The sequence below is a fragment of the Triturus cristatus genome, chromosome 6, assembly GCF_964204655.1.
Source record: "Triturus cristatus chromosome 6, aTriCri1.1, whole genome shotgun sequence".
Classification (NCBI taxonomy): domain Eukaryota; kingdom Metazoa; phylum Chordata; class Amphibia; order Caudata; family Salamandridae; genus Triturus; species Triturus cristatus.
Window position 1 is genome coordinate 1025105692 of NC_140589.1, and position 144179 is coordinate 1025249870.

The 144179-nt window shown below is 43.8% G+C and overlaps 1 protein-coding gene across 1 annotated transcript; it reads left to right on the forward strand.

Annotated features, from left to right (window-relative positions):
- The first annotated feature begins 15686 nt into the window (after positions 1–15686).
- On the forward strand, positions 15687–77845 carry CENPW (centromere protein W). The gene is made up of 3 exons (XM_085609318.1): positions 15687–15838; positions 55944–56057; positions 77347–77845. Exons 1-3 carry the CDS (start codon positions 15749–15751, stop codon positions 77371–77373), a joined length of 231 nt encoding a protein of 76 aa, XP_085465444.1. The 5' UTR covers positions 15687–15748; the 3' UTR covers positions 77374–77845.
- Positions 77846–144179: the final 66334 nt, after the last annotated feature.

A 144179-nucleotide genomic window follows, 5' to 3' on the forward strand; every position in this document is an offset into this window, starting at 1 on the left:
CACCAGCAAGTTGCCCCAAAGGACTGTGGTAAATGTAGTGGCGACGGCGGGTACGCCTATGCCACGATGTGTAAAGAGAACAGTATGTGTTGCATTTAGCCATCCCTGGACACGTGTTTCGAGGTAGTTGCCTCTCGTCAGCAGGGAGCAGGACAGTGTAAAGGGGTGCCGTGTGGACTGCCAAAATGTAATTAAAAACAGGTCAAGTACCTCTCATGGCGCGCAGGTGCAGATCCAAGGCTCGTCAGCCCGTTAGCTCAAGGGAGCCGTAATAATTTGTACACAAGTTGGTCGCACACTGCTCGTCACACCAGCAAGTTGCCCCAAAGGACTGTGGTAAATGTAGTGGCGACGGCGGGTACGCCTATGCCACGATGTGTAAAGAGAACAGTATGTGTTGCATTTAGCCATCCCTGGACACGTGTTTCGAGGTAGTTGCCTCTCGTCAGCAGGGAGCAGGACAGTGTAAAGGGGTGCCGTGTGGACTGCCAAAATGTAATTAAAAACAGGTCAAGTACCTCTCATGGCGCGCAGGTGCAGATCCAAGGCTCGTCAGCCCGTTAGCTCAAGGGAGCCGTAATAATTTGTACACAAGTTGGTCGCACACTGCTCGTCACACCAGCAAGTTGCCCCAAAGGACTGTGGTAAATGTAGTGGCGAGGTACTTGACCTGTTTTTAATTACATTTTGGCAGTCCACGCGGCACCCCTTTACACTGTCCTACTCCCTGCTGACGAGAGGCAACTACCTCGAAACACGTGTCCAGGGATGGCTAAATGCAACACATACTGTTCTCTTTACACATCATGGCATAGGCGTACCCGCCGTCGCCACTTCATTTACCACAGTCCTTTGGGGCAACTTGCTGGTGTGACGAGCAGTGTGCGACCAATCTGTGTACAAATTATTACAGCTCCCTTGAGCTAACGGGCTGACGAGCCTTGGATCTGCACCTGCGCGCCATGAGAGGTACTTGACCTGTTTTTAATTACATTTTGGCAGTCCACGCGGCACCCCTTTACACTGTCCTACTCCCTGCTGACGAGAGGCAACTACCTCGAAACACGTGTCCAGGGATGGCTAAATGCAACACATACTGTTCTCTTTACACATCGTGGCATAGGCGTACCCGCCGTCGCCACTTCATTTACCACAGTCCTTTGGGGCAACTTGCTGGTGTGACGAGCAGTGTGCGACCAATCTGTGTACAAATTATTACAGCTCCCTTGAGCTAACGGGCTGACGAGCCTTGGATCTGCACCTGCGCGCCATGAGAGGTACTTGACCTGTTTTTAATTACATTTTGGCAGTCCACGCGGCACCCCTTTACACTGTCCTACTCCCTGCTGACGAGAGGCAACTACCTCGAAACACGTGTCCAGGGATGGCTAAATGCAACACATACTGTTCTCTTTACACATCGTGGCATAGGCGTACCCGCCGTCGCCACTTCATTTACCACAGTCCTTTGGGGCAACTTGCTGGTGTGACGAGCAGTGTGCGACCAATCTGTGTACAAATTATTACAGCTCCCTTGAGCTAACGGGCTGACGAGCCTTGGATCTGCACCTGCGCGCCATGAGAGGTACTTGACCTGTTTTTAATTACATTTTGGCAGTCCACGCGGCACCCCTTTACACTGTCCTACTCCCTGCTGACGAGAGGCAACTACCTCGAAACACGTGTCCAGGGATGGCTAAATGCAACACATACTGTTCTCTTTACACATCGTGGCATAGGCGTACCCGCCGTCGCCACTTCATTTACCACAGTCCTTTGGGGCAACTTGCTGGTGTGACGAGCAGTGTGCGACCAATCTGTGTACAAATTATTACAGCTCCCTTGAGCTAACGGGCTGACGAGCCTTGGATCTGCACCTGCGCGCCATGAGAGGTACTTGACCTGTTTTTAATTACATTTTGGCAGTCCACGCGGCACCCCTTTACACTGTCCTACTCCCTGCTGACGAGAGGCAACTACCTCGAAACACGTGTCCAGGGATGGCTAAATGCAACACATACTGTTCTCTTTACACATCGTGGCATAGGCGTACCCGCCGTCGCCACTTCATTTACCACAGTCCTTTGGGGCAACTTGCTGGTGTGACGAGCAGTGTGCGACCAATCTGTGTACAAATTATTACAGCTCCCTTGAGCTAACGGGCTGACGAGCCTTGGATCTGCACCTGCGCGCCATGAGAGGTACTTGACCTGTTTTTAATTACATTTTGGCAGTCCACGCGGCACCCCTTTACACTGTCCTACTCCCTGCTGACGAGAGGCAACTACCTCGAAACACGTGTCCAGGGATGGCTAAATGCAACACATACTGTTCTCTTTACACATCGTGGCATAGGCGTACCCGCCGTCGCCACTTCATTTACCACAGTCCTTTGGGGCAACTTGCTGGTGTGACGAGCAGTGTGCGACCAATCTGTGTACAAATTATTACAGCTCCCTTGAGCTAACGGGCTGACGAGCCTTGGATCTGCACCTGCGCGCCATGAGAGGTACTTGACCTGTTTTTAATTACATTTTGGCAGTCCACGCGGCACCCCTTTACACTGTCCTACTCCCTGCTGACGAGAGGCAACTACCTCGAAACACGTGTCCAGGGATGGCTAAATGCAACACATACTGTTCTCTTTACACATCGTGGCATAGGCGTACCCGCCGTCGCCACTTCATTTACCACAGTCCTTTGGGGCAACTTGCTGGTGTGACGAGCAGTGTGCGACCAATCTGTGTACAAATTATTACAGCTCCCTTGAGCTAACGGGCTGACGAGCCTTGGATCTGCACCTGCGCGCCATGAGAGGTACTTGACCTGTTTTTAATTACATTTTGGCAGTCCACGCGGCACCCCTTTACACTGTCCTACTCCCTGCTGACGAGAGGCAACTACCTCGAAACACGTGTCCAGGGATGGCTAAATGCAACACATACTGTTCTCTTTACACATCGTGGCATAGGCGTACCCGCCGTCGCCACTTCATTTACCACAGTCCTTTGGGGCAACTTGCTGGTGTGACGAGCAGTGTGCGACCAATCTGTGTACAAATTATTACAGCTCCCTTGAGCTAACGGGCTGACGAGCCTTGGATCTGCACCTGCGCGCCATGAGAGGTACTTGACCTGTTTTTAATTACATTTTGGCAGTCCACGCGGCACCCCTTTACACTGTCCTACTCCCTGCTGACGAGAGGCAACTACCTCGAAACACGTGTCCAGGGATGGCTAAATGCAACACATACTGTTCTCTTTACACATCGTGGCATAGGCGTACCCGCCGTCGCCACTTCATTTACCACAGTCCTTTGGGGCAACTTGCTGGTGTGACGAGCAGTGTGCGACCAATCTGTGTACAAATTATTACAGCTCCCTTGAGCTAACGGGCTGACGAGCCTTGGATCTGCACCTGCGCGCCATGAGAGGTACTTGACCTGTTTTTAATTACATTTTGGCAGTCCACGCGGCACCCCTTTACACTGTCCTACTCCCTGCTGACGAGAGGCAACTACCTCGAAACACGTGTCCAGGGATGGCTAAATGCAACACATACTGTTCTCTTTACACATCGTGGCATAGGCGTACCCGCCGTCGCCACTTCATTTACCACAGTCCTTTGGGGCAACTTGCTGGTGTGACGAGCAGTGTGCGACCAATCTGTGTACAAACACACACATATGGGTATTAGAAAGGGGATAACATTTTATTATTCATTTCTATCTTTTAATTACGTTTTTATGTTTCTTGTGCTTAAGTTGACCATTTCGGCCTAAACAAGATGGCTGAACGAGACGTTAAACGTGACTGTCCTGACAACACGAGGTTCTGGGTGAAGTGCGCATGCGTCACCGCCAGCAACAGTGGCCTGGACCTGACCCCGGGAGAACATGTACCCTCCAAGGTCGTTCCGGGAACCCATCCAAAAGAAAGCACAATGCTTGATTTAAAAGCCGGAACAAGCAAGTTTGATGACTTCATCATTCGACACCCTGAGAACTGTACCCCGCAAGTCAAAGTTGACCAATAAGAACTCTCCAAACCCCGATCTTGATACTTTTTGACATTATTTTCATTATAAAAGTAGGTAGGGAATTGAACTGAGAGAGCCCGCTCTTCTTTGACGAACTCGATTTCCTGACGTTATGCTGACGGAGAGGACGGTGACACTGCTGGACAGCTGTGATCCTGAATCTATGAGAGACTGAATTGCGGCCTAAACTTTGCTGAATAAATTCTCTTTGACTGACTGACTTAGAGGACGACTTTAGCCAGAATAGGTAAATATGATGCTCTAAAATGCTAATGATGATTTCTAACATTTCTTTCAATATTTCTTAGATTGATTAATTGACAAATGTGTTGTGTCAATTATTTGAAGAAGAGGATTAAGAGAAAAGTAATAGAGCAAAGGTAGACGAGTTAATCACCTATTACCAATCCAACTAAATGATCTATCTCCGTATGGGAGGGATATCTTAGGTTTAATGTCAATGTGTTTAGGGTAAAGTAAAGGTATTCCTCTCATGTCAGCGTTGCGAAACGTATTTTCCCTCAGAAAACAGCTCAACCGAGTGTAAGTATATTGGTGTTATGGGCCCCACCAATGAATGTATGTTAGTGAATTGGATGACGAGGTAGTTGGTCTGTGCCGAAGGGGGAATTTGACGTTCCGCGCTGCATCACTACCAATTAGTTTTCCTCTGCAATAAGCCTAAAATCAAAATGTTGTGTCTGGACACAGTGAGAGAATTGGCACGGTTCTCAAGACAGCGGCGCCACACCATGAGCTCTTACCGTGACTTCAATCTAAAGCAGACGCAACGCAGTACTGTACAGTCTGCAGAGGGAGCATCATCTGTGGCTATGCCAGCCTGCCCTCCCTAAAACAGCAACTGACTACGGTCTCCACATCACAGCAACACTGTCTGCAGGCAAGTGAGTGTGACTCCTCAGACAGTTCAGCTACAGCGAAAGTATGAAGCTTCAGGCTATATTTTCTCAGCACTGTGAGACTTGATAAGTCAATAAGAAGGCTGGTGATTAATGTTCCTGCTGGAGAGAGGTTGGAATTTTGTATACTGTCACCCTAAAGTAGCGCAGAGGGTCAATATGCCTACTGCAAAGAAAGTCTACCAACATATTACAGAACAGTATTTTATGTTGCTAGCTCAGTGGGTTGCTGCTTTTGTCACAGAGTTCCCTTTGTTACTTGTAGTTCAGCCGCAGCTGGCGCTGGGGTTAGAGTGGAGGGTAATTTAGAAATAAAAGGTTGAAAAGCACCTACTGCACAGTTCAAATTTCTAGTTGCTCAACTGGGCGTAATTTCTTATATCTGTCTGTTTCCATGGATTTCACTGCATGATTTTAGTCCTGAGTAAGCGTCACTCAAAGTGTCACCCATTTAGACGTTGAATGTCTGTTTTATCTTTATGAACAGTGATGACATGTGTGCATTCTATGTGTAGAAGGTTATGTTTGAAGGTTGTTTATGTTTAACTGGTGTTCCATGATCGTGTGTGTGCTGCTGTGGCTGTTCGAGGCATTCTGATGGAACGGCTGAAGCAGAGGACTTCTGGTTGTGAGCCCCTTTTCATGCTGTAATCTTAATACTAATAAACTACTCTTTCAAGCATCTCCTCTAGTGGTTTCAACAACATAACATGTGGCGATGAGGATGGGGCATGTTGTGAAGCCTTCAAGAGTTAAAAAGTTCAATAGAAGTTGGGAGGTATTCAAGGTTTAAGGGATCAAGAAATGTGGGGATGCCTTCAAAATTGAAGTCTTTTTAAACGAGTTAAGATTGTGTTTTCAAGTTTATTTTGTTTGCTGGAAGCATTTGTTCCTTCAATTGCATAACTTGCATACTGTAAGGAGCCTGGGGCACTTGAGGTGCCTTTCACACGATGCAGGTGAGCGGCCGATTCGCGCAGAGAACAACACACCACATGCATGTAGGGCTGAGGTGCCGACTGACCAGGTGCGGTCACGCCCCCTTGAAATTAGAACGCTCCGCCCTCTCGGCGTGAGCGTGTGTGTGCAACATTTCTGGCGTTAGCCGGGACAGTCAGCTAAACCGCTGACTCATTACACCCATCCCAACTCAGTCCTTTTATCTTTTACAGGGGATCGGCAGTCCACCTTCTTGGCACGCAAAGTCCCTCAGGCGAATGTTCGGTCGGGGGTTCCCCCTCAGCTCATACCTGGGGTGACAGCCTCGGGTGTTGGATGGGGGCACCGGCGTTCTGGATGTCGACGGTGCCTCTCGGGTCTCTCCTGCCATCACCTCACTGGGTACGGCAGGCGGCAGTCGTGCCAGTTGACTCCCGCGGTGTTCCTCCTGTTCTACTTTGCCGTTCTCCCACACGTCCGGGGCCCCGTTGGTTTCTCCACCAGCAGGAGGCTCTGGTATCTTCTTAAACCGCAAGATGTTTCATGTCACTGTTTCTCCGACTTTCTCGGCTGTTATCGTGGTTCCCTTGATGCTGACAACTAACCAGTGACCTGGTTCGTATCGGGTCCGAAATTTTCCTCCGGGTCTCCTGTCCATTATTGACTGTGTCCCCTCTTTGCACCTTTCGGGACGTTGCTCTACTTATCCGGCTGGCAACCAGGTTCTGTCTTTCTCTTCGCCCGATGGCATCATCTTTGTTGTAGGGTGTTGGCGCCCACCCAGGGCAGGTGGGGAGAGTGTCACGGCGAGCTCTGTTGAACATGTGCGCCCATGGTGTTTGGCGCGTGGTGCTGTGGGGAGTGCTCCAAAGTTCTCGGAGGGACAGCTGCAGGTGCCGTTCAGGGTCTGCATTCTCGGCCACAGCGATACGGAGAGCCTTGTTGAGAGTTCTCATAAACCTTTTGATCTCTCTGTTATCCTGGGGCCACTGGGGGGTAATGCGACTGTGTTGTATCCCATGATGCAGCATGAATTAACGGAACTCATTGTCCTGGAATGGGAGTCCATTATCGCTTTTGATTTCCTCCGGACACCCGAACATTGAGAAGATCTTCTCGAGCACTGGGGCAAGTCGGGAGAAAGCGGTAGAGCTGATGACTTCTATGAGGGGATATTTAGAGTAGCTGTCGATCAGGCCTATGGTTGTTTGGCCCTCTGGGAAGCTCCCAAATTCGAGGCTCACTTTCTCCAATGGGTCCTTACCGTGTTCTTCTGTCTGGACGGGTGCCCGTCTCTCTGAAGCACTCGTCAAATGGCAAGCTGGGCACCTTCTTACTGCTTCCTCGACCTATTCCAGTCCTGGAAACCAGACTTTTCCCCTCATGCTGGCTTAATTTTTTCGATCCCTTGGTGCCCTCCAGGAGCCAACTTGGTTGTCTGGTGCTGTAGGGCCGACCGGAATAACGATTTGAGATCGTCTCAGCAGGATTCCCCCTTTGGTCATGCTTAGCTCGTTCTGAATACTCCACATTTGCATTAGGTCTTCTTTCTCGGGACTGTCCAGGTGTTGGCAGTCTGCAAAAAGTGGTGCCAATGTCCTCCTTGGACAGCGGCGCGGACTTTGGTGATTGCGGGATCTCCCTCCGCTGCAGCTGCCACATCTTCTAGTGTTAGAGCTTTTGGGCACGTGATGGTGGAAATCATGTTTAGGTGTGCCTCTAGTGCTTCTGCGTCTGATACTTCTCCTTCCTCATTTGGCGGAGCCGGGTGCTTTGAGAGGAAATCAACGCGGTTCTTGGCTCTTGGCCAATAGGCCACTTCCATCTTGTACTGTTTTAGCCCAATTTGCCCACTGCTCGATCCGTGGAGGTGGATGTGGGGCCAACCCATTGAACAGCGGTACCAGCGGCTGGTGGTCCATGATGACCCTGAATGGTTGCCCGCAGATGTACAAGTGAAAATGGAGGCACGCCCACCGGATGGCTAGGGCATCTCTCTCGATTTGCGCATAGCACCTTTTGGTGGGTGATAGTACTTTGCTGACGTAGGCTAAGGCTGCCCATCTTCCTGTTCCCGAGTGAAAATGGCCCGAGGCCTGCGGGGCTGGCTCCGACCAGTATCTCCGTCTGTTTGCCTGGGTTAAAGTGCACCAGTGTGGTGTGGTGGAGGAGGGTGTTCTTCATTGTTTGGAATGCTGTTTCTTCCGAGGTCGCCCATTTCCACATGGCGTCTGTGCGTGTGAGGTTCCGGAGAGGCTCTGCGATGTTGGCCAGATCGGGGATGAACCGGCCACAGTATGTGGCCATCCCCAGGAAGCTTCATACCTCTGACACGGTCAGTGGGGCCGGTGCGTCCTTGATTGCCTGGGACTGCTGCGGGTCTACTTGGATTCTTTCTTGGTTAAAGGTGTATCTGAAGAACTCTATTTGCTTCTGGAAGAATAGGCATTTCTTTGTGTGGAGGGTGACGCCGTGTTCCTGGAGCCACTTCAGCGCAGCTCTTACGTGTTTGTAATGCTCATCCGAGGTTCTTGAGTGGATGAGAATTTCATCACTCACATTCAGTATTTCCGGCAAACCACTTAAGATCTCCTTTACTGCGTCCTGGAACACCTCAGCCACCGTCAATATCCCAAAATTAAGGTGTTTGTACCTTTGCAGCCCCAGGTGGGTACTGAACGTAGTAATGTAGTGGCTCTCCCTCACCAGTACCAGCTGGTGGTAGCCGGCATTCAGGTCCAGCTTGGAACACCAGCGGGATCCGTTGAGGTCAGCCACGATGTTGTCCATCGTCGGCGTGATGTGGCGTTCGTGCTGGATGGCCTTGTTAGGGAGGCGCATGTCTATGCACAGCCTGATCTTCCCTGGCTGTCGGGGTTTTTCCGCGACCACCATGGGGGACACGCATGGTGTAGGTTCAGAGACCTTCTCAATGACCCCGTGGTCTTCCAGCTTTTGTAGTTCTTGTTCCACTAGCGTTTTGAGGAGGAAAGGGATCCGCCTGTGCCGTAGCGCCATCGGGGTGACAGACTGGTCAATGTGCAGCTTGATTGGGGCCTCTTTGATCCGTCCTAGGCCTTCGAACAAACCCGCGAATTGGCAAAGTAGTTCTTTAGTCTGGTCTGCCTGCACGCTCCTCGCGAATGTCGCCAACCCAAGGTCATCCACGGCGTGGCTGCTTAGTAGGGTGTCAGCCTCTTTGTTTATGACGTGGATGTCAGTGGTGATTTTGATGTCTTCGGACCATATGGGCACGGTCATCTTGTCTCGGAGTGGCACGGGTGAGTCACTCCCGTATGAAAAGATCTTCGTCTTGGACGGTCTGAGCTCTGGTTTGGGTCTCAACCGATTATACTGCTGAATCCCAATGACGTTAACTGATGCGCCGGTGGCGATCACAGCGCTCACTTCGGATCCGGTGATTCGCACTGTACACTTGGGCTGAGGCCTTCTCCGTTTCTTGAGTGCTTGAGTGAAGGGGACTTAGTACGTCTCGCCTTCATCATCCTCCGTGGATGTGTCTTCTGCTTGGTAGGCAGCCCGCTCATTCTTTCTTCCCCCATGGGAGGATGCGAGGGAAACGCTTGATAGCTGCCACACCAGTTTTCGCATGGGCTTTGCTCCTCTGCCGTCCTTCCACTGTGCCTTTCTTCTCAACACGGACACAAAGTTATTTGGGATGCCACAGTTGGTGCATATCTTCCCCTGGGTAGGGCCTGATTGGGGCGGGTGTTCCTCATGCCCACAGTATCCGCACTGGCCCCTCGAGGTGTGGGGTGGGTGGTCTTGTGGCCTGCTGCCTCTTTCCTGTGTCTTGACAGCATCGGCTAGCTCCACTTTGACTGTAGCGCTCTTCTCGGTCTTGCGTGTCAGTGCCAGATCCATTTCGTCTGCTCGGGCTGCTGACAGGTCGTGAGATCTGGCCATGACTAATATGTCGTTCAAAGGTATGTTTGGTTGCCGTAGTATAAGCCCGCACAGCACCTCGCTGTGTATCCCTTGGATGAGCTGAACTCTGATTTCTTATGCTGTTCTTTCGTCCACCAGGTGCATGCTTGCTAATTCCCTCAGTCTCGCATGGAAGGCATTGATGGATTCTCCTTCTCTTTGACTGGCTTGCCGCAACTTGAACCGCTCCAAGCCTGGATTCAGTTGGGGGTCAAAATGCACATTGAGAGCTGCCACTGCTGCTTCGTAGTCATTCGTGGCTCCGACACCTGGGAGATGTTTGAAGAGTATGTACACCTCTTCCCCGGCGTAATGGAGCAGGAGCGACCTCTTCACTGCCCCGTCTGTTTCCCTGGTGGCTATGAAGTAATTATCGAGGCGTCCGAGCCATGTCTTTCACCTGGGGGATGCTGTGGTGGGGTCAGCTGCCTCACTAAACCGGGGTAGGATTCCCGCGTGCTGCGTAATTATTCAGACCGGGGCCTGATTCTCCTCTTCATTGTGCCCATCTCGTCTTAGGGTTGTGTCGTCGCACCACGTGGTGTGGGGTCTGCAGGGCCTGGTCTGTGCCCCCCTCACGGCTGTTCTGCAGGGGCGGCTGCTGGTGTTTTGCAGGGCTACGCAGGCATACTCCTATTGGACGTGTGTGCCTGTGCGTGTGGCTCCTCCTCGCCCACACGGGCATTGCCCAATATGGCTGTGTGGGCGGTCCAACGCGAGCCTTGCGCTGCAAAGCAGGGAGTGGTCGGCTGACCCCAAGCGAATTCGTTTCACCGGTGGTTGCTGCAGTTCATGCAGGGGCCTGTTGGTGCACTGGTGTCAGTTGCTGCCTGTTGCCGGGTTGTGGCGGCCTGGAAGGCACTGCTACACTTCCGTGGGTGGCGCACGCCATCTGGGTTGCTCGTGGCACTGTAGCTACAGGCCTCACGCTGTCGGGGCTGATTGTGGCACTGCTGCCACAGGGGGGTATCAGAGCGTGGATCCAGCTCCGCTCCTCGTCGCCAGTGTAAGGAGCCTGGGGCACTAGAGGTGCCTTGCCCGCGCGGCAGGGGAGTAGCCGATTTGAGCAGAGAACACACCACACGCATGTAGAGCTGGGGTGCTAAATGACCACGTGCGGTCACGCCCCCTTTTATTTAGCACGCTCCGCCCTCAGCCTGAGTGTGTGTGTGCAACATTTCCGGCGTGAGCCGGGACAGTCAGCTAGACCGCTGACTCATTACACATACATTGTAACTTTATTCACGTATTTATTTTTCAAAGTGAGGAAGGTGTTGCATCATTAGGAACAGTGATTACGTATGTGCATTCTATGAGTAGACTATGTTAGAAGATTATGTGTTTATGTTTAACTGGTGTTCCATGATTGCATGTGCGCTGCTGTTCCTGTTCAATGCATTCGAATGGAACAGCTGAAGCAGAGGACAGGCTGGTTTCGGGCTCCTTTTCGTGTTGTATTCTTAATGCCAATAAACTACTCTTTCAGATATTTCCTGGAGTGGTTTCAACAACATAATGTCACTCATAATTACCCTTAAACCAGACATGCCAACCCTCCCGATTCAGGCTGAAGACTACAGATTTTAAGGCTAGTCTCCCACCTCCGAATTCCTGCAAGCAAAAACCTGATTCCTCGGGGGCTTGGTATTGTGTAACGTGCTAATTCTTCCAGCAATAGTCAGAGTGGCGAAGCAGGGGCTCTAGAAGGGGGGGAAAACCAACAAAGCCTCATTAACAAGCGTATGGTCTTTTACAGACCTGTGAAGTACTCGGGGGAGGCTGTGTGTGTGCCCGGGAAGCTGTTTAGCCGGGTTTGCACACACAAGGGGGGGCGGGGGTGGTGTATGCACTGCCAGCAACCTGCCCCAGTGCACAACACTTGCATCACCCTCTCTCTATTGCGCTCCATGCTTCTGAAAGGTAAGAGAAAAAATGTGCATTTGCGTTTCAAATGTCCGATCCCGCAGCAGCACAGTAACCCGATTCATGGCCCCATTCTCCAGAATTTTTTTAAATTTTTTTTTTAAATCTCCCACTTCGCTCTTCTGAAATGTTGGCATGTATGCCTTAAACTGTAAAAATATCACACAATCAATCTGGAAACTTTGTAGCTATGATTAAGCAAAAAAAAGAAGCACCGCTGAATGACATAGAGTCATAGACCCTGCTTAGGCTACAGTTCTGTTTTAAAGACCACGGAGCAGGAGCAAACAAGCATTTGCAATGCAATAGGTCTCGCATTTACGTGAGTTTGAGCTATTGGCATTGTTAATGACAATGCCTTATATTTATGTTGGTTTTTAAAGCATAAAATGAAAGGCATTGCCATTTACAATGCCAATAGCTTAAACTCATGTAAATGCGAGACCTATTGCATTGCAAATGCTTGTTGTTTGTGTAGCCGCATAAGAGTGCACGGCTATGGATTGGTATTTTTATTGATTTATTTGTAGTTTGGACATCTTTGTTTTTTGATGTGCAGTTTCTACTAGGGTCTGTGCCCCTCCTGAATCTTTCTTGCCCCAAGCTCACCCGGTGCTGGCTAGTGGTCGTGGAAACGATAAGGGGGTGTTCCCTCTGATTGTCCGTTTTGTTACCTGTTCTGGGCCCTACAAGTAAGGTGACCTGATGACTCCGTGTCATCAGGGACACAAGCTCGCAGTCGTCTGCTTTCTTCAGCAGCCCGTGAATTTTAGGAATTCCATTCCTGGTTCACAATTGAACCAGTTGGTCTCATACACCTGCAAACACTGATAAAGGAACACGTGTCTCCGCGTTGGACCATTGTGTCCCTGCGGAATAGCGTAATATGATGGCATCTCTTTGGAGGAGGCAGGATTGAGGGGGGGCCAGGGCGGTGCGATGGGGGGTCGGTGCGACGGGAGGGTTCTTTCTCCCGATTATCGTCACCAGAGGCAGCAAGGCAGGCAGCGGCTAGAAGACCTTGCTTCGTGCCCTTGCTGCCTCCTTCGGGCCTGGGCTTCCACCACAAGGACGAGGGCCATGAAATGCTCCTCTTTGTCCAAACTCCTTCGCTGTGAATTGTGGGGTTGTCTTTTTAGTCAATGTTTCGAAAGTGTTTATTTCATTTATAAACCCGATTCATGAGCTTTTACTTGTAGCTCTGTGGTAACGTGTTCTAAGAAGTACAAATAATCCATGCTTGTCGTGCTTGGTTATGTGATAGCAGTGGGCTGAGTATTAGTGGCCACATCTGGTGTGAGCGGGCTCTATCCGTTGGGGAGGGGGGGGAGGGTCTCTTCCTGGTTTGTGAGTGCTCTGCTCCGAGTATAAATGCTAATTGCGTTGGAAGTGAGATCATGCGCCTAGAAGTACATCGGCTAGTGAAATACCACGTCCTTGTCCCCATTCCCGACCTTACCCGAAAGGTTGCTCCGTTTCCGATGGCCCTTGCTTACGATTAGGCAATGATTCTATGTAGTAATGGGGTTAGAAAATTAAATAGGTGGTTGTGATTCCGCTCTCTACTTATTAGAAAAAAGGTGCAAGTAAATTAACATTTTTAAAACTGTTGCCCTTCCGTGGTCCATTTTTAATTAATATCTCTTCCATAGTTCCAACCCTGTCCTTATTTGTTTATAAAACAAACTCTGGAAATTCGTAATTCCTAATATATGGATACATTTGTCTATTTGAATGAATATCACATTAAAATAAAAAGGCGAATCTTAATAGAAACAGCTTTCAGCATGTCGCTTCTGGCTGTGCTACTGAATGACCGCTATATCTGCAAGAGATCCCGGTGCAGCTGTCGAGTGTGTGCATTAAAGGTTTGTTAGCTGCATGTGCACAAGAATCATGTTTTATGTCAGTGTATTATATTCTCTTTTATGTTCTGTTAGTCCCCTGTAGCAGAACGTTATCGTGCCACTGTGGCCTGCTAGCAGTCACAAAGATGCCCTGCTAAAACTGCTGGTGCAGGGGTCTGTGCGATTAGGACTCTTGTGTGTATGAACACAAGTAAAAGTAAATCGACGTTTTTGCAGTCTATACAGGATGTCTGACACACTGGGACAAAGTGTTAGTTCTACAAAGATTGAGATCTGATCAACAATTTGGGCCCTCAGCGAGACGTGTTCAGACTGAAGCGCTTGTACCAACTAGGTTTTCTTGTACAGACTAGTTGTCATTGTGCCTTTGATGATACGAATGCGATGGCTTATACATTTGGGCCTGCTTTTGAATCAAGGACTAGAAAGGCTTTTTGTAGCTTGTATTAAAAAAAAGAGATATTGTTCCATGCTCTGTGTGCGCCTCCTGCTTTTGTACATTCATGTTATAATATATCAACGGTTAAGCCAGGGTGGTGGGCACCCAGAATTTTGAGATAGGTTTGAGTACGGTAATGCATACCACAACCACTCATGCATGTTTTCTCGAATTAAAGCCGCATCCCATGAAGCCCAGGAACTGGATGCTGGTGTGGACACCTGTGGGATACGCTGGAGGAGGCTTCAGGATGATTGGATTCACCAGTGACTGCTGCCTTCCCAAGCTCTGCTGTGCCGTCCCATACAGGCTCCCATGCACCTCCACATCTCCATTGACCCCCCCATAACAGCACAGCATCAGGCGGTGTTGGCAAAGGGATCTCTGGTTTAGAATGTTGCGCTGCTCGTGCACATCATGTGTGCTGTGTTGTGTGTGCTAGCAACAGTGCGTGAAAGGGTTAGTATCCTGCATTTACGCTGTCACTTGGACGAATATGAACTCTGCTGAACAGCAGGGTGCTTACTATTTGCATCACTTTTGCTACATTGCAATGTACCGCTTGAGCAAGCTCTTATCCATAGATGTAGCAGCTGAGTGCTAAGGTTGAACGTGCAAGTTGGTTCCATTAAGGGTGATGCTAGATTCTGGCTGACGTCTCAGTACCTCTCTGCATTACAAATGGCTCTCAATACCTCTCTGTACTAGAAATGGCTAGCCTGTTTATTAATCTCGACGTTTCAAAATGGATGTATGCGCCTACGTTTTATGTGAGTTGTGATTTAAGTGCACAGTATTAAAAGCAGCTCTTGGTAGATGCGTAAACGTTTCCTTTTGTTGTATTTACTGAGCGCAGTGTCCCACAGAGCACAGAAACCACAGCAATCATTGTAAACAGCCGCATCAGTTTAAAAATTAAAAGTTACGATCTCGGAACGGTGGTGGGGCGGGCAAACGGGGCAGAAAGTGGGCATGGCGTGCTGAATGTAACACAGTACGTCGTGCCTGCAAATAAGAAACAAGGTGTCGCCATCATGCTTTCACTTTAATGATACAAGCATTGGCCGCGCGCGAAAGTGAAAGCTGCGCGATGTGACGGGAGGGGCGGAGGAGCGTGAAAGCAAGGTTGGTACTGCATATAAGAAACGAAAGGACATAGGAAAGACAAGCATTGGACACGCGAGACGCGATGGTGGGGGGTGGGGGAGAGAAGCAGGAGATCTGATGAAAACTGGTGTGAAATAGCAGCAGGGAAGGGGGCGGAGAGGGGCTATGAGGGAGAGCGACGTAAAGCCATATGGCTGCTTTGCGCGCGTGCACGCCTCGTGCACTGTAGCTCTATGCCAGGGGAAGCACTTAAAAAACTCACTTATAAAATGTCTCAAAGAGACAGCTTTCGCTGTCTCAGCGAGACCTAAAAACCTAACAATGGCGTCTGCAATTGCAAAAGAAGGGAACGCGCCTAAATCGGCGATCTATCAGCAACCACAGTTTCCGACTGATGCGCTGCGTCCCCGCATTTACGCATGCGCACTAAAGAGAGACGCTCGACGTCAAATGTGACGTTGACGCAAGGTCCTCTCTGCTCATTGGTTATGAGGATGTTTGGGTTATTAATATGCTCGAACTTCCTGTTTTCAATTTAGAGGTTAGCATCCCGGACTGAGCTCACAATGAACCGCAGGGTGGTTCGAGGTACCCTCAGCAAGATTATCAAGAAGAACAGATCGAAATTGCGAGTGGCACGTAAAGTCGACTTATTGGTGAGTGTGTTTACGGAAAGCGCCTTAAAGTTTCTAAATAGTACCGCAATAGAATTAGGATCTCTCCAACCCCTTGAGACCCCCCCCCCCCCGTGCATGGGAATGGAGATTGTCTATCCAGAGGGCATCGCAAGACTGTAATAGAATAGGCAGGATGACTATTTATAAATATAGGGTTCTGAATACAGAGACAGCGAACAACTCAACACCTTTCAGCTTCAAATATCCCCGTTGAAAGTTCTCGTGTTGTTATTGAATGAATGACGGTTAGATTTTGTTTTTATAGGACTGTTGAAGAGTTACCACTGCGGAGTATGAATTTCATGGCTTTCAGTAGCAGCACTGTGAAACTGTTATTCTGATACGTGGAACTCGCTGACTGCTTTAGACCAGATCAATCAGGGCCGGTCAAGGATTTTTTGGGTCCCCTGGCGAATGGGAGATGTGAGGCCCCTCTAATTAGCATGTGCCATCACAAGACTATTAATCTTCTTTGGTATCGCTGAAGTGACCTATTGTGGATATCAGTGACGTGGATAAAAAGATAAATACCCACATGTAGTAAGTCCATCTACTTTAAATCTGTATAAAGTGGATGACATTAGTCGCATTTAACGGAAAAGGCACGCACAGGTCTCACAAAGATGGATTTCGTTGCACAATGTGACTCAATGTTAAACGATTCTTTCAAGATTAGTGTAGGATAAAAGCAGGGCCGGCGCTAGGCGTGGGCAGCTGCCCAGGGCCCCGCGCCTGCTTGCAGCCATGGGGCCGTGCACGTTTAAATATTCCACGCTATTGAGGCACAGGGGGCCCTCTAAGAGTTTATGTTTTCTTTGTTTGAACATTTTCCCCTGCAGGCCTGTCTCAGTGGGTCTAATGGCTGCATCTCCATGTTGATGACACCAATTAGACAGTTTATTTAAGTGTCCTTGCTGTGAAGTGGCCCTGTATCACTGAAAAGCAGAATATCTTGTTGGGCGCAGAGCAAAAGATTAAATGGCGATGATGGCGCATCACAATGGAAACTGCTCACCTAGCACAAGTGGAAAGGGAGCAGAGAGGTTGATTAAAGAGGTAAGACACACTGAATAGAGTGGGGGGGAGCAGATAGGTGTGTGTATTGCAGTGAGACGGGTGCAGGCAGAGGAGCAGAATCAGTGTGTAAAAGTGGATGGAGCAGGTTTAAAGTGTGCTGGGTCACTCAAGTCTCAGACCCGGTAATGAATTAAAATCGACATTCAAAAGGGGCCCTATATTCATGTCCTTAAGTTTGCCTGCAAATACATTGAACCAGTTTCTGCATGATGAATGAAAGTTCTGAAAAGCAGGTGATGAGACGGGCCCGCTCTCCATTTTTGCCCTCACCCTCAGAGTGAAAAAACTAATCTTAACTCTGCAGCAGTGCCCCCTGCGCTACCTTCAATGAAACTTAAAACAGACTTGTTATAATTCTTTCACAGTCTCACGTCAGAACTGCAGCATTCAATATTATATACAAGGAAGTCGTAGACGTTGCTTATTCATCTTATGCAACTAATTACCACTGACAAAGCCAATAGCCCTGGCTTGTTGTAGGTGTAATTTCACTTGTTGCAATATTTTTCTGGAGGCAATGACGGAGGCATCAAAATACCAGTCAGGTGGCAGACTATGCTAAGCACAGATTTATATAGCTTACATGGTTTTTCAACCACACCCTTAATTACATCAGCAACTCTCCTTTGCAAGACGCCCCCATTTTTTTTTCATCCCTGCTGTCAGGTCAGTATGAAGGACGTTTTTAGGTCTCGCCTGATCATGCGCTGATCTGGCCGATAATTTAGTGTACGGGTTTTGAAAGTGCTGCCACACGGCCTAGCGCTTGCGTTCACGCGAGCGTGTGCAGCCGGCAGCTTTCAGCGCCACCTGGAGCTTTCACTTCTTCCGCCCGCATTGCGCGGCCAATGCTTGTTTTCCAAGCTTTGGCTGCGAGCGCATTCAACACTCCCGCTTCTCCCTCTCCCCCACCACATATGGCGTCTCGCACGCGTGGCCAATGCTTGTTTTTTTGCATTGTTGGCTACTCTATTGGATGCCTGACACACATACCACTATTTGAGCAGGTCCCTTAATGCGGCTTATGGCTTTTTCCATTCTGTCACTAGGTTCTTTGTTGATGCCTTAGCTGGGGATTCCACTCTCTTTTTAAATACAGCCCCCACATTGGTATGTGGGGATCCCCCCCCCCCCCCCCCCTGAGTATCCGTCGCTAGGAAATCGCCATCTGGAGTTGCAGCCCTTATTGTTTTGAGCTTTCATTCATCTTATTCTGCTTGTATCACGGCTTATGACCACAGGAGTATCTTATGTTCCCACCAGATTTGCATCTACGGTAAGCCCCGGTATTCGTTACTTTTCCCACCTGATACTTTCTCCTTTTTTCATTATTTTTTCTATTGTTGGTTCATTGGCTACTGCCCCCCCATTCAAGGCTCTTTGCATTAATGCATATTCAATTTTTATTCCTTTTTCTTGTGCCTGCAGAGGTTGCTCAGAACTGTTCTTTTCTCTGCTCCACGCGATTAGCGTGTGCCTGCAGTTGAGGTAAACTATTAGTATTGCCGTTTCCTTTGTTTCTCTTATCTCCTGAGCGCACTAGTGCTCTAGTGCATGTACATATTTTCCTTTCCTATTCTTATTTTTATTGGTTCTCTTGTTCTTTCATCAGTCCCTACCTCACTTACTCCTCACCGTAACAGCACAGTAGCGCCTTGGACTGCTGATCCTGTGTGGTAGTGTGGCTGAAGTCCTGTGGCATTAAATAGCGCTGCTGCATCTTGAATGTCAATTGCGTTGGTGGATTATTGCATTAATATAGTTTCGAGCAGCACCTTGCATCATGGCCTCCCTGGCGTTTCTTCAGAAAAATAATACTCACCAAGTCTCTGGTGTATTTTCTCGCCACTAGGAAGTGAAGGGGAAAGTGGGAGCTGGCGATAAGATGGCCTGCTTCGAAGGTACATCACTGCAGCAACAGAAGGCCTCTGTCCTTGCTTAGAATACAGCCCACATTATTGGGAGAGGATGTGGTCCGTCGGCTACGCTGCTGACTTTGGTGCTGGAAACCAGAGTTCGAGCCTCGAGGTAGCGTCCACATCCTGTGATTCTGGACAAATCACTTAATCTCCCTGTGCCTGAATGTGTAATGTGAATACGGTGCTCATGTAAAGCGCTCCAATACCTTCGGATTGAGTTCGCACTATATAAATATGCAAAAAAAATACATGCATGTTTCGTCTCAGTGGATATTGCTGGCTCAGCGCTCCTTTGCTTCACCCTGTCTCTGTGGCATCCATCAACCTGAGGAAACTGTTTTCACACAGGCTGGTTCCTTTGACTTGTGAATGACTAATGACATTTAAGCACGTCCCATAGCATCTACTGAGGAGCAACAGAAGAGCTGCCCACTGAAAACACTAGATACAGTTTGGGCAAATGCTCAATTTTAACCCACGCCTCCACCTGGAAAATGAGCTCACACTCCTGTAAATGCAATACAATAGGTTCCGCATTTACAAAACGTTTAGCTATTGGCATTTTAAATTACAATGCCTTTTATGTTTTACAAAAGAAAAACAAAAAAAGACATTTACAATAACAGTAGCTCAAAATAATGTTAGTGCAAGACCTATTGCAGTGGCAATGCTTTTTTCCTGTGTGCTTCTACCCGTTCCACATTGCTCTCTTTCTCCCATGTGCTTCTGTTCTCACGTGCTCCATGTTGCTCTCTCTCGCCCTTCTTTTCCAGCCGCCATCCATGTTGCTTCTGAACCCATCCTCTGATCTTTCCCGCACCAGTACTCTGCGTGTTGCTTCTGAGCCCTGCTTTCGTTATTTCCCTCCACCTGCCTCAAAAAAAAAAAAAAAGCTTTGGCACTGCTTTATTTTTCTTTATGTACCAGTACAACTTGGATCAGTAAATAAAAAATAAAAAACTTCACACGCTCGCTGTAGATGCGTTCATGTGTTGTGCTTTTACCTACAAAATGACACAGCTGCTGCAACTGCATAATAGCATTTGTTTTTAAATGGGGGGGTTCCTCTTTATCCATGCTGCACAACATCGCTAAACAAGCATTGGCATAGCCAATAGGTCTCGCCTTTGGGACCTTGTAAGTGTTTAGTTATCCAGCGCAATATCCTTGATGCAACATCAACTGTTGCATGGCTAAACATTTATAAGGTACAAGGTTTAGCCATGCAACAGCTGATGTTGTTGCACCAAGGATATTGTGCTGCAAAACTAAATACTTGTAAGATCCCAAAAGCGAGACCTATTGGTTATGCCAATGCTTGTTTTGGCTAGTTGTTGACCTGCTTTATGGTCAGGTGAGCCGGATTTTACTATTGATTTTTATGATATTAAAGCAAACATTGCCTGCACCAAACGCACATCGGTGAAGTCTCACTACAAAAAATGTACACAGCATATCTTCAAGGTTTAAAACTGCACTAGTTTGCAAACATGGCACACTTTTCTAGCTAATTAACTCACTAATAGGGGCCCCTTTTATTTTGGTACTGGGCCTATTTTCTGTCCCAGTCTGATGCTGCATGTTAGGCAGGGCCACTGGAATTATGCGATTGTGCGGTGGTGGCGATTTCTGCAAAATAATGCATTTGCCGCATTTGCCACATAATCGATCATCTGCTGCATAATCTACAGATTTTAACTACAAAATTGCTTTCTATCTCAAACGGTTCAAAAGTTACTAAAAATGCATGACACGTCTTGCTGCATGTGGGAAGGCCCTTTGAAAAGCTGAAATAGTCAACTTTCTGTTTCCTACTGCTAAATTTGGGTGTTAAATTGGTACTAATGGGGTGCAACCAGTGCCCAGACAGTGTTACCAAGTTTTAAAATGGCAAAAAAGTGAAGTAATACTATTTCAAAATGTGCAGGATTATGCTGCATAATTTGGCTGTTTCTGTATTTCATCTCACAGCATATTACTCTTGGATGATGCTCCCTTTGTACTGAGTCGCCTCCAGGTGTTTATAACAGGCTACAGTTGAGCACCTTGGAGTTGAGGCTGCAGGCAGTAGAACTTTCACACTGTGCCTGTCTGTGGGTCAAGAAGATGTTCAGATTACATGATCATTCAAAATATGGTCTCTCTGCAGAGCACAAAGAGCAATGGTCCTGCATTCCAGTTGTGATTCTATGCAAATGTGTATGAAGGAGCTACTTATTGGTCAAAACAACAAGGGGAATGGAAAATAATTTATTGTTGTTACTCATTTAGCTTAAACAGCTAACAACCATTGACAAAACCCAGTCGCCGCCGGCATGAGTCGTGGGTGTGGGGGTTGCGGGGTGTTGGTTTAATTTTAATTATTAAAAAAACCAAAAAACTTCCCTTAGCAGTCCCGATCCGATTCCACGTCGTCTCTGCTTAGGGGCCTCACATGTTCCTATTCTGCCCGGGGCCCCACATATCCTAGGACCGGCCCTGGATAAACGCTCCAGACCATTGCAGAAAATTAATGGAAAGGCTTCACTATTGTAAACAATTATGCAACAGGGTATAGCGAAATAAAGTTGAGTTCAAATACATGTACCTTTTTCACTTTTGATCTGAAAGCCTTACAAATCACAGGCCAGACCTAAAAAAAAAAAGGCAGCAGAGTTCTGTAGAAACAAAGCAAAGATTGTATTATTGACCAGCGCATCACCTCTATGCAAGGCTGCATCAAAGAAGGGTTCAATTCACCCCTGTACCGAAAAGGCTTTTTAAATGTCAGTATTTGGAATTCTCAAACTAATACATCGTTTTTTTTTTTTTTATTTATTTGTTTTTTTTTTCATTTGGATAAGTACTTCTGCATTTATGATGGAAAAATGAAAAAAGGCAAGTTCCAGATTACAAGGAAATAACAGCAGGATGAACTACTTACGTGTGCTATAAAGAAGCAACTTAAGACTACATTTAGTGGAAGTCTGTGCTAGTGGAAGTTACAGTTTTGATATAAATTCCTTTTAATGTGAAATTGTAAACAAAGTTTGATGATGCTTTTTTTTTTTTTTTTGGAACCGTTAGTGAAGCCAGTTGTGAAGACAAGGCAGTGGACAGCTTTGTCGTGTGTTTGCACAATTATGTGTGTTTGTTGCATCAGTATACCAGTGCTGTTTATTTCTGCCGCTGCTATGAGATAAGAGTTTAGACCTTTGTATCACATGGACAAAGAAACAATATCAGCAATTGGGTTTTGCTTTCAGAACCCAGAAGTTGTTTTTTGTCTCATCCATCCACCCGCTGATATCCAACATTTCACCTTTATATTCTGTTGTCCGTTCTTTCATCCATCATTCAGTCTTTCACCAGTCTGTCCGTTCATTGCCCATTCATATCCAAAGCTATTCATCCTTCTCCAAATGCATTCCATCCATCTCGCCATCCACCATTTCATTGATCCATCAGGGGTGTAGAATTCCTATAGCCCGACGCCCGGGGCATATTGTTTGGGGTCAAGGGCAACACGTTTTCATGTGTATTTTGTCATTGGGACAAAAAGCCCAAGCCCCCTACAGCACAAACACCTTGGCTGCCAGTCTACAGAACCACATTATGGATCTGGATAAGACATTGCCTGCATTTAAGGTAATATTTGTATCCATGTTATAATGCTGTTCACACTTATATTTATGGTTAATTAATGCAAAGCCTTTATTGTTGGGGTGAGCGCTCTAAGTAAATGTTGTAAGCTCAGACTGCACTACTGACAGTGGTTCCAGTATAAAAATGTGCGCACACATTTTCATTGTTTAGCAATATGAGGCTATGTATTCTGCTCCCCAAATGCTCTCTGGTTAGATGCAAATATGTGCATAAGCTTGAAAGCAAGATTGTTGATTCTTTGCTTTCAAAATAAAATGTTCACAGAAAAATGAGAAAATATTTTGCTAAACTACTGTAAATGTTACTGTACCATTTCTTTGCGGCATCATTTAGTAAAATGTGTAGATATGTGCAAGTTTTTTCAATAATATTCATAATGGAAAGTCAGTATGACCAGTTTTAATAAGAGTATGGGAAACATAAAAATAAACAAGCATTGGTAAAGCCAGTAGGTCTAAAATTGTTGGTCAGCCTTTTGGTTTTGTCAATCTGTGACTTGTTTTGGCATGGTTTTTGCAAAACCTTACTGGTGCTGGAGCTGCTGGGCCCTCTCCATTATAACAAACATTGGCAAAAGTTGTTTTGGTCTCAAATAGCATACATTGCCACAGTAGTTTCTGGCAGTGAACAAAAGGACTATGTGTCGGTATGCTCCTTGTGAAAGTACAGAATGCAGTCACTCACAGTGAAGCTAGCCGATAGAGCGAGATAAAGCACTTTAATAAACACAAAAGGTCATGGTTAACCAGACCTAATTAGGGGCCCAATTATTAAATAAAGTCTTAAAAGTCCACCCATGTCCTTGAATTAAGTGCATATAAACGACTTCAATGAATTCACAAGACTTTACAGAAGTAAGCCAAGAAATAGTACTTCTAGAAAATATTTGTGAACTGCATTTTAGCATGAGCAAATATACAGGTGTGTAGATTTGAAAGTCCACTTTTCCTCCAATCAATTTGTTTCCCAACCCTGAAAGAAGTTTTATGTCTGCCATTGTCCGGAGTAAATTTCTAACCGTTCTCAGTATGGGAAAAGATTAGAGAAGAGTTGGTGAAAACCCTTAAAGCATGCAAGTTAGTAGGTTTGCATAGATTAAAGGGCATCCAACCGTGGAACTGTTGCTTACCATTACCTTCATCCCCAGTATGCAGATCTGCGGAAACGTGGCAACATACGGGAATTGCTAGTATTCAAACCCTAGTATTGAAAGAACCCTGGCAGAATCAGGGAGGCTCTTTCAGAGCTCTTATATAATGAGATTGCTGCCATAATTTGTCGCCATATTACATGGCACAAAAGGGACAAGTGGATTTTGTTACAGGACAAGTAGCTTTATGAAGCAACCTGCCCCATGGACAGGTAGATGTTTTATTAAATTCCACACCCCTGATCCACCCTTTCACTCATCCATCCATCCTATCACCCATCCATCCACCCACACTTTCACTTCATCCTTTCCCACATCCATTCATTTACGTTTTCACCAATCCGCCCATCCATTCACTCATCAGTCCATCCATTCACCCTTTCACTTATCCATCCATCTTTTCTTCTTCTCTCCACCCTCCCTTTCATTCATCAATCAATTCTTTGACTCACCCACAATTACATCCATCCTTTCCCTCGTATGTTCCACCCTTTCACTCTGTCCCTCCACCCTTTCACTCTGTCCCTCCACCCTTTCACTCTGTCCCTCCACCCTTTCACTCTGTCCCTCCACCCTTTCAGTAATCCATCCACCTTTCAGCAGTCTACCCTTTCCCATATCCAATCTTTCACCCATCCATCCTTACATCCCCCCCCTTTTACTCATCTGTCTACTGTTTCGCTCCTCCATCATTTCTCTCATCCATCCATCCACCCTTTCACTCCATCCATCCATCCGTCTTGCCTTTAACTTATTCATCCATATTTTTAATCAGCCATCCATCCTTTTCACCCATCCAGCCACCTTTTCACCCATCCATTCAGCAGGAGATTCACTAGTCATGTATGATGCACAGTGCCAGCATATGAGATGACTGTGACACGGCGTTGTAGTTCTTCTTCTTTTTTTTTTTCATTTCTACATAGCACAAATTCTGCCCAAGATCTTTGATGCCATTTACACTCGTACCAATAACATTGCAAATGCTCAAATATATATTTTTTTTAGGCATAAAGAAATGTTATGATTTGCCCAGAATCTCTGGATTTGGAGCAGACACCAGGACTTCTTCTACCTGGGTCCCTACTCCGATGTGCCTCAAGGCAAGGGAGTTTCATCCCCTGGGCTTCACAGCAATAGAGTAGTGCAGAGACCAAGGTGAGAGTGCCCCCTGTCCTTGGCCTCACAACACTGGATAATTGCTGCAAGGCCCAGGAAAGGGAGCCCCATATCTGTACCTTGCAGCCTGGGACAGTGCTTCAAGGACCAGGCTTTGCTAAACACTGCACTGCTGTGCCAGCCTTTTCTACCTGCTCGCTCTCCTCCCCTGATAATGGTGAGGAGACCCCCAGCTGGTCCTTGGAACAAAGGCACCCTTCTGATGTCTGACAACGCAAAACTGAGAGGGTAGGCCATACTTCAGGGAAGATTTTTAAGAGGCGCTGCCCTGCCCCGATGTTCTTCGACAATGCGATTATTGGCTTGCTGCTGCCGCCAATTTCCCCACCCACTGTTTCCGTCCCCCCATCACTTCACCACCGGAATACCACCACACCCTTGGACGAAGGAGGTCAAGACGACTCCTTTAAAAAACACATTTGTAATGTGATCTGATTGGGGCGGGCACTGGAGGAGCAGGATGGCTGACTGATTCTTGGAAACTACAATTGGAAGTCCTTAATCAGAAGCTTGACAACTATGAAAGAGAATTGCAAGAAGGCAAATTACGAAAATATAGGCGAGATACCATTGACTACAAACTGAATGAAGTTTATACTTGGGCTGAAATATACACGCGTAAACGGTTTGACACCAAGAAAACACCCACATCTTCCGATGAAAGTCTGGTGTCAGACAAAGACACTACCATTGGCAGCACACCTGTTTCAGCAGTTATTCTTACTCAACAAGCTGGCCCTTCCACCTCATCAGCTACCACGTCAACTGGTACAACGTCTGCCTCTTCTACTCCTTCCACGTCTTTTTTTTATCACAGGCCATGGATCACGGGCCTCCCCCATCCCAACCAGATTCATCCAAACCAACAACGCACGAAAAACCCGGAGAGGGAAAGGAAGGAAGTGGAACGTCCTTACGAAGCAGGAAAACAGTGAACTAGTCATCAACATATCATCCTACATGCTCAATGACCAAGAAAAATCCCTACTTGGACGTGGATTATCGTTTGTACCCACATCCCACACCACTCATCTCCAGACACAGGGTGAATTTTTCAAATTTATGCGTACCATCCGATTGAAGCACTTCTTCAACAATGTTGTGATGACTACTCAGCAAGATAGAGAACCAATCCAACAACAATTTAAGCCCAGAAGTACATTTATGCCACCTTCCTCTCACAAGACCCTGGACAGTTTTGAAACGCTGGTCAACAAGGATTTGGAAAAGCTTAATTATCGACCAAAGCATCACAGTAACATCTCTAAGTACGAACGCAACATCATCCAGAACCTGGCAAACAATCCATTGATCGCAATACAACCGGCTGACAAAGGAGGCGCCATAGTGGTCATGGACTCTGAGTATTATCATTTGAAAGTATCATCACATGTCTCTGACACTAACACCTATATGCTACTTCCATGTGATCCCACTGTGCAACTTCAAGACTTGCTTAACTCAATACTCAAGACGGCATACGATAATGAATAGATTGACAACGCCAAACGTCTTTACCTAATGACCACCAACCCACAACGGCCTCATCTGTACATGATTCCGAAAATACATAAGAACCCAAATGACCCACCATTTCGCCCAATAGTGTCTGGTTGTGGGTCCATTTTTGACCCCATCTGGAAATTTTTGGATCGCTACTTACAAAAGTTTGTACAAACATGGAGGACCTATCTTAAAGACACAACACATTTCCTTCAAGTCCTACAACAGGTCACGATTGACCCCCAAAGTTCCATTTATCTCTGCACCATCGATGTGACAGCACTTTATACCTCGATCCCACATGCTGCAGGGCTCGATGCAGTGGAATGGGCGCTTCTTAAAATGGAGGATATTGACACTGACAACATTTTCATTCTTCAACTTCTCAAGTTTTGCCTCCACAACAGTTATTTTGAATATCAACACCAATTCTATGCCCAACTGAATGGAACATCAATGGGATTTTCGGGAGCTCCAGCCTATGCGAATATCTACATGGCACAATACGAGCAAGATAACATCTCTAACCTTGATTGGTGGACAAAAATCATCCTGTATTATCGTTACATTGACGATATCTTTCTGATTTGGAATGACACCATATCGTCCTTCACCACAATGATTGAGTCACTCAACAGTACCAACCCTCATATTCAACTCACATATTCCATCAATGAGGACACTATCCACTACCTGGATGTACAAGTGAGCAAAACGGCCTCGAACCATTTCAAAACGACAGTTTTTCACAAACCAACAGATCGAAACAGTCTTAACTTTTTCAAGCTTCCATCCACGCAACCTCATTATGAATTTGCCATTATCCCAGTTCATAAGGATACGCAGAATTTGCTCTGACACAGCTAACAGCTCGTTTGAACTACTTGAAACTTCCAAACGTTTCTCAGCAAGAGGTTACCCTCAGGAAGTATTAACTAATTGCCTAACGAAAGCCATGGCTAAACGGCACGACCTCCTGAAACCACAACCACGTACTTCCCAACAAAGATTGGTATTTGTCAGCAGTTTCTCCACTACATCTTCTAAAATCAAGAACATCATCCACTCTCGGTGGGAACTCCTCCAACAAGAACAAGACTTCCAAAATCTCTTCCAAGAGAAACCCATGTTCGCGTACACTAGAGGTAGGAATCTACGCTCTCTTTTGAAACCTACTACAGCTACTGAAAAACTGAGTATGTACCATGGGACACGTAAATGTCAAGCATGCGTGCATTGTAATAATGTAATTACAGGCAATATCCTCACTCATCCTTCATCTGGTTCCAAGATACCACTGAAACATACTAGTGACTGCAATACCTCACACGCCATCTACTGCATTAAATGCCCTTGTGGAAAGGCATATGTAGGGAAAACTGAACGTAAAATTAAAACTCGTATCACGGAACATAAATCCAGGATTAGAAACAAAAACACTACCTCAAGCCTTGCTATTCATTGGACAGAAGCTCATCATACAATCTCACAACTTCGCTTCCAAATCATTGAAACCATTAAAGTCAGGCCAGGGGTTGACATTACTAATCTACTACTACGCAAAGAAATCTTTTGGATTCAGAAATTGCACACCATGGCTCCATTTGGTCTTAACGATCGTCTAGATTTGTCATGTTTTTTGTAGACATTCTCCTCAACAACTCTCAGCTCACGAATTCTTAGTGTATCCTTCAACACTCTGGGGTTCGCTATCCTTCTCACCACATTATTCCCACACAGCACCCATATCATTCCCCACAGACTCTCACTCGTCATCCGCCTTCTCACTACACTCACCCTCTCTTCTTATCTTAAGCGTATCTTTTTACATTATTCAATGGCTGCATTTGTATAGGATTGTCTTTCTTTGCATGTACATTGCCCGCTAGCATTCGACCTTCTCGTCCATTGCCCACACTTGAGTCCTTTATTCATTCTTGTCACTCTTCATATTTAGACACCTCTTCATAACATCTCACCACGTCCTTTACTATTTTATGGACTCACTAAGCATTCATATCCCCCTTCCTCATTTGTTCATTGTATCCGTTGAGGCTTCTTATACGATGCACGGCCCCACCTCATAGGGCTCTCGTTTTCTAATTTTCATCTCAGGCTTCTTATTATTGTTTTTATATATTTTGTTATTTTATCTTTTCCTTTTTTCATTTATTCATTTATTTCACTCCATTTGTATTCGCATTCCCTGTTATATCTTTGGTATCCGATCTCTGGCTCCTCTCTCGTGTCTTAGTCACGCTGTACCTTTCCATCATGGCGATCCCTGTCAGTCCTGTTTCTAGCTTAACTATACCCCGGAAGTCCGCATTCGCACTAGTCCTTCCGTTCTGGTTGCATTTAATGGCGTGTGGTTTGAACTCGAGGATCTCTCTCCGGTATCGGACGCTTCCCGTCACTACGGTCCACGCTACGCTTCTTGCACCACATTAGTAAGTACTTAGCCCATCCATGTGTCCTTCCTACTTATACTTAATTACTTTGTCGTACCCCTCCCAGCACTCTTGTTTACTTCATGCTTCTTTGCTTGCAGTTCTCACCCTCGCGGCTCCATGTTCAGAATTGTTGGTAAGTGGGGTTTATTCCGTTCCGACCATGATTCACACTGGATAGCATTATTTCCGTTCCTCATGTTTTTTCCTTTCTTTCAATACAACAGCGTTGTTGTCCGGTAGTCATGATTATTTCCTCATTGAGGTCCTAGCGGCATAGTACATGAGGTGAGGCTCACTCGCCATGCTTACTCCATTCCTTCACCAACCTCTCTTCGGCACTATTTTTTCCTCTAGCAGTTCAAACTTTGTCCACCAACACTACTATGGTGCCCTTACACCTTTGGGTGACGTTACCTTTCTACTTTATATAGAATCTTACACTCCTTGCATAGCCTGATTAACAGTGGCACGTTGTTTTGAGGACCCACTTAGGGTAATTCACTGTTGGTAGCTACATAATCAGTGATGTTTACCATTGAGTATCATGTAATGTAAACCTTAGGTTTTACTAATATCCATGATCATTATGTTCCTTTTTGTTTGCAGATTGCCCCTGACGAAGGGACACCAAAGTCCCGAAATGCATTGGGCTCACCATCATGTGATCAAACAAATGTACTATGTATCATATTTATGCTTTGTCAGAAATGCATTAGGTTGATGACTATAAATAATTGTTATATTATATTAATGGATTGTCAATCTTTGTATTTATCTACTACATATATGAATCAATATATGTTCGTTTGATTCGGACTGTTGTGTTTGACCATTTTTTATGTCAATGTGGTTACCAGTCTAGGGTCTTAGTCACCCCCAGCACTGTGCGCAGTGTCAACCATCAGTTGGGTGTTCTCTTTCTTCCTTGCTTAAATACCCGATAGCGAGCATAACACTGCAGCACCTATATCATCAACTACAACTGAATTGTAAAGTAAGCCAATTCGAGTGCGCTGCTCCCCAACTACTTGACTGATAGGGCGGCATTTCACAGAGAAGTGGGACCCATTTTGTTCGCCCTGGGCAGCTAACCACACTGCCCATGCCTAGTGCCTAATCAAAACAAAAGTAAATGACTCGTAGGTGCTCCATAAAAGACAGCACTGTGAAGGTGAATTGAGGTAATAGTGATACATGGTGGAATTGTGGTAGCAACATACAAAATAAAAGAACTATCAACTGATTGGAAATACAGCTTTTCATACAGGACCACCAATGAATGACTGGATGAATGAATGTTTATTGGTTGTGATTATTTAAAATCATTACAATTGTTACAGTTTCGTATAAAACCAGTTAAAAACACCAGATAAAAATACATGGTTACTATCAAAGAACATTAAAAAAAAAAAAATAAGCTGACTACAATTTCACTGGGCGTGGGCTTCTGTGTCAATTTGTGTACTTGTTATTGCCTCCTGGCAGTTTTGGGCTTTTAAACACTTTTTGTAACTTTAAGTCTGATCATAATTGACTCTAGAGTGTTTTGCATTACCCTTGGTACTGTTTCATTTGTCACGGCCATTAGTACCAATGTTGCATTGATTACCAGGAGGTCAATTGCTGTATCAGAACAGTCTGTTTTAAAAATTCGATATCTTGCAGCTTCAAGTGGAAACCTCAGCCTTTAGGCCAGGTCTTGAGACTGTTCAACATAAATCTAAAGTAATTTCCAAAACGAACCAAAACTGTTTTTTCTGGTGCGTTAAAAAAGAGTGCTAGTGCCTCCTTTTCGGGTAAATATACCTTTTGGTAGAAACATAGGTTTCAATAGTGTGGATGGGGCAGTACTGAATTGCAGGCAACAACAAAGTAGATGGATAAATTATTCTTTTATGTAATTGCAAAACCTAAATTTTGGATTAATGTTACCCCTGTTTCTCCAATACATTTGAAAATCATTAATAGGTATGATCAGTAATCTTGCAAGCATAATATTTCTCCTGCATGCTATACTTAGTGCTTCTTTCAGATAGTATTTCAAGTGCTGTAGTTTGTGAGAAGTTATCCTTGATCTAAACTGTTCAAGTGATTGCAACATTTCAGTGTCTAATTTTCTCACTACTGCCATTATTTGCTTTTTGAGTATTTGTTTCAGAGCTTGATGAGTATACTATTCGAACTTAGTGACCAGGTTCAGATCTGGTTCAATACTCACCGTAGCCATTGCCTGGTCTTTTTGTTTTTGTTCATTTAAAGATCTCCTGTAGTACTCTATTGAGCATCCCCTCCTTCATGTAGACCATATAATAGTAGTATCTGAGAGATTGTGCTTTACAGACTAAGTCTTCTTTTGCTAGGCTGAATTCCATTCTGATCCGAGTCTGTTTAGTAAGATCTGGTAGCTGGAATACCCGTCTGTATGTAATACCCTGCATCTTGTCTAAGATGGCTTCATTTGGGCTGTAAAGGCCTCTTCGCCAATCAAGATTGTCTGGATCAGTTTGGGCTTTATTACTTTTATTATGGCATCTGCTGGTGGAATGTGCATCTGCGCATGTAGTCTGCAGAGCACAAATTAAAATTTGTGTCCTTTTTTTCCTCTTAATGTTAAGTGAACTAGTGGGTTTGTCGTATCTGATAACTAGACACCCAACTAGTTGTATGTTGAGTATTCGATCAGATTTTAATTAATTTTACTTTTACTTTCCCAAATACCATTACCGTGGTTTTGCTTGCTTATGCCTCTAATTTATTGATCTGATTATGTTTATGAAGCTCATTCAACATCTGCTGTAATCCTATATTTGTATGGTTAAGGATGACTATGTCATGCTCGTATTGAAGTATCAGTATTTTCTGCGTTCCAATCTGTGGAGGAAATGATTTATGCTTTAGCGATTTCCCTACCAAGGTCTAAGCTGTACACATTGAACAATAGCGGGGCTAGAACACAGCCTTGTTGAATGCCCCTGTCTGTCCTGCTCCCTTCAGACACCTTGTCTCCATGGCCCAATTTAACTCATATCATGGTATCTGAGTACCGAGTGATTTTTCACTTTCAGAAGTACTTGAGATGTGTTCCAGTCTGCTAGCTTTTTCCATAACATTTGTCAGTTGATTCCATCAAAAGTAGCAGATTACTCTGAAGCAAGCGTACATTACTGGATGGTAGAGGCACTTCGAACGATGGGGCAGGTGCAAGAGCGCGACAATGTTATTGATGGTTGAGGCTTTTTGCTTTAACCATGTCTGGTTATAGGGTATTACGTTTTATTTTTCGGGCCCATCCTGCCAGCTCCTACAAAACAATTTTTGCATATCCATTATTTAGCCTCCACATCTAATAAGGTTATTGGCCTCAAATTCACCGGATCCTTGGTGTTGCCTTTCTTATGAATTAGATGCAGTATTAGTCCATGCTACAAGTCCGGAACTTGTGCATTCGCAGCGGCGGTTTGGTACAGTGGTGTTAGTTACCGTGATCATAAGTTGATATATGGTCTAAAAAGTGTGAATTTTAAACTGGGGTTGGCTCCCCTGTTTTCCTGCATTGTCTTTAATACTTTTTAAACTAAAGTCGAGTTGATTTGCTCTTTTTATCGCGTTACTCTTGTTGTCCTCTTGTAAAGAGTCTTCAAGGGCCATCGGTTCAGTTTTATATTTGTTGTTAATATATGCAACCCATTTTTCTTGCAGTATGCAATTTCCATTTGTATAGTTTGTTTCCTATATGTTGTTTACGTAGTGCAACCATTTCTCCTCGTTGTTGCGTAGTGCGTGTAGTTTTCCCCAATGTTCTTCGTAATATTTTTCTTCTGCCTCCCAGATAGGTTTCTGATAAAGCCTCCTTGACTCCATTAATCTGTGTTTCGCTTTTTCATTTGTTTTCTCATTCTTATTCAATTTGCTTGCTTTCCATAAGGTTGCATTGCACTTTCGTAGAGTGTTATTTTTCCAGGGGTTAGGACTCTTGTCCAGCTCTTACTTTCTTATTTGTTATTATATCTTGTTTTTATCCGAGTGAATTATGTATGCAGTTAATTGCAACAAAGTGGCATGGTACAATTATTTTTAATTTTCTGTTTTTAAAAAGGTTTATTCTACTATAAACTCAATTTGCCACTGTTAAAACAATCTATTACTATCTTGCACTGTCTATGTCTCTTAATTGAGCTGCAAGTCTTGGTACTGTCTGTTGTACCCGCTCTCTGTAGGTTGATTTCTTCTTCGCATTTGATTTGAAAGCTGTCTATCACGGGACTGTGGTCACTTTCTCAGCACATGGGGATGAGTAGTTGTGTGTGTTATAGGAAATGTAAAATATGAACACACAGCAGAAAACTTAAGACATACGAACATAGCGCAACAAAAAACACAAGCAGAAAATACACAGCTTTAGATGGTCAAAACCAGTGTAGGCGTAAATCCTGTGCTGACAAGAGGAAGGTTTAGAGTTCACTTGATGGCATAATGAAATAGGTAACTTGAAAGAACTGCAGTTAAAGGCCAACTCATGTTTAGCAAGCTTGAAAACATTCATGGTTTTAACATATGGGTTTACCGGCACACACTCCGTGTCTCTAAATAGATTGTAACCTGTTTAGACAATGGGTCAGGAAATGTATTTAGCTTAGGGCACATGGAGGTCTTAGGTGCACAAGGATAAAAACACACATTTGATCAAAATTGTATTTACCACAAATACAACTGCACTCACATAGTTCAAAATATATAGTCAATTGTTTATCCACTTCTGTGTGTACTGTAAAGAGCAGCTCCTTTGTGGTTCCCAGGATCTGTCCCTCAAAAAGATAAGGTAAAAGATTCTATGCTTGCAGGATATACTGCAGTTCTTACCCCTTTTTTACCAGCACCATCCAGATTCTGTGCTATTTAAACCAATTTTTTTTTACATTAAAGTCACTATAGGATGGGGCGTGGGTTGGTCGGCTGAGCTAATGGCTGCCTCATCTCGACGCTCCGTCGGAACGGAGTAAAGAACACAGATCCCCGACGAGTACAAGTGACCCAGAGACGCAAGAACCGATGATTTGGACATCAGAAGACCCACTGCTGATGTGATCACCACCACGACGCCCTTCGGTGCCCAGGCAGAAGAATAAAACGAACTTGTGTCCGGAGGAGGGAGGAGAGAGAAGCGGAGGTAAAATGGCGGCTACATGGCGTCCCACAAACCGAAACCAAATGGGAAGCACAGCCAAGGACCCGCCGCAGCTCCAATATAGCCAGCAACAGCAGCGCCCAAAGAGAGCTTTAAGGTACGCTAGGCTTCAATCGATCATTTCGGCGGGGAGCTGGTGAGATCGTCCAATCGAGTGTGAGGTGAGGGAGGGATCGATATCAACAGCCGCAGCGACGACCAGCGGAGAGAGCTGTGAGCATGGCAATAGTCCGCCCGGCGCTGCTGAAGCGACCGCCAGAATGGAGAGTGGATAGCAAGCGGCAGGAATTGCGGAGCACCTGCGGGTGTGCAGAGGGCCAGGCGCACCAGGTACCAGCCAGCGCGAGACTGAAACATGGCCAGAATGATGGTGGTTTGATTGGGACTATAGCGATATGTAAAAGGTCAGTACCTTGGAAGTGCGGGTTATGCTTAACGGGGTCAGAACTCCGCGGATCATTCACGGAACCGGGAAACAAAACTGAAACTTGAAGCAACACACTCCCGAGCCGATACAAGATGGCGCCTGCCTAATAGGACAAAGTCACAGACAAAGGCCGGTCTCCCTGACACACCAGCCAAGCAAGCGAGCATTTGCACAGCGCTCTCTGGTGAGGTGGCAGTTTGTAATCCGGGCGGGGAAGTAGTGACCCATAGACAAAACCGCCAAGACCTAGAACATATGGAACTTAAGCCATCGTTAGAGAGCCGGGGGGGGGGCAAAGGGAAGAGAAGATATCTGCAGGAGATATCCCAGGAAACCGTGTGCGCCAAGGGAACACCAAAGAAACCCGACGGAGGCAAAATGGCTGAAAGGAAATATAGGCTACATTAACTACAGCAAAAAAAGAGTAAGGGAGACCGTCAGTTTCGGACTCCCCGCTCAAACTGAAACCGGACATTAACAGTACCCCGGACATGATACTGAAAAAACTAGCGGATGTCCATGACTTAGCTAAATCTACAAAACAGACTACTGATGCTATTCAATTCATAATAGCAGCTGTCAGGGCTGACCTAAACACTGTGAATAACAGGCTAGCAATGGCCGAGCAAAGAATCGGTGATATAGAGGACACCACAGCCAGCTCAAGCCATGAGGTTAAGGCCTTAACAAAACTCACCTCAACACTACAAAGACAAACAGCGGAGTTGAAAGACAGAAATCGGCGGGGGAACATCCGTATACTGGGCTCCCGGAAGGGGCGAAGGGCCCAGCGGGCTCATGCCTTGCCTTCCTTGAAGAGTGGATACCAAAAAGTACCAACGTAAAGTTTGACCGCCAGTTTGAACTAGACCGGGCGCACAGGGTTCCCACTTTCAAATCCATGGCAAGACAGGTGGCCCAACCGATTAGCTGCAAACCACTGAGATCCCAACACACGGAAGCTATCCTCCAACATGCAAAAAAAAATCACCAGATCATATGGAATGGTCATAAGATCATATTTACACAAGACTACTCTAAGCCTACAGTCGACACCAGGAAGGGATTTCTTGCCCTTCGGGACAAACTCAGAAGAAAGAACATGCAGTTCTCCTTCGTTGGCCTCACCAAATTCAGGGTAGCCGATGGCGACAGACAACACTACTTCACTGATCCTAAGGAGCTTGCGGCATTTCTGGAAGGATCATCGCCGGTCCTTGGCATGGAGTGAAGAGGCAGCCAGCAACCTGTTGAGCAAGTTAATTTCTCCTTAACCACTTTTTAAACTATCGAGGAATCTGAGCCAATACCTACCTCATTAGCTACCTCATGCTATCATGCACCCTACGATGCACCCTATGATGCTGTCATCACGACAAGGAGATAACAAATCCACTGTGGTCTAACACTTGTATCCTTTTATGGGGTAATAGATTTAGCCTTCTGGTCAGAGGGCCTACTTCGCCTTCACTGCCTCGCATGTAACTATGCCAAATGTACTCATAGGAAGATTCACGATATAGTTTTATCGCAACAGTTGATCTCCGTGAGACGGAATGACAAATCCTGCCGTCGCATCTCCTATGTACGAGGTTTGCAGGGGTGGGAGGGAGGTAACTGAGAGGTTGCAGAATGTTGTCTGTAGGGACGGGACACCCACCTTGGGGTTTCTCAGTATTAGTTTTCTAGTTTCTTTTCCCTTTTGCACCTCCACCTCTTTCTCTTCTACAAACGGTGGCAGGCACTTCTTGTTGTACGCACGACCAGTGAGATATGGCAAGCAAGTGCACCCTAAAAACCTTCTTAGACTGTATTCGAGGCACATGGGAAATGTATCCGATTTATGCATGGTTGGTGGGGGGGGGGGGGGGGGGGGGGGGGGGCGGCCAGCTACCTATCCTTTACTGGGTCCGGGTAGCAACCTCCGGCTCCTTAAGGAATAGAACCGATGTATCTACCACACAACACCCCATCTGATGGCCTGCATTAACACACTTACCCTGGCAACTGACCTCAACATAGTGTCCCTAAACGTTAAATCAAGCGACATAAAATTCTGGAATACCTAACCAAAACTAAAGGGGATATAATCCTTCTACAGGAAACAAAGCTGTCTGGGGATGATGCCAAACTCATTAGAGGTAACTGGATCTCACAAATGGCTTCCTCGCCGGCCGTTAAAAGAAACTGGGAGGGAGTAATTACCCTAATATCGAAAAGATCCAACATCTCGCTAGACTCACTCACGATGACGACGGCAGGTTCTTGATCATACACCTGAGAAGGGGGGGAAGAGCTAATCCACGTAGCAAACATATACAGCCCCAACACGGATGACCCAGCTTTATTGTCTGAGGTGTCTAGCACACTGGAAGGTTTCCCCCAAAATGACCTCATGGTCGCAGCAGGGGACGTCCACATCCCTCTAGATCACATAACGGATAGACAGTCCACCTGCCAATACCACCCCACAAGCTCACATGCCGTACTACAAAATATCTGCTCCAAATTTAACCTTAAGGATGCGTGGCGCCTACAACATCCGGACACTAGAGGCTACACCTTTTACTCTAACCCCCATAACTCATACACCAGGATAGACTATATCCTCATCTCAGGCTTCCATACACAACTAATTGAACACACAGACATAGCCCCAAGGTTAGTGTCGGACCACTCATGTATTTGCCTAAAACTGTCCAGGTGTCACAATGAGGCAGTGCCGAAGAGATGGCGCTTTAACAATGATTATTTAAACAACGAAAGAGTGTGTAATACAAACAGGGGTAATCTTAAATATGTATAGACATACAAGTGTATATACGCATATAATAAATCACTCAAATTTGATAAAAGAACCCTCACTCACCAACCTGGTTGGTGACCTTCTTCATTAATACCCAAAAAGGCACCACGGCGGTATAAGCACGCTAAAGCTTACCCTAACCTGTGATGCGTTAAACCGAAAGGACTCCCGGTTTTGTAGAGGACTTTCAAGTATTGCCCAAAAGCCAAAAGTGTCTGCAAAAAAGGAATGAAAAAGAAAACATATATTTTTTTTTTTGCAAAGCTTTTATAACACACAAAATACGATATTTTATGTTTGATAAGAGTGATTTATCTGAAGGTAGTATTTATATTGCTTTAACAATGATGTAATTTCAGACCTGGCGGACAAAAAAAGGATTGAAGAGGCTATAACAGACTACCTTAAACACAACAACACTCCGTAGATTAGCACTAATACGCTCTGGGATGCACTGAAAGCTACTGTCAGGGGTACAATAATTGGTATAAAGGCAAAAATAAACAAGAGCGCCAACCTGAGATTAACTCAGCTAGAACAGGAGATCAAAAAGTGAGAGCAGACCCACGCAGCTTCCTAACACAATAGCGAGCTCCTTGCTTCTCTAACTCAAAAGAAATATGAATATAAAAAAATACTAAGTGAGAGGGCAGGGTTATGGATTAATAAATATAAAGCTCTTAACATATGTGAAGCTAACAAAGCACGGAAACTACTTGCTTCCTAACTCAAACACGGACAAAAGCAGTTTGTCATCTCATCCATCAAAGACTCTAACAATAAAACCCATACCAAACACAAAGACATCCTTAGGACCTTCAAAGGATTCTATCAGGAACTCTATAAGAATGACCAGGCCCTAAATCTAGAAGACTGTACCAAATACCTAGAAAAACTCAACCTTCCGCAACTAGACGCTGAAGAGAAAATCAGGCTAGGACAGGAAATTAACTACACAGAGATCGAAATGGCAGTCAGATCCCTAAAGGATAACAAAGCCCCTGGCCCAGACGGGTTTACAACCTTGTTCTACTAAACCTTCTTAGACCAGCTAAAACCAACCATGACGCATGTTTTTAATCACACAGTATCTAAAGGGACCACGCCACCCACCATGTCGGAGGCAAACCTAATAGTCATTCCAAAGGAAGGGAAGGACCAACTCTCACCGAAAAATTATAGACTTATTTCACTGATTTAACGTAGACTGCAAAATATACGCGAAGATCCTAGCGGTCAGACTCCACTCTGCCCTACCAAAACTAATAATCATTTTCCAGGTAAGCTTCCTCCGCACCCGCATGTCTAACGATAACACCCGTCTTCTGTGCCACATCATAGCTACTGCCCGTTCAGCCTTACTGGCGGCATGCTCTATCACCCTAGACACCAAGAAGGCCTTTGACAGGGTTTCCTGGGGCTTCTTGGAACGCTGCATGCAGTCTTTCAGCCTAGGGGACGACTATATGCGTATGGTTATGGCCCTTTATGGAAACCCATCAGCCCGCATTGTCGTGAATGAATCGCTCTCCGAGCCCTTCGCGCTACAACAAGGTACTAGACAGGGATGCCCACTATCTCCATCCTTATTTTTACTAGCATTGGAACCCCTTATCGGGGACAGCAAATCAAACGACAACATCAAGGGGGTGGATATCAATGGCGCCCATATCAATGGCGCCCAAATAAAATTAGTGGCTTACGCTAACGACATATTAATCGTAACTGAACAACCAAAGACATCAATTGATGCCCTGATTGACACAAGAACTAGATATTCAGACCTCTTAGGGTACAAACTCAACAGAGAGAAATCAGAACTCAAGCCATTAAACATCCACTGTGCGAGGGAGATCCTGGGTGGGTCTGGACTAGCACGGCAAACAGGCTACATAAAACACCTAGGCATCGAATTTGGTAGCAACATGATAGACACCCTACACCAGAACGAGAAAACATTAGGGAAAATAAAGAAGCTTTTGGAATCGCGGTCAGCAAAATTCATTACGTGGTGGGGCAGAATCGAGACTATCAAAATGATGATCATTCCGATGGTTAACTACCTCATCAGTACGCTCCTGCTCCTTCTTACTGACGACTTCCACCGCAAACTAGATATCCTCATCTCTAAATTCCTTTAGGGGCAGAAAAAAAGCAAGGATCGGTATCAAGAAATTAAGACTAGATAAAACACTAGGAGGGGTGAACTTGGCTGATTTCAGGCTATACAAGATGGCTTTCCTGGCGAAACAAGGCTCATATTGGATAACACCACCTACCGGCTACACCCTGGCATGGCTAGAGGTAGAGAGCGCAATCCTCAATAACCTAAGCCCCCTCGCACTGCTAACAACAAATAGACTATACCCACATACCTCCAAGTCCATTTTTAAAAACACAAAGATTGCACTGCTTAAGGTTGATTTAAAAAAAAAAAAACTGGAGAACCGTATTAAAGGGTCTAATTTAGAATCCCTCTGGGCCAATAGCAAGATATAGTACAAAGGCAAAAGCCTAACCCTAGACACATGGATCAAGAAGGGAATCCTCTTCCCTTATCAACTAGGAAACATAACATACCCAATCACATTTTCAGACCTCCAAGTGAAGTATAACCTAGCTGACATTGAATTCTACAACTTCTTAAAAATTAGAGCGGCAATAACAAAATCAAAATTATCTACCGTCCAACCTTCCATCGTCTATTTGTGACGAATATTAATAAACTGGGTCACCAGGTATCGCAGATATATAAACTTCCCCACCCAAAATCTTCTAAACTTAATGACAAAGTCATAGCCTACTGGGGACAACTGCCCCCAGAGTCACCAATAGAGCAGGGATGGCCCTCACTATGGAGATCTATCTCACGTAACAAGATCACCCAGGTTCTCTCCCAAACCAAATACTGGCTACTACACAAGGCATTCTGGACCCCTGCCTGTTTATTTGCATTAGGGCTCCGAAACTATGCAACATGTTAGAACTGCAATCAGGAGACTGGGGACATGGCCCACCTTATCTTTCAGTGTATATTACTCAAAGCGTTTTGAGACAAAATCTTTACCTTCAGAAGTGGGGTGTTTAAAGGTAATATGGACAGAGATTCCTTCAGTTTGCCCACGGCCTGTATAAGCACAAAATGGAGAAATGAATCTGACGGAGACCTCTTTGACCTGTTAATAACCTCGGCAGTGAAAATGGTTCTTGCCAACTGGAAAGACACAAGTAAGACGTCGTACAGGAGCTGGTTAAATTGGATCATCTATCTCAGAGGGGCTGACAACACAGCTCTACAAAGCTCCCCATGGAAACCGACAGCCAGGACACTATGGAACTCTTTAGACACGTTTCTAGACTCTTATGAACCTCCATGAATAAAAGAGCTCAGCAATGAATCATATCCGGGGACATTACTGTTGTTCCATCTGTATAACTGTATTCAAGAGATATGTTACATGGGTACACTCACTAGAATGTCATGTTATGTAAAACAAGTTGCCAATATCGACCACCCTTGTGCAATCGTGTATAGATATGGAAATGCGATGCTACAGCTCGCTTAACTGTGGCCCCTCCCTCTCTCTTCTCTTTTTTCTTTTCTTTCCTTTCTCCTTTCCTTTGACTGTCCTGTTCATCGGCTACCAATGGTCACGTTATGCATGCACATGTAAAATATTGCCTTGGATACCCTTGCGTACCCTGCTATACTCTTTATGTATACCTTGTGAAAACGAATAAAGTACTTTGGAAAGAAAAAAGTCATTATAGGATCTTGTTGTTTGGATAACTAATCAGTTATTTCAACAACTCACTGTAGTTCCTCATTAGGTCTTCTTGTTCCTTTGTAAGCAAGTTAAGGAACTCTTTGATTATAAGTATTGATCTGTTTGATGTACCATTATTTTATCTGTAGAAAACTATTACTTAAAATGTTAATTTTTGTTTCCACTGTGTTGGTGCATGCATGTATTGCTGTTGCAATGTATATTGCTAAACCACCCGATCGCTTCCAGTATAAATGATATTTTTCACCTGGATGGTACGTTTCTTGGTACCCCTGCTATTGGTAGTGGTCCCATGCTCCGGGTACAGACATATAATGTCCTCCATTTTAAGGACTTCTAGGGAGTCTCTTTGCTGTGTGATTTGTTTTTGTTAAGGGGCTGCCACATTTTTATATTTATTTATATATATATATATATATATATATATATATATATATATATATATATTACCTACTGGCGGTCGCCAGTAGGTAGTTATAGTTGGGACCCCTTTTCCATAGGAAATCCGCAACATTCTATTTTGAATAACTTTGGCGCCGGTCGATGAATCCTCGCGAATTTCTCAAAATAGGTGGGGCGCTACGCTCCGCTCCTACCCTGAAAGTCTCGGGGGGGATTCGTCAAGCGGGGGCTGAGATAAAAGGGAGGTCCCAAAACGCGTTTTTCCCATGCATTTTTCCATAGGACCTTTAGACAGAGCTACAGCCCGAACGGCTGAACAGAATTACTAGAAATTTGGCAGAGAGGTAGTCCCTATGTCAAGGAAGTGCCTTTTGTAGGTTTGGTGTAAATCTGTTCAGTAGATTCTGAGAAAATAGCCTTTAAATCAATATATATATCTGAGCCCGCTTACGGTACGCTTACCGTACGCTTACCGTACGCGTACGGTGGCGTGCGCGAGCGCGATTCTGATTGGCTCTTAGATCTTAGTAAACATTCGAATCGGCCGAAACCAGGAAGCGGCGTCCGCCATTTTGTCTCTCGCACTGAGTGTTATTTATCAAACATGATGCCCAAAAACATGTTACGGGGCTGTTTTGACAACTCCCTCCCACATAGTCATGTTGAGGGAGTCCCCAAACATCCCCCATGAGCAAAAACGGTTTTATTTTTTTTTCGGCAATTTCGCCGAGTACGCTTACCGTACGCTTACCGTAAGCGTACGGTAAAAAATAGAAATAAAAAAAACACTATCCACACTTACCCCACCCCCTGTGCTTTTGGTGGCTGTAGGCCACCAAATGTACAGGGCTTATTACATTTGTAAAAAAACTATATTTTGGCAACATGAAATTATAAAATCGAAATAAAAAAAACACTATCCACATTGACCCCACCCCCTGTGCTTTTGGTGGCCGAAGGCCACCAAATGTACAGGGCTTATTAAAGTTGATAAAAACCGTGCACGGAACGCACTGCGTTAAGTGGGCGCGCACGCCTCGAATGGCGTAAAGTAACTTAGCATTTAAAAAACCGTACAAATTCACTGAAAAAACCATAGGTTTCACACACGTTATAGTTAGGAATTAGCATTTAAAAAACCTTGCAAATTCACTGAAAAAACCATAGGTTTCACACATGTTATAGTTAGCGGAAATTTTACTGATAAAAAACCAATGAAATTGCCCCGTTATAGTTAGTGCTGGCAACTATAACTCACGCGACCGCAATCTTCTGCTGATGACATATGTGTCTTTATAAAAAAAAATATTTGTAATATATGTATAGCTAAAAATGTATGGAAGAAGACATGGGCAAATAAGTGTCTAAATACAGTATTAGCATCAGCAGAGGATTGCGGTCGCGTGAGTTATAGTTGCCAGCACTAACTATAACGGGGCAATTTCATTGGTTTTTTATCAGTAAAATTTCCGCTAACTATAACATGTGTGAAACCTATGGTTTTTTCAGTGAATATATATATATATATATATATATATATATATCAAAAACACACTTCCTTGCTATTTAGCAGAAAGTCGAGCACACACGGGTTTTCAGGTAGGAGTTGCTCTTTAATGAATCCATCGGCATGACGCGTTTCGTTATCACAAACCTCAGATGCCTCAAATCACAACTGGTTCTCCCGCCAACCTTTTAAAACACCGATGCCCCTCTACGATTGGCTGAGGCATCGCGGGCATGATCACACAGGGAATGGCTCAAACTCAACAATGTAAGTCCGTGCGTAGCAGGCACCTAACGTAAGTACTGGCCCCAGTGGGCGGTGTCTGCTCCTTCCCCATGCTTGCTTGTCTTTCATCTATTAGTAGGCGGTGAGCAGCTCCCCTGGTCCCTCACCTCACTGCTGAAATCCTGAGTTTAAGCCTGACGGCACCGCCTAAGTAAGCGGCAGCCTCCCACCAAGTGTGTGTGTGTGTGTGTGTGTGTTAGTGTTAGCTATTCTGTAGGATCTGGTCACCCTGATGTTGTTCGAGCAATTATTAGGTATGCTTTTGGTTCGTTAAAGAGTGTGTTGGCGCCATCCAGCTCCAATCAACACTCCTTTTTGTCCTGCATATCAACAAGGATGCCGTTTCTTTTGCTATTGGGGTTGCGATCAATTTGTACTTGAAAGTTATGTATTTCTACTTCCATGGGCTGAGACATTGCATCTTTAAGGATGCTGTTCCTACATGTATTCCTGTCTCCCGATTTCCTTAGATTGAGCAGTACTATTGGGTATCTCTCGAGCTCCAGAGGCTTAATGTTAATTCCACATTGAGCAAACCTCTCTAGATTTGTGTGTTGTTTTCTGGCTGTCAAGCCTATTTAGTTTTTTGCTATGGTATTTTTTTGTCTGTCCTGTCTGCATGCATTGTTTGTATTGTTCACTAATGATACTGCTTTCCCCTGCTCTTTTACTTTCTTGAATATTGGGCAGTATAGCTTCCTTTCCTCATCTGTATTTTCTTCTGGTTTCCCTGCTTTCCGAGCGTTTTGTACCTGGCCTTGGTGTTCTTATTTTTCTTTAGTCTTTTGAAAAAAAAAAATTTGTATCCTCTGGTTAGCATTCAGATGCCTAGTGTTTTGTGTATTCATTTGTAATGCAAGGTTTGTATGTGAGGTTTCTGCAGCTACATGGATAGCTTCCTCGTCCACTGATGCTGGTTGTTAAAATGGATTTGTAAAGTACCAGTCTCTACTGATCCCATTGCTATATTGTTAACTGGGGCTATTTTGTTCTAATAATTTTACCATGAAAATTTCTTGATTGATTATGATCTTGTCTGGGAGTATTTTAATGTGCTTTAGGTTCTCCACCAAGAGCGAGAGCACTTCTGGAAGTGTACAAAGTGTCTCCACTATTGGAACTCATGCGCACTTGGTGTCATTACACTTCCAGGTTTGGATTCTAGATTGCTGATTTTTCCAATAACTTGGCATATGTTATCCTGGGATTGGATTAAGCCTACTCTGTAACTCACGTTTGTGTGACTGCCAGGTATGGGCATTTATTGCGGTGAGCAGGACCCTCTAATTCAGTGAACTGTGCAATTATCAATGATTAATCACAGTCAACAGTTTAATGCGTCGCCATTTCGATCTCGTACAGATACCTTAACAGGGCCTTCATCAGGACAAGGGAATGGTAGCAATCTATAATGAATAGAATCCTAGTCCACCACTATAAGCTCAACAAAGGTGCAAGTATTCGAGCATCGTGAAAAAAAACTCTTACCTTGAAATTGAATCCTCTACTACTTGGAGGGGATTCTGCACCACCAGGATTTTAAGTCTTTTTTAAATATAAGGAACCAAAAAATGACAGATCACAGCACATAACAAGCATTTGCAATGCAAGCCGTCTCACCTTTCAAATCTTGTATGTATTTAGCTATGCAGCACATTAGCCTGGATGATTTGATTTGTGCTCGTGGAAGACAATTTCTATGGACTGGAATCTAGAGGATGCTAAAGTGATTCTAGTTTTTTACTGACCTCTGCTGGTCGTTTTCTGTCAAGAAAGTTAAATAGAGGCAATTGCCAGAGGAAAAAATAATTCCTAAGTTGAAAGCAATTCTGGTATTTTACTGACCTCTAGTGGTCGTTTTCCATCAAGACAGTTAAATAGAGGCAGTTAAACAAAAACAGAAGTCCCTCAGCGGAAGCAGACAAGTCCTAGGGCTGATCTCCAGCACCCACAAAGTACATACACATATAAGTATATACTAAAGTATATACAAGAGGTCTTGAATGCTTGACCTAAAAAGGTATTCCATGAATGAGTGAAAAAAACGAATCCACTCTCCAGGATCCCTATGGGCACTGTAGCAATCTACAGTGGCCCCACCTAGCATACAGGGGTCCCTGACTTGATATCACACATGATCAGCACTGCAGCAATCTTCATGGCAGCTCTACGAGCTAAATTGGGTCCCCTACTTGGGACTGCACACCGGTGATGACCCTTTGGCTGCGTCAATGGGCATGGTTCACTTCACAGTGGCCCCTCTCTGGCAGTCAGGGGTCACTGACGTTTCCCTACAAATGAGCAGCGACGCAATCGGTGCAGGAGCTGTCCCTTCACACCTCTCTCCGGGGATTCACTCACCAGGATCCCTCCACTGGACATATAATAACCACATGCTTAGAATACACCAAGGTAATATTACCAAGTGAATTGTATATTAGTATGTGAAGTTAAATTTCAGAGATATTCACACCTTCCAACCTTACTGGTCTGTAACATCTATGTTCTGCCAGATACACAACGAAAACAAATAATAGAAACTGTATTATTTGAACATCTAGAGACAGCTATTGTTGTCAGTTAATGCTGAGCTCTTAAAAATCAGACACTTAAAGGCTGTGCTACATTCCAAGCTCTTATTCCAGATCCAATAAGAGAACTGAGAATTTTCTGGGATATACCTGATATGAAATCTGAACTTCAATCCTTAAGCAAAGTAGGTCTTCATTTTTGATTGAGATTTTTTTAGTGTCTCGTTAATCAACGTGAATGGGCAATGTTCACTAGACATTCCTGCAAGGCCATCGCATTATGTGGGTTCGTAAGCCAATTTTCTGGATCATACCTTAATAACTCCATTGTTATTACAACAAATAGAGTGTTTTCAAATAGTGAGCGAAAAAAGCGAGCAACCACTTTCCCCAGGTAACGAAAATCGGTTTGGATATTGGGGGCACAAGATACCTGAAAGCAATAACTCGAAAGGGGGTGGACTTCAGCCAGCGAAAAAGCAAATGGAAATAACATTTGTTGAGGGTAGGTGATTGCTGGATAAACTAGTATGGACACACCTTAATTAGGAACTTCATCAATCTCAAGACTGATTCTGATTATCAGCCAATGGGATCATGGTCTGTTTTCACTGCTTGATTTTCATGTAACCAAAGCCAATAAACAGAAAGAAAATCGTGGACAATGGAGATGTGTCAATACCTGGTATTCCACTCAGATGGGATGTATGAAAAGTAACTTAAAGCACATCAAAAGATACTATGAAAAGAACAGAAAACATTCTGTGCAATTAAAATTGAGTAAGTCAAGAACAGAGTAGAAACAAAAGTGCTGGATTGAGGAAAAACCCATTAGAATGAATAAGATGGCCCAATGTTAAGCAGTGAACAGAAAGGCATGATTTTAAGAAATTCTGGGGATTAGTCCTATCATTATAACTCACTGAACTCCTACATAATAACATTGCAGAAGACACCTGGATTCACCATGTTTCAGAGCTGTACTTTGATGCACAAGTGAAAAATATTTGTGAACGCTAAGGCATCTGTTAGTCCATTGGCTATTGCTAAAATGATTTGTACAGATGCTCTAGAGGCATGTCGAGGGAAGAGTCCCCCGGGACCAAACGTCAACCCATCTCTGTATTCAACTAAAATTGGGTTTTGAAAATTACCATTATGTATATCTTATAATACTATTCTGTGGCTAGCCATAATCCATGACTTGTGGAGGGTTCAATTCTAGAACAAATCCATAAGAATGGAAGTTCACATGATTCAGAAAAACTGTACAACTGTTGCTTTAATCACTAGTGACGCTAAAATATTTGCACGCATCCTCTAAACCCAACTGGATGACTGGTTGAAAAAGAAGCAGATTCTCCCTATGTACCGGAAGGGTTTTAGGAAGGGTTACGAAACAATTGACACAATTATGGTCATTAATTTAGTGGCCAAAAAGGCAATTGTCAGTGGTGTTCCCTCTAGGATTATTTAAATGTAAGTGCAGCCTTTGATAAAGTAAATAGATTGTTACTCCAGGGAAAAGTTTAGTGCATGGGATATTCTAGAGCCACTTTTAAAAGCTATTCGTGCGTTGCATATGAACACCTGGTTAGGGTACAGATAGATAACAGAACCTAGGTAACCTGTCAAAATGTTCACTAACCATGGTCTTAAGAAGGGCTGCTTGTTGGCCTTATTACTAATTAATTTGTACATGGTAGACCGAATACCAGTGTTAAGTAAGGCATGTGCCTTTTGTTTTCTCCAAAATTGAGTACCATGCATATACCTGCCCTCAGGATGCTGACTATGCGTTACTATTCGATCATACTCCCTTATGCTTGTTACGTTCAATAACAGTTTTCCATGCTATAATATCATTAATGATCTAAGATGAAAATTGATTAAGACCAAAATTGTAATCTTTGGTAGGTTCCAGTGAATCTTGAAATGGTCAATTTGAGGATTAAGTTGACTCCTACCAACATTTAGGTGTTTGGTAAAACACAACTATGGGTCAAAATTGGCAACTACATGCCATGTAAAACAGAGAACGCTATTTGCAGGATCAATTGTGTCAACTAAATATTTAACAGAATAGTCCATCTGGAGAATTCATACTGGAGCTTTAAGAGCAAAATTTGCTCCGGCCATTACATACTGCTCCCTTTCAGAGGGAGCCAAACTCCATAATGAATACTGTCAATTTTGGTAAGATTTTTTTTTTTTTTGGCTTCCAAATTGTACCCCAGTTAGTCAAATAAGTCTATTACTAATTGGGTATCGTTATTTACACCACAATGGCATACCTACAATTTGTTAAGTACTGTTGACGGTGAAGACATGCTGAGATAGGTATTCTAAAGAATGTGATATAGAATAAGCTTTTTGTCACTTTAAAATTGCACATGATAAACAGTATTTTGTAGCTGAAAAGAATCATAAATTGACTTGGATTTAACCATGATTGGTACAACAACCTGAATTACAGCTGATTTAAGAAAATGGCAAAACGGTTAAAAATAGCAATGCCTTTTATGGCGAACATAAAGGAGTTCTCTAATCTGAGAAGAGGTAATCTTTAACTGCCAACATTAATTTCACCATCATTTCATGCCTATTTGAAAGTCAACTTGAAAACATCCATTAGAGGGAAATTTATTCGTATCGTGTTTCAAATAATTTCTGCAAGAGATGTGTGATCTAGCTGGAAATCAAAAAACCTTCGGCATTGTAAATGCTGTAGAGGATGCGGATGCATGACCAAATACTTCCCACACATTATTTGTTTATGCCCATATTTAATAGACCTTTGTGGGGAAAAAACCTAAAAACCTTTAAATACCTTGTTTTCTAACCTTTAAGCTTTGATATTCCTATGCGTCAATCAGACCCCAGGGGACTAGAGGCTTTCAATTGGCTCCCCATCTGAGAACGCATCATGTTCAAACTCCCTGCATAGTGCATAAGGCCATGTTCCTCCCCAGTCCAGCAAGAATCAAAAATATGTTCCGCTGGTACACTCCATGAAGAATCCTGCGATTAGTACCTCAAAATCAGCTCATGGTACCTCGAACTAAAAAGAAGGAATTGGGGGGGGGGTGGGGGGGACAGAATATTCTCAACGGCGGCAAGTATACTTTGGAATTCCCTCCCCGCAAAGCCTGAGGGCTATCACCCAGCTGTTGTCGTTCAGGTAAGCACTTAAGTCCTGGCTCTACATGCTATAGACTTCCTCCAGAATTGTATAGGCTAAGATTGGTTATCCGTACAGCCCACTAAGGCGCCTTGATGCCCATGGGTAATTGTCACGCTCTAGAAATTGTAAATCAAATCAAAGATGCTACTGCAGCTTTCATCCTGGGAAACAACCTACAGCTGTTTTACAAACTTGTCAAATATTTGGATTTAGCTGTTAGAGAACTTGAAAAACCTAATGGAAGAATTCACACACAGGACTGCTTGGAAGGAAAACCCTGCTAAAGAAAGCCGCAGTAGCTGCAGCAGAACAATTTTGGCTTTGGCTGTTACTTCCTATGGGTTTAATACAGCTTTTGTATGTAATTATGCCGAGCCACATATGTTTTACAAATTTTGCAGAAAAACTCGTGCTGTGTCCAGATTGGAAGCATCTTTTTGGCAAGAGTGAATAATGAAAACCGCTCCCTTTTTAAGAAAATGGTTAGTATTTTATATATTTTCAGTACTTTTATGGATAGATTGAAGGTATTTTTTAGAGTACTGGTGGGATATGATTCTCCATATAAGGATATGGCTGGCACCTTATATATTTTAGGTATTTTTATAATTGTTCTCCTATTTATCTGGGATGGCGAATAAGGTATTATAATATTGAAGTGTTCTTAAGTAAACTCCATCAAATTAGTTTTATGAATTTAAGGAATTAGTAATTTGAACACTCCTTTTTATACTGTGGAATCAATGATTTTTGTAATTTTTATTAATTGTACAAATATATTTGAAATAAGCAATTTTAGGTTCTTTAAAGATAATCTTGTAACCATGTGTGGTCGGTAGTGTCACTATCCAGTCCACCGTAGTCGGGTGTTTCTCTAAATGATAGTCTGTGATTTAAATGTCACCAGTGTATGACAGTGCTTCGGGATCTTGTAAGATCTCTGTTATTCCTGCTACAAATACACCAGTGCTCTTCTTATAGTTCAATGATCATCGTTTGAAACCGAATTGAAATCTGTTAAATGAGAAAGTGATTAGATGCTCAGTTTCAGGCACTGTGTTCTGACTGAATACCCCATTGGGAATGTCAGTGTTTTGTATTTTTCCGCACTAGATTTGTCAAGTCCTGTGCTATAAGCATTTTGTACAGCATAAGTAAGAGCTCAAATTTCTGTATTCTAAAACCATTTTGTAAGAAACCTCCGGTTTTAAAACCGGGAAAAGACGGGCATTAATAAAGTTATTTAAGATAACTTTTATGTCCCGTGTTGCTGCTGCCTTCAGAGGATATTGAGTCTGTAGTTAGGGCTCAGGACTGTAAGGAATGACATGTGAAACTGAATCTTTATCCTTGCCTGCTGAGGTTTCTATACAACGACAGACCTTGTTTTAAAGCACTCATCTTTCCTTGAGGTTTTCAGGTATTGAAGAGTAAAATGCTAGCATTATTGCCTACTTACCTCGGTTCTCATCCTTTTGAGGTTTTGCCTGCACAGCTCTGTGCTTGAGAAAGCTATTGTTCTTAATATAAACTTAAAAGGGACTTGTATCCTGGCTTCTCAATTGTCCCTCTGTGTGCCACTTACCGTTCCTCCATTTCTATTGGCTGTAGCATATTTTCCTGCATTTACCAATGCTTGTCTCTCATCTGCTTCTCTTATCAGTTTCCCGTCGCCGAAATACTGTTAACATCTGCTTCGGTGGAACCATATTTTCATAAAGTTTTGCCTTTTACTCTTGCAGCATATTTATATAACAATTTATCACCCAGAGAGATTAAGTGATTTGCATAGAATCACAGTATGTTGCGTGGCACTGCTGAGACTCAACCCATAATCCTTAGCTCTCGAGTCAGCAGCTCTGGCTGCTTCGCCACATCCTCTCTATTCTGTGTTATCTGTCAGGGAACGCTTTCCTTTCCCCAGAGGATGATCGATGAAACAGCTCTTTATTCATTACATAGGCGAAACCGATGCATTACCAATGCTTGTTAAAGACTGAAGGCCAGTCCTTCTCTGGAAGAATGCTGACATCTGATAAATGCATCAAAAATATCTCTTATTGTGCGTGGTATATTCCCTCAATTTGTAATTCTACATTATAAACCTTATCTGGAGGGTTTATATGCCCACCTGGAGTATCAACATGTATAAATTCATCAGTTGGGCAGACCACCGAAAACCCATGGAGAGTCTGGCAAGCTATTGTCACTTCTGCTGCGCTCTCCAGATGTCCCGTCCCACAAAAGGATCTGTAGTTTGCAGAGCATGTTTTTAGTTAGTCTGCCCACTTTCTTCTTTTTAATGTGTTTTTGTCTCAGGCAGGGCCTTTCTCTTCCTTCTTGACACTAACTCCAGATTCACGTCCTGATTTACTTTTCTTCTTGACGTCCGCATCCTTCCTGCAGTACTTGGTCTTTCCAGTTATTTCTGCTCTTATTCTGCCAGTCCTGGGAGCAATGGCTATCAGTATATTGCTCCCAATCCGTTTTTAAAATCTTATCATGATCGCTCAAATTGTAACGACCCCTCCTAATTCTACTAATTTGTCTGTCTCACCTTTTGCTTCCTTTTAGTTTCTGGAACGGTTTTTGCCCTGCCAGATTCCTCAATCTCATCTGTGGTTTTGAGATGTGGTTTGACTGCTCTGGATTCCGAGGTATCACAGCCCACAGATGTATATGTTTCTGAAATTATCTTCGCCAATTCTCTTTCCGGATCCTGAATAGGAACGGCTGCCATCGTCTGGCAAATAGCCAGGGCTGCAGCTTGTGTTAGAATGTTACTTGGAATGATTGAGGAAGCTGTTATAAAATTTCACATTAATTCCATTCCTAAATCGAGAACTGGTGCAGCACTGTGGTCATTCGGTACTTGTTTTAATACATCTGGTAATACCGCCAATGTGGTTCTGCCATTGTTAGAAGTGTAAATACACTTGAATATATTTCTCCAGGTTGCACTCCTGTATTGGGAGGGTTCATGGTCAAACTCCTATGCTGGGTTTGCAGTGTTTTGTGAGGATATACTCCTAACTGATTGATCTTGCAAGCAATCCAGAATGCAATTTCATTGCGATTCATGGGAATTTTGCCCATAGCTTTTAAAGGTGAGGACTGAGTGCCTGAATGACAACCTTCGCCTTTGGTGCAGGTCCTGTAGAAGCTGCTCTGCCTACTGTTGTCTCCAGTACGTGTTGTCTATACAAACAACTGTTTGATTTAATAACGTTACTACATCCACAGGCAAATTTGCTGGAGTAGGATATGGTGTAAACCTGGACAGTACAGGCCAGGTGGTGGTTCCTTCATCACTTAGGGGACCCAGTCTGACATTCTAGTGTGTATGTGGTAACTGGCCACCAAACCAATTTTGGTGTTCTTGGTAGGTAAAAGGGCCCTCCAGGTCGTATTATGCTTAGACTGTTGAGGTACTGCTGCAGGTGTATATGACAATGCCCACTGGCGCCATTTACAGCATCAAACTCCACACCTGAGTAAAACATTTCAAAGGTATATGCAGCATGTGTAGTTACAGCAAATGTTCCTTCACCCTGGGTTGTGGGGACGCCTCTGTTAAGAAGATATTGTATAACTTCTACCCTGTAATTTACTCCTATTGCAACAGGAGCTGCCATTTTCAGTGAATAGATTCAATAAACATCAGATCCAAAATAAAGAAACCACAAAATAGGAAAATACATTTTAAGAGTTGAGCTTGATAAACTTACAGAAAGCAGGGGTTTCCCATTTACCCTGCTGGAGGTAACCAACATTGCAATGGATGTCTCGTTATGTTTCTAACATATGTTTTGTTAAGTCATCAAGAACTACTCCAATAAATTCAGATAATCTGGGCCACACCAAGGTGCCAAATTATATAATCTACTCCTCCCAGTGATCGGATTTCTAGCCCTCTGGCTCAAGAACTCCGTCAATGCACCAAAACGAATTGGAAATCAGTTTGGACTGCAATCCACACAGTTTTCAAGTAAAGATCAATCCTACAAGATAAGTTCAGGGACACAGTGGAACTCCAATCCTCTTTCATTTTTGATTAACACACTGAGAATAGCACTAAGAAACTAGACGTATGAATGGTACTCACACAGATTGAAGAAGGAATGCAACTAAGCATTAAATGGCCAGTCCCTTTCTAACTATTAGCCTTTACCTGGATTTTTATATTATCTAATCCGCAATTTTATCTTGTATTATGAAAGCAGATGCAGAATTTGCAGACACTGAAGGGTTAAAAAGACAAAACAATAATGCCATTTAATGGGTCCTCTCAATTCACATATTGATTAAAGGCACCTATACCTAAACACAATGAAAGTATGCCAGCTTAGACAGTAAGGGGACATGATAATGTCGCCTAAGGCAGCAAGGGAACCTGATAGTTTGTCAGTTTAGGCAGTAAGAAGACACAGTAACATTTCTATGAATGTCTTAAACTTCACTGGTCCTGTGAAAGAAATAAGAGAGTCTGATAATAGGCACAGATTGAAAACCAAACAAGGTGATGGGGCTGAAAAATGTAAATAGACGAACTTGAAATGGAGCTGCCTCAGTGTTCACAGCAATGTAAGTTTGAAGGATTTGATGGCGCTCCTCAGAGAGGTTAGGTGTATGTTGAATGGAAGAGGGCCTTAAATGCAAGATCGCTTGTCTTTGCAGTAGGATGGGGTTGTGCACAGTGTAGAAAACAGAAGAATGTTTCAGTAGGAAAAAAGCATTAGGTACATTTTTGTCAGCAGTACACTAGAGTTCTCCCATGAGACCATGCTGATTCCATACCCTAGACAGACTTTTTCTTTGTCCATGTAAAAGTGAATGGATTTCATCAAATAAGGCAGAGCAAAAAGCTGTGGAAAGGCAGCTCTTACTAAGGAGCAGGACATTGGAGATTAATCTGAAGCAAGATGGGTCTGCAGGGTTCAATGATGTGTAATGCCTTCAGGACCCTGGGTGATTTCCCAGACCACAGGAAGGTATGGAATATGACTCTGACTGGGAGTCTGCTGAGGTGGGGAGAAGGATGTTCTTGAAGATTTGTGGAGGGCTATAAGCTGCCTGGGAACCTTAATTGTCATTGACATTCGTGCATTATTTTAAATGCTTGGGGTGAGTAGATACGAGGAAAGTAATCTTGTGTGCAGGCTGGAATGACGAGTCTTTAGTGGTGCACCCTGAGTGGCATAGCCTGGGGGTAGCTGTCAAATAGTTTGCAGATGAAGTGAGCTACCTTAGTGTTGTTGTTTCCCTGTGAGTGGATTATACTGGTAGAGTGCATTCTTTATTTCAAAATTTGGTAATGATGTTTTGCAGATTCTGTTGATGGATATTTTGCTTTGTTGATAGAAGGTGTGCTGTTGTGTCATTTCTGTTTCTCATTATTGGTAAAGTGCCTGAACCGCTGAGCAAATTGTTCTCGGTGTTTAGGAAGAACAACAATGAAAAAAACACAGTAGTTTGATTGTCTTGACCCACACAAGAAGGTTCGGATTGATTGGTAAGAACACATTCTCTTGGTAGACTTTTTGTTTTTTAATTTCAAAGTATTTTTATTAAATGTTTACAAAACAGGTACATTCGCATTTTCGTTATGGGTTTCCAGATAAACCTAGTTGGTGTTACAGAGATTGCATGATATTGTTTTGTACACCTCCAGCTGGTCCCCTCTGCGTTGACTAGCTGGAAAATTAGAGATAGGATAGCAAGAAGAGAGAAGAAAGGAGATAAAGGGTAGAGGTAGGGTACAAGAAGTGTTCTCTCGCTATGAGCCTAGTGTGGGGTTGTCTTGTAAGATTTTTTTTTTCTGTGCTTCTCCCTGCGGCCAAATTTCCCACCCTTGCTCAGTTTTGCTCTCTCACTCATGTCCTTCCACCACTGTGTTTCTCTCCCTCGTGTCCTGTCTTCCTCTTCCTCGTGTGTTGTCTTCCCCCGACCATTCAGCAAAGCTTCCCCCTCCACCTATAGGGGAGGACTATTGGCTTTTCCAATGGTTATTTCTCCCATGGACACAGACTCCCAAATCGTTTGCAGCTACATCTGTGAAGTTATGGGTCTCTGTGCTCCGGCATCGCTCCCATACAGGTGATATGTCTCTTTGGAGAGAAGCGGAGGCTGTTTGGAATAGATCTAAAGACGTACCAGAACTCACCTGGCGGACTGCTGGAGGGTCTGCATCAAAGAAAAGGAGTACAGAATAATTGTTACAGAATGTCATCTATGCTGTGTCTTGGTTACTCATTCTGTAGGGAGTGACCTCCTACACTTCACTTTTTATTACAAATGCACTCTGAACTGTTTATTGACGTTAATTGATTTCACGTCACATATACTTTTTAACAAATAGCTTTTGTCCCTCTGTTTCTGGCTCAACATTTCTAGTAAGGTTGGAACGTGACTTCATGTTTTTGAAGCAAAACCAACTGGATAATGAAGACGATAACTGAAGGCGCTGATTGTAGCGCTTAGTGATAACGTTATGAGAGCAGTCTGGACACAAGATTAGCATTACCAAGGAGCTACATAGTCGCACTTGTCACATTAGCATTCTATGTCTGATGCCAGAAGAGTCCAGTTGAATGTGAACTTGTGTTTAAACTTACTGGAAATATCGGTAGATAGCACTTTACCTACTTTGTATATGGTTCTGTTCTAAGATGGTAGTGTTTAAATTGACTGAATTCATATGCAAAAATGTTGCACAAATCTTTGTTGTTATTATTGATCGTCCTGTTGAATATGCAATTGTCCTATGAAGAGCAGCTCATTAGCAGATGCCATCTAAAGACAATTTTACAGCTGAAATAAAGGACCGATCGGCAGTGTTACATAGTGTACAAAGAGTGCTCTGCGATCTATGTTGCTCACATACATAGAGCTCGACTACTGATGTTTTTAAAAATTACAAAGGAATTGAACATGAAACCGTTTTGGTGCATATGTTCTCACTTCTTGTGTCAGCTCAGAAAAACCTTGAGTTGTGTTATAGGTATTCTTTTTTCATTATTTACCTTTACACTTTTTTTTTAAAGGTCCATATGAATCTTCTTCTATTTCTCCATCGGTTAGCAGAGGAATCTAGAGTAAAAGCATTTGAGAAAAAGTCCCTCACCATCAAATCTGAACATATTCTTGCGGTAGTAAAGGTAAAAATATATTAAACTTTATACGTTTCTCAAAATGTTATTATTTAATGTGCGCAGGACATCTGACTAACCAAATGGAGTCGGCTCACACAACCGTACACTGCCTCCATCATGAACTCGGCCCACTCAGGGGGCCCCAATCAAGCCATGTCCTTACGACATCTTTAACCTAGGAGAAGCCAGAATCAGCCACGCACTCACCACCTAGTTCAATACCTCAATTATCACAGCCACCCTCCCTGAGGAGTGGAAAGATGCAGAAGTCCATGCCCTACTAAAAAAACCATTGGCAGACCCCGTCGAACTCAACTACTAACCTATCTCCCTGCTCCTGTTCCTTGGCCAAAGTATTAGAAAAAGCCATAAATCAACAACTCTTTTCACATCTGGAAATAGAACCTACTACTCTCCCATAGCCCCGATACAGCCCTCATTGTGGCTACTGATGACATACGAGCTCTACTCAACCGAGGAGAGACTGTGGCTCTGATCCTCCTAGACCTCTCTGCAGCTTGGAAAACGGTCTCCCACCACACGCTTCTCACAAGACTGCACAACATAATTATCCAAGCAGCTACTTTCAGACGGGTCTCCTCTTTCCTCACTGGAAGAACGCAAAAAGTCTGCCCCCCATTCACCTCTGAACTCCAGGAAATCCTCTGTGAAGAACCCCAAGGCTCCTTGCTCAGCCCCACCCTCTTCCACTCTTTATTTAACACCTCTGCCCAGCATCGCCAAAACCCATGGACTCAACATCCTATCCTATGCCGACGACACATAACTCATCCTCTCTGAAGACACCACCAAGACCAATTTTCACAACTGCATGACAGACGTCACCTGCTGGATGAAGCACAACTGATGAAGCTCAACAAAAGCAAAAAAACGGTACTGATTTTCGGGGAAAAAAAGCTTAAAATGGGATGCATCCTTGTGGCCATTAGAACTCAGACCTACTCCTACCCCCACAGACCACGCTGGGAACCTAGGGCCAGATGTATTAAGAAACCGTTTTGCGATTCCCTAATTGTAAATCCTTGTGATTCGCAATTAGGAAATTGCGAAACGGCATGTATGAAAGTGTGTTAAACACTTTCTGCGATTCCCAGTGGGTCGCAATTGACCTTCCTCATGAATATTAATGAGGTAGGTCGCAATTTGCGGCCCATTATGATTTTCAAAAATCACAGAGATGGTGGCCTGCTGAGGTTAGCAGACCACTATGTCCGTGATTGCTTTTAAATAACGCAGTTTTTTTTTTTTTGTTTTTTTTTGTAAAGCAGCCTGTTTTCCCTAAAGGAAAATGGGCTGCTTTACAAAAAGAAAAATGAAAAGTTTTCCTTAAATTTTTAAAGAGCAGGCAGTCGTCCGTGGTCGCTTGATACATGTGACCCTTACTCCTCATTCTGGACAACAAGCTAACCATGATGGCTTAGCTCAACTCTGTCTCCTCCTCCTCCTCCTCCGCCATATGCTTTGTAAGATATTCAAATGGCTACCTCAAAGCTCAAGATGCACCATCATCCAGACCCTCATCTACAGCTGACTGGATTCCGGCAGCACACTCTACGCAGGGATCACAGCTAACCTCTGACAACGACGACTACAGACAATAAGGAACGCTGCAACCGGACTTGTCCTGGATTGCACAAGACAATCCCGTATTAACCCCTACCTCTGGGAACTCCACTGACTCAGACCCGCCTACCTGATTCTCCACTTTAACTTCCATCAGCCTACCAGACAACTCCGCTCCTCGTCTCTTTCTCTAGCACTCACATCCCGCATCTAACATAGCAGATGTGGAGGTCACTCCTTCTCCAACCTAGCAATAAAGACTTGGAACGAGCTACCCTTTCATCTACGGACCTCCCCATCTCTTCCAGAGTTACGAAAGTCCCTGAAGACTCAGATATTCGACCCGACCCTTCAAGCACGTGTATACCCTCACATGTGACAAGTAGTGCCCTTCAAAACTATTAATTGATTGAGCAGATGTGCGACCATGCTTTTGCAATTCTAGTAATGATTTAAAACGTTGTTGTGAACTGAATGGGAAAGTGGATTATGATTTCAAGATGATGTTATTTAATATGCATTTTTATTGATATTGCTAAAACGGGGACTCTTGGAGGGTAAATGATAACATAGACCCTAGTAATGAATCATTCCCAATCTGTGGTATTTTCATAGATTAGGATCACACTACCATTCACCTTTGTTTGCACACCTGACAAAATATGACATTTGTCTAATATTGCATAATTTAGGTTTCATTTAGTGACCTTATTTTATATACTAGCCCAGAGTTTATTGGGGTGAGGGGCACTGTTTAACTAGAAATATCACAAAAAGAAAACAGCAGCTATGGCATAACTACCTTGCGCTCGCCCCCATTATGACTTTCACCCTAATGATACTTGACATGCCAACTGCTTTAGCCTCCAAGATAACCCAACTTCGAGAATTCAAACACAAAGTTAAGGGGAGAAGCACTCTATCAATCATAGCATTAGTTCAAATCATCATCCGTATATGCATTATGATATATCTATAATATGCAGATCAGAATCCATGTCTTGACACATCCAATTTGACACTTAATTACAATTCTATAGATACTTAAAAATCAAGAATTGCTGTAAGAAATCTGCACAGGAGCCTCTAATTGCTGCAATTCAGTTCTAGTATTGTAAATGTCATATGTTACCTAATTGCTGAGGAAATGTTTTTAAATCATAATATCAAAAAGATAAGCAATATTTAGTTGCCTTCCAATCTGTATTCCCAATCAAATATATAAACAAAATAGTTCCTTCATTCATTACTCCATATCGGGTCAAACTAAATTCAATAATTTAGGACAACATCTTTTATATTGAAATATATCATCATATGGCTATTCAGATTTTAAAATAACATAACCTCAGATTATTTATGGATCGTATTCATAGATGGAAGTCAATTTCAAACAACCTCATAACCTTCGTTTTATGGGTCCACTGCTGAATAGAACATGCAAAGGGATACTGACTATTACCACTGGGCAATTATCTAGAAGGATGCCAGGGTACATATGAGGGTGGGATCGTAGACTGTCAAAAATACAGGAGTAAATGTTGTAGGAAGGAAAAACATTGTTCCATGGTCCAAAGCTGCTATTTCAGTTAATAAAGGTGGAAAAACGTCCAAGTGTACACATGGCTCACAATCCAACAGTTGTTTTGCATTTTGTAAAGAATGTTGAATATGTGGTGGAAAAAAGTACTTTCCTTGAGCGTATTGAGAAGGAAGGACCACTTGGCCAGAGTTCTGAGTGTGGAAGATCAAGATGATGAAAGGTACAAAACCAAGGATGTTTCGTCCAAAGTCAGGAACGAGAGAAATTTGAAAAAAGACTTTCACAGAATGAGCACACTTAAAGCATAATTTGTCGTTCGAAGAAAAAAAGATAGCTCTCATGGTTTACTCGGGCTTCTTCTATACCATTGTTTTGAAGGAATAAAGCAAACATGGCGAGGATTTAAGCTACTCCCAAAAGATACAAACCAGAGGAGTTACCAAGAAACCGATATTGAGGGTGTAAGTTAACCTGTGGGCAGAGATCAGGTTTCATGGTCATGCAGTCAAGGGTTAAGTTTATGTGGGTCAATCTGGGCCTGCAATATTGGGGTGGGTGCATCAATAAGATTAAAGCGTAGGATGTGGCCTTACGGCTAGAGTGGCCGACCTCAATGCTGGAAAACCAGGTTCGAGTCTCGGCAGGGACGCTCACCATCCTGTGATTCTGGGCAAATCATTTAATCGTACCATGCCTAACAAAAAAAAAGGAATGTGTCCTTGTGTAATGCAACTGCTGCTCATGTAAGGCGCCCGGATACCTGACACCTTCGGGTAAAGTTTGCGCTGTATAAATATCCGGGAAAATCCTAAACCACATGGCTTCAGATGTGTCGGGACACCATTCAGAGGGCCACCGGGAAAGCAGGATCTACTGGGCCCAACCATGAGGGTTGAGACCTTTTACTGCTGATGTCCCATGGCTCGACCTACTATGGGTCCTGAGCAATTGGGCCAAATACCCCACCCTGACTCTTTAGTAAAGTAAAAAATGCTCCGGCGCCGTTACATTGTATGGAAGGCCAGTTCCCCTGGGGTTGTCTGGTCTGAAATAACTTATCCGCACCAGCAGGATCTGAACGGCTGGAGTCTCCTATTGCTCCTTCGCAGGTGGTGAAGCTGCAACGGCAGTCTCTGGTAAGTTCTTCACATACAGCCCAGGAGAGAAACTATGGGGTGTGCTTGAGTTCCTCACATGTGGGCCCATGGAGGCAGCGGTCATGGGGGGCTGGGGCATTAGGGAGAGATCCGCGATACTCTTCTGATGCTGATAAAATTCTTGTGTTCTCCATAGGTGTGAGGGTTGGGATGCTCCTGGTGCTAATCCTTTGCCGGGGCTTGGGCCCCCACAGGTCACTGCGGCGGCCTCCTCCTCAGGATGAGTGTCTTGACCAGACCATGCTCCTTGCTTTGTCCTGGTGACCTCCATGGCATACAGACCATGCTCCTTGCTTTGTCCTGGTGACCTCCATGGCATACGGGTTCACCATCCTCACTCTGTACATAGGCTATGGCCCGATCAGCACAGCAGCAATCTTCACAGCGGCACTGCCTGGCGTTTGAGGTCGCCGACTTTGTTTTGTACACGGGCTACGACCCTATTGGCACGGCAACAATCTTCAGGGCAGCCACCTGGCATACAGGGTAGCCCACTCCATGCTAAATGCATGAGCTAGAGCTCTGTCAGTACAATAGTAATCTTTCTTCACACCGCCCCCTCCTCTGGCATGCTGTGGTTGTTGACTTATCCCTGCACATGGGCAATGACCTGATCGTGCAGCAGCTGTTACCTCTCACACTTTGCTAAAGGAATCCACTTGCCATGATCCCCCCCCCTCCCCGAGGTCCTCGATTCCTCCTCTTACTCACTGGGCACTCTAGCCTTGGCAAGCAGGCACACCCTGATACACCAGACTACACGGGCAGTTGGTCTTAGATGTCCATGAGTGATAGCCCCACACCCAGCTGGGAGACTGGCATGCCTTAGCCCCCCAGTCCTGGTCATTGGCAAAAGACTTGCCGAGCTTCTTCTCCTCACTGTTTGAATGGCTGCTTGACAGTTGACAGTTTTAGGGGTCTTGAGCTCCACTTCTTATACTCCATAGCCAGACACCAAATGTGATTCAGAGTCTGATTTTATAAAGTTAATGTTGGGGATCTGATTCCTTTTGAAGTGCACTCTTCTCTGCCCTTCGTCCAGAAGGAGTCGGTCACAGCAGGAGCGACTCCAAATCTATACACAAAATAGTTAATTCATACACTACTACTCAATATCTGATGTAACTAAATGTAATAATTTAGCACAAAATATTTTATAAAAATATGTATACAATTATATAGATCCTCAAGAATTGCTGTATTTCCAACCAAATCTATACAAAAAATATTTCATTCATACGTTACTACTCAATACGTTACTACTCAATATCTGGTCAAACTGAATCCTATAATTTAGGACAATCTTTTATATCGTAAAATATCCTCACCCTTTAAACTAACATTACCTCAGATTATTTAGGGATCATAGTCCTCAATGGAAGTCAATTTCAAACAACATCATAACCTTTATGCGTCCACTGTTGAATATAACCTGCAAAGTGATACCGGCTATTACCACTGGCCAAGTATCTTAAGGCAGCCAGGGTACATATAAGGGTGGGATGGCAGAATGTGTGAAAAATACAGGAGTAAATGTTGTAGTAAAGAAAAACAATGCTCCATGGTCCAAAGCTGCTAATTTAGTTAATAAAGGTAGAAAAACGTCCAAGTGCATTAGAAGGATCACGTCAAAGTTGAGGAAGTGTATACATGGCCCCGAATCCATAGGTGTTTTTCAGTTGGTTAAGAATGTTGAAGATGTTGCAGAAGAAAAGCTCTTTCCTTGATAATGTCGGAATTCATCGACATAATCGATAATGTCGGATAATGTCGGACTGTGGAATTCATCATGGAGACCATGTGACGACCGTTTTGAGTGTGGAAGATCATGACGGAGCCTAGAAAACCAATATTGTTTCGTCCAAAGTCTGGAGTGTGATACATTTGGAAAATGACTGTCGTAGAATGAGCACCCCTAAAGCTTAATTCAGTGTTAGAAGAAAAAATATAGCTCTCATGGTTTCCCTGGCTCCTTATAAACGATAGTTTTGAAGGAACTCCGCAAACGTGGCCAGGATTTAAGCTACTCCCTAAACATACTAACCCCAAGAGTTACCTAGGAACCTATATTGAGGGTGTAGGTTACATGTGGCCAGAGATCAGGTATCATGATTGTGCAATCTAGTGCAAAGTTTATGTGGGGGCAATCTGGGCATGTTTTATTGGGGTGGGTGCATCAATAAGATCAAGACCCCAGGGCGTCAGATCTGTCAGAACACCTTTCAGAGGGCCACCGGGGAAGCGGGATTAGTTTTGATGTTCAAAGTAGTAAACTGACAGGTTAGGACTAAAAATGAGAGCTACCCAAACATTATTGTATTGTAAATTAATACCAAAGTGTACCACCTCCATTATTTCCCATACTGAGGTGGACCTACAGTATATTTCTGACACGATTAAACTAGCACCTCGATTACTGTGGGCCAAAATTTAGAGTTCGCCACCTACCAAGGATTTGTGCCATATATTAGCTGATTTCATTAACCTAGAGCACAGCAATAAAATTGCATAGTTAGCATTTGTCCGGAAATCTTTTTCGTACTTGGAGGTTTCACAGTTATTCAACTCTCCTAGTGAGATCAGTGAATTCAAAACCTCTGATCCGCTCCCAGTTTCAGTCCTTTCATAAACTTAAAAGGTCCAACACCATACAGGATATGCACACAGTTTGTTACCATCTGTCGATCACTGTACCAGAGGGGGTTGACTTTTTATTTTATTTAGCATGAATCCCAAACCAGGAACGTAGATTTTACCTGACCCATCATAGGTTATGCACTGTACACTTCTGGTTGCCTTTCCGCAACAGGCCTGTTGGTTTTCTTCTTTGCCCTGTTGCCCCTGCGGTAACATCTGTAAACAAGCCACACTGCACTTTGTTCTTTAGTAACTTGTTTGAGTACCTCTAGTCAAATTTCTATGCCCAGTATCACAACTCATTAACTCTAGGTCAGCTTGACAGAGCCTTGCACTGTTAGTGTCTGTTGTCCAAGTATATTTGTTACTCCACCATTGATTTCATTTGTCATGCCTTAAGAGATAGGAAGGAATTAAGGGCTTTACCAAATAACGATTTATGAAGCTTATTTTAAAAAACGTTTGTACTATCCTTCTAACTGCATTTATTGTGTTTTTACCTCCATGAGTTTAACGTTCTCTTATTGCTTATAATTTTGCTACATGTTTTTAGTGGTCATTTAATTGCATGTAATCCAACACTGTCTGTATTTTAATCTACTCTTATCAACTGCTTTGTCTGCCTTTTTTTTGTGGACACTTATGGCCAATTCTTGGTTGAATAAAGTTTTTTGATCAGAACCGATTAATAGCATAAGAGATCACAAAAAGATGATGGTGGTAAGCATTGCTCTCCTCTGATATATGAATGATGCAGGAAAAATACTACAGTAAACCAGATTGACTACCCACATCAAGGAATAATCACAACCCTTATCAGGATATACCCTCAAGGTCCGTAAATTAACCTGAGATCAACCAACTGGTAGCTCTTACACAGAACAGACAGATTGAAAAAATAGATACAAATTAAAAAAAACTGGAAATGGAGATATTTATTTTTAAAGTTGGGAATAGCGGCAACATTCATAAAGTGCCAATGGCAATCAATGGTCGCTGTAGACTGGGACCTGCATGCAATTTGACGCTGACTGTGATGGACGCGGGTCATATACACACCAAAGAGCTTCATCCTGGTCAAAGATTTTACCTCCTGACTTTATAAATCCCAATAGATCAGAGAAATACTCTTCTAAAGCCCCCGGGGCTTAGGGGAGGCGCTTACAAACTTGGAGGGTGTCAGGCAGAGGCCAAACAACAGGGTCAAGTCGGTCCACTTGTCACTGGTCAGCTGGGAGTTGCAGAAAATTGCCTCTTATAGCTTGTTGTATTCTTTAGCTTTAACAGGAGGTCAACCTTGAAACCTTTGGAGCCCACTTCTTAAATGCCACATTTATGCCAGCCATGGTGGGTGAGAATGACTCTTGAACACGCTAACCGGTGAAATTTCCCACAGACCACTCTACCCACTTTGGACATTTTCAAGCTAGTGAATGTCTTCAGCTACACTAAACATGGGCTCTCGGGGCTGGAAATGTGACTTTGGAATACCTAGTGTCGTCCTAAATTTAAAAACACCAAAATCCAGTTTGGGGCAATCACTTTACCCTCAACAACAAACTCAGAAACAGAAGACTAGTAGACTGGCTTTTCCAGCAGCAAAACAATGTATACACAAGCATTGTTTTGACATCCTGTTTCCTTACTTTAAGGTGTGCCCACTGTGTTCTATGAAAACCCCATCAGACCTGTAAAAAAAGATTTGACATTCAAGCACAGTATGACACTGTAATGTAAAAAATGATGCTCACAGTATATTATATCAGGGTCAAAGGAGTAATTTCTGCCCATTCGGGTCGGCCTGTTTTTTGCTCCTGAAAGGCGTATACCACCCTTTTCATACCTATTCAAATGCTAATTACTGGCTGGCAGAGATTGGAGGCTTAAGGCAAATTTAGCCCCCAGGAACTTCCAGCAAGTAAAGGGTTTATTTCTAAAATATTTTTCCATATTATTTATAAAAAATACGACTTCACAGTTTAATTGGATTTTTAATAGCCATTAAAACAGGTGTTTAATTACCTTTTAAGCTCGTTCCAATCCCGAGATACAATAGTAAGATTTTTAATCTATAATTTGTGCTATGGTTTTCTATGTTGGACAGCTAGGCCTCGCACAGTGAAAAATAGCTTTCGGGGGTCACTGTACGAACATTTTAACGTTAAATGTTTACATGTCTACAGGTCTGTAAACTAAGGCTTAGTTCTACAAGGTTTGACTTTCCCACCCACAATGCTTGAACTTGGTTGAGAGTACCAACGCTTGAGGTGAAGTCCAGGTTGCAGCCCCACACAGCGCCACTCAACCCCACTCAACATACTTGTTGATGGGGTATCCTTGCTTTATGGGTTACAACAGTCACCTTTAAAAAGGGATCAGGGATGCAGTGGTTATTCAAATCTAATTTTGTTCTTTCGAATATCGCACAAGTAGTGCTCTAAGATAAAGACACTTTATATTTAAAAGTGTTTATTTCAACAGTCTCATCCTATTGCTTAGCACATCAATAATATCAACATTTCTAAAATGTTCGGAATGTTCTTGGCAATTTAACACCCTGAAGGTTACTTTTGTGCGCTATACTGTGAGAGCATGGAGCAGCTTAACTTGCATCTAGAGTTTCTTGGGATTCAGCTCACTGCATACCTGTTTACAGCAAGAAGCGGAGTGTGATGCGTTTTTATGGCTCGAATGTAGTTCTAAGCAGAGTTGTCTAATTTTTATCATTTTGTTAGAATTTGTGTTCTGTTTTTGAATCTGAACTGTCAGGAAGGGCGGGACGAGGGAGTGAATTTTTTAAAAACTTTTGTGTTGAACTATTGGAATAGCTTAATCTAAACAAACTTCTTAGGAAAGGGCAGGTTGTATAGATTCAAAATAAATTTCCCTAGCACTGTTTACATCATCAGGAAGAAACAGACTTTAATGCTAAAGTCAGTTTTCTATTTTTATACACCGGACTCCAACCATCTTGGAAGGAGGAGACCATGGCAGACTAGTCCTTCATGTCCCGCCCTCGACCGCACTATTTATGGGCTTCTGATGAGCTGCCGCCTACAGACTGAGTGCGATGTGTTTTTATGGCTCTGATGTAGCTATAAGCAGAGGGGATTGGATTTTTATATTTTTATTTAAATTTGTGTTCTGTTTTTCAATCTGAATTTTTGAGAATGGAGGGAAGAGCGGTCGAATTTTCTGAGAAATTGTGTTAAACTATTGGAAACGCCTAATCTAAATATACTTTTAATAAAGGTGAGATTTTCTAGATCCTCTCCACTATTTAGGAGCTTCAGTAAGCCTGTCTGTGCCTGTCAGCATCCCAGAAGCTCTGGACATGCTGTCCAATAATTTACACATATGAGGAATTATTCCTCTTAAAGAAGAGTACTAAAGCACATTGAGAGAATAGAAGACGATTTGAGAGTCAAAAACAAGCAAGGTATGGCTTAAAAAGTAACTACCTTCTCCTCACAAAAAGGTATGTTACTAACATGTCAGTCTGTAAGTAAACATGCAAAGGACATCAATCTCCGTTTAGGATTAAACCATCTAGATCTATTATGCCTCACAGAGACCTGACCAAATGATTGCTCAGGACCAGATCTTCCTTCCTGACACTATCCACAACTGATATGATGTAATCCGCCAAGATACGATAGAGAATATGGGAAAGGAAGGGGAGTGGCTATAATTTGTACCACTCCAGCTTAAGCAAGCAGAAACTGGCTTTTTAAAGTCAAAGGGTCTGATAAATTCTCCACTTTTTCTCTGTCGTTGTTTTGGCCCCCTATCTATTGCGCCAACTTTGGAACAATCTTGGAAGAGGCCATTATCCAATATTTATTGCAGTTTAATACATTTTGCATAATGGGGAATTTGAAGTCTGGTGGGACAATATGGAAAACAGTGACACTAAGGACCTATACCGTGCTATGACCGCCCTAAATTTAAAACAAGTACTCCCATCAACACATGAAAAATGGTCATGTGATTGATCTTGTTTTCTCCGCCCATAACCTTTTACAAGCTGCAAAGTCAATTAATTTAATATGGTCAGATCACAATATGGCACCTTTTCAACAAAATAATTGCATTCAGTCTAGTAGAAGAGTCGAAATCATAGTCAAAGGTCACTAAACATCCCTTACCAAAGCTTTTACAGATCTTCCTGGTCCATGCCAGAAATCTAAAACCATAGGTAAATAGAAGAAAACAACATTCCTTTCCTTAGTATTCCTTGGAATTGTAAAATGTGAATAAGCACTGTAAAAAGATGTAACACACATGGCACTTAACCTATAGATTAAGAGGACGCCCAAAAATATAAATCCAAATTAAAAACCTACAAAAAACATTTGTTAACAAACATCTTATAAGGTATAGTTCAGACCGAGTGTTGGGAATAGTGAAAGATTTATGCTTTCCTACTTAATTTAACACTAAAATGGATGCTTCTATGGCATTTTTCACATCAAAATGAGCAATATTATGAAATATTTCTCTGAAGAAAAAAAGGAGGAGGTACAAGTGAATTCTTGGGTGCCCCCGTTTGTGTTACTAACGGATTTCGAGCCTAAAATGGAAGAGGTAGTGAGTACCTCGAAACAATTAAGTCCGGTTCTATTAGATCCATGTCCTGCTTCTTATCAGCTAGCAAAGGATATTCTAGCTACGGTCATCACAAAGCTATGTTATCTATCTATCAATTCACCAGTTTGTCCTAACCAATGGAAAAATGCACAAAATAAATCTTCTTTAGACCCCAAAGAGCTGTTTAACTACAGACCAATTTCAATATTACCTTTTTATTGCAAACATTTTTGAAAAAGACATTGTCAGGAAGTTGAAGGAACATTTATAGATTTATAATATAATCAATACAGCACAAGTAGGTTTTAGACCACTGCATTCCACAGCGCTAATCCTAATGGATCTTGGCATAGCATTGGGGTTGGTTCTCATCAAGTAGATTTCAAAGATGTCAGACTGCGAGAATGGCATCATTTGCTTCGAAAAAAGATTTATGTCAACTGCCCCCCCCCCCCCCCCAACTCTTATCAAAAGCTTTGGGCAATCCCTTATGTCCTATGCAGACGGCCCTCAAAAATTGTAGTTTCATTTGTAGATGAAATATAAACCACGTCAAACCTGGGTAACTGTCTGTCAGTAGTGATGAACTGGAGGAGCACAAATGCTCTAAAATAAATCGGGATAAGAGAGAGCTGTTGTGCTTTGGCCTACAGTCAATCTACAACACTTTAAACTGGTGGCCTTCTGACTTGAGTGATCCTCTGCCCTGTAGGACATGCCAAGAATGTAGGAGTAACGTTCAATAATAACCTGAATTTGGATACACAGATAAACATAGTATTGGTATCATAGTTTCTGTATCTAAAAAGGCTAGTTAATTGTATTCCTATGCTGCCTAAACTGAGCCACAAGAAGATAATTCAAGCAACTATTTTATCAAAGCTTGATTATTGTAATGCTCTGTACTTAAGATTGCCAACCACAGATCTAATACTTCTACAAAGAATTCTGAACTGTGCTGCGAGACTGCTCACAGAATTAAAATGCAATGAGTGAGGCTCTCCCATTCTGAAAGCCCTACATTGGCTACCAGTCGACCAAAGAACTCCGTTCAAAGTTGCCTGTGTGCCTTAAGAAGCGTACTGTAAGTTGGACCAGAAGCTATAACTGAAAAATGTAGGACCTAGCTGCTCACTTCGATCTGCAAATGCCTCCTTTTTTTTTTTTTTTTTTTTTTTTTTTTACTGTTCCTCGAATAAAGTGGATACGGAAAGGGGGCAGAGCCTTTTCATTTTTGGACAAAGGCTATGGAATACCCTCCACCTCATCTTAGAAGGGAGAAAAACCTTCTGAAATTACATAAAGGTTTAGAAACATTGCTATTACTGCAATTTTGAATGAGTTAGTAGCTACTTCATGGGGTTTATACAGTATTGGCCACCAACATTTATCTTACATGGGGAAAGAGCCATTAAATTCCAGGCTTAAACTGTATGCATCTAGAGAATATTACCAAAATGAACCCGTAAAAACATTTAACTTGCAGGCCCTGGGTACACTTCGTACCATATACTAGGGGCTTATAGTTATGTTAAATATACCTATTGGGAATATTCCAATTCAGCCATATTTAAGGGGGAGCACAGGCTCTTTACCACTGGTTAGCAGGGTTGAAGTGCATATAGTTCGAACACCTGCAAAAATATAGGGTCCAGCAAATGGCAAACAATCTGGGATGACTGCGAAGAAAAGGTTGCTTTTCCTACACAGATGCTGACAAAAGGGGAGGGGATTGGTTAAGAAAGTTGTCCATATGTTCTGAGTCAATGGAAAGAAAAAGGAGTACTCCATTTATCTCCAACTCCTTAGAACGCACAGACTTTCAGGATTAGGGCTATTCAGGAAACGGCTGGTATTGGCAAGGTAAGTCCATATTGTTGGGATGGTAAAGTCCCCTGCATGGTAATAGACCTGTACCCCTGTCCGGAGTGTCCCAGATACGGTAACAAAGTGTGGCCATGGGCGAACATAGATCATGGGTGCGAACCACAACCTGGCCTGTCACTCGGATTGCGGTCTGGATAGGCTGGGAGTGGCGTACAATGAGCTACCCTTCTAGTGGTGAAGGGCTACCACCCTTGAGTTAAATAGCACGTGCACAGTGGTGGCAGCATACCAATTCTTCAGTTACTAATCCGCGTGAGTGACCAAGCTGGTTTATCTGTGCCTTGGGAGTGGGGCCACTCAATAGAAGTCCTGTTGCTGTGTGCCTCCCTCAGTATGGGTGGAGGGCAGAGAAAGTGCGTGTCTTTAAACGGCACACTGTTATGTGTGCGTGCCTGTGACAGCATTGCATGGAGGCCTGCGTGCATGTTTTTACACAGTGCCCTGTTATGTATGTGGGCATGTGGCAACAGTAAATGGAAAGCTACACGTGGGTGTGCATACAGTGCTGAGGATACACGAGTACCTGGGATTGGTACCCAAGAATTTTTTTTAAAAAAGACTGCAAATCATGAATTTTAAAGCAAATTTGATCAAGCAAGACAGTTTATGAAGCAATAGTGATTGGGTAGACTTGAAATATTTAAACACAGGACAAAATATTCCGTATTTTACAGAATTATAATTGTTTAGTTACTGTAGTGTGCAAATTTTACAATGCAACAAGCAAGGTTTGTAACTATGTTGCCTGCCCACATGGTTGTCTTGTCTGTCTACTGTCTGCAGTGCACCTGTCTGGCATTTTCTTCTTACAGTCTTATGATGTTAATAAAGGCATTTCATGATAACGACATAGCTGCTCCGTTCTGTAATTAGAGAACTTTATAATCAACTTGAGATAACTGTGCTCTGCTGCAGGCTTGGTAAATACCTGGTCAGGCTTGACCCGAAAACTTCAAACCCACTGGAAGTCCTGACTAATGCTGACAAGTAGCACCCTGTGTCCCAGGGTAACAGCGAGATAATCCTTAACCTCTTCGGTGCTCATGACGGCTCCCGGCCGCCATGAGTCACGGTAGGCGTGTACTCATGACGACCGGGAGCTGTCCGAACGTTGCCGCTCCTCCCACGCGGTGTTAATTTCCCACTTGTGCTGGAGAATTAATTAGTGGGCGGAGTTCGGACGGCTCCCACTGTGATTTATGACGGCTGGGAGCAGTCATGAGCACCGCAGCGCCACCCCCCCCCCCTCCCCCCCCTCCCCCCAGACCGCGGCAGAGTTCGCGCCGCGGTGAAGGGGTTAAAATGCAGCCTCCAAGATGTTTCACACCTTGTTCAGGAGATTAAGAAATATGATCATCTATCATGTTTGTGTCATTCCAGTGCCAGAACTCAGAGACCGGGTGAACGGGGCTAGCATCCTTGTCTTGTACACAGGAGTACAGGAACAAGCGATGAAGGGAGGGGGGTGGAGCTGGTAGGAAGTGGCTAAGAGAGAAAGGAGGGGAAATATTGGAAACCGAGAAAGCAAGAGATGAGGGACTAAAGAAGAGAGTATTGAAGCGAGGGGAAGAGGCATGTGGGAGGAGAAAGAAATGGAGAGAGAGGAATAGAGGGAGAAAAGGAAACCAGCGTGAGGTACAGGCATTGGAGTGAAGGAAGGAAGAGAATGGTAGAAGGAGAAAGGAAATAAAGTAAAGGAGGGACATGGAAGGGAAGCCAGAGAGGGATAGAGACTGAGTCATGGTGAGAGGAAAGACATGGGACAGGACAAACTCGCTGTTCCAGGGGCACAGACAACAATAAATATGAATGTGGCTGTAGAGGCTGTAGTGCCGGCGGAGGCCCGTGGAGGCAACAAACGAGAAACATATATTCAAAATTAGAGGTATACCGTGTCCCCAGGCTGGAGTTTTGCGCATGCATTCATTGTATTATTAAATGTATTCACCCTAAAGGAGGCTACAAAAGAAAGTGATTTGAGCAAACAATCACCTATTTGAAAGCATGATGTCACACAACAGCCCTCCAGCAATCTCTCTGTTAATGATTAATTTCAAACACACGTATCAGACAGGAACGAAAGCAACATTTCTAACCAGCAACACGTCAGCGTCTTATTGTTTGGAATAAGTCATTTGTGAACTGGTCTCAAAATAATTTATTTGCTTCGCTATGGCTAAATCAAAGAAAGCCTGTCCACTGTGAGTGACTATCCTTAGAGAGCAGACCAAGGCCTACTGTTGGAATTTGTACGAATCTCCACTGATTTTTATCCCGAGTGATCGGATTTCCTTTGGCAGCGGAAAACGAGCACTGCACCATATTTTAATTTTTACCATTTAGGATTTTACGATGTTCAAGTGGAACTTACTTTGAATGCCAGTGCTACTGCTGCCTTCCAGTAAGGTCAGGATGGATGACGGAGCAGGAAAGGTATGACTCATCTCCTCTGCCAGCCTGCTTTGCCCCTCCTAAGCCCCCCCCCCCTCTTGTGATGAGTTGAAATTGTTGCCACCCACTCCCTCGTTCTTCCTATCTGCCTGACACTCCCCCTGCCATTGAAAAGAATGAAGTTCTGTCCCAGGGCCATTGTGTAAGCACCCAAAAAGAACACTTATTCACGGCATTGAAAGTTGGCACGTCCTCCGCTGTGACGTCACTCCTGTAGATTGTGCCTGCTGGTCGAAGAATACCTCGCCCAGCAGGCATGCGCAGCAGGACCGTACCTCTGCAAAGTTCCTTACAGATGCCCTATTATACATATGAGAGCAGAAACCAAGTAGTAAATTTGTTTAAGCTGCTTGGCGTTTTATAATTCTTTTTTTGCCTCTCCCCTGAGGATGGCAGGGCAATGCCCATTTTGCCCATTAACAAGAGCCGCCCCTGTGGGTCCGTGCCCACGGCGCCTCTCATCACACTTACGGATGAGCAACAACCTTCTGGAGTGAAACAAAGAGTTAATATACTGAGCAAAGCAAGTCCATAAAAATCAGAAAAGTCCACACAAATTTATCTCCACAGAATTCTTCTGTTCTTTATTTTCATGCACAGTCACCAACAACAATTTGACTCCTAGCCAACATGTGTATTGTCTATGTGGAATGCTCCACAGACTTCAGGGCTAGCAATGAAACATCAGAGCCCATATTATAACTCCAAGTAATGCTAAGAATAATTACTTTAAACAAACTAAGGATCCCCAGAACGTACATGAAAAGATCCAATCAGCTTACCAAACTTGTATGCATCAGATATATATTGCAGAAAATTGTATGTAAAATGGGCCAGACACCCCAAATCAGTTCCAGTATCGTGTGCAACAGTCCAATTTATCATCCTATGGTAAACTGCAAAAGAAGACACAATTGCCATAATGGTACCAACAAAGCTATAATGAAAACTAAACAATACAGTAGGAGAGAACACTAAAGACTTCTCCTATAACCAGAAAGTTAACCGTACTTCAGATCAGCAGACCATTTACCAGTGGGCGGCCACCCTGTTGGGGAACTATCATCTGTCTGTCAATTGTTGAGGGGTATCAGGTTGTCATTCCCTCCTAAACCTAAATATTTGGTGCTATGGGATGTAAATATGGTCCTTTCGTTGTTTCAATCTTGGCCTTCTAATAAGTACCTGTCTAGTACACAGTTATTGGAGAAACTGGCAATGTTACGTTTAATTTCTTGTTGTCTGGTCTCGGATGTTTGAGCCTTGTAAATTGCAGGTAGAGTTTTTACCCCAGAAGTGGTGACTCTTCACATTGCTCGCCTAACAAAATGTAATTCTAAATTGGTGTTGTACCAGGCTTTTTCGCAGGTTCCTAAATTGTGTGTGGTTTGCACCATTAAAAGGTATGAAATTGTCAGAGGACATACGGCCTCATTGAGAACAGCAGTTGTTGATTTGCGCTCATGAAACCTCATTAAGTGGTTTCTTCCCTTATGATTGCCTGATGAGTCATGCAGGAGGCGGGAATTGGCACATCCTGTTTTGGGGCCCATTTAGTGAGAGGTGTGACAGCCTCCAAGGCTTTTATCTCAGGAGCAAAACTTGAAGATATCCATGTCGCTGTTGATAGGTCATCTGACTCTACTTTTAAAACCTTTTAGTTTAAACCAGTGTCCTCTCTGGCAAACATAGTGGTGGATCAGCTTTAAACTAGCCTAATCGTCGCCTCCGGTCCTGCCATAGAATGAAAAATGTCCCAGCTATTGTAAAGGAAAGTTTCAATTCTGTTAAGGACACGGAGGGTAGGATTAGCCCACCCTGAACTTCTTACCTCTAGAAGTTATCCTACCAGAGGTGCAGGTCTGCTTACAATGGTACTATCTTACTTGGAGTCGAGATGTATACTATTGATGTTGTAATGTCTCATTCCTTATTGAATATTCGAATCTAGTATACTTACAAGGATGACTTGTATTTCTCGCTGCTGTACTGTGCAGGTTGAGTTTGCATCCGTTTTTTCTGAGGCAACAAAAGCTCACGAGTGTTGGTGTTGCTTCCTAGGAACAGATTCTAATAAGCAAGAGTAGAGCTAGTGGATGAAGATGGAGTTGCAGAAAGAAAGAAGAAGCTAGAGCGTCTGTGTGGACGTTATACAGGCAACAGCGCTCCGATTGGACAGACGGTTTCTTTTTTTTCTTTCCCAGTGTCTCATGGGAAATGTAGTTTGTGTTCATAAAATCGTTTCTTTGGCAAGTAAAGTGAAGAAAGATGAAGCATAATCCTCTCTTCTGTGTCCGTAATAGAATTGAAACTTTCCTTAACAATACCTAGGAAGTTTTTCATTACTGTTCTTAAAACCAAACCCACTCTGGGCCTGACTACAAGTTTGGCGGTCCGATGGACCATCAAACCCTTGGTGGCGATTTGGGCACTGGTGGTCTGACCGCCCTAGCATGAGCTAGGGGGTCAGACCACCACAGGACTGCTGCTACTGCCAGGGATCCATGATCCCTCCGCGGTCTTGCAGCTGTCTGAGGCCACAATATTCTGGCGGTGCCACAGCGGCACCGCCAACCATATTACAAGTTTTCTCAACGCCACAGTTTTCATAGCGGTGAGCCTGCCATGAAAAGTGTGGCAGTGAGGAAACTGAGGGCGCTCCACAGGGCCCCTTGTTGCCTCTGGGCCATGGGATGCATGCCCCCCTGTCTGTATGCACCCCTGTTCCTGCACGGCATGGACTTCCTAGTCCATGCCATACAGGAACGTGCTTTGGCGCTTCCATTGCGGTGCCTTTCTAAGGCTCATGTATCAGCCTTTGAAAGACACTGCCATGGGACCGCCAAAGCACCACCCGCCTGACCACAAATAAACTGGCGTGCGGTGTGTAGACGAGTTTGGAGGTGTGGCAGCGGGGCTCAGAATCAGGCTTTCCATTGATAATACTGGCTTTTTTTTTTCTCCTTCATAGTAGTAGACTGTCTAGCTGCAGGTTAAGAATCTGGTGCACTTCCCTGGCCCCTTCCAAGATCCCAGTCGTACTGAGGTGGTACTGGATTTTGAACACGGCACAAGGAGCAATTGCAAATTTGGTAATGGGAAGAGTTTCATGTTCACTGTATGCTCTTGTGACTGACGTGAGCCAGAAGATCATTCAATTGAGTAGGGGGTTCTTGCCCTCCCAAAAAAATGTAAAGGTGACCTCTGCTTCGTGTTTCTGACATATATTGACTGCTGCTCATGCACTAATTTATGGCATGCTAGTATACGTGCTGCGGACACTTCAATGCCTGGCCCATTTCTGTGCCCATATGCATCTCCAGATGGGTAGTCATGAAATAACCAGTGTTCTGTCTCAGATTCTTTATCATCTGTGCTTTTACAGTGGAATGAGCCTTATAAAAATCTGTAGGGCCTTTTCACAAACTGCATTTTGTAGTACGTTTTGTAGTTCTACAGTAGTGCTAATAACGTACTCCAAAATACTATTCACAAACCTATGTGCTGAGGTACTGCCTCTCCTTTTCCTAACATTTTCTGTGCAGACATCTCTTTCTCGATTGTGGAATCTCTGCACGCTTAATTGTACGTTTTATTCGTAAATGTAGGAGGGACAGGAAGGAGTGGCTGGAAGATGGTGAATAATTACTAATAAAGGGACGAGTAATGAGGGGGAGGGATGTGCGCCCGCCCAAAAAAGAGTAAGCCCATTCCTGTTCATAAACTGCGCTTCTAAAGTTACTACAGCCAAAAAGGATCCAAAACAGTTGTAAATGTATTCCGTCTCCTAGCTGGAGCCACTGGTACTGCAAAATGCTCCCATAGAAAATGCAACTTCCTCCCATAAAAACCCATAGGAAATAATGTTAAATTGTATTTTAATTGCATTTCTATAGCGCTTACTAACCCTGACTAATTACATTATTTAAATGAGGTAAAACTATACATAAATAAAAAATGTAAACTTTTTTTATTTTAACATTTTAATTACCTTTGTTTAAATTGAAAAAACAATGTATCACTTTAGGAAATATAATTAAATTACTTTTAGTTATACACTATCACTTTTAAAACATGATAAAAAATAAGTATATTATTTGACCTTGGGCTTTATGCTATTACAGCTCAAAATATGTTATTTTAATTTAATATATTTAAATGAATTAAATATTAAAATAGAAATGTGATAGTTCTGTAGAATTTATTTTGTTTCACATATAAAATGAATATTTAACATTAATTTAGAATAATATTTAACATACATATTTTTACATATTAGTTACTTTTTATTTTTAAATTAAAGGTTATTAAAATATTTGTAATGAAATATTTATTTTTTAAATTGGATTTACATTTTTGTAAGTTATATTTACATCTTTTTTCACATTACCTTAATAGCTCCACTCTACCATCCCGCCAGTGATGGCCCAACCAGGCACTCCTAACCTATTGTTTGTGGCAGTCTAGTTGGATGCACAAAGCCCAACTGGCAGTTATACCTAGTCATTTGACACAGAAACAAACTGCAGACACTAAATGGCAACTTTCTAAAAGTGCATTTTTAAAATTGTAACAAAAATCTGTCCTTACCATTAGAGAGGATTTTTTACTGCAATTCCAAAGACACTACACATAAACTTGTACCTGTTCCCAAATTATAGTTTATTAAATGTAATAAGGCAACTCCAGTGTTAACCAATGGGAGAGGTAGGCAGTAGTGAAAAATGTATTTGAGTTTTTCACTACCAGGACATGTAAAACTGAAAAGTACATGTCCAACTGTTTTTAATACACTGCACCCCACCCTCTTGGCTGTCCTGGGCCTAGCCTAGGGTTGGCTTATAAGAAAGTTTGGGGCCTGGCAAAAGGTTTATTTTGCCAGGACGAAAGGGCATTTTAAAAGATCACACACAGGCTACAATGGCGGACCACAAACCTGCTTAAAGGACTAAATTAATGGGTGGCAATATCTGTGCTGCAGGCCCAATTTTAGCACTTAATTTACAGGCCCTGGGTACATGTATCACTTTACCTGGGATTTGCAAGTAAATTAAATATGCCAACTGGGGATAAGCCAATGTTACCATGTTTTAAGGAGTAAGCACATGCACTGTAGGACTTATTATCATTAGTTAAGTGCACAGAGTCCTAAGGCATGTAAAAATGAGGGAGGAAGGCCAGAAATTTGGGGTAAGAACACCCTAAGTCTTACAGGTCCAACATGGAAAAGGGAATAACGACTAAGAGTTAATATGGTAAGTAACGCTAATGTTTCGTACATAATTGCATAAGTAGATCGTCAAAACAGGCTGATGTGATCAGGTAGATAAACTTCTAGAAACTGCTTAATGTATATAAAGATGCATATTGCTTTTTAAATTAAATATGGCTTTTTTACCCACGTTGTTAATGATTTACAGCAAATTTATTTCATTTTCATCCACAGAAAGTTTTAAAGGAGAGCAAAGGCTAGAAGTCTAGATGAACTGCCCATCTGAATTACTCGGTCTCTTGCACTTTTGTGTGAGCATCCACAGGAATTTTTAAAGAGGAACAAAAAGTAGAACTTGAAGATGAATTGCCCAGTATATTTTTGTTTGTGCATCCACAGGATTTTTGTTGAAGAGGAACAAAGACTAGAACGTGGAAGATAAATTGCCCATCTGTATTACTCTGCGTACTCCGTGCAGTGCACTTTGTGTGTGTGTGTGTGTGGTGGGGGGGGGGGGGGGGCTTGTGTGTATGAAATTATTACATAGAGGCATGTGCATATATTATGCTACTTTTTAATTGTATAAATCAGTTTTTGCATATAAAATGTTGATTTGACATTTGTGTACCTATCCGTTTTTATGGCTTTTTATATTTTTCTACTCCATGACTGTGCACACTGATTTATAGACCAAATTAAACAATGTCAGAATAAAAAACCTGCTTCATTTAAATCCGCTTTTTATAGCTTGTTAACAATTACTCAAAACGTAAAATAAATGTCAATCCTTTGATATCATAGGCCCCACTGTAGTTGTTGCCCACAAAAGAACAGCATTTCTGTTCATTGCATGTGAGTTACGGTACAACATAGCACTGTTATTTCACCTTGCATAGTTCCCTAATGCAAATTTCTCTGTGATGCACTCTTCTACACTTGCATTCTTATAGCAAATCTGTAATGTTGCCAACAGTTCTTTCAACCTCTATAGATGAATGTGTGGGATTGGGTGAGGCAGAGGGTGGTTTTGCCCCTCATCAACCCCAATTTTTCTTTCATCCATCTATTCTGAGAATCTTGAGCGGTGGGGTGACTTGAACCACCTCTCTTTCTATTTTGACTTCTTTCACATACGCTTGATTTTTACATACCTTTTTCCCAACATCCCACTAGTAACCAGCACAACCATTCACTATGTGCTTAAAGCAAACAGGGTTAACGGCGGACTCCAATGACTGCACCTCCTTACTGAGTTCCCAATGTATATGGAATAGTATTAGATGATGGTGTGCATACTAACACCCCTGCATCCGCCGTTGATGGATGCTAACTGCCAAGCAGATCAATGAGAATTCGAAAGGGGTTTTGGGGTGGTGCACCACCAAATGGGTTTGTCAGTAAATTACACCAAGTGGTCTGTAGTTGGTATATAAACAAAGTCTTTATTTTAATTCAGTTGTTGAAACAAAGCCTCAGCCAACGCGTTTCGTTCAAAACATGAACTTCGTCAGGGCATGAGTAACAATGCAAGTGCAATCCAATAGCGCCGGGGTTCATGTAAACCAGAAGTCGTCTCTCGATAGGTTACGAGATGTGCTGGGTGAACAGTCCTTTTCAGTCATCCAGTACCACCATGATAAGGGCACTGTGCACGTATCTGTGACAAGACGGTAATCCGCTTCCTCCCCTGGGAGTATCCCGTGATCACGGGATACTCCCAGGGGAGGAAGCGGATTACCGTCTTGTCACAGATACGTGCACAGTGCCCTTATCATGGTGGTACTGGATGACTGAAAAGGACTGTTCACCCAGCACATCTCGTAACCATTCACTATGTATCTACTGCACTGTCTGTTCATTTAATTAGCACATTAATTTATTCGCTGATTTTGTGTAATAAATGTCCACCATTCCATGTTTCTTTAGCAATACAAAACATCTTTCATCCACAGTATACATTATCTGTTAGGGGTGGCATGAAATGGCAGTTCGAACAGAAGTAACTACTATGCAACATCTGTGGTTATTATTATTATTTTTTTTTTTTATAAGCTTGCCAGTTACAATCCCAACTTCATCCCCTTCCCCCTTTTCATATCACTTTTCTGTGAGGGTACAGTTTACCTTTGCTAAGGCAACCTGGTCAGCAAAAGTATCTTCTCACTTCAAGCTTCCATGTCATTGTAGTACAAGATGTTGCTTGTTTATGGGATTGCCTTTCTTGGACAGATTAAGGCACATCACAGTTGCCCAGCAATTACCAAGCACTGCTGTTCTCCTATAGGAGATGGGGACCTCACTCTTGGGTTGAGTATATGAAGAATAGCAATCTTAATTTAGGTTTGGAGTTAATCGGTATCCTTCAAAATTACACAGCCTTATTTGCCCTTCAACTTTTGGTTTGGCTATGCCCTGTGCATTAGCACATGTGAAAGGATTGAACCAGGTAAAGAATGTATGGCTCTCCCCTCTGTGAGAGATGGGATCTCACTCTAGGAGTGAGTAAGTAAAGTCTTTCTCCAACATTGGATCTTTTCTATATTCACATGCTTGAATAATTCATTGATTCAGGCTGGGAATCTCCAGTACATTAAAATAGGAGTATACAGTGCAAACAATCATACTAGGTTTCTTAAGCGCTGATAATCACCCGCAAGGGTATCCAGGCGCTGAAGGCCAATCTGCTTGGTTGGAATCCGTTGAATAACCAGGTCTTGAGTGCCTTTCTGACTTTCTAAAGAGAGGCTGAGTTTTGGAGGTGGAAGGGGATGCTGCTCCAGGACTATGCAGGAAGGTAGAAGAAGGAGCGTCCTCCACTGTTGCTTCAGTGGATGCAGGGTGTTTTTTTTTTTTTGTGGGCAGAGTTTTATATAGCGCAAACTTGACCCGAATCCAATCAGGTATCGGAGCGCTTTACATAGCACCAGTTACATGAGGACACACATTCATTTTTTGTTAGGCACGGGGAGATTAAATGATTTGCCCAGAATCACAGGAAGTTCAGCGTCATTACCGAGACTCGAACCCAGTTCCCCAGGTCCGAGGTTGAGCGCGCTAGCCGTTAGGCCAATTCCTCTCCCCTTGTGATTGTTGAGGGTTGTGAGGGAGGCTTAGCGCAGGTGTCTGGTGGGTTGGTGGAAGCTCAGACGGTGGTTGATGTATGCCCGACCTTGATTGTGCAGGGTCTTGTAGGCGTGGGTCAGCATCTTGAATTGACATCTTTTGTGGACTGGGAGCCAGTGGAGCTTCCTGAGGTGGCGGGTGATATGGGTCTGTCTGGAGAGTTTGAGGATGAGTCTGGCCACTGAGTTCTGTATGGTCTGCAGTCTCTTCAGGAGGTGAGTGGTGATTCCTGCGTCGAGCACGTTGCAGTAATCCAAGTGGCTGGTGACTAGGGCTTGCATGATAGTACGTCCAGTGCTGATGAGGAGCCATTTGAAGATCTTTCGGAGCTTGCAAAGCGTTTAGAAGCAGGCGGAGGAGACTGCGATCTGGTTTTTCACAGTGAGTTTGCTGTCAAGGGTGATGTTGAGGTTCCAGGCGTGGTCTGTAGGAGAGGGTGAGGGTCCTAGCTCAGCGGGCCACCAGGAGTCGTTCCACAGGCAGTTATTCCTGAAAATCAGTACTTCTCTTTTGTCTGTGTTGAGTTTGAAGCAGTTGTTTATCATCTAGTCTGCGATACTGGTCTTGCACAGTCGAAGTTGGCTCTCGTGGTAGATGGGTCTTCTGATAGAGAGAACTTGAGCTGGGTGTCACCTGCATAGGATATGATGTTTAGTCCATGGGCTCTAACAATGTTGGCTCGGGAGGGTCATGTAGGCGTTGAACAGCGTGGGGCTGAGGGATGAGCCCTGAGGGCCACCACAGATGTTCTTGTGTTACGAGGTGAAGGGAGGTAGGTGGATCTTCTGAGTTATTCCTATGAGGAAGGATGCAATCCATTTGAGGGCATCTTTTTGGATTCCGAAATGATGGAGCCTCTTAATCAGGGTTTGGTGGGACACAGTATAGAAGGCCACCGAATTAAAAAAAAAAAATATATATATATATATATATATATATAGCATGCCGTATGCAGTGTAAATCGGCCAAAGGCACGAAACAACATGGTACATTTAGTAGCACATACTCCTCATTTGAAAAAACCCAAACTTCAGCTAATGAGGTGGAAGCTTAAGCTCTCCTACTCCCCTAGAGACTACCGTAGCTCAGATTTCTACCACACATCATGTGTGAGGTACTCCCCTGCCACGGCTCTGACCTTTCAGTGAAACTTAATTTGTTACTTACTTGATCTGCCCTGGATGTGAACCAGCCTTGTCTTCAGCCTTGCAGTATTGCCAGCGGCTTTTAGGACATTTCTATCAAATGCTGGGCCAGGGAGATCTTTTTACTTGATAGCCAACAGTCACCAACTGTCAGCATGGCTGACGGAGATAAGAAATCTCATTTCAAGGCTTGTTCATCCTGTGGTCTTAAAGAGATTTACTTTGATGATCCTCATGTTCAGTGTATTATTGCCTTGTGATATTTGTTTCTCATTCAAGACTCCTAAGGACAGAGAAAGGAGTTTGGTGTTGTATCTGATGGCTAGAGAGAATTTTCTTCCTTCTAAAACAGATGCCACCTCTTCAGGGAAAGATTCAGTGGAAAGTACTCCTTCAATCACTTCCACAAAGGCAGCGCAAAAAAGGAAGCTAATTCAGTTTCCTAAATTGGGACAGCGCCTGTAGCTACCTTTTTTCTCTAAACATGGACATTCTACTAAAGGATCCATGCAAACTCGAAAAAAATAACATGGCTAATCAACCTAATACCAAGTAAAAAAAAATCTTCAAAATTACAATTTCCTACCACAACATCGACGAGAAGCCCGTTGACAAAGTTGGCATTGTCTATGGGACTGTCGGCGAAGGCACCATCAACGTCGCTGGCGAAACCGTTGTCGACTGTGACCCTGTCAACAGTGGGATCTGTTTCATCAATGGCAACCCTGCTGTCAACAACGAACCTGTTAACAGTGTTCTATTTGCCATCGACAGTGAAAGCTATGCCATCTACGATTCAGCTGATGGCACCAACTTCACATTTAGTTTTGATGGGGCCTGTGCTGTTGCAGGGATTCTGCACATATACAGAACTATGTGCAGGAAAATAGGACCTCAGTGAATAAGGGTGTACCAACCTACCACATTAGTACCGAAAATCCCAAACCGACTACCTATAGTGTCTCATTCGGTCTCCGACTAACAGCGAAGCTACCAATGATTAGACAACCCCGAACACGACATTCCTGAATCGCGGGAGCCAGACAACTCTTTTGCTCACCCATTCATACCGGTCCACAATGCGAGTAATCAGTCGCGGTATAGTTTTAAATGTTTGTTTTGACTAACGCGCTCTGTGGTACAGTACATGTGCCATTACTAGCAGCAAAATGCATAAACACAATATAATCAGCATTGTTTAATTTCTATAGAATACAAACGTTGATTTCATTTTATAAAGACAGTGGAAAAGGGCTACAATACCTAACCACCCTCCCCGTGGTAAGAAATAGTTTATTATAAAAAAGAAGACCTCTGGGCTTTGCCAGCATACCCCATACCTCAAGGCCTAGATGAAAGGTTTACATCTCAGGACAAGCACAGCTCTTCTCTCCGGAAAGGTGTCTCTCCAAGTGTATCAACCACATGCTTTGCTTGCAATATTAAAGCATACGACATCCAGTAGTGCAGCTGTGTGTCATGTTATGTCTAGGTGCGAGTGACTGACCAGAACAGAATAAAAAGGGTGTTAGAAATGGGTGTCTTAGTTGACAAGGGCTTGCACCTTTGTCCAAATAGGGACCCTTCTTCCTAGTCAGGATAAAGGAGTTACACTCCTAAAATAACCCCTGCTCACCCCCTTGGTAGCTTGGCACGACGAGCAGTAAGGCTTATCTTAGAGGCAGTGTGTAAAGCATTTGCACATAACCAACAGTAATACAGTGTAAGCACTACAAAAGGACACCACACCAGATTAGAAAAATATCCAATATTTTTATATACTTAAGACAAGACCAAAAACGATAACCCACAATACAGTACTTCAAAATCTTCTTTTATCAATATATGCTTTAAAAATAGTTCCTTGATGTCGATAGCTCCATCTTGGGCTATCATGGCGTCGTGAACAAACAAATCCAAACAGTTCTGGCTGACCGTGGTGTCGCAGGTCAGCTACTGTGTCTGGGAGACCCACAAACAGTATCTTTTAGAAAAGCAGGGCGTCGATGACCTCTTGTTGAGCTTCCAAAAACATGGCTTCAGTGGGCGTCTGTTCCGGAGGTCGGTGCAGGAGTCGTCAGGGCCCTCTAAGTTGCAAGTGTTGCAGGTCGATGAGCTCTCTGTGTAAGTCAGGAGTGCTGACGTCTACAGATGTCTTGTGCGGCGTGCGGTGCCCTCAGGTCGCGGTGCGAGCAGCGACTCGGTGGCTGCATCGGATGGAGTCGTCGGTGAGACCAGTGTCACGGTGCGAGATGAAGGCGGTGCTCGTAACAGTGCTGGCAGGTCACAGTGCAATCCGCGGCGTTGTCTTTGCTGAAGCGCTGTCGGCTGACGAACTGAAGTCGATGGCGCCGGCGTTGGTAGGCCAAGGCTGCGGTGTGGAATGAGGGTGGTGCTTCGTGTAGCTTTACGAGCGGTGCCCTCAAACAATGGTGCAAGCGGCGGCGTCTATTGTGGCATCATCGGGGAGGCCAAGGCGTCGTCGTGAAGCCAGGCGGTGAGTAGTGCGGTGCTCACTGGTCACAGTGCGAGCAACGGCTCGGGGTTTGCGTCAGCAGGCGTCGACCGTGAGACCAGGGTCGCGTTGCCGCATTGCCCTCTGCGGTGCCAAGATGTCGTTGTGCAGCACGGCTGTGCAGAGTGCGGTGCCCACAGGTCACGGTACGAGCATCGGCTCGGTGGTGGCATCAGCAGGCATTGTCTGTCAGACCAGGGTCACGGTGCGGAGTTGCGGCGGTGCCCTCTGTGGTGCCTTCGGGACACGGAGTCGGCAGCGGCGTCGTAGACGTCGTCGAGTTGCTTTTCTTCTGTTGCAGCACAAAACACACAGTCCCCAGTGCCGAGGGCAGAAGAGCTTGAAGTCTTTGCTGTTCCTGAGACTTCTTGAACAGGGGGCAGGCTCTAACTCAAGCCCTTGGAGAAACTCTCAAAGTTGATTGCAGAAAGTTCAGTCCAGTCCTTTCACTGCCCAAGACAGAAGTAGCCACTGCAGGCCAACACAGCAAAGCACACCGCAAAGTGGTAGTTCCTCCTCCCAGCTTCTCCAGTTCTTCTTCTTGGCAGTCTTCTTGAGCCAAAAGAGTTCTAAAAGTCAGGGGTCTGGGTCCCAATATTTATATCCCAGAATCCTTTGTTCTCTTAGGCAGAGAGTGTCTTTGCCCAGCCAGAACCAGTTCTGCCTTTTCTGGTGTAACATCCTGGCAGGAGGTGGAGACGGCATTGTCAGAGGCAGGTCAGGCCTTTTGAGGTGCAAGGAAATCTCCTCCCCCCCCCCCCCCCCCCATCGCAGCCCAGGTCTATTTAGCCCTTTCCTGGCCCACCTAGACTATCTGGAGCCACTCCTGCTCCCCAGACTTCTGTCATCCAAAACCCAGACAGGCAATCCACATTCCAGCAGAGGCACATGGGATGACTGAGCAAGAAAATACCTACTTTCTAAAAGTGGTATTTTCAAACACAGAATGTAAAAAATCGTCTTCACTAAAAGATGCATCTAGATTCTGAGTTCAGGCATACTAAATTTCATTTCCCTACCTAGTTCCCAGGCCCAGTTATGTTTATAAGATGTTATAAACAAACTTTCCATTCTGTCCTATGGGGAACAGGTAGCCTTGCCATAATGAACAAGCATTTGCAATGCAACAGGTCTCGCATTTACGAGAGTTTGAGCTATTGGCATTGTAAATGACAATGCCTTTTATTTATGTGTTAGTTTTTTAAAACAGGTAAATAAAAGGCATTGTCATGTACAATGCAAATAGTTTGAACTATCGCAAATGCGAGACCTATCGCATTGCAAAAGCTGTTAGAGTGTGTCCTGCCTTTTCTTGCTTACAAGAGCAGGCAGGACAAAGCTCTTTGAGAAATTAGTTCTCGAAGGTTGTAATTAAAGCCTACTGAGCAACAACACACGTTAAAGGGGATGTCCTCGTGGGAGGTTACAAAATGGGAAAAGGTTGCACTAAGGAGGGACTACTAAGCCTATTGACTAATGAAAAGCCACAGTTTACAATGGACAGTGACACAAGCCAATAAAAAAACTGGGCGAAGAGTGCGCAGAGCTTCACGTCCATACCTTAATGCAGCATGCATTTGCCAGCTCGCTATTCTCCTATCTAAGGGCAGAGCTGAAAAACCCTAAGCCATTGTTACCAAGCAGCTTTGTTCATAATTTTAAAAGGTCATCATGAGAAAACAATGTTCACCCTACAGTGTTAAGATACCTACAAACTCTAACGGGTCTAAGGACCATAGAAGAAATTATATTCCTTGCTTCTGCATGAGAAACCACCGGATCCCCCAAAAGCGCAATGCAACTCATCCCAACCATTTTCAATCTGCAATGGACTGATCGCAGACAACATCTACTGATATTGTAGCCTTCATACCACCTTGCCCATGCCATGTTAGGCTGCGCGCAAATGCCCCATCGTCTGGAGAAAATTATAAAGCAGCTGTAGGAAATAAAATGTCAGCCACGAAACCTTGCCAACTCCTATCCCTTTATGTTATATACGTTGCACAGCGTTAACCTACTATTACCATTCAATGTTTTTTTTGCAGATTTATATAGCGCTCTCGACCCGAAGATATTGGAGCGCTTTACATGAGCAGTAGTTATGTTACACAAGGACATATTTGTTATTTGTAAGGCGCGGGGAGATTAAGTGATTTGCCCAGAATCACTAGATGCTGAACCGACGCACCCGAGGCTCGAACCCGATCCCCCAGCTCCAAAGTTGGCAGCTCTAGCCGTAAGGCTATGGGCTTCAGGTGGCAATGTGAAAACAATCAAACAGTTATTGTGACCATTGATGCCTATGACCAATGGAAACTTTTCAAGGTGTCTCCAAACACTCATGACCCCAATTGTTGACTCGGGGAATGCACAATTGACATGTTTTATAAAATAGCACTTGTAATACGTCTACTCACGGTGCATTGTACATTGTCCTCTTGCTCTGACTTCCGTAACTCACCAAACCCTGCTGGCCCGCTGAGAGCACATCGATGTTTTATTACCCACATTCCTGATCAAGTGATACTGAGAAAGCAGCCTCCTTTCGCCCACTTAACTTGTGGGTGACTCGCCTACCTCCACACGCTTCTAAAAGTCCGCATCTGTCTGAAAACCAGTATGGCAGATTGTGGCCCAAACCAAAGAACTCGCCTACGTTTTCCAGGGGTTTTTGCTGCCGAGCGCAGTCTAAGCTGAGGTTGGGTTTACAGCGCTTGGTAACTTTAATTAAAGAGCTGGACTTTGCAAACGCCACACCGATCCCCCTTTGTTTCTTTCGAAGGGGAAATGGTGCCAATTGGTTGGTATGAGGAAGGCTACACTTGCAAATGCTAATCAGATACACTCTCTTTTCTTTCCCATACGCGAGTTTCAGCATTGGGAGTTTTTCAGTGAAGGCCTCCTTGCTGCACTTCATGCAGAGCCATTATTTTTAAATCATAATTGACCTGATTCCAACTGGCCATAAGGGCTCATTTGACATCGCCACCACGTTGCCCACTGACCCTGGCAGGAGCTTGCAGACGCACCTGTTCTTTATGAACGCTTTGAATCCACCGAGCCATCCTGTTTCGTAAAATGAAAACTAATGACGCCGCACGCAGTGCTCGCGAGATGGAAGACAGACGCCGACAGGACAGAGCAGCAGAATGACCATTCCTGTAACGGAAATGGAAAAGGTGCGAGTGTTAAATGCTCTTTGCTAAGCACGCAGAAGTCTGTAAATACTCATTAACATTGAATCCCTCCTCCAAAGGTCTCCGGGGTTGTGCACGGTCAACATTTAGCTGTACCTTGCACGCAAGTCCTGCCAACCATTTTATGTTTATTACAGGGATGACCCACGGTCTGTTTTCTATACTTGTTTTCTTTTCTTCAGAATCGCTTAAACCCATCTGGCAGTGCTTTACTATGGGCTCATGCAAGTGTCGTTTTCAAGTCCAAACATTTTATTTTTGCACCCTTGTCAAATGGGCCTCTCTACGAGCAGCAGGCTGGTAACCACGGAAACTAATGGATAAAAAGCCAGCGATTGGTGCGCACCACAGCGAGACGTGGTTTCACTTATCGCGCACGTACCTGGGCACGATAATTGAAACCATATGGCCAGCGGTGCGGGTAACCGTCACCGACACCAATAGGTCATGGGCGGAGCAATGCGCCCGCCTTTGACCAATTGCGTGCTGTCTTTGTAAAAAAAGACGCAAGCAAAGGCCAATAGCGTGGCCCAAAAGGAAAAGCACAAGCGTGTGCGATACCTAGGGCCGTTTTCAAACCCCCTACAAGAGGTCTCTCGCTGCGTGAGCAGTGTTACGCACTGCAACGCTAGGCGCGAGACCTAAAAACGAAATGGGCTGTAATTCACTATCCGGACATGCCACCCACACATCAGGGCATGTACTACCTTTCGCATACACTGCACCCTTCCCACAGGGGTACCTTGGGCCTACCTTAGAGGTGACTAACATGTAGAAAAGGGAAGGTTTAACGCCTGACAAGTGGGTGCACTTGCTAAGTCGACATGGCAGTCCCAGACTGCACACAGGCTCTGCAATGGCAGGCCGGAGCCACACTTTACAGGCTGCTTGTGTGGGTGGCATAATCCAGTGCTGCAGCCCACCAACAGCATTTGATTTACAGGCCCTGGCACACGCAGTGCACTTTACTAGCGACTGACACATAAATCAAATAGGCCAATCACGGAAATAACCAATCCATAACACAATTTACCACAGGAGCACTTGCACTTTACCACTGATCAGCAGTGAGAAAAGTGGGGAGAAACACTATGCCAGCAAAAACAGAGTCAAAACCGGGAGGGCAGAAAGCAAAAACTCAGGGGAAACACGCCAAAAGATACCAAGTCTAACACATGTCCCCCCCCCCCCCCCCCAGCTGAAAGTAGGGAGAACTACCCAACCTCCCACACCATGGTCTGAAGCGTCGGTCTGCACGACGAAGTCCTTGGAGAAGTATTGTGCCTTGTGCACCGGTGCCGTGCACATGGCAGCCTTTAGGGCATCAAAAGCCTTCTGGCAGGACTCAGTCCAGATCACCTTCTTTGGCTGGTTCCTGAAAGTCAGCTCTGTAAAGGGGGCAACAATGGTGCCATACCCCTTAACAATCCTCCTGTAGTACCTGGTGAGTCCTAAGAAGGCCCTCACCTCCGTCTGGGTCTTGGGGGGCTCCCAGGCCAGAATTATGTCAATCTTTGGTTCTAGGGGCACCACCTGGCCGCTTCCTATTGGTGTTCAAAGTACACCACTGAACCCTGCCCGATCTGGCACTTACTGGCCTTGATCATGAGGCCTTCCCTCTGCAGCGCCTTCAACACTTCCCCGAGATGCTGCAAGTGTTCCTCCCAGCTGGAACTGAACACTGCGATGTTATCCAGGTAGGCGGCACTGAAATCCTCCAGCCTAGACAACACCTGGTTGACCAACCTCTGAAAGGTGGCAGGGGCATTCTTCAAACCAAAGAGCATCACCCGGAACTGGTAATGTCCTTTTGGGGTGGAAAATGCTGCCCTCTCCTTGGCCCCATCGGTTAAGGCAGTCTGCCAGTACCCAGATGTTAAATCAAACGTGCTGAGGAACTTGGCAGCGCCCACCTGATCAATGAGCTAATCAGCTCTGGGGATGGGGTGTGTGTCCGTCCTGGTGATGCAATTGAACCCACGGTAGACCACACAAAACCAAAGTTCTGGTGTGGCACCGGGTTCAGCATCCTTCGGGACCAAGACCACTGGACTGGCCCAAGTACTGTTGGAAGGCTCGATCACCCCTAACGCCAACCTCTTAGAGACCTCCTCTTTAATGCTGACCTTGACCCGGTCAGTCAACCTGTAAATCTTGTGCTTCACAGGAGGGCTGTCACCAGTGTCCACGTCAGGGGTACACCATTGAGTATCATCGGGGGTCAGGGAGAACAGTGGGGCAAACTGTCCTAACAACTGGAGACAGTTGCTCTGCTGCTCTGCGGCCAGTGTAGGGGAGAGGATCACACCTTCCACTGACCCATCTCCCTCCTTGGTAGACAGGAGGTCAGGGAGAGGCTCACTCTCCTCTTCCACCCCATCATCTGTTGCCAAGAGCATGCTCACTTCGGACCTCTTGAAGTGGGGCTGGAGGCGGTTCACGTGGAAGACCTCAAAGGGTTCCTTGGAACCCGCAAATGCACCAGGTAGGTGATATTACTTTTGCGCTCCACCACCTCAAATGGCCCAGTCCACTTGCCCTGCAAGGCACAAGGTTCCACTGGGGCCATGACCCACATTTTTTGTCCAGGAAGAAATTAGTCCAGAGTGGCATTCTGGTCATACCACTTGTTCATTTCTTCCTGGCTTGCTTCTAGGTTTGCCTGAGCGAGGTTCCTGAAGCAGGCAGTTTGGTTTCTGAAGGCCAGCATGTAACTAAACACTTCCCAGCCTTCCTTTACGAAACCCATAGGTCCTCTCACAGGGTGACCATATAGGAGCTCAAAGGGGCTGAACCCAAGAGACTTCTGTGGTACCTCTCTGTATGCAAAGAGAAGGCACGGCAAGAGGACGTCCCACTTACGCCTCATGGGTTCTGTTAGACCCTTAATCATGCCCTTCAAGGTCTGGTTGAATCTCTCCACCAGACCGTTGCCTTGTGGGTAGTAAGGGTTGGTGAACTTGTAGGTTACACCTCACTCCTTCCACAGGGATGTCATATACTTGGATAGGAAGTTGGTCCCTCTCTGAGAAACCACCTCTCTAGGGAACCCCACTCAGGATAAGATCCCCATTAACGCCCGGCCCACCACTGGCGCTGTCGTCCTGAGAGGGATCACCTCCGGGTACTGGGTGGCATGGTCCACCAAGACAAGGATGTACCTGTTGCCCATGGCTGTCTTGGGATCTAGTGGCCCCACAATGTCCATCCCTACCCTCTCAAAGGCTGTCCAAACAACTGGGAAAGGTTGGAGAGGAGCTTTGACCTTCCTCCCACTCTTACCACTTGCCTGGCAAGTTTGGCAAGACCTGCAATGTCCATCTGACTGACTTCGCATTTGGGGCCAGAAGAAGTGGGCGACAAGCCTGTCAAAGGTCTTGTCCTGCCCCAAATGTCCTGCCAATGGCACATCATGAGCCAGACTCAGTAGGAAGGTCCTGAAACGCTGGGGTACCACCAGCACACAGGTTGACCCAGGCTCAGCGACCTTAGGCTCACTATACAGGAGATCATTCTCCCTGTAGATCCAATGTGATCCGGACTGATCACCAGCTGCCTTGTCTGCAGCCTGCCACCTCAGACCCTCTAGAGAAGGGCACTTCTTCTGCTCCTTATAGAATTCCTCCCTGGTGGGACCACCTTCTTGCTCGGAGATGTCCCCCAGTTCAGCTACCTGCTCCCCTGTAGGCACCGGGGCGTCCCCTTCAAGGTCCGCCTCCTCCCGGTCTGTGGGACCTTCAGGGGCTGGTTTCCCGTGCCCCTTGCCCTTTCTCTTGGCAGGAACTTGGGCCACTGTTTCTGACTCCAAGTCCGCTTGATCTCCCTCTCTGGCCGCATGCCCACTCTGGCAACCCAAGCATCTCCAAGTGAGACCTGAGCTCAACATCATTCCACAAGGACTGCTCCAGGCCGTTACCTAGCAGACAATCTACAGGTATGGAAGGGCTCACAACCACCCTCAAGGGACCTGAGACCTCCCCCACCACACTCTAAGGGAACCTGCGCCACCCTACACTGGTTCTCCGAATTGTCCACAGCAATTACTTGGTGGAATGCCCCTGGGACTACCTGCTTCTCAGAGACCAGGTGACATCGGACTGAGGTCACACTGGCGCCAGTATCCCTGAGGGCATCTACCCTTTTCCCATTGATGGTTACCCAGGTGCTGTATTTCTTTGTGTTGGGGGGCACCTGGTTTCCTGGGACCATCTCACTGTCCCCTAGTGGGACGAGGGTCATTTCTGCGGGGTTCCCACCCTCCTGTGGGTACTCCTCCTCCCCAACGCTACACTAGCCAACACCTTGGACTGCCCACCGGTGGGTGGCTGTGCCCCCTTTGAACACTTGGTGTCCCCCTTCATGTGACCCACCTGGTCACATGGAAAACACTTGCATGGGCTGGTCTCAGCAGGCTTTCCTGATGAGACCCCTGGTTTCTTATCTCCGGGGGGATGGAAACCTTTACCCTGGGTGTAAGTTTGGGGCCCTTTACAGAACTCCTGTGCTTTACCCTTGTCCCCCCCCCCCACACTTTTCTGCCCGGGACCCTGCCCACCTTTGGCTGAGTCTCCCCCAAATGCTTTCTTGTGGACTCTGGTACTCACCCAGCGGTCCGCCTCCATTGCAAGCTTCCTAGGGTCAGTCAGCTTACTATCAACTAGGTGCTGGTGCAGATCTGCAAAACCTAGATTAGACAAGTGCTCCCAAGCAATCAAATTGTAGAGCCCCTGAAAATCTGTCACATTACTGCCCTTCACCCAGCCATCCAGTGACCGGCAAAACACATCCACACATTCCAACCAAGTGTTGGTATCAGACTTCTTACTGGACCTGAACTGATCCCTGTACTTTTCAGGAGTAAGACCATACTTCGTGAAAAGGGCGTCCTTCATGTCCAGATAGGTGAGGGGATGCCCCTTACCCAAAGCGATTAAAGTATCCCTTCCTTCTTCTGCAAAGAGAGGCCACAATCCTGCTCCCCAATTCTCCTCAGGGACCCCATTCATATGGATCGCTGCCTTAACCCTGAAACCACATTTGTATGTCATCCCCCTTCTTGAATTGCTTGCCTACATTCTTAGGGATGTGTACAACTCTGTCTGCCTGTCTTGACCGGTTCCTGCCACCATCTGTGCTGGCTCTATTCCTCTGATCCAGCTCCTTTATCCTCATCTCGTGATCTAACATAATCCTTTTCTCTTCCATGGCTAACTTAAGCTTCTTCAGTTCTACTGCCACACTCCATGATTCCCGCCTGTCCTCCAGCTCTTCTGGGGACAGGCTACTGCTGCCTGGCCGGGATGGTCCCCCCCCCCCTCCCAAAAGCACATCCACCATAGGAATAGGCTCCTCCACCTCGCCACTGAGATCACCAGACTGCTTGCTGGTATGTCTGGCGGCAACCCAGGCCCTCAGTGCCTTTTGTAGCTCGTCCTTCCTAGTGAGGCCTCTGTCTTGGACTTTTAGGTTTTTGCAAATTGATTTCAATTCCCTAATGTAGGTTTCCAACCTATCCTCCTCAAAGGGAATTTCCAGGGATGCAACGGATGATGCTCTTGATTCCGGCATCCACCTGTAGATTGGTTTCTTTCAGTGAGAATGCTCTCTTTGTCAAAGGTGTATTTCCTACAATGGTAGGAAGCACACAGTGTTTGCTTAAATACCCCTCACACACCAAAAGAGCCCTTGGTGTCATGCTTCATCATGGCCCGTCCCGCTGCCCCGTCCCGCTGCGGGACGGGGCATGCTACGACCTGCGACTATGCGGGAGCACTGATCTTCAGTACTATGTGTGGTGGAGAAGTTGTGAGAGGAAGGGTCTGGGGTGAGTAAGACGGGTGAAGTTTGAAAAGGACCTGGCCCCTGTGGACTAAGAAACTTTAATAATCCCTGGAGCTGGTCCTGTTAAAAGCAGTGGGTAGGAGGTTACCTACGTGTAATGTGCGGATACTCCTAACAAAGTCAACATGTTTCGAAGCTCTGAGGCTTCTTCATCAAGACTATAACTGATCCCTTCTGTACTTACTATGTTACTGTACTAAGTATCGATAAAGTGAAACTTGTCATATGTACAAGTAAGTGAAAAAATGCAAATAATCATGCACTGTATACAGTACCCATTTGGTATTCTAATAGTTAATCTGAAAAAAGAAAGCGCAATTAATTACATCGTAAAACTGCACCTCCTCTTGCGCAAACAAGTGTCACCTGTAAGGAAAATGTACCAAAATGTGACTATTGTGTCCTTAGCCATAATCGTCTATTAACCATAAGTGCCGTAACCCGTGGAAAAAGGGACGCACAAGACATACATACACTTAACAGAAAGCACAAACTCTATTTAAGAAAAAGTCTAGTAACTGCAATAAGTATGATGAGGAAATACATACTTAATTGTTTGGGAGAGGGAAGGATGTCGAGACTAAATTCTGTCCAGAGGAGACCAAAGTGGAGGAAGAAAAGTGGAAAGAGAAGGTATTCAGTCTCATAGTCAGCGTATCTGACTCTCCCTTCTCAGCGGTTTCTGGAGTCTAAAAATCAGCGTTGCTGAATGCCGCTACTCAGCGGCTATGCCGTACTTGCAGTTCCGTCAACATTGTCTCGCCTGACTCATTGCCTCCCACAGCTCCGTGGTGCGTTGAGACTGTGGTGAGGCCCCTTTTTATAGTGCTGGTAATTGGTACTTTATTGCCGATTAGTCTCCTCAATCGCTAGCACCGGGTTCGTTCTGCCTGTATAACCCAGAAGTGGTTGCGGGCCTGGGCGGATTTCTCTCAGCACTAGAACGGTGATCTAGTGTTAGGAAATGACCCGGAAGGGAGCCCGAGTTACTCTGTGTTCTCGGCTTGAGTTATCCAATTGTTAATCGAGTATGTTAAGGAATTATAGGAGACAGCATATTTAACATCAGAAGTTCTGCATATGGGACTTTAAAAAACACTGAATAGGTGAAAGATTAAAAAAAATTTAAAGGTTTAACAGGGTTGCTCCATAGAGGTGCTGGATGCCCGGCCCTAAGGTACCACATTCCTAAAGATCCAATGGGGTGATAAATCTGTTCATATGGCACGGGGGTGAGTAGTTTGTGATATGAAGTCACAATGGTAATTATGATCACATTGTTGTCGGGGTCCCATAATGTGGGACAGTTTGGCAACAAGTGCGTGTGCACTAAAGGCAGTTATCCTCCAGAACGATGGGACTGGTAGGTGTATTCAGGTTAGTGAAATAGGGAGAGACAATGAGCCCTGCGGTGGCTTTGTTTTGCAGAAAACAAAAGGCCACTTCTGTTTGAAGGACATGAGCCATAAGGGAAGGCACTAGTTACATTGGGGCCATTAACTGGTTTGTGCCTTGGTTCATGACAGTTGTCCCCAATGTATGTCATCATTGAGGCCTGTTATGTGGGTGCCCAGACGAAACACCAATTGTTGCTCTTTTTCTAGTAGGCCGTTCTCGTTGTTGAGTTGCTCAATGATTGTCCATTGTAGATCATCCACGTTATGGGCCATGGTTAGGTAGTGAGTTGCCATCTTGGTGGTGTACTTTTTGCAGCAAAAAAATTTGAGAACACCGTATTTCTATACACTGTCTAAAATTTATAAGGGGACCACACCAGTTCCAGGGAGGTCCATAGTTTCAGGCATAGTCTCTATATTAGAGCCTCTTTTAAAATTCTGCGATCACTTCCTCCAGCCACTGGTGAAATCTACTCCCTCCTATGTGCAAGATACCACAGATATTCTACACATATTAGGAGATCCCAGAAACACAGATGAAATCAACTTATTGGGAACACTAGATGTGGAACAACTCTACACTAACATTCCCCAACAAGCCACATTGACAGACATTGAAACAGCACTAGAGAAGGTAACATGGACATCTCCCACTCCAGTGTCATTCATAGTGGAATGTGCCACTTTGGCATTAACAGAAAACTTTTTTGAGTACAAAACCCAACTCTTCCACCAGTCTCAGGGGACTTCTATGGGGAATACGTTTGCCCCTAGTGTGGCCTGCCTTTACATGGCAGCATTTGAAGAGAGTGTCATCTTAAACCCTAGTAATCCCTATGCAGAAAATCTGAGACTGTGGAAGAGGTTTATAGACGACATACTCGTTCTATGGAAAGGAGACATGACCACGTGCAATGAATTTTGTCGGTGGATAAATACCCAGAATGAATTCCCGAAATTCACCCACACTATTTCATCCACCAGCATACCTTTCTTGGATCTGAACATCAGACTCGCTGACGGCCAGCTAAGCACCACCATATATAAGAAACCAACTGATCGCAATAGTTTGCTTTTATACAGCAGCCACCATCCACGAGCCCTGAAAGATAATTTACCATTTGTTCAATTTCTTCGCATTAGGCAAAACTGTTGTTCTACCAGTGACTACAAGACGGAGGCCGACTCCTTAGCAAAGAACTTAATAAAGAGACAGTACCCACAAAGACAGATGGCACAATCAATGAAAAGAGCCAGAAACAATCCTCGAGAGGCCCTATTAGAAGTCACTCCTAAAGAGCCTGTAGTCAAGATTGCTATCTATATACGTACAATGCTAAGTTAGCACAACCGCGTTAGATTTTAGAATGCCATCTTGCCTCTTTTGCTGCTTTTGCACACAACACTGTAGTCACGTTATTAATTGAGAAATGCTTGCTCGACTTTGCTTCACATGAGAACGGTCTGTTGTTCACATCGCTAACAGTGAGCAGCGACCTTGGTCTGTACATTGTGTAAAGAAACAGACTGGGTTGCTAGACGGTGCATGTTGTTGGGTTCAGGTTGATCGGCCCACTTTTTAGCCATAACACGCACGCAGCTGCAAATACCTGAAAGTTGAGTGCTTTTAATATTGCAGGCTACATGTTTTAGACACATTCGGAAGAAGAGCTTTCCCAGGAGCAGAGTCTAAGCTGATCCTGTGATGTGATTCCACTAAGCTGATCTTTACGGTATGGGGTTCCCCATTCAAGCCTAGAGACCTTTTATTAGTCTAATAATAATAATATTAGTTTACTAGCGAAAGGAAGGTGGCTGTCGTCCACTGTCATTTTATTATGATTACTCCTTTCCTTTTCTGTGGTATTGTAACTATGCTGATGGTTTTGATCTTAATCATTTGTCTGCTTATGTTAGCCAAAGTACTGCATCTTAGGACACAAGGTTTATAAAATAAACTCTTTAAACTTTACCGTGTCTCTGTTTATTCTGTTGTGGACTGATATGAGAATAATTACGAACAGGTATTTCTGATTCCCACCATTCCTGAGAATACCCTAAGTCGCTTGTTCTGGGTTGTCTTTACATTGGGACCGCCGAGATAAAACTCGGATAACGAATGGGACACTGATGCTGGTCGGATAAGGGGTTCTGGGTTCTGAGGTGAGTTTTTGGTACACCACAATTCAATGAGGTCCTGGTTTCCTGGGCATAGTTCTGTGCATAAGCAGAATCCCTGCAACATGGCGCACCTAACGTTTGGTCGATTGATTTGAAACGCCTTAGTAGTGCTTATATTAGTCCACAACACCCTCACTCTGGTTTCCGGTTAACGGGAGTGAAGGTTTAACCTACCTGTGTTTCGACTAATAGGTTCTTTCAAGCTTGATCATTAAAAAGGTTATTTTTTTACTGAACCCCAGTGCTACTGTTGATATCGTTGTTACTCTTTAGTGTGTCCCTATGGCGGTTGATATAGCCGCACATAGTCGTACACCTCTGCGCCGTCATTTGACGACGTATGGGGTGCCAGATGATGGGATGGCTGTTATTTTTGTGGTGAGCGCTGATGCGTCTTACCCATATGAGTTGTTTTATTCTTGGGTGACTTTTCCGGCGGTGGAGGACGATGATACGTTTCATTCCTTTACTCCCACGCAGCTACCTGCGGTCTATACACCGTATAGGAAACAAGAAATTCCTATCTCTGCCTGGCAGCATACCATTTGGTTTAATGGTGCCCTTCCCCATGCGGTTGCACCGGCTAGAATGGGCCCGTTGTCTATTGCAGGGGCCACATGGCCGGTGCTGGCCGGATTTACGCCTCATCCCTGCTATCTCACGGTGGCGGTGGCTGAGTTGCGGGTACTACACACAGCCCTGATTACAGTTCATAGGGCTTTAGGGCAGTACGTGTCACGCAACGTGCAGGTGGGGGCACCTGCTGTTGCGGGACATCCAACGGACCACCATGCGGTGGTTATTAGTCCTGTTATGGTTAATTCGGTGATGGGCAAGCGCCCCCAAAATAAGGATGATTTTCCTTATTGGCTTGCTGAGAAATTTGACCAACTGGAGGCGGTTTTTCCGCATACCACTCCTGTGGAGAAAGACGGGATTCTCACCATTAATTTGCCGAAAGACTTGGTCCCAGATATGGCCGATTGCACAAACTGGGGCAAGGTCTTTGCCGCGACCTACTCTAAGTGCTTCGGCACTCCGTCTATGTCTGTACTAACCTCCGTCATTAAACGTGTTCAAGAGAATCACGGAGCGGAGGCTGCAGTTGAATTAGGAATGAGGCTTGTCGGAGTGTTCGATGTGGTGGCTTCCATGGTAATGGGCAACCTCAAAGGCGATGCCATGCAGTTCCAAGTAGCTAATAAGCTGGACCGCGTGGATGAACTCGACAGGCCTAAGGAGTTCGCTAAAATAATTGCGCAAGCCTATAGGACCGTGGGCCGTAGTGCCTTGGGTGTTAAACCAACTGTGGTAGTTCCTGATATAGTACAGCAAACTAAGGTGAGCTCGTCTACTAAAGACGAACACCCACATTTTCCTAAACAAAGTTGGCGAGCAAAGAAACGGGGGAAGCAGCAACAGAAACGGGGGTCTCGTCCTGCCTCGCCCGTGCAGTCATGTAGCAAACGCACATATGATCTGCGCGATCGATCTCGTATTAAGTCACCTGATAGATTTCAGGTTTCTGAACAACGCTCTCCTCGTTCTTCACAGGAAACATCGGCTTCACAATCCGGTGGCGGAGGCCTTGGGAAAGGAAGGGGTGCCCAAAGTCGTGAGCAACCCTGTCAGACTGACGGCAAAGGCAAGCAGGAAGAGTCTGCACGTCAACGACCCCCGTTTCAGAAGAAGAAAGTTGCTGCGCTAACAGCGAGGTATGCCACAGATGGTGCGGACGCAACTTCAGAACCTGACATGGGCACTAACGCTGCTCGACAGCGCGGCGGAAGTTACAGTAGTGCGACAAGCACTGCGTCCATATCTGGTGGCGACAGCAACTGATGCATTCATAACTGTAGAAACTGCTGACACTAGAGTGGCTCCCCCTGACAGACTATATAATATAGTCCTTTTAATTGAAGGTGACATACAACGCATGATTAAAGGGATTTTTTTGGATAATCTGACCTCTTCCTATGATATTCTATTGTCAGAGGCTGATTGGCCCCCGGCTTTCGATTTAGATGCTCCTAGAGGGGAGGAGGTGATCCTCCCGTCCTTTGCGCACACAGTGCCAAAGGACCAAGCTAAGAAGTTCGCCGAGGAGTGGGCTCTGGTGCTTGCACCTGCGTTGTATCGTAATCAGGTAAGCTGGGATAAATTGTCCCCCAGTCATGAAATTCCATTGCGGTCCACGCCCCAGCCACAACCCCAATATTCCATGCGTCGTGAAGCAAGACCTCACGTCGCGGCTTTCCTTGAACAATTGGAATATCAAGGTGTAATTGAAACATGTGTGTCACCAATGAATAATCCTTTATTCACTGTGACGAAGCCTGACGGGTCGTACCGCCTGTTTTGGATTACCGGCATTTAAACTCTCATTGCCGGACATGTGCAGTACAGAATACCCACAGTTCGGCTCTCGTCGATAGTCTCGTGAGAAAACGGTTTAAAACCACACTTGACATTTTCCACTGGCTTTTACAGCCATAACCTGTCCTCTCTTAGTAGTGAGTGGACGGCATTTACCTCGGGTGGCAAACAAAAACATTTCAAAAGATTACCGATGGGCTATAAGAACAGCCCTGGAGTCTTTGCCGCTCGTGTAGTCTCTCTGTTAGAGAGCATAGACCCTGATGCATACTCGTATGTAGATGATATTTATCTCACAGATGACGAGTTGTGGCCGCATCTGTGTCGCGTTGATCGCATTATTGTTTTGTTTGCAGACTACGGTTACAAATTCAACTTTGCGAAGTCTCACATTGCGGAATATACAGTGTTGCTTTTGGGCTATGAACTCAACAATGAAGGTCGAGGATTGGCTCCTCACTTCCTAGAGAAATGCGCATGCCTACGTGCTCCTACGACACTAAAGAAATTACAATCTCTGCTGGGCTCTCTGAATTTCGGTCTAACGTACATTCCTGATTATGCCCAGTGTATCAAGTCGCTTTATGCCTTGGTACAACCTACTTTTTCTAAATCATGTTGGCTGCCGGAGCATTCAGCTATATTGCAATCATTGCAAGCTGACCTTCTTGCTTCAAAATACTTACTGACGCGTAATAACCACACTAACCTGGTCATAAGAATTGTGCCAGGCGCAGTGGGTTTCACATACTTAACGTTCAATGAGGGCGACACCGTCCCCATTGCCTACAAATCACACCTGTACACTTCGGCTGAACTGCGATTTTCCGTTGTCGAGAAAGTTTTGATGGCAGTGTAGATGGCGATTTCTGAAAGAACGAGCTCTATCGCAAGGTAAACGCATGTTGGTGGTAACACCATATCCTGCCCTTGAGGCGGAGACGAAAGCAAGTGTACCTAATTCTAAGGCTTTGCATCTAAGGTGGATACAATGGGCCACTTCCTTGACATCGCCCGACGTCACATATATCTTTGACGCGGCTCTACAGACTCAGGAGTTCTTACAGTATGAATTTGTTCATCTAGCTCCTCTGTCCTTGCGCCCACTCGAGGATTACCATTGTGTCATTTACACTGACGGTTCTGCGCAACCGGCTACTGGATCGAAGCATGCCTACGCAATTGTGGTCGGTACTTTCGTGAATGGTGAATTCCAATCCGATGTCGTGCATACACAGTCATTGGGTGATTGTACCGCACAGTTGGCGGAGCTTTGTGCTCTGGTGCTTGCACTGGAGTTTGCTGATCCTCGAGTCACTACTCTTATAGTGAGTGACTCGTTTTATTGTGTACAATCTTACAACGACAATCTACATTTTTGGTCTCAAAATGACTATCGTGATTCCAAAGGTAGCACAATTAAACATAAAACGCTTTGGGTTCGAGTGGCAGAACTTAAAGAACATCTGCCTCTCCTGAATGTTATTCACACTCTTGGTTACCAATGAGTTGGTGTCCATGCTGTCGGCAACAGCCTAGCTGACGAGGCAGCAAAAACAGTAGTGGCGACATACTTAGTAGCAGCAGTTACAAGATCACAAAGTAAGATCGATGATGACATCTTGGCAGCTATTGCTGCTACAGAGAAGGGAACAAAATATCCAAGAGGTTTCCCTTCTCGTTACAATTATCGCTTAAGTCCTGATAACGTCCCATTAGTGAGGATTAACGACGTTGGTGACAGATTGATTCCCAACGCGGACTGCAGACCATCTTTGATATTAGCGGCTCACAAGGGCATGGCGTCCGCGCATGCCGGCGTTGCAGCTACTGTATCTCTGTTACAACAACGTTACTGGTGGTGCGGTTTATATAAACAAGCTCGCGCTTATGTTCTTAATTGTGACATTTGCCAGCAGATAAAACCTTCAACTGCGGCGCGCCCACCACAAACTCAGTTGTACATATCTAATAAACCACTGGGTTGTGTTTATTTAGATCATTGCGGTCCATTTACCTCTGATACTGCGTACAAATAGATCTTGGTTGCAGTGGATTCGTGCACACATTTTCTGTGGGTGTGGCCACAAAGGAGTGCTGATGCCCGTACTGTCATCAAGGATTTGCGTGTCTTTATTGGAAGTTTTGCATGTGGTACCTTTCATTCTGATCAGGGCCCTGCGTTCGCCTCTAAGGCGTACAAAGAAGCCATGAGAAATTTGGGGGTCCAAGTCAAATTTTCATCTCCATACCGACCTGAGGTTAATAGTGTGGTGGAGCGACTGAACCGTGACTTAAAGCAATCTTTGACAGCCAGGGTTTTAGGTACTGGCCGGAACTGGCTAGCCCACTTGTATGACGTACAACGTGCACTTAATAATCTCCCTAGTAGGTCTCTGGGTGGGCGGATCCCATACATGATGATCTTTGGCATACAAATGTTTGTCCCGGACCTTGATGGTCTAGACATGGCGGCGGCGGCCGCACCCTTTGACGTAGATGATCACTGTGCTGTATTGCAGAATCTTCAAGAAGCCAGAGACAGTCTAGCGAAGGAACACGTACCCTCCACTTCTGATGCTGCGCTTCAGATTCCGGTAGTCGGCTGGCTACCTCGAGTTGGTGATCTGGTCCGTGAGAAGGTGGAGAACAAGAAGGAGTTCGGCCCCTCTTATCGTGCACCAGTTCCGGTGCTTGGAGTACAGGGTACACGTACAGTCATTTTACCTCCACTTCCTGGTCGCAAGGATAACAGGTACATCTCTATTGACAATGTCAAGCTACAGCGAGTGGCCGATTCTTCTTAGTATGACACCAGCGGTTTCTTGCCCTTCGATGCTGAGAAATTCTGTTGTGGCCCCAGCTTCTACCACCTTGCCTGATATTGCCGTCGAGATGCATACAGTTACTGGTCCTTTATTGCCACCGACAGCTGGTGGTCTACCTGAAGATATTGAGTATGCTTATCCTGCGGATGTCCCGTTGCCTGTTTTACAATCCACCACAGTTACCCAGTCGCGCTACTCCTTTGACACTAATTCAATGACTTCCATTGCCCCATCAAAAGTTTCGATTTTTGTTGCCTGGTTCAAAAGACATTTTTTAATTCCCACTTGGACTTGCATTTGGCTGGTGCTCATATGTATTTTTTTGTTTATGTTCATTGGTTTTGTGGTAGTGATTTTTAGACTTATAAATGGACACTACCTGAAAGAAAGATCTACAATTAGACTAATTGATGGAACTTTGGCCCCCCACTCCTCATCACATATTATGAAAAGGGACCAGACTTTTGTGAACATTTCTGCCTGGCCTGTACTGGTTGGGATTGCTTGGGATGCTGTAAAATTTCAAATTCATGGCCCCACTGAAGTAATCAATGTGCCAAATGAATTTCGTGTTTCTATGGGTGATGTAGTTAAGCAAAACATCCACTCGCATGACTGGGATGTTCAAGCAATAGAAGCACTGTTTTCTGATTTGAAATATTATGCTGCATTTGATGCTGAGGATTTGTATTTAGACACTGCTAATTATGATGAGCAAGTCTGCTATCAACATTATGGCACACATTTCCTACACAAAGCAAATACGTTTCAAAATTTTGTAAATTATACACAATGGGAATACTGTCCAGCCCCTAGGGTGGGCAGCTCCACCACGTTGTTGGACAAATGCGCATATTTTTCAGTGTGTCGAATCCGGCCTCCTTTTATTTTAAGGTTGCGGCTGAGTCTGCTTCTAAAGTTAGACTGACACACACCAAATTGTTGTATTCCAAGTCCTTTATGGACGAGTTGGCAATCGGAGGCTATGATCTGTGGAAAGCTACTATCGATCTTAAATCAGTTTGGGGTTCTAAACCGTGGCAGGTACAGGGAACAGAAGCCTTGCATCGTGCCTGCCTCATCCCTAACCACATGTTATTTTTGAATTCGTCAATTTTTCAGACCACCTGTTTTGGATCGGCTACTTCTAAAAAATTTAATTTAAATTTAATTCTCCCTCCACACCGGGTCTGGGTGCTTATCCTAATTGGGATAATCATACGGATCTGTCCCTTGCTACGTTGCAGTCATACATTTCCAACACATCCTTCAATATTTCTGAAGCGATTAAAGTATCCCTGCCTTCTTCTGGAAAGAGAGGCCACAATCCTGCTCCCCAATTCTCCTCAGGGACCCCATTCATATGGATCGCTGCCTTAACCCTGAAACCACATTTGTATGTCATCCCCCTTCTTGAATTGCTTGCCTACATTCTTAGGGATGTGTACAACTCTGTCTGCCTGTCTTGACCGGTTCCTGCCACCATCTGTGCTGGCTCTATTCCTCTGATCCAGCTCCTTTATCCTGATCTTGTGATCTAACATCATCCTTTTCTCTTCCATGGCTAACTTAAGCTTCTTCAGTTCTACTGCCACACTCCATGATTGCCGCCTGTCCTCCAGCTCTTCTGGGGACAGGCTACTGCTGCCTGGCCGGGAGGGTTCCCCCCCTCCCAAAAGCACATCCACCATAGGAATAGGCTCCACCACCTCGCCACTGAGATCACCAGACTGCTTGCTGGTATGTCTGGCGGCAACTCAGGCCCTCAGTGCCTTTTGTAGCTCGTCCTTCCTAGTGAGACCTCTGACTTGGACTTTTAGGTTTTTGCAAATTGATTTCAATTCCCTAACATTGTAGGTTTCCAACCTATCCTCCTCAAAGGCAATTTTCCAGGGATGCAACGGATGATGCTCTTGATTCCGGCATGATGAAGTAGCAAGTTCAATCTGGCAAGATCAAAAATAGTATACTAAATAAAAGGATCCACCTGTAGATTGGTTTCTTTCAGTGAGAATGCTCTCTTTGTCAAAGGTGTATTTCCTACAATGGTAGGAAGCACACAGTGTTTGCTTAAATACCCCTCACACACCATGCTTCATCATGGGGGTCTTCCCGTCCTGCTGCGGGACGGGGCTTGCTACGACCTGTGACTATGCGGGAGCACTGATCTGCAGGACTATGTGTGGTGGAGAAGTTGTGAGAGGAAGGGTCTGGGGTGAGTAAGACGGGTGAAGTTTAAAAAGGACTTGGCCCCTGTGGACTAAGAAACTTTAATATTCCCTGGAGCTGGTCCTGGTAAAAGCAGTGGGTAGGAGGTTACCTACATGTAATGTGCGTATACTCCTAACAAAGTCAACATGTTTCGAAGCTCTGGGGCTTCTTCATCAAGACTATAACTGATCCCTTCTGTACTTACTATGTTACTGTACTAAGTATCGATAAAGTGAAACTTGTCATTTGTACAAGTAAGTGAAAAAATGCAAATAATCATGCATTGTATACAGTACCCATTTGGTATTCTAATAGTTAATCTGAAAAAAGAAAGCGCAATTAATTACATCGTAAAACTGCGCCTTCTCTTGCGCAAACAAGTGTCACCTGTAAGGAAAATGTACCAAAATGTGACTATTGTGTCCTTAGCCATAATAGTCTATTAACCATAAGTGCCGTAACTCGTGGAAAAAGAGACGCACAAGACATACATACACTTAACAGAAAGCACAAACTCTATTTAAGAAAAAGTCTAGTAACTGCAATAAGTATGATGAGGAAATACATACTTAATTGTTTGGGAGACAATGCTCCATGAGCCTCTAGAAGGGGAGGGAAGGGTGTCGCGACTGAATTCTGTCCAGAGGAGACCAAAGTGGAGGAAGAAAAGTGGAAAGAGAAGGTATTCAGTCTCATAGTCAGCGTATCTGACTCTCCCGTCTCAGCGGTTTCTGGAGTCTAAAAATCAGCGTTGCTGAATGCCGCTACTCAGCGGCTACGCCGTACTTGCAGTTCCGTCAACATTGTCTCGCCTGACTCATTGCCTCCCACAGCTCCGTGGTGCGTTGAGACTGTGGCGAGGCCCCTATTTATAGTGCTGGTAATTGGTACTTTATTGCCGATTAGTCTCCTCTATCGCTAGCACCTGGTTCGTTCTGCCCGTATAACCTAGAAGTGGTTGCGGGCCTGGGCGGATTTCTCTCAGCACTAGAACGGTAATCTAGTGTTAGGAAATGACCCGGAAGGGAGCCCGAGTTACTCTATGTTCTCGGCTTGAGTTATCAAATTGTCAATCGAGTATGTTAAGGAATTATAGGAGACAGCATATTTAACATCAGAGTTCTGCATATGGGACTTTAAAAAACACTGAATAGGTGAAAGATTAAAAAAAATTGAAAGGTTTAACAGGGTTGCTCCATAGAGGTGCTGGATGCCCAGCCCTAAGGTACCACATTCCTAAAGATACAATGGGGTGATAAATCTGTTCATATGGCACGGGGGTGAGTAGTTTGTGATATGAGGTCACAATGGTAATTACGATCACATTGTTGTCGGGGTCCCATAATGTGGGACGGTTTGGCAACAAGTGCGTGTGCACTAAAGGCAGTTATCCTCCAGAACGATGGGACTGGTTGGTGTATTCAGGTTAGCGAAATAGGGAGAGACAATGAGCCCTGCGGTGGCTTTGTGTTCCAGAAAACAAAGGCCACTTCTGTTTGAAGGACATGAGCCATAAGGGAAGGCACTAGTTACATTGGGGCCATTAAGTGGTTTGTGCCTTGGTTAATGACAGTTTCCCCAGTGTATGTCATCATTGAGGCCTGTTATGTGGGTGCCCAGACGAAACACCAATTGTTGCTCTTTTTCTAGTAGGCCATTCTCGTTGTTGAGTTGCTCAATGATTGTCCATTGTGGATCATCCACGTTATGGGCCATGGTTAGGTAGTGAGTTGCCATCTTGGTGGTGTACTTTTTGCAGCAAAAAAATTTGAGAACACCGTATTTCTATACACTGTCTAAAATTTATAAGGGGACCACACCAGTTCCGGGGAGGTCCATAGTCTCAGGCATAGGCTCTATATTAGAGCCTCTTTCAAAATTCTGCGATCACTTCCTCCAGCCACTGGTGAAATCTACTCCCTCCTATGTGCAAGATACTACAGATATTCTACGCATATTAGGAGACCCCAGAAACACAGATGAAATCAACTTATTGGGAACACTAGATGTGGAACAACTCTACACTAACATTCCCCAACAAGCCACATTGACAGACATTGAAACAGCACTAGAGAAAGTAACATGGACATCTCCCACTCCAGTGTCATTCATAGTGGAATGTGCCACTTTGGCATTAACAGAAAACTTTTTTGAGTACAAAACCCAACTCTTCCACCAGTCTCAGGGGACTTCTATGGGGAATACGTTTGCCCCTAGTGTGGCCTTCCTTTACATGGCAGCATTTGAAGAGAGTGTCATCTTAAACCCTAGTAATCCCTATGCAGAAAATCTGAGACTGTGGAAGAGGTTTATAGATGACATACTCATTCTATGGAAAGGAGACATGACCACGTGCAATGAATTTTGTCGGTGGATAAATACCCAGAATGAATTCCCGAAATTCACCCACACTATTTCATCCACCAGCATACCTTTCTTGGATCTGAACATCAGACTCGCTGACGGCCAGCTAAGCACCACCATATATAAGAAACCAACTGATCGTAATAGTTTGCTTTTATACAGCAGCCACCATCCACAAGCCCTGAAAGATAATTTACCATTTGTTCAATTTCTTCGCATTAGGCGAAACTGTTGTTCTACCAGTGACTACAAGATGGAGGCCGACTCCTTAGCAAAGAACTTAATAAAGAGACAGTACCCACAAAGACAGGTGGCACAATCAATTAAAAGAGCCAGGAACAATCCTCGAGAGGCCCTATTAGAAGTCACTCCTAAAGAGCCTGTAGTGAAGATTGCTATCTATATACGTACAATGCTAAGTTAGCACAACCGCGTTAGATGTTAGAAAGTCATCTTGCCTCTTGCTGCTTTTGCACACGACACTGTAGTCACATGTTATTAATTGAGAAATGCTTGCTCGACTTTGCTTCACATGTTCACATCGCTAACAGTGAGCAGCGACCTTGGTCTGCACATTGTGTAAAGAAACAGTCTGGGTCGCTAGACGGTGCATGTTGTTGGGTTCAGGTTGATCGGCCCACTATTTAGCCATAACACGCACGCAGCTGCAAATACCTGAAAGTCAAGTGCTTTTAATATTGCAGGCTACATGTTTTAGACACATTTGGAAGAAGAGCTTTCCCAGGAGCAGAGTCTAAGCTTATCCTGTGATGTGATTCCACTAAGCTGATCTTTACGGTATGGGGTTCCCCATTCAAGCCTAGAGACCTTTTATTAGTCTAATAATAATAATATTAGTTTACTAGCGTCATCCACTGTCATTTTAGTATGATTACTCCTTTCCTTTTCTATGGTATTGTAACTATGCTGATGGTTTTGATCTTAATCATTTGTCTGCTTATGTTAGCCAAAGTACTGCATCTTAGGACACAAGGTTTATAAAATAAACTCTTAAAACTTTACCGTGTCTCTGTTTATTCTGTTGTGGACTGATATGAGAATAATTACGAACAGGTATTTCTGATTCCCACCATTCCTGAGAATACCCTAAGTCGCTTGTTCTGGGTTGTCTATACATTGGGACCGCCGAGATAAAACTCGGATAATGAATGGGACACTGATGCTGGTCGGATAAGGGGTTCTGGGTTCTGAGGTGAGTTTTTGGTACACCACAATTCACTGAGGTCCTGGTTTCCTGGGCATAGTTCTGTGCATAAGCAGAATCCCTGCAACAAGCCTACTGACATCTGACCTGCGTCACCTCCTATACATCGGATTCCAACCGGATAAAGGGTGTCATCAACAAGCATTGGGGAATTCTGAACATAGGGTCTCTGCAAATTCCCAAACCCCAATTTGCCTTCAAAAGAACAAAAAACCTGAAAGACATGCTAATACATACAAGACCGAAAACAATACGACTAAATGAACAGAGACCACTTTGGGACTTTCCGCCAGTCCAGGGCCTCTACCCTAGTGGCTCTTGTGCGGTATGTCCACAGACCAAACCCACTAAAGAGATAACCCTTTTGGACTCCTTTGCATAGAAAATCATGAAACACACCAACTGTAATACCACTCAATGCGTGTACTTGATGATGTGCCCCTGTGATACGATGTATATAGGCATGAGGATGGTCAAAACTCGAATCACAGAACACAAGAATAACATTCGATGCCAACGTACAACCACGAAACTATACACTCATTGCAAAGAACTCAAACACTCCCCTGACAGTCTACGGTGGTTAGTCTTAGAAACCCACCCCCAGATCACACAGGGGGCCCTTTTTAGGATTGAACAAAGCTGGGTGCACCGACTTAATACTGATCAGCAGGGACTGAATGATGAGATTCCTTGGGGTTCCCTTGCCAACAACTAACTAATGGCAGGGACTAACACCTAGGACTATGTGGTGATATGAGTCACACAGAGGGAGCATTTTCTCATGTATTGCACAAGAACCATGCCACACTACCATATGGTAACTCTTCTCTGTTCCACATGCCTAATGGAGTATGTAATTATAAACTCACTGACTCCTTTCAATTATAAACACTTTCACCTGTTAAAACGGGTAATTCACTAACTCCCATGACCTGCCCAAAATAACGACGAACCCTTAACACTCTGCTACCTATTTCCGCTTTAATAATAAAACAACCCTCTTGGTAATAGGCAGTCGCACCACTCCAAGATGGCTGACGTGTAAATCCACCTATTTCCGCTTTAATAAAAAAACAACCCACTTGGTAATAAGCAGTTGCACCACTCCAAGATGGCCGACGTGTAAATCCACTACACTCTGCCTTCTCATAACTCCGCAGAAAACGTCGAACTGGCATCCTATATGACCAGCTTGCTATCCACACTGAACAATAGAAACTTATGCAGTAAGTGTATCGAGTGGCTATCCTTGAAAATAATTAGCCTGGACTGAATACTAACCGCCACGCATCTCTCTTGGTCAATAGCACAACACTCTAAGATGGCCGACGCTTTACCCCCATCTCTCCCGGTGGTCCTTGAACGTCATGTGACATGCCCAGTACACAGCTGAAACCATTCGGCTCCCCACGCCCTGCACCTGCAGGAACACCGGCAGGTATAAGAAGGACCCGTTCTCAGAGCTAACTACCATCCCGGGTCCAGCCGTGCAGGGTAGGTCTACCACTCGGTTTCTACTTGAACCAGGTGAGTCAATGGAACACTCTCTAAGACTCCTCCGAGTATCAGCGACAGCAGAGGTAAGCGGCGGGGGCTATGTTTGTTCGAATCTGCTAATGAGTGACTCTGTACCTACCTAATGAGAAAAAGGTACCTTTATATCCAACCACGGCTCCGTAATTATGACCACAACTCCATAGCTCCAGGGAGACAACTCATACATGCTTGGGTCCCCTGACGACCTGTGGGAGTTGTGGCCGTTTTTTTCTGGAAACCGGAACCGCGATAGGGACCATTTCTCTACAAAAAGCAGGGCGGGTGCTCTACCAGCCGCACCACCCCTCCATGCTCAGCACCACTGTCTGGCCTTTGTATCACAGGGCTTTTTAGAGGCCTTTTGAAGGAAGGTTTTATGATGAGCCTCACTGAAATGCTTACCCCTTTTTACATTTTCTAGACACATATCTCCGTGTCCAGAGCCCGCTGTAATTGATGAGGCACTTACTATACAGCGATTAGTTGAGTTCTATGACTGTGGACTCACTGTTACAACTGAGGACACACACTCAGCCAATTCTTCACCATTTTTAACCAGCACCATGTTTTTAACTTGTGCCACTTTTTTAGTTTGAGTCACATGATTGATATGATTTACACCACTCACCAGAGCAGTCACTAGTGATCTTCACCTAAGTATGACAGTAGAATACTAGTATATGTTCACTATTGTATTTAAGACCTATCTTGTTTTTAAAATTTTGTATCTCCCCTGCAGGTTGCCCATTGAACTTGCAGGCACATTTCCTGCTGATCCACTAAGTGGTAGATAGGTTCTCACCGTACCACTGGGTGTAGGTAAGTTTCACATTAAGGTCCTGAAGAATCGCCACTGATCCCCCAGACAAATAGGCGAGAAACATGTTGACCCACCAGGAGTAGAGCGCCCTTATTGTGACCCATTATAGTCAAATATTCGCCTCTCCCCCCCTTTTTAATCAGGCAGGGACCCTGCTAGAATAAAGTTGGTTCCATAGGACCCCTGACCTGTTTTAATCATCCTACTCAGTACCACATCCACACACACTATGGCCCTCACACCCACGGCACCAAACAGCAAGGAGCAAAAGATCTCTGATAAAGAGCCCCTTTATGGGTGCCCGTCGGGTATTGCAGCGCCGACTCGATGAGGAGCAGAACCATATGATGAAGCATGACACCTAGCTTGCTGGGTGTATGAGGGCACTAGTTCCGAAAGGAGAAATTCCTCTCCTCCCACTATTCAACTGACAGGTCAACCTGCCTTAAGTGACTATAACTAGGACTCTGACCAAGATTTTTAAGGCACCGAGGAACTTCGTACCCTTCTTCCTTTTGACAGTCTAGGGCATGTACGCTGGACCTTACCAAAAGCCCATTGTCCCCTCTCTTTGAAATAATCACACCCTAGGGTGACCAGATTCCCAAAACAAAAAACGGGGACAGGTCATAAACATAGAAGCAGGACTACAGTTTACACTGGTGGCTGGCTTGATCTTGGTGCATCAAAAACACTTTAGAGAACCAGGGTCTAAGGGAAAATGTTTTAAAGACCTGCCCAAGTTATAATCCCCACTATTAACTCAATCAAACACACAAGAATAACTGGGGGTCTAGTGTCAGACAGCACAGAAGAAGAAAGATATCTATTCAAAGAAACAGCACAACAAGTCTTAGAGCAGAGCGTGGATTTCCATCAATCTTACACTTGGAATGGAGCATGGATTCTCATCAATCAAACTCTCTTGATCATTTATATCATTTGGTCATCCATCCAATATCTGAGGTCTGTCTCTTGATCACGGAGACTACCTCGCTGGAAAAAGCTCTATTGCTCAAAATGACTGATGGAATAGGACCTCACATGAAAGAGAAAACGATTGTTGTGTCCATGGTGGATGATCCTATGTGGTGCAGTGCAAAGAGTGAGTGAAATCTAAAAAAGGTTGTGCAGAGATGAAACTTCTACGTGTTATATCTGCTCCTCACACCTTTATTAAAAACAGTGCAAAGAAACTATAGCAGTACTTCCTAGTGACTGCTATTGGTAGGTCAACATGTTTCAGCCATCCGGGTATACTACCCACGGCTTTCTTCAGGACCTGTGTATGTCTAAACCATGCTACTGCAACCAATGTTCACACTGCCTATAGTGAAGTGTAATCCAAATTACAAATGAAATGTGGTAAATAAAGAAAGGTTGGAATCAATACAACCTTATTTGGTTCCAATCCTCTGAATCACAGGGTGCAAACATCACCCGGAAGGATAGAACAATTGTCACAAACACCTTATATATCTACTGTGCTTCTGTAAATAAGGCCAACAAATGTATATGCCAACTCATTGCATCAAAGCATATGGATAAAGCTTACCCAATGTGATCTGGGATTACACCTCACCTACCCTGGAACCTGTCTCAGGCGAATGAGGCCCGCTCTAAAATAGGGGTGACAGAAGAAAGTCTTCATCAGTAACAGTCCTCATTGGGATACTCGTATAGTCTAACCGAGTACATATAGCGCAAGGTGTCTACATAAGTACACCATTCGATTCCACAGGACAATCTCAATCCTCACAATAAAATATAGTACCTGTCTAGCTACATAAAGATTGTATAGAAATTATCTAGTCACTGTCCAATCAACAGTAGTGGCCAAAACAAAAAAGGGAAAGCGTTTGCTAAGCCCACTGATCGTGAGCAACTCACATGTTAAACTAGATTGGGCTCTCATAATGGAACAAAATCTATTGCCATTAAGGTCAGACAAAACTTGTCTATGAACCCGTAAAAAAGACCTGTATTCATTACCAGCATGAGCGCTTACCTGTCCGTCGTTGCCTCAGGTCTCATCTGAACAGGGAGGGAGGCAACGACTGGAACAGGAACCGCGCTTAAATAGTCATCCTCAACACAGCTGAAATCAACTTGTAATAACCGGGCTTGGAGTAGCGTGACCTCCATATATGCGCCCGCTTCCGCAGATGTAAGAGTAACCCTCTACGAAAGAATCTACGTGAATGGCGTCTACATAAAAACTACAAGATGATGTCATTCAATATGGAGTCGTAGTTCTAATTGTCCACAGTGCGTCGTGCTAAGAACCCACAACTCGTTCGCGCAGTATCTTGAGTACTAATAAGGATCCACAAAGTATACATATAATTCAATCGCCCGATGTGGTGTGCATCCGTGTAGCGGCTTACGCAGCTGTAAATAGAACAAGCTGCATCCCCAACCTCGTCATGGAAAAGACTGCAACAAGAGCGTCACGTGCAGAACTACAAAATGATGTCACCAATTCTCGAATTGTAGTTAAATCGTCTGGAGTGCATCACGCTAGCAAAGTCATACAAGGAAGAGGGAGAGGGTTTTTTCTAAAAATATAAATGACAAATGAATGCCAACAGAAATTGCGAATATATTGTAAAAACAAAGCCCTCAAATCATGTATGGGTGCTGTACATCCCGAGTATTGTAGTTTAAACTAGTTCAGGATAAGCACGCAGTGAGTCTATGGTCTATTGAATATTGTAAGTCTTAAAGAAACAGAGCAATCTCAGCTGTCTTAAAGAGCAGCAGCCACCAGTGTCACCACAGTTCCTCACGACAATGTAGTGCTTGCTGGTTATCAAATTTATAAAAATAGTGTGCCATACGGGTTACATTGTAGACATGTCATGTTTTTTACATATTTTATTATACAAAAGAAATCTGAAGAAAACTTTATTTGCAATGATACTAGCGTCAGATCTAGTCTATCAAAGTGCATAGGCAACAACCCTCCATGTTCCTGTAACACCTGCTATGTCAATGGCAGATAAAGGGTTATAAGACTTACTATCAAATAGTCCTCATCCAAAAATGGGATACACAGACCACAGTGTAACATTAATAGTGAGCAATAATATGACAAAATGTTACTGTATTGGGGTCATAGTATCTATGACTAAATTGACAAAAGAAGAGGGGGGTTGGTACTCCGATAATACAAAAAGGGGGTGAATACCCTTTATTTAAACCAACCATTTTTACAGCTTCCTATCTTCAGAAAAAATATATCAGGTGTACATTGTCACTACAGGGAAGTCCCTACAGGCTAGTCCAAGGTATATCATCATTCAGACCTTGAACATCACAATGGAGCCTGTGGACCCATCTTTGTTCCTTAATAAACAGATACCTAGAGATATCACTGATGTGTGAGGGTATAGTAGGTTTCTCTAACACTGTCCATCTGAAATCTTCTGCCCCATGACTCTCCTCTGCAAAATGCCTAGTGAGTCTTGTTGTAAGCTTTTTGCACCTGAAAGTGCTTTTATGCTCCAACATGCGTGCCTTAACCTTGCGAGTTGTCATACCAACGTATCGAGTTTGGCAAGGACATGCAAGAAGATAAATCAAATTGCTGCTATTACAATTTGTGAAGTGGGTTTGTATCCATGGTCTATTAGTTCCTATATCGACAGTAGTTGTATGGGCGGTTTGTGGACAAACAGAACATCCCCCGCATGGGTGATGTCCTGTTACTGCAGGTAAATCCCATAGTGTGCCCACTGGCCTTGTCAATGAAACTTTGGGACGCGTATGGATCAGTCTATCTTTTAGATTTCCAGACCTTTTGAAAGCAAATAAAGGTAAGGCAATCTTGTCATTACAGCAATTTAGAATCCGCCAATGTTTCTTAATACTTTTCTGTATGTTATTAGATAGGGTACTAAATGTGTTTACAAAAGTCAGTCGGTCAAAAGTCGGCTTATGTATTGGTGGTTCTAACAGTGCTTCACGGTTATTATTAGAAGCTCTTTTCAATGCTTGTCTGACCAATTTGCGAGGGTACTGTCTGTCTAACAGTTGCTCTGTTAGAGATCTCGTGTGACTTTTAAAACCCTCAGAAGTGGAACAGTTCCTTCGTACCCGAAGAAACTGTCCATAAGGCAGATTATCCCTCAGTGCTTTAGGGTGCTGGCTGTCGTATCGAAGTAGCGAATGTCGTGCCATAGGTTTCCGGTATAGTTCACTCTCAAGACCCTAGGGTGTAACAAAAATGGATAAATCCAAAAAGGCCAAGTGAGTCTTATTCACTTCGATTCGATTCAAAAACTTTATTCGATCATTGATTAATAATCATAAAAGTACATACATACATAAGTAATAAAACATGAGGGTACAGCAGGTTTTAAGTTAATCACATATCAAAAAAGGGTGCTTTTCCTCAAGCGTATCGATTTTAAAATATATACAGCAGTAAAAAAACAGATGTCCTGTGAATTAAGTCCAAATAAAAGCCCCATGGCCGATACAATAGTGGATACATTATATTTTTTGAAAAGCGGTTTCAGATACACTTTTCGAAGGTAGAGATAAAGAGGGCATAACAATAAAAAATGCTCCGTACTTTGCTTTGTAGTCCCATCACACGGACAGGGGGCAGTAGTATAGGTCTTCATTACAGGATATTCACTTCTACTGTGAATTTAAGGAAGTCATTCCGTGTATTCAACCACTGATGAAACAAGACAATAGACTCACGATCGCCCCTCCATACCACCAGCACATCGTCGATGTAACGCTTCCATAAGCGAATTGATTCATGAAAGGGATTAGTAGGAGCCAGGACATGTTCTTGTTCGAAGGAGTGAACATACAAATTCGCCAAACTAGGCGCAAAAACACTTCCCATATTGATCCCCAATATTTGTAAGTACAAGGTGTTCTCATACTTAAAAAAGTTCTCTTTCATTGCCAATCGGGCAAGGGCCATGATAAAATGTACAGGTGTGATAGATTTCAAATCAGTTGCCTCCAAAATGGAAGTCACTGTATCCAAAGTTTTGTCTTGAGGTATTGAAGTGTACAATGATTCAACGTCGAAGGAAACTAAAAAGTCTCTCTTCGAGTTGAATTCGATCTCAGGAAGTAATCGTAAAACATCTTTCGTATCCTGAAGATACGTAGGCATTTTTTGTACAATAGGTCTCAAAAAGTAATCCACATAGGTGGACAGGGGTTCCAATAAAGAACCTTGACCCGAAATATTGGGTCTCCCAGGAGGTGGTCTCTGGGTCTTGTGCACCTTGGGTAGAATGTAAAAGTATGGAATAACCGGAAACTTTGTTTGTAAATATTGTGCTTCTCGTGTTGTTATCCAACCTTCAGTAAGTGCTTCTTCAATGTGTTCTCCAATGATTTTCTTCAATCTTTCAGTAGGATCCTGCGTGAGAACCCTATAGGAGTTATGATCACCAAGCTGTCAAAGACATTCTGCTCTATAATCAGTTGTTTCCAAAATGACGATGGAGCCACCCTTATCTGCAGGTTTAATGCTGATTCCATCGTCCCTGGATAGAGAGTGCAAAGCCTGTTGTTCACACCGCGGTAAGTTAATATAACTATCGCGCTTCTGTTTACACAGTTCGGTAATCTCACCCAGGACTGCTTTTTCAAAGGTCAATACCTGGGGTGGAACCAAATGACCTGGAGGATTGAACAAAGACCTTGGTCTAAGACCTGTGTTTTGTTCACTCCCGTCATTTTCTGTTAGTTGTTTATCCTTGAAAAAATAATGCAATCTTAGTTTTCTAAAGAACTGTGCTAACTCGCACTGAATTTGAAAGGGATCACCAACCGAGGTGGTGACAAAACCAAGGCCTCTGTTGAGAACAAGTTCCTCATCCTTGGACAGAATCCGCTTGCTTAGATTGACTACAAGACTGGGTTTGTGTTGTTCCCTGATTGGGCAGAGTTCTTCCTCGTGTTGCTCCGAGTCCCTGCGTGTGGGCCAGTGGCTCGATCCAGTGTACCTGGGCCTGTGTGTTTCTTCTCCTTCCTCTGGATCTTGGTGGGCCATATCCTAAAAAAGACTGGTTTTCATATTCGGATTGATAGGGTGCCATTGGTGACTGAAAAGGTTGTGGTGGAAATCCCCATGGGGTGGGTGGCCACCACTGTTGAAAATGCGGTGCATTATATCCCCTTTGATTGTAAGACCTAGCATATCTCCCTTTGCCTCTAAACCGTGGTTTTTGGACACTCGGTCCATCAGTATCACTGGAAACTTCATCTGAGCTAGAGCCTGAGTAGGTAGAACCATATCTCCTGCCATTGCTCCTGAACTCTGGCGGTGAATAATTTTCACTCTTATATGGATAGACTTTTTCATGTTTGAACTTCGCCAGATCTTTCTTGAATTTTTCGATGTTAGTCAATAGAATGGAATCCTTAAATTCCTTGTTGTTTTTATTAGTTTCATGTAAGTTTTTCTTAAACAGTGTTGCAGTTATAGTGTTTTTAATTTGCGATTCTAAGATCTGTATCTCTATCAAAATTGAGTCTGCAACTCTCTTGGCCGTACTGATAATTAAAATAAGCCAGTCGCGCGTGCAGTGCCAGGCTATGAGAGACCAATCTTTTAGGAAAACCTTATCATCCAAAATTAACTGAGGAGCATTTGTTACAATCAATCCTGGAGGAGCACAATTCGCTCTTAAATATTCGGTCATAAGTGCGCCGTGTATTGAGGAGCGTGAATGTGATTTTTTCAGAATGAGGACTTTGCCCCACTCATTACCTGTATCCACCAAGGGAACATTAGGTCCCTCGAGAATGCTAGGCATATTGTCAAGAATAGATTGATATACTGCATCATCATATGGTAGGCCATCACCCATGCGGGGGATGTTCTGTTTGTCCACAAACCGCCCATACAACTACTGTCGATATAGGAACTAATAGACCATGGATACAAACCCACTTCACAAATTGTAATAGCAGCAATTTGATTTATCTACTTACATGTCCTTGCCAAACTCGATACGTTGGTATGACAACTCGCAAGGTTAAGGCACGCATGTTGGAGCATAAAAGCACTTTCAGGTGCAAAAAGCTTACAACCAGACTCACTAGGCATTTTGCAGAAGAGAGTCATGGGGCAGAAGATTTCAGATGGACAGTGTTAGAGAAACCTACTATACCCTCACACATCAGTGATATCTCTAGGTATCTGTTTATTAAGGAACAAAGATGGGTCCACAGGCTCCATTGTGATGTTCAAGGTCTGAATGATGATATACCTTGGACTAGCCTGTAGGGACTTCCCTGTAGTGACAATGTACACCTGATATATTTTTTCTGAAGATAGGAAGCTGTAAAAATGGTTGGTTTAAATAAAGGGTATTCACCCCCTTTTTGTATTATCGGAGTACCAACCCCCCTCTTCTTTTGTCAATTTAGTCATAGATACTATGACCCCAATACAGTAACTGACGCTAGTATCATTGCAAATAAAGTTTTCTTCAGATTTCTTTTGTATAATAAAATATGTAAAAAACATGACATGTCTACAATGTAACCCGTATGGCACACTATTTTTATAAATTTGATAACCAGCAAGCACTACATTGTCGTGAGGAACTGTGGTGACACTGGTGGCTGCTGCTCTTTAAGACAGCTGAGATTGCTCTGTTTCTTTAAGACTTACAATATTCAATAGACCATAGACTCACTGCGTGCTTATCCTGAACTAGTTTAAACTACAATACTCGGGATGTACAGCACCCATACATGATTTGAGGGCTTTGTTTTTACAATATATTCGCAATTTCTGTTGGCATTCATTTGTCATTTATATTTTTAGAAAAAACCCTCTCCCTCTTCCTTGTATGACTTTGCTAGCGTGATGCACTCCAGACGATTTAACTACAATTCGAGAATTGGTGACATCATTTTGTAGTTCTGCACGTGACGCTCTTGTTGCAGTCTTTTCCATGACGAGGTTGGGGATGCAGCTTGTTCTATTTACAGCTGCGTAAGCCGCTACACGGATGCACACCACATCGGGCGATTGAATTATATGTATACTTTGTGGATCCTTATTAGTACTCAAGATACTGCGCGATCGAGTTGTGGGTTCTTAGCACGACGCACTGTGGAAAATTAGAACTACGACTCCATATTGAATGACATCATCTTGTAGTTTTTATGTAGACGCCATTCACGTAGATTCTTTGGTAGAGGGTTACTCTTACATCTGCGGAAGCGGGCACATAGATGGACGTCACGCTACTCCAAGCCCGGTTATTACAAGTTGGTTTCAGCCGTGTTGAGGATGACTATTTAAGCGCGGTTCCTGTTCCAGTCGTTGCCTCCCTCCCTGTTCAGATGAGACCTGAGGCAATGACGGACAGGTAAGCGCTCATGCTGGTAATGAATGCAGGTCTTTTTTACGGGTTCATAGACAAGTTTTGTCTGACCTTAATGGCAATAGATTTTGTTCCATTATGAGAGCCCAATCTAGTCTAACATGTGAGTTGCTCACGATCAGTGGGCTTAGCAAACGCTTTCCCTTTTTTGTTTTGGCCACTACTGTTGATTGGACAGTGACTAGATAATTTCTATACAATCTTTATGTAGCTAGACAGATACTATATTTTATTGTGAGGATTGAGATTGTCCTGTGGAATCGAATGGTGTACTTATGTAGACACCTTGCGCTATATGTACTAGGTTAGACTATACGAGTATCCCAATGAGGACTGTTACTGATGAGGACTTTCTTCTGTCACCCCTATTTTAGAGCGGGGCCTCATTCGCCTGAGACAGGTTCCAGGGTAGGTGAGGTGTAATCCCAGATCACGTTGGGTAAGCTTTATCCATATGCTTTGATGTAATGAGTAGGCATATACATTTGTTGGCCTTATTTACAGAAGCACAGTAGATATATAAGGTGTTTGTGACAATTGTTCTATCCTTCCAGGTGATGTTTGCACCCTGTGATACAGAGGATTGGAACCAAAAAAGGTTGTATTGATTCCAACCTTTCTTTATTTACCACATATCATTTGTAATTTGGTTTACACTTCACTATAGGCAGTGTGAACATTGGTTGCAGTAGCATGGTTTAGACATACACAGGTCCTGAAGGAAGCCGTGGGTAGTATACCCGGATGGTGGAACATGTTGACCTACCAATAGCAGTCACTAGGAAGTACTGCTATAGTTTCTTTGCACTGTTTTTAATAAAGGTGTGAGGAGCAGATATAACACATAGAAGTTTCCTCTCTGCACAACCTTTTTTAGATTTCACTCACTTTTTGCACTGCACCACATAGGATCATCCACCATGGGCACAACAATCTTTTTCTCTTTCATGTGAGGTCCTATTCCATCAGTCATTTTGAGCAATAGAGCTTTTTCCAGCGAGGTAGTCTCCGTGATCAAGAGACAGACCTCCGATATTGGATGGATGACCAAATGATTTAAATGATCAAGAGAGCTTGATTGATGAGAATACATGCTCCATTCCAAGAGTAGGATTGATGGAAATCCGCGCTCTGCTCTAAGACTTGTTGTGCTGTTTCTTTGAATAGATATCTTTTTTCTTCTGTGCTGTCTGACACTAGCCCCCCAGTTCTTCTTGATCTTGGTGCAGCCAGTGACCTCTGACTCCAGTGAGCAGGGTCATGCTTGCGGTTCGGACACGCTGTTGCCCCGATGGCTGGCATAATTACATTTTTGCTGTGTTGTAGAAAGAGAAGGGAAATCCTGAGAGAAAATGTCTCTCTTTAAAGGATTTCCCTTCCCACAACAACCTCATCTGGAGTGATGTTGGGCCTTAACATCTCCAGCAGTGAGAAGTGAGCATGCGCACATCTTTTAAACACCAGTGTGTACTCAGCAACTACACAAAAATTGGGTAATTTCTGTGCTCATCCCAGCCACTATCCAAAAAACGGGACATTTATTCAGTTTGAAGGAAAGTGTTGGGACGCCAGGACACTCCACGGAAAAACAGGACCGATAAGGGAAAACTGGTACGTCTGGTCACCCTACCACACCCCCAACTATTCCCTTTTAACATTGCTTGACAAATAACTGAATCCTGAGTCTACCTATTGGTCCAATGTAACAACCTGAATGAACAAAAAGACACTAATTATCTCCCTTGTTCATCATGAACAATCATAGCTGAAACGGAAATAAAATATAAATACTGGGAAAACCTATAAAGCATAATGGCAGTAGATCATTTCACCAGTCATTCACCAAAAAGAACTGCTCCTTGTCAGTTTCCATCTTTCATCATCACCATACTAATAACCAATGCTTAATGGGTTCCTCGTATTCACAATTTCTCTTTCTCGTAAGAGAGAAAACATTGATTAAATGGCCTGACTATTCATCGAAGCAAGTTCCAAACCCACTCTTGTGTCTCACTCATCTGTACCAATTCTCATACTGTCGTGTGGTTCCCACTAATCCGTCGGACCTGCCCAATTGTTTGTACAACGTAAACTTGGGGCTTGGTGCCTAGGCTTATTCTGCACAACTCCTCAGTATATGTTGGCCTAGAGACTAGCTAGCTCACAGTGCCACTGTAAGCCCCCCTAACCATACCAGGGAGCGAATGGTTTCCTGCAACCACTGAAAATGACAACTCGGACCCCTCCGGGATCGTGGAAACAGTACAGAACCTTTCACTCAGTCACTCGTGCTCACTTATTCTCAGAGAATTATACAGAGAATACACAGTGGGACGATTTCAATCTGTTTTATGTAACCAACGCCATTCTTGTATAAAATACGTGTGCTGCAATGCTTGATAGACGGAAGCTGATAAAAGTGAATATGATCACCGAAAGCATAAATAGTGGATCTAGTTCTACCATGGTGCTAAAACAGTGTATATATGCAGGCATATAAAACAAGGCAGTAATCAGCGTACTTCTACTATGCTAACCCTACTCTAAGTGTACCTAGAGTGTGTGTAGGTGTAGAGCCAAGAATCCCCCAAGGGACGATACTTCCCCACAACCTGATGGGAGAGAATGTAGGACCTCATCTTGGTCATGATCTGGACACCCCTCACAGGATGTCAAAATGCTGCCGGATGAAGTCTCAGCATACAAGGACTCCCGGCGTTTGCTGAAGTGCCTCTTCTCCTAATCGGGATGCTCATCTTTTATAATAGAAAACAGCCTTGCGATGTGCTTATAGATTAGTGTGTTATGGATGTGTAGATAGCCCTGTGGATGAAGATAGAGATGACATTTGCACATAGTGCGAGAAGAGACTTTGTAGATTATGTTCAGGGCATTGTGATAACGTGTGAAGCTAGATGTGTAACCAAGTGCAGTTTCAGAGAAACTAATCCAACATTGTCGCTCATGCAAATATGTGCAAAAGGTCACTGCTGAAAAACAGGACAATGTAAGAAAATAAGTTGCTTCGCTACATGGGCCTAACCCGGGAATATAACAGCCCTTCATACGAAGGGTCAATACATGAAAACTATCTAGAACCATTCTAAAAAAGCCAGCAGGCCTGGATAATATGAAAGCTAAAAGCTTTAAAAACTGTTGTAAAATCATATAAAAGCAAAGTTCCCTTAAAATATTTCCTAAAAAGCTTTAAATGTTAATTTAATGCTTGAAATACCAAACACTCAGAAAGCCATGGTACCTAGAAAATGAAAGCAAAAGCTGTTTTGGTTAATTTTTGTTTAAAACAGGCAAATTGTTCCCACACGGAGAAGCCAATTGTTTGTTTTCCGAGTGGTAGACACAACATTGCTGTTGCCCACAACCGCAGACGACGTTCCGAGTGGTGCTCTTTGAAGAAGGTTTATGGAGCAAAGGTGATTCCATCCCACTCCCACAGCAGCTGCTGAGGGAGGCGTTGTTACCCATAAGGGATCTGCAGAGCCGTTGTTCACATCACTAGGAGTTGAAGCATCCCAGGGTGGCTCTAAGAATGCATTCATCATTATGGAATACACTGGGAACAGCAATACAAATGGGCCTTTAAGAGGTTCATCAATTCTTCAATGTCCGGTGGTGCAACCACTTGCGATCCGAGTCATACATCCAGGATGCATTTGTGGAAGAGAGGTTGTATGCAGTCAAGTCAGACAGACCTGAAGCTTATGAACCAGTGCTCGATCAGTTCTTGAAAGCCGAGATGTGCCGAGGCAGTGTACCATGTGCTCACAGCAAAGCAGCACCAGCAGTGCTGTCTCCATTCCAGGTTGGGACATCCATTGTGGAGCAGAACATTTCAAATCTGGATTCCTGCCACAAGTAGCAGGACAAGCAAGAGCCCTCCAAAAACACTTCCCAACACAGAGTGCATGAAAGATAGTATAACTCCGAAAATTGCCTGAAAGATGCAGACCAGAGCTGAAACATTTAAAGAAGTGCACTATTCCCTTTTTGTTAAAGATACGGTGGACCAACTCCCCAAAATGCAGTGGGAAGTTAGTGTGGAGTAGTGTCTGTATCTCAGAGGAAGACCTTGTAACCTGAAGATCAAATGTCTCTTTGGCCGAAGGTAAGGCCACATCCTTTTGAGAAAGCATGGCTTTCAGTTTGCTCAGTGAAACAAACTATATTTTGGAAACATTTATCGAAGGCCTCAGCGCAGCCTCCCTAACTGTGCGGGCAGGTGGAAACAGTACTTGTGTGCAACAAGTCACTATGAAGTTAACCGTCACTAGATAAGCGATGCCCAGTTGCATTCCACAGCAACCATGATCATTCAGCATCAAATAGCTCCAATTTGAGAGCAGCTTGAACACCGGATGTGTCAATGCAGCTGGAGAACTCTTCAGATAACAAGACCGAAGCATTGCATGCTCCGTGGAGAGAAATGTCCTTGCAGACTAAGGATCCGCTTAAAGCATCCTCACAGTGGGAACCACTTAGGAAAACCTCTGTGTCTCCATTCCTGCATCTAAACCTGAACGGTAATGCCCAATGCTTATGCACACAACCTTCCCCTGGCACTTCACATCTCCCTACCTTTTGGTATTGGAGACAATATTGGAGCTGTGAAGTCTTGACCAGTAGGGTGATGTAACCATGGACTATCCAGTCTGTAGAAGTGTCTGAGCCACAGTGAAAGGTAATTGGTCTAAATTTTCAATGTACAACATACTATATTTTGCATCTCTGCGTGCCATTATTATGTGTCTCTCTATTAGAGCATAATCAGAAAACAGACTAGTACTGTTGATGTAATGCCATGGCACATGGCCAGAACATGATGTTTGTTACGTCCAGCTCAGTATTACGATGGACCATGATTTTCACTGTCCATGTTGTAAAATAGACATGTCTAGCTGCATAATGTCAATTGCAGAAGTGAATACATCCTAGATGACAATGTGGTCATATCATTGTCAACCATAGCTAAAGCCTTTTTTTAAATTAGCCCTGTGGATCTCGCACAATCTATCAACAGCTTCCTGTTGAAATCTTTCACAGCTCGTTGTATATTCTATACAAAAAGTGCTTTTGACATGGGTTTCGGGGACCTAATAAAAAATCCCTGAGACACATGTCATCAGAAAGAAGGGACAAGTGCTGCTTCAGCTAGGAAAGTGTTGAGGTTTTTAGTCAATCTAGGCACATTTTCCCAACAAACAAATAAGGAATTTGCAAATGTTCAGTAGGACCATACACATCTTGCGATACCCTGTCCCAAACAATTCCTTCAGGAACTGGAACTGCTGTAATGTTCACCAGGGACAAGTCCCTTAGTTTATGGTGTGATGCTGCATGTGGTTTAAGAGCCAAGTTTACAAGTTGTACTGCTGAGCATTCTTGGAGATAGTGTCCGTACAGAAGTAGGAAAAAGACAGTCACAAAACCAATCCAAAGTACCAGGAAAAGTAACCCTATTGCAATCCAAAAATGTAATCAGGGTGGGATGCAGTAAGTCTTTTTCAGCTAAAAACAGAAAGCATACACACGTAGCTTGAAAGAGAGGGGCGGTGATGGTATCTCTGTTTCACTTGAATCCGATGAGAAGTCATCATACTACACAAGGTAGCCAGACGCCGTTTGGTCTATTTTTGGTAGCTCCATAGGTTTTGTGGAACTGAGAGATGTCTCGATCTGTGGCATATTCACATGGACATCATCAATTTTTTGAATTGAGATTTCCTTAAGTGTTAATTGTACAGTTGTAGTTGTTTTAACAGGGAGAAGTAACATTTTATTGTTGTTTACAGCTTCTCTCTGGAGAGTGGAATCTTCTGCCGTTATTATATCATCCACCTGAGCTTCCTGTACAGTAGCGAGAGATGTGCAGCGGCTACTCAGGAGCCCACATGACCTACTTTTGAGAATCGGCCACATAGTGTGGTTTGATCAGATCGATATAGACAAACCTTTGTCTATGCGACCAGAAAGTGGTGGAAGAAGTGCAGTTTTAGTACCTTCGACAGCCAGGACAGGTACAGGTGCTCTGTATGATGGCCCAAATTCATTTTTGTCCTTTATTTTCCCCCTGACCAGGTCTCCAATCTCTAGGACCCAGGCAGGTCTTGCAGGCAGAACCTTCACTTCCTCAGCGGCAGTGCATTTTACTTGGACGTTGTTTTGTAAAGCCCGCAATTAATTGAGTTCCTGTAAAACAGCCAAACATTCATTGATGTCAAATGGTTTTCAGCCTCCATTGTGCTGACACTATCTAGGTCTAGTACCCACATTCTCAGACAAAACAGGAGTTCATAAGATGTACGACCCCTATGGATTTTCTTGGCATGTTGTCAAGTGCCCACTGGACCCCATATAGGTAATTGACCCAACTGCCACCCGAGCCTAATACCCTTGCAGTTAAGGATTGCTTTAAATCACGGTTCTTCCTCCCAACAAACAAATTTTCCTTAAGATGGTATGGCGACGAGTACTGCGAGGCCACACCCAAACTTACCTTGGCTTTTTTGTAAGTCCAAGAGCTAAATGCCTGACCCTGGTCAGAATGTAGTGTGCCCATTAGGATGTCCAGATAAAGACGGGCAAATCCTTTTAACAGTTTGAGCGTCAACTGAGCACCGTGGCCTAACATACAAGAATCTGGAGCATGAATCCACTGCCACCAAGGTATACTTGTAAGCCCCATCCGATTGTAAGGGGCAACAGTGGTTCAAATATACACAAGCCAAAGGTTTGTCTGAGATCAATCGAGGTGTATGTGCTTGACATGCAACTGTGGAACCTTTCATCTGGTGACAGATGTTGCATTTAAGGACAAAGTCCTCGGTGTGTTTGATAAGCACCTAGCCACCAATAGCGATGCTTCAGTAATGATGCTGTAGCCGTAATCCCTGCGTGGGCTGAATCCAGATCCTCATGTGCAGCTAGTATCAGTCCTAATCTGCAATCAATGTTTGGCATTACTTTATCCCCACTCTTGGAATCTGAGGATACAGAATGTTTTGTGCATCTAACTTGTAGGAGTACTTGATTGGAAAGTCTTTTGGCAGAGCTGATCTGTTGTGCGTGGCATTAACTGCCACCATAGTTGTTCTGTCTATCCTCATACTTGAGTGAGTTCTTGCAGCAACAGCATCAGTATGAAATGTTGCCTTGGCAGCTTTTTCCGCCGTGGAATGCACTTTAATGTGAACACCAACACGTTAATGACTAACATGAGCCAATGGCAGGCCTTCTTTCAGCTTCGCCACCTGCTCCCAAAGCAGCTTGTGCTTTACTGTGCAACCTTTAGAATCTCTAAATCCATTCTGGTCCCAATAGCAAATGTATTAATTATAGGGCTGGACACAGTAAAACAAATCTCACACAATAAGTGTGGGGAACTCACAATACGTATTTTGTAGAGCCAGTATCAGGGCTTTGATTTCTGCCAGCTGCGCTGTACAGTCCCTTAGGGATTGAGTGCATGTCTTTCCAGGACGGAATTTCCCATCATGCATGCACCCTTTTACAATTCTGTATGCCGCAGAATATTGCTGTTTTGTTCCGACAGCGAGCTGGGTAAAACAATCGGTATGAATGATACATTCATAACAATCTATCGGTATTGTTTCATTCGGCAGAGGATATTCTTGTTCGTACTGCAGGAATGCTTGTGTTTGTAACGGAGAGTCAAATCTGTAATCTACATCTGTTGTAGTGAGAGAGTTAGCCCATTGAATCCATCTTGTATGTAAAGCTTTAGCATTTGCGACGCTCGCTTTGGTGATGTCGGTACCAGGGTCACAACAATTCTGTGTTTACCCTGCGTTAGTGCTCTCTCTCCACTACAGCAGTCTGTACCGCAGAGAATTTTTTCTCAGTGGGTTTAAAACGTATTTCAGCATTTGTGTACAAATGTGGTTTGTATGCATTAGGTACTGTATCATCTTCATTGAAAGTAATATAGGTGTACCCTGTTGGTCTAGGAACTACACGGATCGCCAGGTTAGTTGTGTTAACACACATGCGTAAATGTTTTTAAGCTATCATGTCAGCATGTATGGAATGTAAAATATCTGTATGTTCCTGTGTACAATGATGCACTGAAAATTCAGGCCTAATTAAGTTGTAGAAAGGTTTTACCCTTTCTGCGTAATTCAAAATGTAAGTTCTGCCAAAATGTAAAAATCCTAAAAAATGATTTTAGTCTTTTCAGAGTGGCTGGAGGTTGGAGCAGCTCACATTTTCCTAAAAAAATTGTCTGCCAGGCTTTTCTCTTCACTCGACAACTCATATCCCAGGAACAGGACATTTAGGTTGGCAACTTTTGATTTTTTTAAATTAAATTTGAAGCCCAGGTGAGCAAACCTAAGAATGATGTGGTTACTCTAGCCAAGTGCCCCATCAGTTCATTGTCCGTCAGATAGTTATCTGCATAGGACAATGCCTCCTCATCAAAATTTTGAAGTAACTCTGGCTGAAAACAGCTCGGGGCTATTCTTATTTCGCTGAGGTAATTGACAAAATTGGCATTACAAACCTAGCTCTGAGAATGCTGTCAAATATCTGCTCCCAGGTGCTATATTTTGGTAGAAAAATCAATTTGAGATATCTAATGTTGTTTTGTATTTTTTCCGCACAATGTTATTCATTTGTGCGGCACTATGTGCGTTTTATACCGCAAATCTGCATGTGGAAGCATTCAAAAGTCTAAGACTAGACGCTATGAATTATCGGGTTTCGTTACTCGAAACAAGGTATTATTCATTGATGAGGTGCAATTCTTTAACACACCCTGGTATTCAAGTTGATCTAGAATCTCTCTGACTTGTTTCTTTGCTTCATGTTTTATTGGGTATTTTCTCTGTGGTTTAGGAATGGATTTTAATGGTATTTCGTGATGAGGTGACTCATCATCCTAACCAACATGGTTTCGGTAAAGTGTAGGAGCTAGTGCTAATGCCAACTCCTGTGCGTATGAATTTTTAACTGATTCTGGTATGAGGTCGGAGAAAACAGGTTACGAACTCAGGTGGCCAATATTTTTCAGCCAATAAAATGTTGTAACCATATGTCAGGTTCTCCCAAAAGAGACAATTCACTTGTCTGGGTATGTCCCCCTCCATTTGGAGCATTATTTTGTATAAACAATGTGCGACACATAACCTTGTATCAGGTGTTTCCACTGTGATATGCTCATTCAGCACTAGTGCCACCAGATAATCCATCAGGTCCCGGCGAGCTATTGTGCCTTCTGCTGTGCTGTCCAACATCATCCCTGCCCTTTCCTCGTACAGAAGCAGAATCTTCAGTAGCCTGGGCATTTCTAATTTTGATCTGGCTACCTTCTTCCTGTTAAATTGTGGTTTAGGAGTCTTTTGTTTGTCTTCCTGTTTAATGATGTAGTCTGAAGTGTAGTGTGTCTCCCTTTTCGACTTGACTCGCTCTTCTGATCTGTGCTCTGACTGCCCGTTTCTCTCTTAACATTTATCTGATGACTCCTGAAAGGAACGAGAGAAACGTGTTTTGGTATCCTGATACCTGTCAGGGTTTCTAATATTGTCACAGTTTCTTAAATTGTATTTTCTCTCGGTGTGTTCCACTTAAAGGGTCCCACCCCTTGACTGTGTTTTGTTTTGTTTATTTTTTGTTTATTATCCCATTTGTTCTAGGAAGAATTGGGTGCTTGCTTAGAGTTATCCTTTTCAAAATTGCTCTTTAGTATTGGTTTCCCAGGTCTGGCTCAAAGATCATCTCTACCTAATGAAGCATATGTTTTCTCCATAATCTTAGGTAATTCTTGCTACTATTGTGAAGGAGTGAACTCCCTCAGGCATTAGTGTATAGCCACTGCTTCTGCCTCCCCTTCATGTTGCTTAACATAATTGCAGGTACTTGGGCATAATTACCCATTAGTAGCCTCCCCAGGTCCAGGGCAGGCTCTGCCCCGTACTCATTCTGAATTTGTTCCAGTATATTTGGTATAACTACTACTGAAGAGGCACCATGAGTTCTAGTATAAACAGCAGCGAAGATTGTACCCCAAGTGGTACAGTCTTCTATCAGGGGCGCCACCCACATTGGTAAGGAAATTGTTAATATTCTGTTTCTCCTGCAAGTCGTATGGGGAAAAACTGCTTCAAGCTGAGCAGTTTAAGGAAATTGTTAATATTCCGTGTTTCTCCTGCAAGTCGTATGGGGAAAAAATGCTTCAAGCTGAGCAGTTTTCTGCGCTATCCAGAACGGAATTTGATCCCGACTGGTGGGAATCCTTCCCATAATGGCATTCAGCGTTTTGGGGCTAATACCTGTAGCAGCCAATTGAGGTTGTGCAGCCTGAGCAGCCCTCGCAGGTTGAACTGTCAGTGTTCTTATTATATATTGTACGATGCGCAAAATAGTGCATCACAAATTGCGAGTTTTTTGCAACTCGCAATTTGCGAGGCGCTCTTTTGGATGTACAACAATGTGTTTCACACTGTTTGCGATTTCCAATGGGGTCGCAAATTGAGAGGCTCATGAATATTAATGAGCCACTCGCAATTTGCTACCCCATTGGGAATGGCAGGCCCTCCCAGGTATGGTGGCCTGCTGGGCTCAGAAGACCACCATGTCTGGGACGGCTTTTCAATAAAGCAGTTTTTTTACAATGCAGCCTGTTTTCCTCAAAGGAAAACGGGATGCATTGAAAAAAGACAAAAATGACATTTTTCGTTTAATTTTTGAAAGGGCAGGTAGCGGTCCCTGGCACCACTGCCTTCCCTTCAAAAAATATTTCCTCCTGCATTTGCAAACGGGAAGGGTTTTGCGAGTGCATTACCACCCTCTTGAAGAGGGTGGTAATTTGCGAGTGTATTGCAGTCGCAAAACATTCATACATGGGCTTGCGCTTGCTATTAGTAAGGGAACTCCCCTTACTAATTGCAAGCTGCAAAACCTATTTAGCGAGTCGCAAATAAATTGCGACTTGCTAAAGAGGTTTTGTACATGGCCCATGCTGTTTTTGCAAGAGCAAACGGGTTCACATACCTGTTTGCGCATGCAAAAACGGTTGTACATCTTGCCCTAAGTCTCTATAAAGTGTACGGATTCCTGCTGCTAGTAGAGTAGCAATGTCTGCATGCAGTGTATAAGAAGCTAAGACTGGACAGGTCGCTCGTTCTCACGTGGTCTGTGGTATGGGGTAGGGCGCCTATAAACCAATTATTATGTTCTTGATAAGTTATTGGGACTTCAATGTCCATGTATGGAAAATATTCTTCAGGTGATTCATCTTCAATATAAGTGTGAAACAACTGTGTGCATGTGCAGGTGGGAATTTAACCCAAGAGTAGAATACCTCCGTTGTGAATGTTAGTGTGCCTCAACCACAAAGGTACCACCTCTACCCGTTGCTGGGATGCCATGTTGTAGTAATTTCATAGTAACTGCCTGTCTGCAATTTTCTGTAATGTTTAGAGCCGCTTCCTGCTCATCAATGTCCTCAGCTTGTTCGGTCATTGTTAAAGAAAAAGGTAATTAATCAGATTAATTAATGAAGATATGGTATGCACAATGCAGGAACTTTCAATCCTCCAAGCTTGAATGACCTTCAGCCAATACATAGAGTATAACTACTCAGCTGAGGTGGATTTATTTCCCTTCCTACTTTGGACATCTCCGGTTTCAATGTGAGTAGGGATCTCTGCGAAAGCACAACTGAACTACTCAGATTTGACCGTTAGATAAGAACCCAACCAACGTTGGTGGTGCTGTGTCGTGTAGTTCCCACTAAACCGTCGGACCTGCGCATTTGTTTGGACAACATAACCTAGAGGCTTGGTGTCTAGACTGATTCTGGACACCCCCTCAGGATATGTTGGCCTAGAGACCAGCAAGCTCACAGTGCCACCGTAAACCCCCTAACCTTACCAGGGAGCAAATGGTTTCTGGCAACCACTGAACATGACAACCCTGACCCCCTCAGGGATCGTGGAAACAGTACATAACCTTTTGCTTAGTCTCTCGTAATCACTTATTCTCAGAAAAGTATACAGAGAATACACAGTGGGACATTTTCAATATGTTTTATTGAACCAATGTTATTCTTGTATAAAATACGTGTTTTGCAATGATTAATAGACAGAAGCAGATAAAAGTCTTTAAGAACACCAAAAGCGTAAATAGTAGATATAGTTCTACCATGGTGCTAAACCAGTGTGTATATATGCAGGCATATAAAACAAGGCACTAATCGAGCGGACTCCTACTATGCGAACCCTACTTTAAGTGTACCTAGAGTGTGTGTAGGTGTGGAGCCAAGAATCTCCCCAAGTGACAATCCAACCCATTACCTGATGGGAGAGAATGAAGGACCCCGTCTTCGTCACAATCTTGATACCCCTCAGGAGATGTCAGACCGCTGCGTCACGAAGTCTCAGCATGCAAGTGCCCTCGTGTCAGCTGAAGTGCCTCCTCTCCTAACCTATCGGGATGCTCATCTTTTATAGTAAAAAGCAGCCTTGCGTTGTGCGTATAGATTAGTGATGTTATAGAAATGTAAATAGCCCTGTAGCCCCATGGATAAAGATAGAAATGACATTTGTACATAGTATGAGAAGAGACCTTGTTCATGATGTTCAGAGCATTGTGATAATGTTGTGTGAAGCTAGATGTGTAAACAAGTGTAGTTTCAGAGAAACAAATCCATCATTGTCGGACATGCAAATATGTGCAATAGGTCACTGCTGACAAGACAAACAGGACAATTTAAGAAAATAAGCTGCTTCGCGACATAGGCCTAAACCCGGGAATATGGCAATACTCTACCAAATACTCTACTGATAGCCAATGCTAAATGGACCGCACGAACTCGCAATTTCATCTCCACAGACCTCCGCAATTAACAATGATACGATGACGGACGCTACTATAACTGTCTCAAACTTTTATTAAGAAACTAGCATTGACCACCCAAAAAATCGCTAACAAGAGTGTACGTATCTCCCGATAACTGCCATGTGGGAAATTACCTTCTTATTTCAATTAGAATTCCAACTACTCGTAACCACTTAATTAAGCATAATTTAACCGACTAAATTCAGCTCTGCAAAATAAAGCGCATAAAACCTCCCAAGCGCAAAGGAGACTTACCAGAACAATGACATGCCTTCCTCAGCTGTTACCCTGTATTTGTAAGAATTTCTCACTTTGTACCACCATTATTCGCATATTTAAGGATACCCACCCAAAAAATCCTTCCTAGCAAGCTTGTGCCTTCTTCCTGTGAAAAACAACTAGAACGCTAACTCTCTTCATACAGGCCCATTACTCCTGTATGCATTATTCACTCATGTAAGGATACACACCTACTAAGCGCTTACTGGTGAAGTTGTGCCTTAATCCTGTGAATAACAGCTAGAATGCCAACTCGCTCTTCATATGGGCCCATTGTTCCCATTCAAAGATACCAAGTAACCAATCAAAGGTGGGCTTAACAAGGTCAAATATCAATAATTTGTGTCAAATGGAACAATAAATCCATAATATGCTATTCACTTGCCCTCAGAAAACCAATTCCTCAAATAACTACTATCCAGGTACAAACCCTTACAAAACGATTAAGGCACGAGCACCAGTCAACCAGGTTAGATAAAAATATTAGCTTGTTTCTACCCTGTTCTTGCACTGAAATGTCTCTTTGTACACGGAGAAGATTAAACCACTATGTGAGCAGAGGTCTTAGCACGCAAAGACCGTAATCAAGTGTAATGTGGTGTGAAACAAAAATTACAGCTGCATACCTGGATACAAAGTAAGCCCTGAACCTTCAAGAAACCGTGCAATTTCTCATCTTAGTTGAAACTGTGAACAAATGATCCCAATTTATAAACCCAAAAACGTTCATGCTCTTTCAATTTCTGCTTTCTATTCCCTCCTTTTCTGTGTTGGTAAATGCTTTCAATAGCAAAAAATAGTATAGCATCAAAATTGTTCCTACAGTCAGAGTTTTCAAAATGTAACTGCATAGGGTATCTTTCATTGGAGCTTCTAAATGACCATGAAATGAACTTCAAGCAAAGTCAATATATCCCTGTGCACACAATGTAAACAATGTTCAAACATTCATTTCAGCGCCCCTTGTGACACACGGAGTCCGACCGTGGCGGGAAATTGTAGAGAATGTGGTGGGGAGTGTCACCTTCCCACTGGAACAAGTGCGCTCTATAAACAATGAAACACTACGGTTTCTTCTCACAGTTCGATAAATTTATTTGAGCAAGGAGATTTGATCAATGAATTTAGTTTCAAATACTCGTTGAACACTTCAAAATCGTGTCAATAATCCACTTCGTGTAGAACAAACGTTATATTCAAAATGATATATCCACCCAATGCATTTCGGGTCGCATAACTGACCCTTCTTCAGGGGTCTAAAATGAAATGAAAGAGGGACCATTAAGTTCACAGCACTTAATAAAACTGAATTGCCAATGAACGCACAAATGGAATATAAGATCGAACATCATCAAAGAAAGAATGCTAAACAGATATATAAAACACATAATGAATCGGAAAATACAGTTCATGCACATTTAAGTTGGAGTGAATGGGAGACAATACCAGAAAATGCCATAACGGAATCGAAAAGGAATAACAATGTTAGGTAGTATATGATAGCGTGTGGGGAAAACGACCTCGGATAACTGAAAGCAAGAAGCGCAGAATGAGCGCGGGGTAATGCATTGTCTAAACTATGAAAGATGAATTAATGTTATGCGCTTATAACCATAATGTTACACTTACTGCGGACCGGCGGGTCTCGATTGCCGTTGAGGTTCTGCGGTCAAAGTTGAATTACGCGCTAACGGTTGTAACGAAAAATGTGATAGGTCTAATAGTTTCGAGAGATCATGATCACCTGATGTGGGAGGAGGAACGTAATCATGACGTGTGGATGAAGGACCAATGAAAGTGTATCCTATGTGAACGTGAAAGTCACATGGTCGGGAAGAGAAGAGCTACGAAGAATATTACCGTGATACATTAAATAAAGAGTTGCCGTAGTCCTGGTGGCTGGTGATTAGGGCTTGAATGACAGTTTTTCTCAAGCATTTGGTAGCTTTTTGAACATTCTTCGAGCATGCGGAGAGTGTGGAAGCAGGCAGAGGAGATCATGTTGATCTGTTGTTGCATGGTGAGTTTGCTGTCCAGTATGATGCTGAGGTTTCAGGTGTAGTCTTTTGATGTGCGGGTGGGTCCTAGTTCAGCAGGTCATCAGGTGTTGTTCCAGAGGGAGGCATGGTTGCAAAAGATCATCACTAAGGTTTTGTCCATGTTCAGATAGTTGTCATTCATCCATGCTGTGATGTTCTTCGTTTAGTTGTGGAAATTGGTCTTGGTGGTGGTAGAGTCCGCTGAGAACGAGAGGATGAGCTGGGTATCGTCGGCATAGGATATGATGTTGATATCATGGGTTCTGACGATGTTGGCTGGAGGCATCTTGTAGCTGTTCAAGAGGGTGGGGCTGAGGGGTGAGCCTTGAGCTACACCGCAGATGGTGCTCATGGGTTCTGAGGCAAAGGGGGGTTGGCGGATTCTCTGCGTGCATCCCGAGAGGAATGATGCAATCCATCTGAGTGCAACTCCCTTGATTCTGATTCTGTGCAGTCTCTCTTGTGATGAGTGTGTGGTGGGAGACAGTGCCAAAGGCTGTGGAGAGGTCGAGGAGGATCAGGGCTGCTGATTCTCCTCTGTTAAGTAGTTTGCTGATGTTATCCGTGGAGGCGATCAGGGCGCTAGCCTCAATACCGTCTGCAAGGGTGTCCTTTTTCATGTCTTTGAGTCAATGGTGTTATTTGTTGAGGGTTGACTTGAAGGCGGCTCGGTTTGTATTGTCCCTGGTGGTACGCCATCTTCCCTCCAGTTGTTTGCAGCTGCATTTCATAGTGCTGAGTTCGGTTGTGTACCAGCTGGCTTGTTTGGTGGATCTGCGGGTTTTGGCTGGGTTGATGAGAGCGGCTAGGTCAGTGGTGTTAGTGATCCAGGTGTTGAAATTCTTGACTACCTGTTTCAGATTAGTCTAGAACATTAATAGGGCAACCCACTATTCCCCAAGGAACTGGGTATAATCAATAGCATAACACAGGTGATCCTTGAGGAATCATTCAACTATAACTTATTATTTAAGAGTCGTCACAAAAGTGAACAAAATATTCAGAACTCAGAAAGTTTCTCATCCATAGATAGATGTTTTTTTATATATTCGAATCAATCAATTTTATCACAAAAAACTTTATCAAAAGAACATAGAAAAACATACATTAATCATATCATGTATGGCAACACATTAACTACTGACTCAATTTGTGAACAGTAGTAACAAAACACCTTTGGTTATGCAGTATGAACAATACATGGAATCGACCATACATTGAAATCAATTCATTGTTTATGTTAATTTCATTGTGCATCAACACATAGCAATACAAACAAAAAGGTGTGGTAGCGTCGACGTTTCGGTCTCATATAAGGTCTATCGAATCCAGAGACCATCCTCAGGACGATAATGTTGCACCATGAATCTAGCATAATAAAAAATCCACAATCAGCATATAGAAAAACCCTGAGTTCAGAGAGTATTGTCTGCTCATTACTCAATTAGAAGATAGAGTGCACCATCTCTATACACAACCATCACGTGCCAGAACACCTAATCTATAAACCAAAAATGTGTAAACTCATGCAAAAGCCAAAAAGAAGTAATCATATAAGATTTAACCCTGCACCAATGGTGACAAAAAACTCGCATCACTAAAAAGATCATAATCTTACTTGTTTCAAAACAGGATATTTCTCGGCAACTTCCACCTAAAAACAGTATCAAGTCATAAGAACCCCAGCCACAACAAATCACCAGTAGTGAAAAATATCACCCCCTACTCTTATCTTCCATACAGTAGTCCTCAGATTTAAAACCCAAAATGAATTGGATCATAAGTACATTAGTGTACTTTAAAGAACCGTTAAAAAGACAACTGTGCACTAGTGACTAAAAAGAACGTTGTACTTACAAAAAACCTTACGTATCACTCCGTGACTTTTACCTACAAAATGAAAGTGCCACAGTATGATTCAAACCATACTGACACGAGACTTATAAAAAGGAATAAACACACACAAAAACTCTGCGCATGTGTTGCATGCTAACTTACTTTTCCATGACTTGAATCAATCTGTCCACCACCCGACAGCAAGACCGAGTGTAGACGCTGTATCTCACTTGACCTATAACCTTTCCTCCGTACCATGCTCGAACGTCAAAAGTGTGTCGGCCATCTTAGGTGTATTCCCAAAGTATTTTCCGACTACAAATTGCATTGTGACATTAATTCTCTATTTAAACAATATCATGAAACCAGACAGACGGTTCAAAATGAAACAGGTAATTCAAAACAAAAGCATAAAAGGGGAAAGGGATCCAAACTGGTAGTTCAAAATCAGGCTGTTGAAATCAATACAGCATGTTGTAAATTACCTAGTTAGCATCAGCTATCTATCAAAAACCACCACTTCTACCATAATAGATGGAATATTTCAAAATATAGAATATCTGTTTACCGAAAGTTGTACTCAATGACATAAGCCAAGGACACATATATAACCCAAGCTACATGCCCCACGGTATCACTATATATATGCAAAATCTCATTTCTCATACCAAGTTTAAACATAACCCACTATAAGGTTGCCAGCATGTGCCACTCAACATATGAATTTAATCCTTTCTCCATAGTTCTAGCTGACCAGATCCATCTATTCTCCTTGAGTGTGAGCAGACGATCGACATTCTGCCTTCTCCTTGAACTCTTAACAATCTCCAGCACAAACCATTTCATGTCCGCAGGAGTATGTGATTTGTTCAAATAATGCGGTCTTGCTCTCTGTGTGGTCTGTAACTAGCTGGGTGAGGTTGATGTTGTCCATTTGTTCCAGGAGGTTGGAGGAGTTAGTATCTGTTGAGTCATTCAGGTGGAAGTTGAGGTCTCAAAGAAAATGTAGTGCTTGGACTTGATGGCAAGTGGGGCGATGATGTCTTTGATGGTGTCGCATAGGCTGGTGTTTGGTCCTGGGGCTCTGTAGAGAGGATGCTTCTGATGATTTTTTCATCATCGATGGGTAATTGGAAATTGCGGTGTTCCATGAATGGTGTTTTGTCATCTTCGGTGGTGGTGCAGTGGATTGTTTCTTTGTGTTGATGGCGATGCCTGCTCTGTGTTTGTTGGTGCATATTTGTTGGGTGATTATTGATGCATGTTTGTTTAGTACAAGAATGTCGCAAAAATAAGCAAATATATTTATTTAGCCTCTTTGACTGATGCTCAGTGGTTTAATCGTCTTGTAAGTGTTTTTACCCAGATAATAATTGTTTGAGGAACTGGTTTTAATGTATACTCATTTGAATTTCTGAAGGTATGTAAATAGCATGTTAGGGGTCTATCGTTCAATTTGACATTCATTCTTGATAGTATTTTGCCTTTTTAAGCCCTCCTTTGGTTGATTACATGGTATCTTTGAAGGGAAGCGACAGGCCCATATGAAGAGACAGGATAGTTGTTATTCACAAGAAGAAGGAACAACTTCACCAGTAAGTGTTAAATGAAAGAATAATTGTGACACGCCGTGAGAAATACGTTCCAATACAGGGATCACAGAGAGAAAGATGGTTATCATGCTGGTAAGTTCCCTTCGCTAATGTTTTAGGTGCGTTGTTTTGTGGAGCCAAACACAGCTTGTTATATTATGTCTAATTAAGTGTTCATAAGAAGACGGAATTATAATTTATGTTCTAACCTGTGCCCTCTGTCAAGGACACTGGACATTCATGTTCTCAGTGCTAGGACACTCATACTTTCAAAGCTAGTTGCATCCTCCTCTGCAAAGGACAATCATTCTCCAGAGCTAGCACTGGTGATGCTATTCTGCTTTCTATATTGATGATCATGTTCCCAGTTTTCTGCTTTGGCACTCATACCTCGTGATTTCCCCCCTAGGCTTTCCCCAACACCTGGATGAGTTATTGCACCCATAAAAAAGTCTGAACTTGTCTCAGGTACATAGACAGATCTGTTTAACATTGGGAGAAAAATATTTAAAAGATTTCTTACGTCTCCTATGCCGTGTAATGGAAACATCTTCCTAAAGTACAATGGTATTAACCAGCGAATTGTACAATCTAACAGTTTAGGGGGCAATTGTGGTGTACAATTTGTTTGCATTGTTCTGTAGGTTAACCAATGCTCTATGTATTTGTCTACGCACAAAGGGTCCATGTTGTGTGAGTTTTGAGTCGAAGTTTCCAATCCTTGCTGAACCTTATGACTTAGGGAAGACATCCAAGGTCGTTTTGTACTGAACCAGATGACCAACCCTGAAGCTCTACCATCCCTTCTCTCCCTCACTCCCAACCCCCTTTCCCATGGGGATTAACGGTTGGAGCTCGTAGAGACAAATCATGTGCTAAGGAATACTTTTAAGGGGGATTGGGAGGGCTATCTTTGCTCTTGTAGAACCTGGCATTCAGGTGAGTGGGGCAATTGAAATACAAAGGCAACTTCTCACATCATGGGTACGGGGAGATGCCTGTGCTCTAGTTAGCAATTTTCACCAGTTGTTAATGCTAGTTTTTTAATAACAGTTCAGCAGAGTTAGTAGTAGCACTCCTCATCGTATCATAGATCATTTCTTAGGTGTCTATAGATGAAGTTGCGAGTACAGGCTTTCTATATAGTATAGGCTATCAGTAGGTGTTTGGTGGAGTATGAGAACTGGTGCAGGCCAATGAGACACCAGTGTGGGTAAAGATTGCGGCTTAGAACTTACTTTGTTGAATAGTCAGGCTGTTTGGTCAATGTTTGTCTGTTACAAATGAGGAAGGGAAAGGTGAGTACAAGCTGCCTCTACAGTATTAGCTATTAGTGTGGTTATGATTAATGATGGAAACTTTGACGCGTTAGTTCTTGGTGAATGATTGGTGGAATGATCTCCCATTATAATGCTTTATAGGTTTTCCTGTTATTGATATTTTATTTCAGTTGCAGCTTTGTTTTTTTATGATTATCAAGAGAGATAATTAGTTTCCTTTTGTTCCTTCAGGTTGTTGATGAAACTTGGTAATTCATGTTTTTTCTCTATGATCCCTTATTACATTGGAACATTAGGTAAACACTTAATTCGGTTATTTGCCAAACAATGTTAAAAGGAAAAAGTTGGTAAAGCTCAATGCAGTGCAGTCAATATAGATTTTTTTTTTCATTTTTTAGAATATTTCAATTATAGACCAGGAGGAGACACTAACTGAGATGTTGAGACTGGAATTGTTTGCAGATCAGCAATTGTTAATGAGTAAAAAGGTACAGAAAAGAAAAATATTTGTTAAGAAGCAGTCGAATAACCTATTAGAAATTCACGTTCTTTATGGAGAGATTACATTATCAGTTATGCCTTTACCCCTTACATTTTTTTAAATGGAGGAATTTGTCTTAGTTTGTCACATGGTGATGGGGTTTGATATTTGTGTTTCTTTCATTTCACAGGTACACAAAAGTCTCTTTACCTTTATTGCTTGAGCTTTTCTTCTTTTGTGTCTTTTTGACAATGTTTCCCCTATGTATTCTCTAGGTATAGTTATTCCTTCTTGTTTCATGATTATTTGTATTTTATGTTAAGTCACTGACATTGGTCATTTCTTTTACTGAATTGTATTTTTAAGTAGTTATTCATTGTATTTTCTTTTCTACTCTCCTGTTTCTTGCTTTTCTCGTTCTCTATGTTTGTATTTCTCTAATTTTGGTTTGTTTCTTTTGTGAATGTTTACTTGCCTTTTTTGTCCATTTGTTTCTGGCCCTCATGATGGGACTTACATAAGCATCTAGGTTGCGAAATGTGTAGGGAATTTGTGTATGGCAAAATGAAGATTAATGAAATAGCCATTTGTGTATGGAAGATGAAGACTAAATGAAATAATATACTTATTTAATTAGTCATCAATAAACTGATAGTTTATTGAACACTGGCTTGGAATTACATTAAATAGACCTTGAAACAACTTGTCTTCTAGTAACAAATGAGATGTGCGTGTGTGTGTGAAAATGCAGCGCTCACAATGAAATTTGTTTTATTTATTTATTTATTTATTAACTGAACTCCGTTCGGCCTTAAACTGGAGTTTACTAACCCCACCCTGCCCCTCCCCCGCAACGCCCCGCAGCAATACCTCGAGGAGCCGCCACTGATACATGCATTTTTGTTAGGCACGGGAAGATTAAGTGATTTGTTCAGAATCACAGGATGTTCAGCATCGTTGCCTAGACTCGAACCTGGTTTCCCAGATTTGACCGCCCTAGCCGTTAGGCAACATCTTCTTCCTAATTGCTCATGCATTACACCTGAGGATTGGCGCTCTTCCTAGGCACAGAAAGTTTGAGTTCCAATAGGAACGGTAAGACTTTTAGGTCATCTTGTCATCAGTTATGCCAAAATTCTCATAATCGGGAGAGTCCTAGTTCGAAAGAATTTACTGACCTACTCACAGGGATGAATTGTACCCCACACGTGAGGACGGCCACCCATATAAAAGGGCGGATGTATGTCGTTACAACGCATACTTTTACAACGCATGCACTTACAACGCATTTTTTACAACGCAACATCCACTACAACGCATTCCATTACATCGCATGACACTACAACGCATTTTTAAAAACTACCTTTACAACGCATTCCATTACATCGCATACTACCTTTACAAAAAATGCATTGTAAGTGTAGTGCGTTGTAAAAGTTGCGTTGTAAAGGTTGTTCCCCAAAAGGGCATATGTTGGATCAAGTTTGGACCTCTAATTTAGAGATCTCTACCCTTATAATATCCCCATGTGTCTGGTCCAATCATTATCTGATTCGATTTACTCTCCAATGTATTCCTTCCCCTAAAATCCAACGAAATGAGAACAAACTATCCAGGAATTGGAGACGAGCAGATTTGGACCAGTTCCGGTTATACTTGAAGAGCTCTACCCCCTCCGACCTCGAAGATTTTCAGACCCAGGCAGAGAGCATTGAACTCTGGTTAAAGTCAGCCAGCGATCAAGTCGCCCCCCTACAAAAAATCAAGACTGTGAGACCTTACGACGCTCAGCGCTGGTTCTCGGAAGACCTCAAATTAAAGAAATTGGAACTCAGACAAGCTGAACGGCAATGGCGCCGTCACTACCTCTCGGAAAAAAAGGTTCTTTATTTAACCTTGATGAAAGAATACAAGAATTTGATTACTTCAACCAAGACAAGCTACTTCTTGCGTAAAATAAATGCGGCCTCCAACAAATCCAAAGAGATTTTCGCTATAGTTGACCAACTCTCCAAACCTGATAGAGTCACACCTAGACCTGCTCCTTCTCAATTCTTATGCGACTCTTTAAACTCATTCTTCATGGAAAAGATAGCCATTATTAAGGCCAGTATTCCTCCTGGGGCCACTGCTTCGCACGTTTCCAACAGCGAGCAGAGCCTGCATTCTTTTGACCGCATTCCTCCTATTCCAGAGGAAACGTTCCTAACACTACTAAATAAGGTCACCTCAGGCTCCCCCCTGGACTGTTGTCCCCCTCATATCCTTCGGGAAGCTTTTACCACATGCCCTGACCCGCCCAGGTCATTTTTGAATAATTCGCTGGAACAGGGTATGGTCCCAGTCTCCTTTAAAAGAGCGGCAATTATTCCAATCTTGAAAAAAACAGGCGCTGATCCAACGGTTCTTAGCAACTATCGCCACATCTCTTTGCTACCTTATCTAGGTAAGGTCCTAGAGACCCATGTAGCCAACTGCCTGAGCTCCTTTGTTGAACAGTTTCAGATCCTGGACTCCCACCAGGCCGGATTCAGACCTGCGTATTCTACTGAGTCAGTTATCCTGTCTGTTATGGATGTACTCAGGGAGGGAGCGGATTCTGGCACCCCTCAGGCCCTGATCCTTTTGGACCTATCGGCTGCTTTTGACACGGTTGATCATGATGTTCTGATCAACCGTGTCGCCAATGCCGGAATTCGGGGCTTGGCTCTGGGGTGGCTCTCCTCCTTTCTGAGAAATCGGTCTCAAGCGGTGCGCCTCGCCGGTTTCTCTTCAATAAAAAGGGATATCACCTGTGGGGTTCCTCAGGGCTCCTCTCTTTCCCCGCTCTTGTTTAATCTCTACCTTCTTCCACTAATCCACTCATTGAGGGGAAAAAAAAATGTTAATCTTCAATTATGCAGATGATCTCCAACTGGTGTTCAATATTAATATCTCTGCCTCATCTGAAGCCAACGTCCAAGATATGATGTCTTCATAAGTGACTGGATGAACAACAATCAGCTGAAGCTGAACCCGGATAAAACGGAGTTGATCCTGACAGGAGGCACTGCTAACCCCTGGCATTCTAATTTTTGGCCCCCTAAACTCGGTAATCCCCCTGTACCTACTGTCTCCGCCAAGAGCTTGGGGGTCATTATCAGCAACAATCTCTCGATGAAGGCCCAGATCGGATCAGTGGTCTCAGCTGGCTTCTTTCAGTTGCGCAGACTGAAGAAGATTAGTAGATTCTTGAGCAGGGAGGCCCTGATTTTGGTTACCCTTGCCCTTGTGATCTCTCGCCTGGACTATGCCAACTCATTGTATGTTGGCATTCCCGCCTATCAACTTAAGCGTCTCCAACTGGTTCAGAATCAAGCAGCTAGGGTGATTTTCTCACAGCCTAAATTGTATCATGTTAGTCCCCTTTTGAAAAGCCTACATTGGCTTCCAGTGAGTATGCGCGGCCTTTTTAAGATGGGTTGCACCATCTTTAAAGCTCTACAAGGCATTGGTCCGATCTTCATCTCAGCGCGTTTACACCGCTATACCCCTTCTCGCAATCTCAGATCCTCCCATCTGAACTTGCTGGAAGTTCCTATAGTTAAGCGAAAGAAACATGCCGGACTAAGATTCTCCGTCCTTGCCCCACAGTTCTGGAACTCCCTTCCGGTGGAGATCAGGTTTTCGACTTCTCTGGCCCAATTCAGAAAACAGCTTAAGACTTGGTTGTTCACGCAGTCCTACACCAATTAAAGTATTCCCCCTGCTCACTACCGCAACCTTTTCCTGAAGCGCCAAGAAACCGTTGGTGTACGTGCGCTTAATAAATGCTTTTAACATAACATAACATAACATCTTAAGAGGTCCGAATGTAGCAACAATGTACAATCCTCAAGTTAAGAATTGAAGTGGAAGAGTTTCTGCTGCAACCTGAGCCCATAGTCAAGAACTACAAAAATGTACCCACAGAAACTATTGTCCGGATCACGTAGTGGGATTCCAGTGCTGACTGATCTACAAAAGAAGATAAAAGAAACAGAAACGGTAAAAAAAAGTTAAGGGAATGTGTGTAATCAGACGCATTTTATAGATACGGCGCATCCCTGCCCTTTTCTTTTGCCGTAGGGAAGCGCAGCAGGAAGGCCTGCTGCGCTTCCCTACGGCAAAACCTCATAAATCTGCCCCTAGATTCTCAGCTTGCCTGTCTGTAAGTTTGTGAAGAAGCAGAAACTCATACAACATAGAAAGTGGTTATCAATTGGAAGCCTCTAAAATCTACAGAAAAATAGACGTTGATTCATCAAAATAGATGCGTTAGCTGTAGTGATGACACATGCCCATTGACCCTACCCCCGATGATGTCACAGGAAGTGTCATCACAAGAACTTTGATCTGGTAACATCACAGGAAGTGGAAGAGTTTCTGCTGCAACCTGAGCCCATAGTCAAGAACTACAAAAATGTACCCACAGAAACTATTGTCCGGATCACGTAGTGGGATTCCAGTGCTGACTGATCTACAAAAGAAGATAAAAGAAACAGAAACGGTAAAAAAAAGTTAAGGGAATGTGTGTAATCAGACGAAAGATTACATTTTAGGTACTAGGGGCCAGATTTATGAGGCCCGTTGCGCCATTGGAACGTCACTTTTTGTGACGTTTCGTGGCGCAGAAGCCTGCGTGATATTTATCAGGCAGCACTGAGCCACTTTTTGTGGCTTAATGCTGCCTCATAAATATCAGTCCCTTTAACGCAGTGTTCTGCGTTAAAGGGGCATGCAATGGGTGTTGCTCGGGGCGTTCCCAGCAACATCCATGGCCTTTTGACACTGCTCCAGATTTACGAGAAACCGTAAATCTGAGGCAGCGCCAAAAGCTTACGCCTCCCTAGGGGAGGCGTAAGGGAGGCGCAACGGGAAGAAATATCTTTATTTCTCCTCGTTTTTCCTTTTTCTATGTGTGCTGCATTCTGCAGCACCCATACAAAGAGGAAAAACCTCTTGTGATTATTTTTGTACAGAAAGGTTTCCCTTCCTGTACAAAAATATTCATCTCCGCAACGCAGGCACCCTTGCACCATGGTGCAGAGGTGCCTGCGTTGGTGCAGGCAGCCCATTGTGCGCCGGCGCAGGGGAAAAGGACAGGAATGCGCCGCATTTTATAGATACGGCGCATCCCTGCCCTTTTCTTTTGCCGTAGGGAAGCGCAGCAGGAAGGCCTGCTGCGCTTCCCTACGGCAAAACCTCATAAATCTGCCCCTAGATTCTCAGCTTGCCTGTCTGTAAGTTTGTGAAGAAGCAGAAACTCATACAACATAGAAAGTGGTTATCAATTGGAAGCCTCTAAAATCTACAGAAAAATGGACGTTGATTCATCAAAATAGATTCGTTAGCTGTAGTGATGACACATGCCCATTGACCCTACCCCCGATGATGTCACAGGAAGTGTCATCACAAGAACTTTGATCTGGTAACATCACAGGAAGTAGCATCATGTGACGTTTGACACTTTTCCCCAATTACATCACAGGAAGTGACATATGACATTTGCCCTGGTTA

Coding starts and splice junctions, on each gene's coding strand:
- CENPW (XM_085609318.1), top strand. CDS start 15,749: ATGAACCGCAGGGTGGTTCGAGGTACCCTCAGCAAGATTATCAAGAAG. Junction 15,839..55,943: donor CACGTAAAGTCGACTTATTG/GTGAGTGTGTTT, acceptor TTTTTTTTAAAG/GTCCATATGAATCTTCTTCT. Junction 56,058..77,346: donor ATATTCTTGCGGTAGTAAAG/GTAAAAATATAT, acceptor TTTCATCCACAG/AAAGTTTTAAAGGAGAGCAA.